Source organism: Mauremys mutica, chromosome 1 (genome assembly GCF_020497125.1).
Source record: "Mauremys mutica isolate MM-2020 ecotype Southern chromosome 1, ASM2049712v1, whole genome shotgun sequence".
Classification (NCBI taxonomy): Eukaryota; Metazoa; Chordata; order Testudines; family Geoemydidae; genus Mauremys; species Mauremys mutica.
The window spans coordinates 6,753,659-6,891,160 of NC_059072.1; the positions used below are offsets into that span (position 1 = coordinate 6,753,659).

The following is a 137,502-nucleotide window of genomic DNA, read 5'->3' on the forward strand; positions in this document are numbered from 1 at the left end:
TGCTGTGAGTGCAGGGAATGGGACTAGGTGGCCTTTTGAGGTCCCTTCCAGTCTTATGATATTGATGGTGTCACTGAAGCATATGCTTTAGTAGCCAATGCAGGTATCTTGTTTCCTGAGTCTCATCAACATTAAACTAGCTCACCCTAGTTTTCTATGCATGTGCTGGTGCATTAGTGCACAAGCCTTGCCAGCACTTCTGCACATGCACTTCCTCTGTGTGTGTAGCCTGTGCTGGGCCACTGCCCCAGGGGAGCTCCAACGTGGAATGAAATTGCTGCAAGTCCAGTTCCATTCATGTAGGGAGCCCTCCAGGGCCTTTCCCCCAATACTGCTGCCCATGCTGCAGTGCCTGTTCTCACCACTAGTGATCACCTGTCAAGCAGAATCCATGCAAGCCTGACTGGTGCCTTGCTTCTTTAACCCCCTGCCAGAGCAGCAATGGCGGACACCCTTTACGTAAGCTATGGGTCTGTATCACTGCAGGAGCAGGGAATTTGCTTTATTACAACCTCCAGCACTAAGTTTGTTTGCACTAGGAAACTGCTGGCTCTAGGAGCTATTAATGCCACTGAACTATCCCCTAGCTCCCTCGCTAGGGTCTTTAGCAAAAGCCCTTGGCCCATGAAGGAAGGAGACCTTGGGATGGAGATGTGGTTTCATGGCAGATGCTTTTTCTCTGAGAGAACAGAAGGCTTTGGAAGAGTGAAGGCAAATCCTCTGTTGGTTTGTGGGTGGGAGATAAGGTGACCAGACAGCATGCATGAAAAATCAGGGGTGGGGGTAATAGGAGCCAATATAAGAAAAAGCTCCAAATATCAGGACTGTCCCTATAAAATCAGGACATTTGGTCAACCTAGTGGGAGATATTTGCCCCTAGCGTTACCTTGCTCATTCACAGTCAAGCCAGACATTCCCTGCACTTGCTTCTCCCCCCGGCCTCAGGAACTGAAAGCAGTTACTGTCCCTCCTGTGCTCAATGCTACCACCCATGGAGGCAGCAGCCTGGGGGGAGTAGGGGAGGGAAGAGAGCTGGAGGCACAAGCCTCCTGTAGCAATTAGATCACTTCTTATAGAACATCAACATCTCCACCTTACTGTCAACCCCCCATCCCTGTCTTGTGGCTGATCCAGAGGAAGCGAGCCTGCTCCTGTTACCATTGCTATTAGTGCAAGGGTTAGTAAGGGTGGGTTGTGCAGGTCAAGCCCTGATGCTCTGGGGGGAGGGGGAGGGTCAATCTGATTTTTTCAGATACTCCAGGGGAACCAATTTGGGAAAATAAATCCTTTTAAGGAGCAATTTGGGAGAAGGAAGCTTTGGGTGCCTGTGCTTAGCTCAGTCCCCAGGCACTGATGGTTCTGGGCTGGCACCTGCTGCACAGGGGTAGTGTTTTCTCCTCATTCAGTGAGCAGGCCCAGGACTTATTTACCACCCTCTCTAGATACTGCACTAATTTCCTTCCCCGTTGCTACAGCACTGACCCCACTGTCACTGCTCCCCACATGATCTTCACCTTAGCCCAGGGAGGTGGTATTAGCCACAAGGTAAAGCTAGCGAACAGACAGACCCATGAAGGCCAACATTGTCGAGGGTCCATTAACTGCAGGCACCCTCCAGCGACACCAAGAGCCTGACTTTAGCACAGTATGGCCAAAGCCCAGCTTCATTTGCTCTGTGAGTGCTCAGAAAGTTTAGCCCCAGCTGCTCCGGTTCAGGTTCAGTGTCTAGCATTCTGCCCCAGCCTTCCTCTAGAGGTAGGGAGAAAAGCTCCCTCCCCCAGCTCGTTAGGCACAGTGGAAGTCAGGGTGCCTGATTTGAAGCAACACGGGCTTGAGGTTGTGGCACGCACTGTTTTGAAATACAAGGGAGCAACTTGTGGCAAGCACGCCCTTAAAACCGAAGAAAAGCTTTTGGTGTCTTAAGAGCTACAGCAGCCGCTGGCTTATTTACACCCCAGCACACAGATTTAATGCTAAATGCAAGACAGCTCTGCCCAAGCATTGCTGCTGCAGCTGGGGCACAGGCTGTAACCACCTTGTTAGAGCAGGGAGGGAAGATTTGAAAAATGGCTTCTCACCGAGCAGCAGATTGGCCAATTGGCTCCAGCAACAAAGTTTAACTAGGACTCACATGACAGAAGCATCTGTTCTAGCCCATTCTCCCTTCTGGTCTGTACTAAGAGAGGCAGAAGATAGGGCCTCTGTCCCTCTATTAGGAGTCTGAGTGATGGAGGGATATTGACTCCAAGGAAGGGGTCTCTTACCAGTTTGCTTCTGCAACCTCACATAGGTCATGCTACATGGAGAAACTGAACATCAGGCCTAAGAACCTGTATTGGCCCTGAGTAGGGTAGTGGCGTGAAGAACCCACATAGGTCAGTCAGCTACAATCTCCCACAGCCCTGCATGTGGCTGCCTGCAGAGATCCTTGTTTGCCCCTTTAGATACAGGACCAGATCAAGTTTCTACAAAACTGCTTTAATCAGAACAGTTGAGGGGGAGTGGGGAGGAAGAGAAACAGGGTTCATTTCAAGTTACAGCAAAAAACCACCTGTGTTATTTCTACAGGCCGGAGTCAGAGGTAGCCATGTCCATGACATGCAGGTAGCAGTCTATCCTAGGAGGACAGGACACAGCTCTTTTCAAGTCAGCACCTTGGAGAGGGCAACACTTTCCCAGCAGCAGGAGAACAGTGCATCCTTCAGAGTCAAAAGCTAGTCAAAGGAGGACTCTTCTGTTCCTCAAAAGCCTTTGCCAACAACAGATCTCCCTCTAGCCACAATCCCAGACCGAGCTGCACTTTGGTACACAAGGCAGCATTCTGGCATTAAGGCGTCTTCTTGGGTTCAGAAGGAGTGACCGGACGAGCAAAACACCCCCCCCTTTTCCAGTGCTTAGCAATTCCCAATTCAATCCCATCTTTTCAAACAGCTGTTGAAGGAAAAACAAAACTCCAGCAGCAGGTTCTTTAGCTTCATGCCACAAATGGTTTTAGAGTAAAACCAGGCCAGCCGAGTCCCTGAGAAAAACACTCAACATTTCTTAACAGAAGCTGCCCTGGGTGGGGCATCTTCTCCCAAGGTGAGAACACAAGGTCCATGGAGTCAGGCCTCAGCAGCCAGCAGGGGAAGGAGCAAAGAAATACACAGCTAGGAGGATGATGTAGACCATCACCAGCACTGTACCTGGGGGAGTGAGAACCACCGTGGTTAGGAGCTAGAGGGCTGGAATCTCACTCAGCAGTGAACAAGATTTGGGAAGGTGGATTTTGCACTAGATGGAGCAGCTGCCAGTCTGGTCAGGACAGAATCTGGAAGTTCACACTGGGCCAAGTGCTCCAGGTTGTGAAACTACACTGTAATCTCAAAGTTAAGGGACCGTTTAAGCCCACATTTGAGAGCCAGATAACAGTAGGTCGTGACAAAACCTTCTTTGGAGCAGCTTCCTGCGGGGATTGAGTCATCTACCAGTTAGAAGAATCCACTTTACTCCTGGATCTACCACTCCTGGGACAACAGATTTAACTTCCAGTTACTGGGCCAGTTAATTGTGGACATCCATCACATCATGAATGATCAGATGGTCTAGAGCTTCTACTGAGGAGATTGGCACAAAGGAAAGGGCCTCTCTCGGCTCCGCTCCCAGGGTGGGATTGCAGTTAAGACATTTTAACGTTAGAGCAAATCGGATATGGAGTCAGAGACAGACACGGGACACAGTGACACCCCTTCTACACCGTCAATCCCTGTCCCTGAATGAGCCTGCTCAGGAAGCGTGGGAATGTTTGTGAGCGGCTATGGGAGGAGTTGGAGAGGATTAAAAAATTCTCAAGGGAGGAGGAGGAGGAGGAGGAGGAGGAGGAGGAGACTGGCCCATGTGGACAGTTACCTTGGAAGTAGTCGCACTTGCCATCCATGAAGATGTAGTTCATGAGAACCACGCTGAACATGCTGGAGTAGACATGGAGATCACTGAAGACAAGTATGAAACCTGTAGGCTGTGGAAAGTTAGAGAGCAGCTTTTAAACCCTGGGCATGTCAGCCATGATTATGCCCTGCAGGGACCGTCACAGTGACTTCAGAAAGCCTGTTCTGCCCATTAAGATAGTCCCAGTTCCTTACCCAGAGACTCTTGAAAGACTGTTCCACCCACTACTACACACTGTACCTGCAGCAGTGTGGATAAACAAGCTATGCACATAGTACAAAAACCCTCACAGGAAGCTTAGTATTTTAAAGGCAACGATCAGGATAAAAATGTATTAACCTGCCACATTCCCAATCCCTGCTGGACAGGGGGGACAGACAGTTTTTTGTCACTCTGGTTCACACGTATTAGCAAGAATCTCACCTGTCTCATCTGCTCCCCTTTAAAAAGCTAATGAGCATGTTAGACAGTGAGGGAGTTAATCTGACTGTGCAGTCAACCCACTGCTTGGGACACTGAGGACTAGTGACTGGCTCTCCAAAACTCAGAGATGCTGGTGGGGGGGACCCTGCCTTGCAACTGCCTACACCGTTCCTGCTCTAAAACTAGCATCGCTCAATCACACCATTTCTCCAGTACCTTTCGCCAACACTAGCACAATGTTCCTATCCAAGTGACATTCTTAGGTGTGCAGCCGTCCCGAACCCCTGCAACCAGGGGTGCTTCCTCCTGCCCCAAAGCCCCAGTGGCCACAAGCAGAGTGGAGAAAACAGCAGTAACCATGAAGTCTGGCTCCAGCTCCATTACTTACGTAGAAGATTGTGAAGAGCACCAGGATGGGTATCTGCAACATGCAGACCTGGACAGCAATACAGCTCCCAATCTCAATACTATGGAGGAGGAGCAGAGACACCATAAATTAACCTGCACTCGAGGCTTCTAAACACAGCATTAGAGTTGTACCCCTCTCCAAGAGGCAGGGGTCAGACGGCCTGCAGAGCCCCCCGGAACATGATCCAGTGCAGGCACCTTAGTCCAAGAGTGACAGCACACGGCATTTCACGGACTCTCTCTTCCAACACCAGAACAGCAAAGAGTTTTGCTGAAGTGTGATCTGAAAGTAACTTCTCGCAGAAGTGTTTAGAGCCCAGCGTGGAATAGGAGGATCCGTTTCATTATATTGCACTCTGCCTGCACGCAGTGACACCGGTCACAAGTTGGAGGGGGCCCAGCTTTCAGGAAGGGGGCAGTGCTGTGTACCCTTGAGCAGAGCGGGAGGGGCATGTTAGATTTCAATAGGAAAAGAGCATTTTGGGGGGGATCCGTTTCCAACATGGGCTGCAGGCCAGGTAAATCCTGCCCTACAGATTCTAGTACGCTCAGTGACACCTTCCCACCAAGGGACCGGTACGAGATGCAGTGCACCAAGAAACACCCCTGGGGTCTGGCACATGCCCAGCAGCACCTTTCAGACTGGTCCGTCTCAGTGCATCTCCAGTTGCTGGGAGGGAGGGAGCGGAGATACTTCACCCTGGAGTTTGTACTGGGCCGTTTTAGACATTTAAGACTCTAGGAAGACTGGACCCTCTCCGCTTTAAATAACTTGGGACAAGGAGCAGATGGCTCCTTCCCCTAGATACCATCCTTAGAAGCCAAGACTATTACAGTGAGCAGTGGAGAGCCACCGACACCTCCCCATGGAAATCCACGGCTGGCTAACACCGGAGAGTCGCTTGGTGCATCAGATGAAGTGATCCCCACGATCAAGTCCAGACAAGGGCAGCTCCTGGGTGAGCTAGAGCACTAGCCACATGTCCCAGCTGCTCAGATCATTAAAGGGAGTTTCCTGCTAGGGAACATGGTGACGAGTTCAGCATCTGTCCGTTTGCTCTACTGGAAGCCACGGGCTAGGACTAGCCTCCGGCAACTCATGCCGGCTATTGCAGAAGCCCTGCCACGTTCAGGGGACACACTCACCTCAAGCTCAGGTTGTTCTGCAGGGCAAACTGGATTCCATTGACCAGCTCCGGGAGCTCGGGCACCATAGCCAGCACGGTCACCCCAATGAAATACTGCCAAGGAGAGCAAGAGTGAGTCAGCACAGAGCTAGCGAACGCCACAGCCCCGCCAGGGCTGCTGGCTGCTCTCCGTGGAGCAGTGAGCTCCCGTTACCTGTAACTATCCCTCACCCGTCCCTTCCTACAGGGACCGATTTCACAGCCTTTCAGAACGTTAGCTCCTTGGGAGAGTCGCTATCCTAGAGCAGGTATAGAGCCAAAGCAAGAGGCCCCCCCGGGGAACACGGCACAAAGTCATGTCTCCATGGGGTTCTAGGGAGCATCCTCGCATGGCAAGTGCGCCCTTCAGAAATGCATCCAACTGGAGGGGATACTACATGAACAACGGTGACGGGTTCGAGTCGTCCCCCCCCCCAGGGGTAAGAGCACAGACTGACACCTCTAGGGGCTACTCCCCCTCCCCACCTGGCAGTGCAGGCACTCTGGTACGGAAGAGAGCGAGACATTCATGGAGGATGGGTCCATCAATGGCTACTAGCCAAGATAGTCAGGGATGCAACCCCAGGCTCTGGATGTCTAAGCCAGTGGTTCTCAACCTTTCCAGACTACTGTTGCTCCACCACCCATGGCGGAAGCCAGAGCCCCATCACCCGCGGCTGAAGCATGTAACTGAGCATTGCGGGGCCCTCTGTGGCGAGGCCCCAGGCAACTGCCCTTCTTGCCACCCCCTAAGGCTGGCCCGGCAGTAGCGACCCCCCTAAATCTGTCCCTTGACTTGCCTGGGGGTTGCAACCCCCAGGTTGAGAAACACTGATCTAGAGGAATTGCTGTACCCCCGGAAGACCTCTGCGTACCCCCAGAATAATAGAAGATCAGGGTTGGACGGGACCTCAGGAGGTATCTAGTCCAACCCCCTGCTCAAAGCAGGACCAACCCCAATTAAATCCCAGCCAGGGCTTTGTCAAGCTGGGCCTTAAAAACCTCTAAGGATGGAGATTCCACCACCTCCCTAGGTAACCCATTCCAGTGCTTCACCACCCTAGAATATCAGGGTTGGAAGGGACCTCAGGAGGTATCTAGTAGTACCCCTGGTTGTGAGCCATTGTCCTAAGCCTCTGACTGCCAGAAGCTGGGAGTAGACACCAGGAGATGGATCACTTGACGATTCCCTGTTCTGTTCATTCCCTCTGGGGCACCTGGCATCGGCCACTGTCAGAACACAGGATACGGGGCGAGGTGGACCATAGGTCTGACCCAGTCTGGCTGTTCTTATGACGAACTAGCCTTCCTAGTCTGACAGCATTCGGTGCCCTAGCCCCATTCAAACCCAGTCACGTGACTGAACTGTGTCAACTCTCCTGTGACTGAGCCAGAGGCTTCCCCTTCAGAAGTTCAGGTGTCAGCAACCCAGGATCACCTGCCAGGGAAGGGGCCAATGCAGGTGAGTGGAGACTGAACCTCATGGGGGCCTCGTGAAAGGGAGCTTGAAAACCACCACAGTCCAGCTCTCTGCACAGAGAGAACGTGTTGGTTAAGGCCTGTATTAGGCCAGGCTCTTCCTGCTAGTCACTAAGCAGCCCCAAATCCAAACCTACCATGGCGACACAGTTACATAGTGCATTGGCTGGACATCTGGCAAGTTCTTAAACTGGGGCCATCGGGCTGGATCCCAAAGTAACGCCGTTCATCGGGAGATCGGCATCGGGCCCTAAAGCCTGCTCTGGGTAGGGGGCTCTGGGGTTTAGGTTTATCCCCATGTATTCCAATCCAGGCTTTACGGGGCTACTTCTCCACTCCGCTGTGGTTCCCTGCAGGGTGGCTGCAGCACCACAGGCCCGTGGACCTGGGCAGGCAGAAGGCTCCTTACCTGAGACACGGTGGAGTTAGTGAGGATGGGGCTGATGTGCTCCGTGGCTAGGTCAGCACAGGCCGACATGCACAGGGTGGAGAGCAGGAGAATGATCAGAGCCCTGCAGCGGGACCAGTGGACCACGGCGCTGTGATGGTGACCGGGCACTAAAAGCAAGGAGGCATGTGAGCAGAGAGACCCCTAGGCACAGACCTGGGCTCAGCAATAGGGACAGGCCCCATCTACCCATCCCCACTCAACTGCTGCAGCCTCTTTACACGATCAGCTGCCTCTGGGCTGGTCCCTCCAGGGAAAGGGAGACATTACTGCCCAAGCTTTGGGTGGACACAGCTTTGCTCCCCAAGGGTCTCCAGTCTGGGGGTTAAAGCCCCTGCACCCACCCACTGCGTTACTCAGGCATTTCCACAGCACTCCAGGGCCAGGTCCCACCCCCGCCTTGTGCACAGAGCCAGCAGCAAGGCTGGGAATAGAACCCAGGAGTCCTGGCTCCCAGTCCCCTGCTCTGGACAGCAGAGAGCACTGAATCCATCTTTCTGTTCTGGGCCAGAGGAAAGGTCAGCCCAGCGCTCTGGGCCGGCCGCGGTGAGGACTTACTGTGGCAGTCACTGATGTGAATGTCGTAGATGTGCGAGTGAGTCTTCAGGGTGAAGAAGAGGCCGATGATGTAGGCGGCAGGAAGCACGAGGGACACCGTGTACACCAGGGGTCTGCAAGACACCAGAGCTGCAGGGAGCTGGAAGGAGAACCCCCTACTTCCCCCCGTCCCAGCAGCTCCTGGGAATTCACCTCTGGCCCTTCCCCAAGGAGGGCAGGAGGGAGGGGTTTGCTGCCTTTGGCCAGGCTGGTTTTGGTCACTCTACGATGACTGGGGGCGGGGGTCACAGACTCATAGAATCTCAGGGTTGGGAGGGACCTCAGGAGGTATCTAGTCCAACCCCCTGCTCAAAGCAGGACCCATCCCCAACTAAGATGGGTGTTACTGTCTGTGCGCCCCCTGCCAGGCTCAAGGTGCTCAATCCTCAGGGCTCTGGCAGCCCCCAAAGCCAGCTGCCTGCTAGAGGGTTTTTCCCACCTGATGTCAGCCAGAGCCCTCCCCCATCAGCCCACTTCTCTCCACTAACCCTGTGTGTGCCTGGCCTTGCTTTTGCAGCCACCCGAGGGGATGCAGCGGGGGAGGGGAGGGAGTACCTCATCTCACACAAGGGCCTCCCCAAGGGGGCTAAACCCACCCTCCCTAGCCAGGAGCCCTGCACTCTGAAGCAACTTGCTGGAGAAACCCAGGGTCAGAGTGGCAAGCGCTTTACACAGAGGAGCTGGCAGAGCAAGCAGCGGCCAACAGCTGAGCTCGGCCGTGGGGAGGGAGACCTAGGAAGGATTAAACCTTCCTCTCCCACCACACATGGGAAAGCGGATTTGAGTGCCCTGTAAAGAGCCGCACCTCCCGATGGGAACCGGAGACTTGGCCATTACATTAACATCTCTATGCTGCTCTAGCATCAATGGAGCTGCAGAGATAATCGGGCCGTGTCGTGTCCATGGCTGATGGGACTTAGGGCCGGGGGTTCAGCTAAGAGAGCAGCACGTGTTCCCAGACAGTGGAGACAGTCATCCCAACCCACCTCCCAGGAGACAGGTATTAAGCCCATTTTACAGGTGATGAGACTGAGACCGCACAGCTAAGCCAGTGGCAGAGCCCAGATCAGCCCCTGCTGCTGTAGGGGAAGCTGGCTTGGCCCTTCAGGCAAGGCACCGAGAGAAGCATGAAAGCAATGCAGCTTGGAAGGTGCTTGGGCATCCCATTAGGGATCATAGCTCCCATGTGCTTCTTTAGTGGGGCCAGGGCTGATCCACTATGTCCAAGCAACAGGACAGACGGTGAGGCACTTACTGGACGTGTTTGTAGTACAGGGTGCCATTGTTCTCCATCTGAAAAACAAGAACCACAGGACGGTTTGGTTGGTTCCAGTGACGCATTGATCTAGTCTCACGTGCTCACTGTAGGACAGTTTATGAATGGTGAGATGATACACTGAAGCCATAATCTCCACTCACCCCGTCTCCCTCCCCACAGATGCTAGGGAACAGCAGTTCGTTTGTCAGACTGGAGCAGAGCCCCATGCAGTGACCAGGAGAAATGAAGGTTACTTACCTGTAACTGGTTTCAGAGTAGCAGCCGTGTTAGTCTGTATCCACAAAAAGAACAGGGGTACTTGTGGCACCTTAGAGACTAACACGGTTATTGGGGCACAAGCTTTCGTGGGCTACAGCCCACTTTGTCAGATGCATAGAATGGAACATATGGTAAGAAACACACACACACGGTGGAAGTTGCCCTACCAATTCTAAGAGGCTAATTAAGATGAGCTATTATCTGCAGGAGAAAAAGAAAACTTTTGTAGTGATAATCAAGATGGCCCATTCCAGATAGTTGACAAGAAGGGGGGGAGGGATAGCTCAGTGGTTTGACCATTGGCCTGCTAAACCCAGGGTTGTGAGTTCAATCCTTGAGGGGGTCATTTGGGGAGCAGTCGCTGCTGAGGCAATCTGCATTTGTTCTCCCCAGCCAGATATAGGGCTACAGGACAAATGTTGAGGTAGAAACACCTCTGTGCACAAGGGGGTGGAATGAGCACCCCCTGCTTGCTGAGATGTTGCATTGGCAGGGTAATGCTCATTACTGCCCGCACAGCCTTCCCTTGCGGATGAAGAACACTCCAAGCCAGATGAACTGCTCTTCGTTCCAGTACGCTGATGTGCAATGTTCTTTCAAGACAACCAGGACCCCCGCAAGTTCTTTAGTGACTCAAGTGCCCCACCCCTGACCATTGATGCAGCTGGAGTCAACGTCTGGGATGGACCCATAGAACTGAACCGCACACCCTTGAGCAGGCTTGTCCTGGCTGGCCACCAGTCTAGCAAGACCACGACATTCCGAGACATGGTGATCAACTGAAGACTGTTCCGACTTGAACTGTAGGCCTGGGACATCCAGTGCTGAATAGCTCTCATTCTCAGACAGTCAAATGAGTCCTGTAGGTAGTGCCTGCCATAAACTCCCATGAGACCCAGGAAGAACTTTATCAAAGATTCAAAGTTGCCCTACACAGAGGGTAGACATTTCTCAGAATGAGAATCTGTCCTCAGAAAAGCTCTCCCTTCGGAGTCCAGTATGGCACCTGTAAAAGAAATCCTGTGTGTGTAAGACAGAGGAAAGTCTTTGGGAGGTTGAGGAAAAAGTCTAAAAGGAAAAAAAACAAATGCAGACCACTTGCGGTGATTATGTGGCTCAATGGGCCCTCATGCACAGCAGCCATCAGTAGCCAACTCTCCAGGTAAAGGTAAACAAAAAAACCCACCTTAATTCCTCAGATGTGCTACCACCACAGACAGGCATTTTGCCAATACCCTGGGTGCTGCAGAAAGGCCAGATGAGAGCACCCTGTACTGGAAATGGTGCCTGGCCATCACAAATGGAACACACTTCCAATGGTTTTGTCAAATGATATATGAGAGAGAGAGAGACCTATCATAGAACTGGAAGGGACCCTGAAGGGTCATCAAGTCCAGCCCCCTGCCTTCACTAGCAGGACCAAGTACTGTTTTTTGCCCCAGATCCCTAAATGGCCCCCTCAAGGACTGAACTCACAACCCTGGGTTTAGCAGGCCAATGCTCAAACCACTGAGCTATCCCTCCCCATGATTGGAAATATGCATCATAGAGTCACAAGCCAATCCTGGACCAACAGTGAAGGGATTATGGAGGCCAGAGTCAGCATACGGAACCAAAAGCTTCCCGATGCTCTTAAAATTGGGAAATCGGCCAAAATCTCCAGTATCGTCTTTTGCACCAGAAAGATAACCTGGAGTAAAAACCTTGAGCCCTCTCTAGTAAGCGTGAGCCTTCTTGACAGCTCCCACCAGAAGCAACTTCTCCACACCTGCGAGAAGGATTGCCTTGTGAAAGGGGCTGCTGGAGAGGGATGGGTAGGGGGAGTTGGGAGGAGGCAGTCTTCCCAGTTGTATGGCATTGCCCTTTTCCATGATCGCCAAGACCTGTTGCTTCCATGTGTTGATGGAGTGGGCCAGCCTGCCTCCAAAGGAAAGGGTAAAAGAGGGCTGGTTGGTTGGTTCTCGACTCTCAAAGATCTCACCAAAACACAGGGCGGGCCTGTCTGGGATGAGGGCGCAGGTGGTTTAGATTTGGAACCTTGTTTGAAAGGCCTCTTTCCATAATGGCTCTGGGAGGCTGCACATTGTTGACGTGTGACTGGATGACTGACGGTTGGGCTAATGCTGCCTCCGGTATCGGCAAGAAGACTGGAGGGCCTCCTTTGAGTAGATGGCATCAACCCCAAAGATCGAGCTGTTGATCTCGTCTCCTTTAGTTTTTCCAACGGTCTTTTCACTGAAAAGACCCTCCATTCCAGAAGGAAGCTCTCCCAGCTGACTTCGAGCATCCATGGCTAGGAGGGGAGGATCAAAGCCACGCATGCTCCTGATGGTCACAGCTGACGCCAGTGCTCTGACATCAGAGTCCAAAGCATTGAAGGAAGCCCCGAGGGAGTGTCTAGCTACATTCTGACCCTCCAATAAGATGGCAGGACACAGCCAGTAGATGCCATCAGGCAAGGCCTGGAGAAAAGCAACACTCCACCCCACCCCCATAGATGGAACTGGTAATGGGCCAGGACTGTCAGATAATTTGCCACCCTAACACAGATGAGAAGAACACCTTTCTCCCCCTTCCTCCACTGTAGCTGGCAGCAGCCACCACCAATGAATTCAGCACAGAAGCAGGTATGGAAGTAAGATTCCCTTCAGAAGGAATCGGGTATAGTTCATTTGCTTTCTTAGAGATGGGCTGTCAGTGGGCCATGCAGAGGTGGCCGGCCCTCCTAACTCATCCAGGATGGGCAGCAATATCTTACACTTGGCAGTGGCACGGAGGATGTAAGATACTGAGAAGTCTCTTCCTCCAGTACTGCAGGGAGATTCGAGTGGACACCCTCGGATGCTCTAAGTCACAGAAATGCATAGCATCCCCAGAAGGCGAAAAGGCAGATGCCACCCCCACATCGGTCAAGTGATAGGACCCGATCGTGAGGCTGTGACCTAAAAGCTCCTGTACAAAGAGCAGCTCTCTCTCTTCATCCCCCTCAGACTCAGAGTCCCAGGTCTCACTGTAGTGTCAATGGAACTGGGGGAGCAGGATCTGAGGGTCCCTGGGCTTTCAGATTCTTTGCAGATGAAGTGTCCCCTCTCCATCCACGTGGAGGATAAAATTGGAGTGGACCAGGGGTGGTCCCCCACTAAGGCCCCAGGACTGCCAAGTCTCCCCTACTATTGGGTGTCAGGAACATGCCAATAGGGGGTGGACAGAACCTCGCTGCAGGTCAGTTCTTCCCTATTCTCCTCCTGGAGAGGGTCCAGGTCGGGACCCGAGAAAGTGAACCGGGGATAGTAACCGATGCAGAGGGAGGAATGAGGATCCTGCTCTTTGCTGAGGCCCTGTAGGAAGCCTGAGAGGAGGGATAAGAAAGGTCCAGGGAAGAGCCAGCAGGATCTGGTCTCCTCTTCCTAGGAAGCGATGAAAAGGACAATCTTGGAACCAAGGATACATGCCTGCTTTTAGGAGCCACGCGCCTTGCACCAGGATCCAAGGCATGCACCGGAGCGGATAGAGAGAGAGAACTGTGTGGAACCGACAGACTGGATCAGGAAGCGACCGCAGATCCAAAGGTTTGGCCACCATCAGATCTGATGGCCCATGTGAGCTCCTCCCTTCAGTTACTGAAGCTGAAGGTGGAACAAGTCTCTGCTTCGGAACTGTTGTGGCCCAATCAAAAATCAGATGGAATCTGCTAGCAGTTCTGGTTCCCACCTATCAGAGCTCATGTGGCTTTTTCCTCCGTCTCAGATGCTGCTGCACCGAAGGCGCTGATGGCCCTAATTCAAAGGCACTGCTTACATCCATCTTCCAAGCAACTGGGACAGACCCCGGTCCTGCAGCCGCAATGTCAGGGTCGGATTGCTGCGAGGCATGAGGTACAGCACTGTCCTCAACCTTTCTTCCAGAACCGGAACCGTGGGATCTGACCACCCAGCCCTCAGTTCAGCCACACAATGCCTTAAGGCTTGACTGTCCGGCCCAGACAGGGGCTGTGGCTTCCTGGAACTCTTCCGTCAGCTGGAAGTGGGAGGGGGGCCACTGGGACAAACGCTGAACATTTAGACCTTGGAGCTGAAGTCTGAACGGATGCAGAGGTGCTAATGTCAAGGACTTCCTGAAGCAGAAGGAGTTGCAGATGAATCTGAGGAACTATTGAGGTCCTCAGAACCCTTTTGTGGAGATTGGGCAAGAGATGGCAATAGCATGGGATCAGAGATTCAAGCTGGGTTGAGTTTGCAGTTATCAAAAGGATTATTCTCCCCGAAGTTAGCTGGGCAGGCTGGAGATACTGATCTGGAACCTCAGAGCCTTACAGAACACTTGGCTCCCCAAGAGGAAGCAAGGAGTCTGGGTGCGTGCAGTGGAGAGAAAAGTGATCAGATTAATAAGAGACCTCCCCATTCCATGTGATCTCAGTATATTCTTTCCTCAGCAGCCTCACCCCAGGCCAGGTGCAGGATGCAAGCGAGGAATTGGGAACGCCAACTACCAGAAGCTAAGAACTGGACCAACCTGCTCTAACTCTGGCTGGCACACCAGAGCGTTTGAGTCCTGAAGGCGCACACAGAAAACCCTCCACTTGCAGCTCAGTCCTCAGTGGTCAGTTACCACCAAGCACAGGAAAGTCTGTCAGGAGTGACCACCAATGCATCACAAGGAGTTGGCCTGTAAAGATGCAGACCTCCGAGATGCCTCCACCCTAGAGGTGGCTGCATTTCAGCATATAGGACCAGTAGTTTTGTACAGCATTTGTGCTGTCCAGAAAAGCAAGGCCCTCCTCCTCCTCTTGAGCAGCTGCCTGCTGATCAGGGGTGCAAGTTTTGCTAGTTACTTGAATTCAGAACATACTGTACACCGGGCGTCACAGAATGTCATGGTCTAGCAGGGGACACCCCACCCCCAACTGGGTCCTTCCTGTTCCCAACCCAGAAGCCCCTGTAATGCATGAAGAACACCCATGTTGCAGCAGCCACCAATCTCACTTGGAGGAGTCACTGATTCGCAGAGAAGTCTGGCCCTTGTCGGCTACACCCTGCCCCCAGCAAGGAGACAGGCACTGCTAAGCAGTCATGGGCACTGCAAGGGACCAGGCGCTAGATCCCCTGTATGGCTGGGTAGTGGTATCCGCAGGTCACCAGGCCCATGAGATGTGACCTGTACAAGAGCAAATACATTTAGGTGAGCAGGGTTCCACCTACCAGGTCGAAATGGCAGTTCTGGCAGAGGTAGTGTCCTGCTGGAGTCTGAGTAATGTTCTGGCATTCGCCGCAGACCAGCCTCCCATAGACTTTGGAGAACAGAGTTGGAGCAAACACGCCTGTCAGGGGAGAGAAAGGGGGGTTGGAATGGACACCACACCGTCGGCTGACACAGATGACAAGACCCAGGGCAAGAGGAAAAGGGTGCAAGAGACACCACACTTCCACTGGGAAGCGGATCAAGACTTTGGCCACACCCGGCTGCAGAGACTGAATGAGCTGCAGAGCACAGAGTCCCACTTTGCTGTGGGTTCTCCTCTCCAGCAGCTGGCTAAGATGAATTCCCACCTATCCCCCCCCCTCCATCTGGCCACCATGCCTGGAGACGGGCCATTAGGGAATAACCAAGTCCCTTTAATAGGTTGTTCCCAACCCACCAGGGAGCCCAAGAACACACGTCCTCTGTCCAAGGAATAGGACATGCTTCCCTGCCAGTGTGCGCTGCCTGATCCCCGAGGGCCCTACACAGAAAGAGTTTGTGTCCATTCAATCCCTGGCTTTTTGATAAAAAGCAACACACCCTGACTGCATGGCCACTCTGACGTGGATACCTGCCTGCTCCCAGGTGTCCAGTACCCAGGGGAAGTAAGAGGGGTGAGACATCCTGCTCAGGGCACCCCACCTCTAGCTCGGGGAGCTGCATCATGCACGGAAGGGTGTCCCACCCAGCTCCCTGGAACTGTGGGAACCTCCCTGCAATGATGGGCCGCAGCATTCTGTGAGCAGTGCGTGACTCCAGACGCTGTCCCATGTTTGCAATAGGCGCTGCCACTCGAAGGGACGGAGCAGAGCTGGAACTCCACAAAACTAGCCTGAAACGAGGTCATAACCCCCAGGGGATGTGCACCGGGTACATTTCTCCCTCAAGGCTGGAGCCCTGCAGCAGAGCCAGGCTTCGCTGGAGAGGCCTCGAGAGCGGAAGATGGGGCCAGCCTGTAACAGACAGGCCCCGCACGACAGCATGGTCAGGGGGCGGCCCGTACGTTCGGGTTAGGAGACCGTGCATTTGGCTCATTCCTGTACTCACGGCTTCAGCGCTGGGCCAGTTTCTCGCTTACCTCCCACGGAGAGGAAGAGCAGGGCAGAGCTGACGCCTGCCGATCGGCTGTTAAACCTCTGCTCCTGGTGGCGGATGCCTCCAATCACCATGCACAAGCCCTTGAAAGGAGCAGGGGACACTCAGTTATCAGCCCTGAGCCTTGGGCCACCTCAGCTGATGTGCATTTCAAACGGCGGCACGGCTAGCAAGGTAACACTGCCCCCCACCCAGGGGTTTGCAGGCCACTCAGCTGTGTGGCCCACCATCACGAGAGGCAGCTTCTAAGACAGAGGTGGGCAAACTACTGCCCGCAAACCACATCCAGCCCGTGGGACCATCCTGCCCGGCCCTTGAGCTCCCAGCCAAGGAGGCTTGCCCCGGCCCCTCCCCTGCTGCCCCCTGACCCCCGCAGCCATGCCGCCGCGTAGGCCGCACTCTGGGCAGTGTGTCTAACTCCAGCCGGTGCGGCAGCCAGACATGCTGCTCTGAGCGGCATGGTAAGCGGGCTGGGGTTTGATAAGGGGCGGAGGGTCCCAGGGGGGCAGTCAGAGGACAGGGAGTGGTTGGATAGGGCGGAGGTTCGGGGTGGTGGTCCGGGGACAGGGAAGTGGGATAAGTGTGGGAGTCCTGGAGGCTGGTCAGGGCAGTCGGGACTGGGAGCAGGGAGGTTGGCTGGGGGTGGGGTCCAGAGGAGCAGGAGGTCCCAGGAGGGGGCAGTTAGCGGACAAGGAGAGGGGTGGGGGTTCTGAGGTGGGTAATCAGAGGGCAGGAAGTGGGAGGGGGCGGGGGCCAGGCTGTTTGGGGAGCCTTCCCTACCTGGCCCTTCATACAGTTTTGCAACCCCACTGTGGCCCTCAGGCCAAAAAGTTTGCCCATCCCTGTTTGAAGAGGGAAAAGGTTGGCCGGGGCGAGTCTGAATGAAGCACTTCAGAACCCAGAGGCAGAACTACCAGAAGCTGCCCGCTCCGACAGCCGAGCCTGGAGCACAGCCCCTGGCCACGAGCCTCCAGCCAGACTCACCGGCACGAGGAGGACGCAGCCCAGCAGGGTCCCCGTCAAGGCCGACTTCACAATCTCCTCGTAACACTTGTTCCCTTCCCGGGAGCCCTTGATCAGCGCCGTGATGTAGAAGGTCAGCTCTATGATGGAGCCAAAGGAGGCATTCACCACAGCCCCCACCGCAAAGTTACTCTGAGCTGAAATACTAAGGCACACGAAGGCAGAGGGTTAGTTAGCAGAGGCAGGCTCGAGACAGACCCTGGGTGGAGACAGCCTGATGGATCATTCCACATGAACAGGAGAATTCTGGCTACTGGTGCAACCTTCTATATTGGAGCCACCTGGCTCCCAGCCCTCAGAAAGGGACTTTAGGGCACGTTTGATTTTTTTAGGGCGGGTGCCGCCGTCCTCCTCTACAGATCTGTCCACCAGCAGGGCTGCAGCGACGCCCCTTTGTGCTGCGCCCTCAAACGGAAACCTGAGGATCAGCCAAGAGCTGCTGGAAGCAGGGTCACTTCTGTAGCCGGCGCTTGGAGGCGGTGCCTCTGCCCGGTGCCGCCTCACACACGGCTGGACAGCTTGGCAAGCTTTCCTGTCGCGGATACTGCCTGCGGCCTCCCTTTCTAGAGCAGCCTGCAGGGTTAGTATAGGAGCCGGGGCAGATTAGGGTGTTATGGGGCCCTGGGCCAGAGCAAGTGGGGGCCCCTCCCCACCCATTCTGCCTGCAGTCCCCCCCCACTCTGCCTGGCGCTCCAGCTGGGGCTCACCCCACTCCACCTGGAGTGCTGGGCATGGGGGTGGTGTGTGACAAGCCCCTGCACCCCAACTGGAGCAGGCCTGGGCCCATTTTTCCAGGGCCCCCAGGCATGGGCCTTGCTGGCCCAGTGGCTAATCCACCACTGCACAGGAGGGCTGCATATTCCACCCCAGAGACAACAGAGGTGGTGCCCAGATACAGCGCGATGAGCCAGCTACGCATACTGACACTCCACCGGCAGTCCAAGAATCCCACAGGGAGCTCATGCCTTCAGCTGGATTTCACAGCCTGCTTTGCCAACAAGAAGCCGACGGCCTGTCGCAGGAATGATCCGCCCAAGCAGCAGCCAGGACTCTTCCCAGCAAGGAGGTGTGAGATTGGGGGTGGCGGAACAAGAGTCGTGTTGTGTCGTTATGCCGTTCGCCGGCGAGACGGCACGAAGCAGCTTCGGAATTGGGGCGGGGGGGGAAGGGATTACACAAGGGATTGTTTTGAACCCCAGCCCCATGCCGGATGTGGGAGAAGGCGCGTCCTCACCTGGCGATGGCCATGCCGATGTAGTAGGAGAGGGGCATGATGGAGAGCAGCGAGAGGGTGAACTTCACAAGAGAGCTGGTGAAACGGTTGTGGCTGTCCACGTAGCCCAGAACCAGAGTCACAATCACGAGTGGCAGCAGGTCTGCGGTGCGGCCGGTCAAGGGGCACTTCCTGGCAATGTTGGGGCACCCGTCATGAGGGCCAGAGCGCCTCGCCCGGGGATGTGCTTAGCCTCCACATGCCAGGAGGGAGCTTAAATAACCTGAGCAGGAGAGTCCATGTAGATGGACTGAACCCAGATCTCCCAACTCCCAGGCTTGGTCCTCAGCCACAAAGCCACCACTCACGTTTTTCCTACTACCCGGCCATGCCTCATTGCCCAAGAGCGCAGGCATCTGCTGAGCACATGGCACGCCGCTCGCACCTCTGCCAGCCTCCATCCGAGGCAGGGTCCTTCCCCACTAACCCCGTACTAGCCAGGCCAGCTGCTCAGAGCCTGCTGAAGGATTGCCTTGCGCTCATCAGGGAGGTGTGGAGAACACCAGAGAGGCTGCATGCACACCTCCGCAGGAGGTTCCTGTACGTTCTCAGGGCCTCCATATCCCTTCTCCGCCCCAGGGGAGCCCTGGGCTGCCCAACACGCGTTACCCAGCAACACCGGATGCTGGCACTGGAGCCAGGCGGCCGTCTGAAGGATACTGACAGCGAAGACGTTGATCCCATCCACGGCGTATTTGTAGTAATAGGCATTAACGGCCCGGTAGCAGCACAGAACCACTTCGGCCTCCAGCGGCACTTCTGTCTGCGGGGTCAGAAAGCCCAGGCATTAGGGTGGTTTCTAATCCGCAGCTAACCTCACTATTCTCGGCAGTGCTGGGAGAGACGTCCCATTTCATGGCGCCCCCCAAGGAGGGGAGGATTGTTCGGACAAGGGGAAATGCCAAGGGATCCGCTGGGCTCAGAGGCTCCCCTCTGCCCTCCTTTGCAGGATGGAGGCATCTTTAGCGAAGGTCTTATCGGAGCCACTCTACTGGGCCAGCCAGAGCTCCAGCGCAGGTTGGTCTGGACTAGCCCATGCTAGTCACGTTGACCGGCTCAGCCCTGCGCTCACCTGCACCGGAGTCAGGAAGGTGGACACTGCAGGTGGCTTGAAGCCAACCATCCTCTAGATCGCCCTGCTGGCTGCTTCCCCACCAGGCCAGCCTAGCTCTGATTGAGAGGCAGCCAACCCCCGCCCAGCCCTTCCGCAGCTGCTCTGCCCACTCCTACGTCCAGGAGGTTGGGAAGCGGGGCACTGAGCTAAGATGAACCCTCCTCCCATGCAGATGGTGCTGTGGAAGGACTGCTCTCCTCACCCAAGTCTTCCCCATCCACCCCTCCCCACCCCGGTACAGGGATGGGAAGTGTTAACAAGTAGCAGGCTACTCTCTCTAGACGCCAGGCACCCCCCTCCCCTGGGGCGGGCTGGAAACCCGTGACAGTCGCGGCGGAACCAACCTTCCTCATCCGCTGGACGTGCACGTGCTCTGGGGCCAGGAGCAGGACTTTGGTGACGGTCCGAGCGTTCATCTTGGCAACGGGGATGATGAACACGAGGAGCCAGGCGATGAAGCAGACCAGGCCGTGGGCCAGAGCGAGGACCGGGTAGCCCAGCAGAAGCCAGATGTAAGTGCTGACACGCCGCTGGTGGGAAGAGCGAAGCAAGGGCTGCGTGAGCGGCCACGGGCAGTGCCAAGCTAAGGGAAGATGCTTCCAATCAGGAGCCATCGGGGCTCCCTGGCTGCTACTCAGATCTGCTGGGGCACCAGCGCAGACCATTACGCCCATGCTTCCGTTACAGGGACCGTACAACTGGAGGAGACCTACTGGCATCCTGTTCCTCCATCTCCTGGCCCGGGGAGTATCGGGGCCAGGGATTCAGAAGCCAGAGACCTTTCCCTGCTGGTTCCTTCCCATTCCGAGAGGGTATCAGAGTGCCGCAGGACTGCACTGATAGACCCAGCAGGGTGAGCCAAGCCACAGCTGATCCAGAGTAGGAAGGGCCATGCCTAACTCCCATCCGGTTGTGGGGGCCTTCAGAAGAGGAAGGGGACCCCAGCTCCTTCTGAGGGAGTCAGTGCAGGCACCTACTGGGCTGATAGGTGGGGAGAGGCCTTACAACTTTAAGTCACAGCTGAGCTGGTCTGTGCCAGGCTGCCCACGCCAACAGCACAGGGCGCAGTTAGGGATGGAGCATCTCTGACTCCTCCCCCTGCCCCGTGCGACACAGGCGCTGGGTACACGGGGAAGGGGCCTTACCCAGTGTGTGGCGTCCGCGTGGCTGCCGGGCTCCGGCTGAGTGCCGGGCGCCCCCTCATGGCGGCTGAGCAGAGGGGTGCTCTCCTTCGCCTCGTTCACCTCCGAGATGACTTCACATTTGTTGAACTTGATGCTGCGCTTTCGAGAGTACGTCCTGGTCTAGGGGACAGGAGAGCAGGTCTTCAGAGAGGGGCAGAGATTTGGGGCTTGGGGGAGGGGACACCGAAGGAACCTCCCCCGAGAGGCTGAGAGGACTCAGCCATGAGCAGAGCAGCTTTCACTTCTGCAGAGGCCAGTACTGGAGGCTGAGGCTCAGGGCCTGCCCCAGCTCCCTTTGCCATTGTCCATTCGTTCTCTGCAGGTCACTGGATTGCTGCTCCACACGGGGTCAGGGCCCCTGCGTTAGAGGCAGAGAACAGCCCCGTCTGCCATGGAGCACCCGGTCGCTGCTCTCATGTGAGCAGATGCCCCGAGCTGGATTAGGTTTCTACGCAGGGAATCATGCCCAACATTGGCTCCTTTTCTGGCCAGGATGTACCAGGCAAGGAAGCCAGCTCCCCCCCTGGAAAGAGTCTCTGCTCCTGCAGTTTTGTCAGCCAGCTGGCTGGGGATCCCCAGTTCAGAACCGGGCAGCGACAGCAGCGATGAAGCAGGTCGCTCATTGTCCACCCCGCCGCTCCCCTCTACCTTCTGAATCACTTTTCCAAATGGCCAGAGGAAATACCCAGCGAGGTCCCAGCACAGCTTCCCTGTGGGGAGAAAGGAGACGGCCGTCACCCCCGGAGCTGGGGCAAGGCTCCCTGGGAGGGCTCCCTTTGGCCGGCCAGGCGCTCCCTCCGAGCCAGAGGAGGTTTACTGAGGGTGTCCTGGGGGATGGGACTTGCCCAGGTGGAAGGGAAGGTGACCCACCCAGCACTCGTCATGGTGACGGAGGGCAGAAGGAAACTCACGGCTAGCTATGAAGCTAGCCTGCTCCAGGGGGCGGGGCGGAGCAGCCCGGCCCCACCACAGCCTGCCAGCCCCGGAGCTGCAGCTGCTTCGGAGGCTGGGGGGAGAGCAGAGTGGCCAGAAGCGGAGAGACTCTGGCCCCACCTCTTCCCTTCTGGCTCTGCTGGCTGGGCTGCCTCTCCTCGCTCCCTCTGTTGGGGGGAGGGGCTGTGTCCCACCGCTCCCTCTCTGTACCCGTTCATAAGCCGACCCCCTTCTCTGGTGCTTCCCTTTTTTACTAAAAAAAATTCAGCTTATGAACGAGTAGATATGGTACTAAAGGCCGCAAGTTCTCAGTCACCTGGAATCTAAGTTATTGGATGTCTTAAGTTGCCTCCCTATACCTGGTGTTGTTCCCGTTTTCCTCCCACAGGTGTGATCTGATGCTCTAAGGGGTGGGAAGAATTCCAGTTCTGTTGTGTTTCTACAGCAGCTGGCACGACAGGGCCCATGACAAGGGCTCCTAAGCACTACGGCAATACGTTATTAACGTAACACGCGGTTTATTGCACCCAGTATTCCAGGAGAACCGAGCTGGGTCTAAAATAAAACGGCTAGCACAGATCACTGGCAGGGATTGCACTGTGTGTGTCCGGTGCACAATGGGCCCTGGCTCCCAGGCCTATGAGAATACACGTCGCTGTTCAAGAGCCTCTGCAGAACGCACCGTATGGCGCTCCCAGTACTGTGAGGAACATCAGGGCAGAGACCAGGAGATAGAGGAGAGACAGCCACCAACCAAACAGCAGCAGGTAGAGGATGTTCCCACATGTGACTGTGGAACCTGGCAAAGAGAAGATACAAGGATTGAGGGAGTGACCTGTGGAGAAACTAAGAGGTAAGTTCGGAGGAGCCCATCTGAGGGCTGGCCCAGTTGCTTTTGGAGTCATCAAGTCTAATACCCAGGATTTTGTCCAGGTGAAAGGAGCTGGATTAGTAGCCCTAGAGACTGAAGTCCTGCTTAGCCGCTAAATGTGTACAGCTGGGCTTGGGAATCCCATCACTCACTCCCCCCAGGCAAGTGAGGGACGCTGCCTGGCGGATAAGGTGGCTAAGCCCCCACTCTGCAGAATTTAAGCACTCCCTTTTGGATGTTTCAGCCCTTATATCTACCAAGCTAAAAGCTTGCCACTGTGATGTGATGCAGTGATGTTTTCCCTGCTGCTGGTTGTGCGGGCAGTCCTGGCGTAGGTTACATTATGAATGCCAACATGATGGCCACCATTGCCTTCTGCTGAGGGCAATCATGGGCTCCCCTTTGGCGGGAGGTGATCTTAAGGAGGCCATGCACAGAGGCCTGGATTTGGAAGCAGCGGCCCCCACTCAGTGGGACTTTAAACATGAGGGCTGGGTCAGTCTATAGGAGTTTGCTACCATCACCTACCAGATGTGCTGACAAGTTAGAGTGCTGATGGATTCCAGATGCCCCCCGCTGGCCTTGCAGATACATAAGATCAAAACAGAGCTCTCAGAACTGCTAGCTGCCAGGGAGGCAGGGATTTCGAGAGGCCCTTACCAGAAGTTCAGGCAGGGCATCATTTCCTACCTCTGGGGCTTTTCACGACATTCAGATCGGAGTAGAGCTCTTTCACGATTTCCGACCGGTCTTCCCAAGGCCTGGCTGTCACGTGGCTCTTCCATTTCTTAAAGCCAAACTGTGAAGCAGAGACAGACAAGTCAGTCAGACCCCAGGCGACTGCACCTGCCTGGTGCTGCCGTTCCAGAGAGCACGTTCCACTCCTTCCAGCTAGTCAGAGGTGCTGCAGGTTGTTTCACAAGGAAGCTACCAATAGGGATTTTTAGAAGATGCTCTTCGGTTGGTAGGAGGTTATGGTCTCTGGTGGCGGCGGGGAATGTTATTGTGTCTGATCAGCCCCCACCCAAGCTCAGTACAGTCACATGACTGTGAAACGTGCTATTACACTGCAGCCATAACAAACATGCTATGGGCAGATATACTGAGGGGGAAGGAGGGCAAGAGGCAGTGGCTGCCCCACATTAGGATTGCGGTTGCTAATCCACAGGAGGTTTGGAGAGACCGGAGACAGTAGTTCAGCTCCTCTGCTCCCCAGGAGGCGCTCATACAGGAGCATGCAGTGGGGGAGAAGGCAGAGCTGGCGCTACCTGGACTGACCAGGGAGCCAGAATGCCAGGCTGGCTCCAGAGATCAGGATACAGAGCTGGTGAGGGATTTCTGACTGGGGTCTCATTTCCGTGAGGGCAACCAAACATCAAGATATAGTTGTCCAGGACTAGCAGACTGAGACCAGCCACCAACATAGTCGGGACAACTCTCCTCTGCCCACACACGGGACAGCACCCCAGAAACCTCAGGCAACTGCTTTACTGCCCAGCCTGGATGAGAAAGGCAGTGAAAGATCCTGTGTGTGGTCAACACACAACATCAACAGCGAATAACAGAGCCAGTTAATCCTCGCTAACGAGGACAGACAGGGTATGTCTACGCTGCAAAGGAACTGGCATCGCCGTGTCTCAAGAGCGTGGGTCCACTGACTCAGACTTGTGGGGCTCGGGCGGTGGGATTACAAACAGTGCAGATGTTCCAGGCGAAGGGAAGAGGGTCTGAGCCCAGGTCAATTGAGGTGGGCTCAGACTTGGCGCCGGGGTTTTTTCTTTGCAGTGTAGATGTACCGAAACGCATTCAGCCTTCCTGTAACATGAGGGAGGGGTGGTAAAAATCCAGACTCCAGAATTCCCTGGAGAAGGGCTTGGTGGGTAGGGGTTAGGGTGGGGGGGATTTTCCCCTACAGATCATTTGTTCAGTTCCAATTTGGACTCCGTGGCCCGAGTTACCTGTACTGTGTTTTGGTAAGTGGAGGCAGTGAGAGGTTTTAGAATTGGAGGGAACTTCAAAGTTCCCCACAGCACAGCGGAAGGATGGCCTAGTGGCTAGAGCACAAGCCTAGGACTTGAGACCCGGGTTTAATTCTCTGCTTCGCCACAGACTCCCTGCGTGACCTTGGGCATGACCTTTACTCTGTACCTCAGTTCTCATCTGAGAGATGGGGCCACAAGAGCCCTGCCCTACCTCATGGGGCATTGCGAGGATAAGCTACGAAGTGAGGTGCTCAGGCACGAAGGTAACGGGGTCAGAAAACCTCATGCAGGGAACACTGGTGCTCTCTCCCAGCTGCAGGTATTAGACACAGGTTATATGCATTTCCCATTCCTAAACTCCATGCACCCCCCAAACCACCCCCCTTCCAGCTGTAGTTACTGCCACACCTACAGCCAGCAGGACACAAGACCTTGACCCCGCAGCTAAAAGGGGGATGAAGGCGAGTGAGAAGACCCAGCTCGTCAGTCATTTTTGCTGCCCAGTAACCAACTGACTATGAGCAACATTCAGTTGCCTACAAGTCCTCAGCTTTGGGTCAGACGTTATAAACCCAATGGAAACTGAACAGGATGTGGCTTGCAGCCATCTCATAATGTGCTTGTGGCCAACATATGCTGGTGGGGGAGTAATGGATGGTGTAAGGCCGGGCCTACGTTACCAACCCACGTAAGTATAACTCCATCATTCAGGGGTGACACAAATCCACACCCTGGAGCGACGCAGTTGTACCGGCCTAACACTGGCTGTAGGCAGCATTGTGGCAAGGGGAGAGCGTTTCCCGTTGACACAGCTACCAGCACTCGGGGGCAGGAGGGAAAGGGGGTGGAGGACCTACGTCAGAGGTGGGCGAACTACGGCCTGCGGGACCCTCCTGCCCAGCCCCTGAGCTCCTGGCCTGGAGGCTTGCCACCCCCCCTCCCGACCCTTCCCCTGCTGTCCCCCCTCCCCCGCAGCCTCAGCTCACTCGGCCACTGGCACAATGCTCTGGGCGGCCAGGCAGTGCAGCTGGAGCCTGACCTGGTGCTCTGGGCAGCACGGCTGTAGCACCGCCAGCCACCGGTGCAGTAAGGGGGTAGGGAGCAGGGGGGATCAATAGAGCACAGGGGAGTTCTAGAGGGTGGCTGGATGGGGCAGGGGTCAGTCAGGGGCAGAGGTTTGGGGGCGGTGAGGGAACAGGGAGAAAGGGTGGTTGGATGGGGCAGAGGTCCCAGGGGGGCAGTCAGGAAGGAGGGGCAGGTTGGATGGGGCAGCAGGGGTCAGTCAGGGGACAGGGAGAAGGGGGTGGTGGATGGGGCAGGAGTCTCGAGGGGGCCGTCAGGGGGCAAGAAGCGGGGGGGTCGTATAAGGGTCGGGGGCCGGGCCACGCCTGGCTGTTTGGGGAGGCACAGCCTTCCCTAACCAGCCCTCCACACAATTTTGGAAACTCGATGGGGCCCTCAGGCCAAAAAGTTTCCCCGCTCCTGAGCTATGTCAACGGGAGAGGTTCTCCAGTTGGTGTAGTAGCGTCTTCACCATTTAAAATGCTGCACTGTAGCAACTGCAGACCTGCCTTAAGCACGCCCCATTTATTCAGGCGTATTATTTTATAAACAAAGCATGCCCCATGTATTGTTTTATAAACACCACTTCTGTACAAAGCGAGACAGAACTGTGCGAGGTGACGGTGTCTCAGAAGCCAGCTCGTTTCTGTAACACTTTGGCACCACCAGCGCTGTAAGACTGAGGCCAGAGCATTGTCACCTATCTGAAGTACAGACTGCCCAGACCAAGCCTTCGGAGCGCCCGCCCTTGTGTTGATTTGTTCTCATCCAGTCTGGAGCTGGTGACTGGTTGCTATGGAGCATGCAGCATATTCTTCACTCACGGCTTTTTGATGAAACACCTATTAGTCATTCCCAGCTAGCTACCCTCCCAGATGAACTTTATCCATTCAGTGCAGAGGCAGCGTCAGCAACTCCAGACCCACGCATGGATCAGCGGTCAGGGTTACTTTGCTGAGGTCCTCCAGATTATGTTCAACTGAAATTAATCCAGATAACGAGCAAAAGGGGGTGAGAAAATTACGATTTTACAGAACAAACAATGGTTGGTTTTCAGGTGCATGACTCGCCCATTCTGCAATTTAACGCAAGTCAGAAGGTTTTATCAGGAGATCGCTGCTTCCTCAATGGAAGGGCAAATTGACCAAAGTTAAGGCTCTGATCGGAGCTACGTCATTCATCAAGATGTGGGGGATGGGAGGGGACAGAAGGATGTGGAGGGGACAGGAGGGGTTTTGTTTGTTTATACCAATCTCCTTTCAAGGTCTCTTCTAGTTCTAGGTCATGAAGTCCAGCCCCCTGCCTTCACTAGCAGGACCAATTTTTGCCCCAGATTCCTAAGTGGCCCCCTCAAGGGCTGAACTCACAACCCTGGGTTTAGCAGGCCAATGCTCAAACCACTGAGCTATCCCTCCCCCCTTTGCCCGGATGGTCCTCACCTTTGCCACACCGAGGGCATCTACCCTTCTGTTCTAGTCTACGTAGGTTCACACACCCCCACGCCCCACCACAGCATCCAAGCAGCTACCAGCAGGGCATTGAACAGGACAAGTGTGTCCCGTGTGGTTCGTTCTCTCTCCCAGCGGGAGAATTGTGTGATCAGTGCAGGGTTGGGAGGAGTGGAGCCATTCCCAGATTCAGATACAGGATGTTTTTGTATTTTACTGGCCAATGGGGTGGGCTTTTCTCTGCACCCAGGAAGAGAAAGCACCATTGCTGCTGAGCCTGGGAAGGAAGAGGGTGGCCCCCATACCCACCACTGTGAGGGAGATTGCCTTTGCACGCATCCCAAGCCCCCGAAGTTCCTCCCAGAGTCTGCACTCTCCAGGGTGCTCAGACAGAGAGGTGACTGGTCATACGAGTCCCTGCCCAGAAGGTCCTTGATTGTTGCTCACCAAGTGACCTGCTTTGCTCTAGTCTATAAGCAAAGATGCAGATGGGGTGGAGGTCAGAACAGAAACTTTTCCTTTGGCCGGTTGGCCTCTGCCTCACCCCTTTAGCTTCCTATGGGGTGTGAGGGTTTCCCCTTCACTGCCAGGCACCAACGTGGTTAGATGAGTGCGCTCCCTCGGAAGCAAGTGCCTAACTCCACAAAGGGAGTCTTTGCTCCGCCTAGGTCTTCTCTCAGTTAGCACGGTCCTAATGTCCATTAGCCTGGGGCAGCTAAACCCTTGATTTAGACAAGTGAATTTAGTTACTGACTATCTGGAGAAGCTACTGTCCTGCACAGCTCCTGGGTTGACCGACTCGTCCAACCCATGGCTGAAGAGGAGGACAGGCCTCCAACTTCAGTTTCCACATACAAGGTGACCCGTGCCGCACGTTGCTTTTGAGAGGCCCCCATATAGGAATATAGTCCCATGTTAGATGTGGGTAAACTACAGTTTTAAATTGAGGTGGGATATTGGCATAAGCAAAAGGCCCAAAGCATATAATCAAAATGAACGAGGTCATGAAAAAGAAGGTGTGTTACACTTGTAGTGACCCTTAGAAAAACCAGTTCTCTTCTTTAAGGTTCAGGCTAAGGTAACAGAACTAAAACCTGGTTCATTGGGTACCTGGTTCAGTAAACTGGCCAAATAAGAAATGCCTTCATCTTGCTTTAGCTAAGGCCCAATAATTGGCAATGACATCACTTGTTTGTTAACAGATACAGAAAAGTGAACTCTTAAAAGGTTCAATCGCTAAATACCCACCTGACCACGTGGTAGCCAAATGTTTCTAAGCCCCCCTGGGTTTAGCCCATTTGTAAGTATCTTGATCAAATGCTTCTGTTGCTGTTTGCATGTAGGGAACTGCTCATTAGTTAGGCACGTTTAGAGCAACTGTATAAACACCTTTTGGCCTTTGGATTTAACAAAAAAATATGGTTAAATCAGTGTTGCAGTGATACCCTGCATAAATAGTAATAATTGCAACACGTGATCTATGGGGGAGAGGCAGGTGATGCGAGTCAGAAAAGGTATTTAGCAAAGCCGCAGGCCCAACATGCAGGTCCTGGCCACTAACAGTAGAAGAAACATTTAGAAGAGAGACTTAGGCAGGAGGCCAGTTTTCAGCCTCAGATCAGCCAGACAGGGCCCCTGGGGGTTACGGTCAGATCAGCAGCATGGGCGTAAGGGGAGCAGAGGTTTAGAACCATCAGATCACCCTGACGAGCCAGTGCTGTTAACCCCATTTCACAGATGGGGAATGAGACGTTTAAAATAAACTAACTTTAATTCTTTAGAGTTTGGTAAGGAAACGTGTGTGTTGTAAAGAAAGGCGCTGACTAGCAAGTAGCAGGAAGCTCTTTGGTAATAGTTATGAAGCCAGAAGGAATGAAGTAGGGTGGATGTCTGGCTCAAAGAATAACTAATAAGATAAGGGGCGGTTTCTAAAAAGGCCTCCGACTGACAGGGTTAACTGCAAATGATTTTAAATCAAACCAAAGAGAATCGGTCTTAAAATGAGCCAACGTGGCCCTCCCCCAACCCACACACCCAGTGTTAAAGCCCGTGTGACACCAGGTGCGGTGGGAAAACTCGTGGACAGCAAGGAGGGGAAGAAAGACCTTGGGAGGAAAGGAGGTTGTAAATCTTATCTGGATTAAGACTGGAAATCAGGGTGAACGGTCTCAGATGGGTCTTTAGCTGGAGTCAGTCATTGGCAGTGACATCACTTGTTTGTTAAAGGATATACAAGAAGTAAACTCAAAGGGTTCATTGCTAATACCTGCCTGACCACACTGGAGCCAACCAATATAGGTCGGAACAACCCTGGGTTTAGCCCATTTGTAAATATCTTGATCAAGTGCATATAAAACAGGTTCTGTTACTGTCTGGATGTCGTAAGTTGCTTAATAATTAGGCTTTTTAGAGCACCTGCAGAACATACATTTGGCCTTTGGATTTAATAAAGGAATTTATGGTTACAGCGTGTTTGGTGATTTCCCGTATTAATTTCAATTATTAATAATTCCAGCAGACGGGGAACTAAAGCACAAAGGTTAAGTGACTTGCCCAATGTCACAAGAAGTCAGTAGCAGAGCAGGGAATTGATACCAGATCTCAAGGCCTAGTGCTCTAACCAATGAGCCACCCTTCCTCTCAGACACCAGAGTAAGAGAACTGACCCCAGTGCCAGATCCTAGTTGCAGGGGTGGGTTTTTACAGACTAGGCTCCTCACAGAAGCAGCTGACACAGGGGCCACACTTCTGTAGGGAATCCAAACAGCTGCACTGAGTGAAGGAAAGAGCCCAGTAGCCACAGCTGAGAAGAGAGGCACTTTCTGAAGCACCCTAGCTTGAGAGCATATGTGCCAGCAGAGAGGTTGCAGCACTCAGATTCTGCTTTCAGTCACCGACGCATGACCCCAAGGGGGGAGGGGGAGGGGGAAAAAGAGAAAAAACAACACAGAACAAACCTTGTAGTTGTTGGAGAGTTTGTTGGCTTCTACCTCGTTTTCTGCTGTGATGGTGGTTTTCACCAGGCAGCCGTCACAAATTTGCGCCTCGTCAGACAGGTGCTGGCAGCAGGCCGGCGTGGAGATCACTGTGCAAGAGATCAGTGAGGAGAAGCTCAAGATCTGCCCTGTAAGGATCCTGCAGAGATCAGGCATGTCCGTCCTGTAGGGAGCTCAGAGCTGGTACAATATTATTTATTTGTATTACCATAGTACCTTTGGAGCCATGGCCAGGACCCCATTCTATCACATGCTGTACAGACACAAAACCCGGAGACTAAATACATTTGCAAGTCTCAGCAGGAAGAATGTGCCAGCAATTCTTGCTGCTATTTGAAGGGTCAAATTATTAGTTATTCACCCCGGGCAGACGGCTGATGGGTATTTGGGTGGGTGATTCTAACGCACACGTCTCAGCACAACATCATGATAGTCTAAAAAGGCATCCTACCAAATACAGTGTATTCTATCCACCTGTTTAAGAAGTTCACCACCCAATCAGGGAGTAGAAGCAGCACCATGTGTGGTGGACACTCAAGCCACCCAACACTGTTCTTCCAAACCAGTGGTTCCCCACGCTGTGGCCTGCTGTACATCACACAATCCACAGTGCTTGCTGGGGATGCGTGGAGAGCTGGCTCCCGCAGCTAAACTGAATAAGAGATGCTGAAAGATCCATTCCTCATAGACTTTAAGGCCGGAAAGGAGCATCATAATCATCTAGTCTCACCTGCTCAGTACAGGCCACAGATACTCACCCATCCTCTCCTGTGGTAGGCCCCTAACCCTGCAATTTCATGTGCCTGTTCCTTTAATATTCCTGGATGTAGATTTTCCAGGCCCCCCAATTTGATCCCATAAAACACTTTCCTGTGAATTGCTAGAGCTGTCACTGGAACTAGCAGGAGAGGGGGTCCCTGAGCCCTCTCTCTTGGACAGGCAGTTCCTTGCTATGGTGACGTTTGAGGACCCCCATGGCAAACAGTTCAACACAGCCACGTTCCCAACAGTCACAAGTGCTTTGGAAGACATGCAACAGAAACGATTCATAACCAGTCCTTCCAGCCAGCATCACGAGCGCACGAGAAGAGACAGCCCAGCCCAGTCCCCCTCTGGGGACTTTGTGGGATGTTGCTGTGACCAGAGAGAAGGAAAAAGGACTAAACCAAGCAGACAAGAGACCTAAAGAGCTGTCAAATTCAATATGCCCCACAGGGGAAGTTACCAAGAGAGAACTGCGGGGGGTTGTACCCAAGGTGTAGTATTATTAGCTAATTGCATACCCTAAACACCCCCCGAATGAGGTCAGCATTCCCACGGAACGGGCACAGGAATAGCGGAAGAGAGGTCAAGCAGCCATAGCTGAGCGTTCTTGGCACAGACTGTGCCTCTAATAGCGGCTTTTGACGTACAACTGTTTAACCCTTTCGTTGCTGCTCCCCGTCGTTCACTGAAGTCAAGGGAATGCCACCATGTTCCACCTACAGCATTTGCAATCAGTCCCCTGGCGAGAGCGTTATTCCTCCTATCTAGCTAGATGCAGGTCATGAGAGCACTCCTTGTCTGAAGTCTGCTCTGGCCCAGCCTCACACTCTTCACAATCACTATTTAAGCCCTGGGGGTTTTTGCAACCAGAGACCAATCTCCTCCCCACAGTAGGTGCTAGGTTAACCTGCCAGTAGAGGAATACGTGACAAGAAGTTTTATTTCAAGATCTTTGATGTTAGAAAACCTGAAGTTCTTGCTATTACAAATAAGCTATACTCAGCATCACCATGCGAATATAACCCATCTACCACAGTAGGATTTCAGGGGATCCACCCATATAATGAGCATTTATTAGTTAGAGCACAGGACTCCTGGGTTCTGTGCCCAGCTCTCCCATCCACTCGGAAGTCACTCTATGCCCCAGGTCTGCTGCTCTAAGAGAGGGCAGACTGCCTCTCCTCATGCCCCGAGAGGCAAGCACCACTTGTATCTGCCAGACACTTAGATCCTTCAACCAAAGGTGCGATCTGAGTGCCACAAGGTTGTGGTGTGTGACCCCAGAGCTGGAGAAGATGGTCACCGACGGACCCCTTTGCACTTGGGAATCTCCCTTACATTCCCTGGGCTATCTGCACAGTTTCGGTTGGAGTGCATTTCTCAGCTACAGCGCATCAGTCACCTCATCCTCTCCTCGCAAAAAGGACTGAAGGAGAAAGGCGCCATCTTTCCCATTGCCCCAGAGGCCAACTCTGTGCAGTAACCCCAGCACCACTCCGGACGACACTTTCAGCTCCGCTCACCTGGCAGTATCCTGGGGGTCATAATGCCGTGCTGATGGGATCCCGAATGCATGTCCCCAAGGTCTCCATGGGTGTTGTTAATGGCAGCACAGTGCCGGTCACACAGCGACCCTCGCCGATGAGGGTCGACCCGGTGCTCAAATTCCTTGGGGAAATCTGAAACAGATACAGTAAAGGTAGAGTGAGCGAAGGAGCCAGTCGCCATCGGGGCGCAGTGCTTGTAGGAGGGAGCAGCAGTCATGGATGCCAGAATGGCAGAGGGTATTTATTAGGAACAGGCAGGGTGGGGAGAGAAATGCTGAAGGTGAGAAATCATGGACGGAGTGGGAAGAAAGGGAAAATCAGAAGAGACGATGGAGAAACTCCTCCATGACAGCAAACACCTGAGGACTTTTTCCAGTGCTGCATCCTGTCTGACTCATCTTGCTTAGGGCATCCTGGGGGAAGGCACCCCATTTTTACAGCTCTGTGGACTTACAGTGGCCAATAGATGCAGCGAGGAGGAAAACTCAAGCGGGAGGCAGGCTTTGTGTTGCATGGAATGTTTGCTTCCTGCTGGGTTAGAGGCAATGGTGGATTGGCTGTCTCTAGACAAGGGTAATCAGGTTACCTTTGGGCAAGGAAAGGGCCCCCCCCGCCCGACTTTCCACCCCTCCCCACAGAGGTTATAACCCCCACCCCCTTGGCTTCCTTCAGACGTTGGCAGGTTTGGCCTAGATAAATCTGTTCTAGGGCGGGCCAGGAAAATTCAACTCTTGCTGCCACCAGAGCGAGGACAGATCAAGCAACACAAAATTTCCAGCAAAGTTACACTCTCCCCCAACAAACAGTCCCAGTGTGAGTCAGATGACAGCCAGGATAACAAAACACAACTCACAGGGCTGGTTGGGAAGTGGCTTCACATGATCTTCACCAACCTAATCAATTATACCATCAAGGTTACACCAGTTAGAGGGATAAGGTCCTGGGGCTTCAGAGACAGAGCCTGGAGCTGGTTTAACCCATTGGTCACCTCCAACAGCGTATTGCTTTCAAATCGTTTCAGTTTCCCCTTTATGTTCAGGGGATCAATCCTCCTCCCCGTCCCCCACCCCGTTTGGTGGTGAAAAGTGCTAGGTAAAAGCAGTTTCCAGGGGCGTCAATGGGCAGATCAGGCTTGTTTCCAGCACGCATCCCACCTTTAGGTATCAGAAAAGGGGACCTCAAAGCTTGCATTGTCTAAACCTGCCCTGGGTCCCCAGAATATCTCTACACACAGAAATATTGCGCGACCGGCCTTCGCAGCGCCTAGCACTAGATTGTGCCACGCTGACCCGTCCCCCTAAACCATACTGGCGCCTCTGTCTTCAGCCTAATAAAATCTGACTATCCATCTGGTCTTCTGAGTCAGAGCTATTCATGCTTTATAACCGATTCTTTCAGGCACTAATACAATAGCGCAGCTTAGCCAGACAAAGAAGGGGCACTTTCAAGATAAAGCCATACATTTAAAGCTTACTTGTGAATGGGTTAGATAATGGAACTGAAAGAATTTTAGGAGTCTAAGCTTATTTTTCTACCAGCGTTGCCAACTCCCACCATGTTATTGACAGTCTCACCATTTTTAGATTTTTTTTCTTTAAAGACCCAGCTGCTGGAATCATGCTATTGCATGAAAATATCAGCTTGCATTTAGGTTTCTAGTCCTTACCGTTGCAGAGAAAACCTTGCAAACGTGGAGCTTGTGCACCCTAGAGACTGGGGGGTGAGAGAACCAGAAGGTAATTGAATCACTACAAAATATTTTTAAAATCTCAGGATTCTTAAGCCAATGCCATGACTGTTGGCTGTTTTAGGTTGGCAATACTTCTGCACTCATCCTCAAGTCTAGCTGGAGGACACTGAAGTTTCTCTCACAGACACCGTTCTGCTTAGACTAGATTCACAGCAAGCAGCACACCCAAGCTGTTTGTTGTTCCCCAACCGGGGCGGACAGGCCACAGACTGAGCTTCCCAGGACGAGGCCCAGCCCTTGCACCTAGCACCGGCGGGGGAAACGCTACCAGAAGCAAACGTGTTTCACTCAAAACACACAGCAAGAGACTTGGGCTAACACTAGCGAGAGTTTTCTATTCCAGGAAGGCGTCTGCACCCCCTGCACAAACAGCCTCCGCTCATGGGTCTCCTACACTAACAGAAGCAGCAAAGAATCCTGTGGCACCTTATAGACTAACAGACGTTTTGCAGCATGAGCTTTCGTGGGTGAATACCCACTTCTTCAGATGCAAGTCTTGCTGTTAGTCTATAAGGTGCCACAGGACTCTTTGCTGCTTCTACAGAACCAGACTAACACGGCTACCCCTCTGATACTCTAACAGGACGCCACATCCAGTCGCTGCAGGGAATTGGCACATCACAGAACTTCTCACTGGATTTCAGAGGTTGCTATTCAGGGTCCGGGTCTGTAAAGCCCCAGACGCTCAGTAGATTGGGGGGGGACCTGAGTGAACCCAGCATCAGTAACTTGTCTATGGCGCAGTGACTTATTGATACATTACAGAGGCTGGCCAGGAAACAGAAACAAGCCAGAGAATTGGGGGGAGGGGGAAGCCAGAGCAGCTGCTTCCCCCCTTGCTCTGCCCAGGAGGGGTTCTGGGCGGCATCGCTGGAGCCGAGCTCCAGGCCGGCTTGGCCTCAGAGCCCCGCGGCACCCCTGTTTTCGCGCACCGGGGGGGTGGTGGTGTCGGGAACAGGGGGCGGCTCCCCTGCCTTCCGCACGGGGCAGAGCCCAAGGCAGCAGGTGCGGCCAGCTCGGGCCGGACTCCCCCCGTCCGGGGCAGCCTCCCTCGCTGCACCTGAGCGCGGCTGCGAGCCCGGGGCTCGCTCCGCCGGGCCCGCCCCAGCGCGGGCTGCAGCCAGGGGCCCGGCGGGGAGCCCCCCGCGGCTGGCACCCGGGCACCCGCCCCCGGCGCATCCCCGCCCGGCCGCTCACCGAAGGTGTCGTGGGTGTAGCGCCGGCGGCGGCCGGGCTCCGACTCGCCGGACATGGCAGCAGCGCGGGCGGCGGCAGCTGCAGCGGCTCCCCCGGGGCTCGGCACGTGCGGCAGCCGGGCCCGCAGCTGGGGATTTAAAGCCCAGCGCGGAGCATGCGCCTGGCACCGCCCCCCCCCACCTTCTCCATCCCCGGGATGAGCCGGGGGCGGGAATGTCTGCGCCCAGCTCGGCCCGCCGGGGTGCGGAGTCCTAGGGGTGCATGGACCCTGCGGGTGCACGGTGCTGCAGGGGGTGTATTTACTCCCCTCCCGCTGGGCGCACGGTGCTGCAAGGGGTGTATTTACCCTGCCCCCCCCCCCCCGCTGGGTGCACGGACCCTGCACCCCCCCCCCCGTCGGGTGCACGGTGCTGCAAGGGGTGTATTTACCCTCCCCTCCCGCCGGGTGCACGGTGCTGCAAGGGGTGTATTTACCCTCCCCCCCCGTCGGGTGCACGGTGCTGCAAGGGGTGTATTTACCCTCCCCCCCCGCCGGGCGCACGGTGCTGCAAGGGGTGTATTTACCCTCCCCCCCCGCCGGGTGCACGGTGCTGCAGGGGATGTATTTACCCTGCACCCCCCCCCCGCCGGGTGCACGGTGCTGCAGGGGGTGTATTTACTCTGCACTCCCCCGCCCCCGCCGGGCGCATGGAGCTGCAACTCCCTCGCCTTAGGAGTCTTTTAAAATTTTTTTTAACTCACCCAGCGGCGGGGTGGCAGGGGCTGCTCCGGGTCTTTGGCGGCATTTCGGTGGCAGGGGGTCCTTTGGTGCTGCGGAGCGGACCCCCCCCCGCCACCGAAGTGCCATGGAAGCCCTGGGCCGCCGCTGGGTATTAAAATCGGGCCCCACCCTTCATAAAGCCGGCCCTGCTCATGATCATGACTCAGGCTTAATATTGTTTAGAAATGGAGTGACACCTTTTCCAAAAGCAAAGCGGGACCCATGAAGGAGCCCCATGCATGGGCCGCACGTATGGTAGGCTGGGGAATGCTGTGCCTCCCCAAACAGCCCCACACGGCCCCGTCCCCGAGGTCCCCTCCTGCTTGCCACTTCCCCCTGGGCCCCAGCCCGGGCAGGCGGCCACTCTTCTGGGACGCAGGCTAGGTTGGCCGGCCTGCGGCCGGGACTTGGGCTGGCTGCGGCTGCCTGCCCTTTGCTTGGGGGGTTGGGACTGGGTCTGTGGCGCTCTGGGGCAGGGGGCCGCACTGCCTGCCTGGCGCTCTGGGGCTGGAGGTGCTCAGGCAGCCCGGCGGGGGTGGGAAGGGCAGGGCCTTGGGCAGAAGGGGCAGGCTGGAGTGGGGGCTAGCCTCCCCGAGCCCATGGTTTGCCCATAGGCCCCACCCCTCTCTGTGGCCATGTCCCCTGCTCCTCCTTTACTGCCTGACACCCACCCCCACCCCCCGGCTAGGCCAGGAAGCCAGAGCCACCCAGGATGCTGTGGGGAGCCCTGGACCCTCCACCTGCCCTGGGCGGAGACCAGGCTGCCCAAGAACAGCCGCCGGCCCGTGTCTCTGCCCCACAGGACATGCCACCCGGGGCAGGTGGAGGGTCACTGGGGCAGCCTGGGCTTCCTGGGCGGCTCTTCCTCCTGGCCAGCTCCAGTTTCTGGCCTGGCAGGAAGAGAAGGAGCAGGGGCTAACACCCCACCACACCACCACTGGGAAGCATCTATTTGGGTAAAATCTGAAATACTCATTCCTTTGGTGGGTAATGTGTCCAATCCTTTGGGATTGGTAGAACTTTTTATATGATGAAGAAGATTTTCAGTAATCCTTATATTTGACTTGGCTGTCTGGGTGGGTGGGAGCCCGAGGCTGGGTTGCTTGAAGGGGACTGTGTTTTGGCATCTGGGTAAGCACCAAGGTGTTGTAGAAGCTGTTTTGTTGCTGGTTTGGCAAATCTAAGTAGCAGAATAACCACCAGTTTTGGGGATTGTCTGCCCCATTCTTTGCAGTTTACCCTCATTGAGCAATTTCAAAGTGCCCACCCCCCAGGACCCCAGTCAGAGAGTCACAGACTTTAAGGTCAGAAGGGACCATTATGATAATCTAATCCAGGGGTCAGCAACCTTTCAGAAGTGCTGTGCCGAGACTTCATTTATTCACTCTAATTTAAGGTTTTGCGTGCCGGTCATACATTTTAACATTTTTAGAAGTTCTCATTTCTATAAGTCTATAATATATAACTAAACTATTGATGTATGAAAAGTAAATAAGGTTTTTAAAATGTTTAAGAAGCCTCATTGAAAATTAAGTTAAAATGCAGAGCCCCCTGGACTCTTGGCCAGGACCTGGGCAGTGTGAGTGCCACTGAAAATCAGCTCGTGTGCCGCCTTCGGCACACGTGCCATAGGTTGTCTACCCCGATCAAGTCTGACCTGCAGAAAGCAGGCCACAAAATCTCACCCACCCACTCCTGTAATAAACCCCTAACCTATGTCTGAGCTATTGAAGTCCTCAAATCATGGTGTAAAGACTTCAGGGTGCAGAGAATCCTCCAGCAAGTGACCTGTGTCCATGTTGCAGAGGAAGGCGAAAAACCCCCAGGGCCCCTGCCGATCTGCCCTGGAGGAAAATTCCTTCCCGACCCCAAATATGGTGATCAGCTAAACCCTGAGCATGTGGGTAAGACTCACCAGCCAGCACCCAGGGAAGAATTATCTGTAGTAACTCAGATCCCACCCTATCTAGTGTCCCATCACAGGCCATTGCGCATATATATTGCTAATAGTCAAAGATCAATTAATTCCCCAAATTAGGCTATCCCATCATAGCATCCCCTCCATAAACTTATCAAGCGTAGTCTTGAAGCCAGATATGTCTTTTGTCCCCACTGCTCCCCTTGGAAGGCTGTTCCAGAACTTCACTCCTCTGATGGTTAGAAATCTTCATCTAATTTCATGTCTAAACTTCCTGGTGGCCAGTTTATATCCATTTGTTCTTATGTCCACATTGGTACTGAGCTTAAATAATTCCTCTCCCTCCCTGGTATTTATCCCTCTGATATATTTACAGACAGCAATCATATCTCCCTTCAGCCTTCTTCTGGTTAGGCTAAACAAGCCAAGCTCTTTGAATCTCTTTTCATAAGACAGGTTTTCCATTCCTCGGATCATCCTAGTAGCCCTTCTCTGTACGAGTTCCAGTTTGAATTCATCCTTCCAGTCACAATGAGACAGTCAGAAGAGTTTACAATCTGAACAGACAAGAGAAAGGATAACAGAAAGGGGAAGAACATGACAGCAGAGCAATCAATGTGATGGAGGCAAAGTTGTCTTGTCTATTTAGTGGAAGTTCTTATCTCAATTGGTTTTAGCGAGGGGCATCAGGACTCTAATGAACATATGGCCATCAAGGACATGATCGGTTCTTTATTTTGCACACTAGGCCACCTGGAATGTCGCAGTGACTGCAAGGAGAGGACTCAGATGCTCCTGTTCCAAACACACAGGTGCCTATCACTTGAGCTAAAGAGCGACTCCATTAGTTGTTAGCAGTAGCGGGCCTAAGACAGTGCACGATTATTTTTTGGCTCTCTGCAACACCAGTTGGGAGCTCACCTACACTGCTAGGAAGTCCTCTGCATTGAAGGATCCTTTCTGCCGGCAGCCCTCTCTGTGATCAGAGTTCTGATCAAACTGATGGGGTCAAATTCGCTGGTAATAATGCCCCTAAAGTCAATGGATAAATTCGGCCTGTGGACTCTCTGAGAGCCACAGGCGGGTCTGCAGCCCCAGCTGAATCTCTCTGAGCTAGTAAGACTTTAGAGCAGCCGGTAACCTGCCAAATTCACAAGCTTCTTTCTTAAGAAAGCAGAACTGGTTCCAAAAGGTGACTCATGCAATCAACTAAGAGGCTGGCTCCTAATGGCAGGCACTTTTGGTGACCATGTTACACGTGTCACTAACAACGCTCTAAGAAGCCTAGAATAATACATACCCTTGGCCAACAAAAATGGCTGTCTATGCAAACTGCATTTTAAATAGTGCCTACCGTGTTTTTATTCTTAAACAGGACAAGATGGAGCACGGAATCAGATGTTAAGAGAGGGAAGATGAGGGTAGCTATTCCATCCCATTGGCAACGTTCAGATCACTGCTAAGGCAGCCATCAAATGATGTATGCTACTATTGCCCACAGCTAGTTCATGTGAGTTCATTCAAATTAGATTATAGGTGCTCCCTGTAGCTTCTGCTGCCTCCACTGTAGGCGACATTCCGCGCATTTTGTTGATGAGACAGTTCCAGGTGTACCCAGGAAATACACATGGATGCAGCAAATTATTCAAGATCGTCGCACATCAAGTCAATAAATGAAAAGTCAGTCCTGCAAACCCCCTACACTTCCACTTGCTTGGGAGGAACAAGTTATTAGTTTTTCCAGCATGATAATTAGGGAAGTTGATAGACATGGCCTAAAACTCCAGATCTACACTACCACTTATATCAGCAAAACTTAGTTGCTCAGAGGTGTGAAAAAAAGCCACTGTGCGGACTACCACCAAAATAGCTTCTCCCGCCAACATAGCTACCGCCGCTCATTGAGACAGGTTGATCTGGTTTTATGATGTCAGTGAGAGAGCTCCCCGCAGTCAGCATGGAGTGGCTACACGAGCGATCTTACAGTGGTTTGCTAGTGTAGACATGGCCTAAACGTTCATGAGACTAGTGCAAGACTCAGGTAAGGAAATCAGTTACTTCACCTGGGGGAAAATGACTAATCCTCAGCATAGGACATTAAAGAAGGAAGAGTCAAGTCCCATAAAGACCGCTCTCCAGTTGTAATCCTAAAATGAGACTATGTGTGAAAATCACTGCTAAAGAGATGAAGTGGCAGGTTAGCAGTAGAAAGCTATTTGAAAAAAGTTAGTGGTTGAAATGCACTATGAACACAGGTGTTTGTGTACTCTCAAGCTGTTCTAATTGTAGTACAAGAAACTGGCTGGTGAAAAACACAGCCAGCCCTGCATCCTTAAAAGGAAGCCTATGTTTGGAGTAAAAACAGATGGATTCTTAGCAGCCACCCAACTCTCTTCTTGCAAAGGACTGAGTCACACCTGTGTACAAAACACTGGGCATTTGTGTATGAAGGACTCGTTTGCAACTGCATGTGACAGAGCTCTGCTCGGACCCACACCTGTTACAGTTTAAAAACACTGTAATAGATGCTCAAATTAAATGTATACCCCAAATAAAAAAAAATAGGAGGACCAAAAAATGGCATCATGGCTAAACAGAGTAAAAGAGGCGGTTAGAGGCAAAAAGGCATCCTTTAAAAACTGGAAGTCAAATCCTGCTGAGGAAAATAGAAAGGAGCATAAACTCTGGCTAGTCCAGTGTAAAAGTATAATTAGGCAGGCAGAAAAGAATTTGAAAAAGCAATTAGGGCCTTGTCTACACTACCGAGTTTTGTCAACGCGAGCTACGCTGATCAAAGAGCATCACTTGTGCATGTTCGCACAACTTTCCTTCTATCAGCGGAGCATGTCCACAGTTGGTGCTCTAGCACTGACAGTGAGAGCAGTGCACTGTGGGTAGCTATCCCATTGTGCAACTCGCCACCTACTGCAGCTAGGTGTGAGAAGGTGACGTGTATTGCAATGCATCATGGGTGCGGGCTCAGTGTCCCATGATGCCATTTTTTCTGTCCCTTCGTTCCATAGGTTTCTGACTGTTTGGTGGCATTTTTCAACGGTCCATTCACTGTGTGTCTGCCCTCTTTGTCTGAAAGGATGGGCTCCTGCATTGCTCTCTACTGTTGTGTCACTGTTATAAACACATTGCAGCTGGTCATGCAGCATATCATGAGCACCCAATATGAACAGGAATCAGAGTTGCCTGACCTGCTGCATGCCACGGAAAGAAACACCACCAGATTACTTTTGGCATTCATGGAGCAGTTGCACACAGTGAACTGTCGCTTTGGGGCTTGGGAAACAAGCACCGAGTGGTTGGATTGCATTGTTATGCAGTCCTGGGATGACGATCAGTGGCTGCAGAATTTTCAGATGCGGAAAGCCACCTTCCTGGGACTGTGTGCGGAGCTCACCACATCACTGTGGCAGAAGGACACCAAAATGAGAGCTGCCCTCTCAGTGGAGAAGCACGTGGTGATTGCCGGGTGGAAGCTGGCAACTCCCGACTGCTATTGATCAGTCACAAATCAGTTTGCAGTCGTGAAAGTCCACTACTGGGGCTGCGTTAATGCAAGGGTGCAGGGCCATTAATCACATCCTGCCACGAAGGACTGTGACTCTTGGAAATGTCCATGAAACAGTGGATGGTTTTGCGGCAATGGGATTCCCTAACTGCAGTGGGGCACAAATGGCATGCATATCCCTGTTTTGGCCCTGGACCGTGTTGCAACCGCGTACCTAAAAAGAAAGGGGTACTTCTCTATGGTATTGCAGGCACTTGTTGATCACCATGAGCATTTCACTGACATCAACGTGAGGTGGTCAGGGAAGGTGCACGACACATGCATCTTCAGGAACACCGGCCTGTACAGAAAGTTGCAAGTAGGGACTTTCTTTCCAGACCAGAAAATGCCAATGGGAGATGTTGAAATCCACATAGCGATCCTGGGAGACCCAGCCTACCCCTTACTCCCATGGCTCCTGAAATCTTATCCGGGAAACCTAGACAGCAGCAAGTAACGCTTCAACAATAGGCTGAGCAGGTGCAAAATGACCATAGAACGTGTATTTGGCAGATTAAAAGCGTGCTGGTGGCTGCCTTTATGGCAGGTTAGACCAAAACATGCGCTCTGCAATATTTGTGAGGCTAAGGGTGAAAAGCCTGAAACACAGAGGCAGATTGCCTGGCAGCTGATTTTGAGAAGCCAGTTACCAGGGCTCTTAGAAGGGCAAAAGGGGATGGGACTAGTTGAATCAGGGAGGCCTTGTGGCTCCATTTTGACAATGAACACCAGTCATACAGCTCTCTGCCATGCTTTGTTAACTTGCTGCCTTGCACGACAATTTTAATTATTCCTGACAGTGATCTGTAGTCTGCAAATGATCCAGTTGCCACTATGTATTAATTTAAGCAGCAACCACCAGGTGTAGGAGACAAAGATTCTTTCAGAGAGTATGTTTTTCTTAAATACAAAACAACACCACACACTAAATGCTTGGGGGGAAGGGAGATAATAGTGAAGGGCAGGGAAGGCTCTCATAGCTTTGTGTAAGTCCAGCTATCATTTTGGAAACTGTCCAAAGGGATGGAGTGAATGAAGTAACAAGACAGGCCGGGAGGCTGGAAGGAATGTGTGGGAGGAGTTTGGGGAGAGCATGGCAAGCAGTTCGGTATTGGCTGCGAGGGGGGAGAAGGTAACCACACATGAATTCAGCCTCCATTGTAATCAGGGACTTCAACATCTCCATTTGGTCTTCCATTACTTTTATCATCCGCTCCTGGCCCATTAAAATGGACTCCTAGCTCTCCTTTCTGTCCTATTTTATATTTGTCTTTTTAAAGTCTCTCTCCCTACCCTGAGTTCTTGTTCATTGTCCTCCAAGGATTGGAGCACCTGTCAAAACATGTCCTCTTTGCTCCTCCTCAGTCGCTTCCTTATCTGGTGGAGGTGCTTCAACAATGTGTAAGGGGTTCCCCTGAAGGCCACCTCTCCAGTAGCACAAGAAAGAATAAACAAACATGATTGTTAGTGCACTCACAGCATAGTAAGAAACACCTCTTTTTATGAATCAGTTTCTCAATGGCACGTGGCAAGCACAGAGCTCGGCCAACGCCCTAAACATGGTGAGCTCAGCCTAGGGATGCCTCAAGATGGGTCAAGGTGTTTTTTTAAAGGGGATTGCTACAGGCAGCTAGGGACAAAATTGTAAATTCTGCCACCATTTTCAACAGGCGGGGGTCATTATAGCTGATATCTCACTCCTGAGGGTAGATAAGGATGAAAGAGTGCATCTCCTAGATGGGTGCGGCTTCAGACCGGGTCCCTACGCTGATCATCTGTGTGCCACTTTAGTCCCTGCACATGTGATTGCCAATTGACTTGGGAAAGTTTCCTACACTAGGGGAAGGAACAAAGCAGCTCTGCATCCAGGAACCTTTCCTCCGCTGTTTTGATGACGAAACTCTGTAGCGTAGACATGGTATGTAAATTATTGCTTAAATCAGCATCTGTATCACATGATTGGAGGCTAGCTAATGTAACACCGATTTTTTTAAAAAGGCTCCAGAGGCAAGCCTGGCAAGCATAATTTCAGTACTAGGCAAACTGGTTGACATTATAGTCAAGAACAGAATTATCAGACACGAAGATGAACACAATATGTTGGAAGAGTCAACACTGTTTTTGTAAAGGGAAATCATACTTCACCAATCCATTAGAATTCTTTGAGGGGGTCAACAAATATGTGGACAAGGCTGATCCAGTGGATATAGTGTACTTGGATTTTCAGAAAGCCTTTGACAGGACATAAGAATGGCTGTACTGGGTCAGACCAAACATCCATCCAGCCCAGTATCTTGTCTGCCGACAGTGGCCAATGCCAGGTGCCCCAGAGGGAGTGAACCTAACAGGCAATGATCAAGTGATCTCTCGCCTGCCATCCATCACCACCCTCTGACAAACAGAGGCTAGGGACACCATTCCTTATTCATTCTGGCTAATAGCCATTAATGGACTTAACCACCATGAATTTATCCAATTCTCTTTTAAACCCTGTTATAGTCCTAGCCTTCACAACCTCCTCAGGCAAGGAGTTCCACAAATTGACTGTGCACTGTGTGAATAAGACCTTCCTTTTATTTGTTTTAAACCTGCTGCCTATTAATTTCATTTGGTGACCCCTAGTTCTTATATTATGGCAACAAGTAAATAACTTTTCCTTATTCACTTTCTCCACACCACTCAATTTTATATACCTCTATCATATCTCCCCTTAGTCTCCTCTTTTCCAAGCTGAAAAGTCCTAGTGTCTTTAATCTCTCCTCATATGGGACCCGTTCCAAACCCCTAATCATGTTAGTTGCCCTTCTCTGAACCTTTTCTAGTGCCAGTATATCTTTTTTGAGATGAGACCACATCCATACACAGTATTCCAGATGTGGGTGTACCATTGATTTATATAAGGGCAATATAAATATAAAGGGCAATATATCTTATTCTCTATCCCCTTTTTAATGATTCCTAACATCCTGTTTGCTTTTTGGACAGCCACTGCACACTGCATGGACGTCTTCAGTAAACTATCCCCGATGACGCCAAGATCTTTTTCCTGATTAGTTGTAGCTAAATTAGCCCTCATCATATTGTATGTATAGTTGGTTATTTTTCCCAATGTGCATTACTTTAAATGTATCCACATTAAATTTCATTTGCCATTTTGTTGCCCAATCACTTAGTTTTGTGAGATCTTTTTGAAGTTCTTCACAGTCTGCTTTGGTCTTAATTATCTTGAGCAGTTTAGTATCATCTGCAAACTTTGCCACCTCACTGTTTACCCCTTTCTTCAGATCATTTATTAACAAGTTGAAAAGGATTAGTCCTAGGACTGACCCTTGGGGAACACCACTAGTTACCCCCCTCTCCATTCTGAAAATTTACCATTTATTCCTACCCTTTGTTCCCTGTCTTTTAACCAGTTCTCAATCCATGAAAGGATCTTTCCTCTTATCCCATGACAACTTAATTTACATAAGAGCCTTTGGTGAGGGACCTTGTCAAAGGCTTTCTAGAAAGCTAAGTACACTATGTCCACTGGATCCCCCTTGTCCGTTTGTTGACCCCTTCAAAGAACTCTAATAGATTAGTGAGACATGATTTCCCTTTACAGAAACCATGTTGACTTTTGCCCAACAATTTGTGTTCTTCTTTGTGTCTGAATTTTATTCTTTATGATTGTTTCAACTAATTTGCCCGGTACCGACGTTAGACTTACCGGTCTGTAATTGCTGGGATCACCTCTAGAGCCCTTTTTAAATACTGGTGTTACATTAGCTATCTTCCAGTCATAGAGTATGGAAGCTGATTTAAAGGACAGGTTACAAACCATAGTTAGTAGTTCCGCAATTTCACATCTGAGTTCTTTCAGTGGTCCTGGTGACTTGTAACTGTTAAGTTTATCAATTAATTCCAAATCCTCCTCTAATGATACCTCAATCTGTGACAATTCCTCAGATTTGTCACCTACAAAAGCTGGCTCAGGTTTGGGAATCTCCCTAACATCCTCAGCTGTGAAGACTGAAGCAAAGAATTCATTTAGTTTCTCCGCAGTGACTATCGTCTTTAAATGCTCCTTTTGTAGCTCGATCGTCCAGGGGCCCCACTGGTTGTTTAGCAGGCTTCCTGCTTCTGATGTACTTAAACATTTTATTACCTTTTGAGTTTTTGGATAGCTGTTCTTCAAACTCCTTTTTGGCTTTTCTTATTACATTTTGCACTTAATTTGGCAGTGTTTATGCTCCTTTCTATTTACCTCACTAGGATTTGACTTCCACTTTTAAAAAGATGCCTTTTTATCGCCCACTGTTTCTTTTACATGGTGGTTAAGCCACAGTGGCAGGGTCCTCACCAAAGGCTCTTAAGCAAAGTAAGCAATCATGGGAAAGGTCCTCTTCACGGAACAGTAACTGGTTTAAAAACAGGAAACAAAGGGTAGGAATAAATGGTCAGTTTTCACAATAGAGAGAGGTAAATAGCAGAGTCTTCCAAAGATCTGTACTAGGATCAGTGCTGTTCAACATATTCATAAATGATCTGGAAAAAGAGGTAAACAGGTGGCAAAGTTTGCAGATGATACAAAATTACTCAAGATAGTTAAGTCTAAAGCTGATTGCAAAGAGTTACGAATGGATCTCACAAAAACTGGGTGACTGGGCAACAAAATGGCAGATGAAATTCAATATTGATAAATACAGAGTAATACACATTGGAAAACATAATCCCAACTATAAATACAAAATGATGGGGTCTAATTTAGCTGTTATCACTCAAGAAAAATATTGGAGTCACTGTGGATAGTTCTTTGAAAACATCTGCTCAACATGCAGCAGCAGTCAAGAAAGCAAACAATATTGGGAACCGTTAGGTAAGGGATAGATACAGTAAATATAATGCCATTATATAAATCCATAGTACGCCCACACTTTGAATACCACGTGCAGTTCCGGTCACCCAATCTCAAAAAAGATGTGTTAGAATTGGAAAAGATACAGAGAAGGGAAATAAAAATAAGGGTACGGAACAGATTCCATACGAGGAGAAATAAAACAACCTGGAAATGTTCAGCTTGGGAAAAGAGACAACCGAGGGAGAACATGACAGCGGTCTATGAAATCATGAGTGGTGTGGAGAAAAAGTGTTATTTACCCATTCACGTAACACAAGAACCAGGGGTCACCCAATGAAATTAATAGGGAGCAGGTTTAAAACAAACATAACAAAAGTTTTTCATATAACACATACTCACAACCTTTGGAATTCATTGCCGGGGATGTTGCAAAGGCCAAAAGTATAACTGGGTTCAAAAAAGGATAAGAAGTTCATGGGGGATAGGTCCATCAATGGGTATTAGCCAACATGGTCAGAGGTACAACCCCATATTCTGGGTGTTCCTAAGCCTGACTGCCAGATATTGGAACTGGACGACAGGGGATGAATCACTCGATAATTGGCCTGTCCTGGTCCCTCTGAAGCATCTGGCATTGACCCGTCAGAAGACGGGATGCTGGGACAGATGGACCATTAGTCTGACCCATTATGACCATTCTTATGTTCTTAAGTCAGTAACAAAGGCTATGGAGAGGTTTAGGAAGAAGTGAACAAAATGCTTTTTAAATGTAAAACAATCATTGACAGACTATTATGACACAAAGTAAATACATTTTGAAATACGGTAGTTGAAACTCAGTACCTTTGGAGAATTTGAGTATCTCCTCCAAGAGTAGAAGGCATTACTAACATTTAATGCAAAACCCTGCACCATTGCAGGCAATAGAGATGTCTTATTTGATGTACAGGAGATCCCAAAGGGTCGGTGGATTTTCAAGCATCCAAGAAACCGTGTCTGTTCTCCAAAGAGCTCACACTCTAGGAAGGCACTTGAAACATGTATTAACCATCTTGTGTCTCAAGCCAGCCATTATTAGCAGTTGGTTGTTGGCATCACAGTTGTGGGTCTTGAGAAGTGACTTTAAGTAAGAGACCTGGTAATGGTCTTGCGGAGCCCCACCTACATAGGACAGTGGGAAGAATGCACAAAGGACAGCTGTAGAAGCAAGCAAAATGGGTAGTTGACATTGGAATCATCCATGTAGCAAGAGAAATGCTCTTCAGCCTATGTTCCAGTTAGATTTTGTAAAGGTGAGCTTTCTTTTAATTATAAATATTATTTAAAAGCAATAATGGAAAGTTAGTGCTGCTGAAAGGTGTTGGCTTGAGATCCTGGGGTCTGAGCCCTCCCTTTAGCCACACAGGAGACAAAATAAGCAGAGTGAGCTTCCCTCATACTGCCCCACCGGCATGCGTGAATCCTGCTTTAGAGGGACCTCATTTAGGGGTAAGAGGAATTCACTCTCCATAGCAATTCATTTGTTGGTCTCTCTTCTGAGGTTGCCAACAAGTGGTCAATTAGCATTTACTTTTTTGTGACATGAACACTCATTCTCTAAGAACTAGACTGAGGTCATGTTTGTAATTAAGGCTATCAGAATTTTATTAGAAATCTCAGCTTTTTACTATCATACTTCACCTTTTAATTGGAACCTCCATTGGCTAGATCAGTGGTTCTCAACCAGGGGAACGCATACTCCTGGGGGTACACAGAGGACTCCCGGGGGTACATCAACTCATCTAGCTATTTGCCTAGTTTTATAACAAGCTACATAAAAAGCACCAGCGAAGTCAATACAAACTAAAATTTCATACAATGACTTGTTTACACTGCTCTATATACTATACACTGAGTACAATATTTATATTCCAATTGATTTATTTTATAATTATATGGTAAAAATGAGAAAGTCAGCAATTTTTCAGTAAGTGCGCTGTGACACTTCTATATTTTTACATATGCTTTTGTAAGCAACTAGTTTTTAAGTGAAGTGAAACTTGGGGTACACAAGACAAATGAGACTCCTGAAAGGAGCACAGTCGTCTGGAAAGGTTGAGAGCCACTGGGCTGGAGGACTAGGCTACACTGCCTGCATAATATTTGCACTCAGGACAGTAGGCACTTTCAATGGAACACTGGCAGGCTCCAAACAGTTCAACAAAATTTGGTTGAGCTTTCTTGTATAGTCTGATCACTAATATTGAGTTTGCATATATATATATATATATATATATATATATATATATATATATATATATATATATATATATAGACACACACACACTAGATATTATGTTGGTTTCAAGGAAAGAGTAGCCCTTGGATAAGATATTACTCCTGAAGAACTTATTAGCTAACTTTGTTCAGATTTCAGACCAAAAACCAAAGTAAAATTGAACTCTGCAGCTTTTTTCTTTTCTTTTTTTTTTTAAAGAAGCTTCAACAACTATGTCTTATTTCTCTCTTCCATTCCCAAACAATCTGAAAGTTCAGAAAGGAAGAAGCATGTGATATATTTTAGTACTAGAGGTGTTAGAACTGTAATGGTTGAATTTCCTGCTGCTGGGCTGTCTCACCCATGAGATATGTGCAGTCTTCAAGATGGAAGACAGATCTACTGTCTGCCTTCAGATACCCTTGAGCTTCGATGAGAATTGCAAGCACCAACATGAGAAGGATTGTTACCCGACTAAACCAATTTCCTTCCCACCTTAAATAAATGTCACTCAAACAGTAATTTTATCAGTTCTTTGCCACCTATCCTAAGCAAAACATGCCACATTACTGTTACTCATTGCTACAGATGAACTATCATGCAAACCTGATAATGAATTGTATAATGCGGAAATAAGTCTCAAACTAGATGATATGGGGTGTGTAAACAGATATTTGGGCAACAAAATATGCCATTTGTTACTGCACAAAACCACACACAAATGTTTAACCAAATGAACCCATTTAATACAGGCACCAAATTAACCATTGTTAACAGTCTGATCTCCAGGAAAAATTCATACCTCCCCTTGGGGAAGTTGTATCTTGAATAAGATGCAGTTCTGACAGACAATGGTAGTAAGTTCAGCTCATTCATTAAAAAAACCAGTCTAACTGAGATAATGAATGGTAATTGTGCTGAGCATAGTAAAAAGGACACATTTCCAAACCCCTCCCCACCTGCTCTTGTCTAGGTAGGCAATCCACAGTTCAGTAAAAAAATTGAAAACAGTACAAAAGAAAGAGTGTAGTCATTGTAAAACTAATACAAATCTTGCGTATTCTTCACAAGTCTAACCAGCCAGCTCTTTTTTTGAATCCTGGAAGAATACTTTTAGCAGGATTCCACAGAGTATCATCGTTAGCAGTTTAACACAGTGACATTAAGGTCTCAATTTTCTAGTCATTGTGGGTTGAAAGGGTAAAATTAAGTAGGCCACTTGGCCTTAACCTCATGCCTTATGACAGGAGACAGAGAAACAGGAGGACTCTTAACATTACCCTTCTGAAATTGTCCCCACAATATATATATATTTTTTTAAAAAGAACCTAAAAACACACATTTTTAAAATTCCCTGGTTACCACGATTTGCAATGGATCCTTCATCCCTATAGGAAAAAACCTTGGCATACATGTAGGAATCCATTTTGTTTAAAACACGTGTAACTCATTTTTTTCCAAGGAGCAACTAGTCTACATTGCAGAGCAATTGCTTATATAACTGTAAAAAAAAAAAAACCCAACAAAACATGTTGGGTTATCCAGGGACACCCCATCATTATATATACTTGTAGTAAAGAGCAGAACAGGTCTCTTCTCAAAATAAGGTGTTGACTGGTCTGAGGATCTAAAGTGACGTGCCTCCCATAGAGGACAGGAGTTCAAGTCATAAATTTGATTCTTGCTTCTGGGTCATTGCTATCTGCCCCAGGCAGGAAAAAACAGCAGAGCCTCAACTCCCTCCAATGACTAACGCTGGTCAAGTTGCATCTGTTTGTCCTTGGTTATAAAGAAATTCACAGCAAAATGGGGCTATATGGGGGTGGAGGAGAGGATGTCCCTTTGGACTCCTAAGACATCCTGATTTAAGTGTAAAAAATGTGTTCTTATGCAGAGACACTGAAGCTATGTTCCATTTTAGAGTAAATTTTTTACAGCTCAAACACCTCTAAAATAGGGGATTAATACCAGAAATACTAATGTGAGAACTTTAAAAAATAAATGATGGTAGGGCAAGACTTCACTTGCTGTTAAGACATCAGCAACGTTCTGCTGCCCCAAACACACTCAAGTTTAAAAGATATTGGGTTATTTTGTTTAAAAAAAAAAGGTCCATAAGAATATAGTCTAAATGGTGTGTAGGGTCTGAAGTTTTCTTTCACTTACACCTTCAGTGCAGTCACTTTAAAAGTGTGGTGGTGCCACAAACTCCCACTACTCTGGTACTCCAATGATGGTTAGCCACAAGCCTTTCTGCATAAGCCAAAGAGAATCCTGGTTATGCAGCATTTCCTAGTGCATGTGGATCTTGTACTTGGCCACACTTGCAGTGACTGATTTTTCAAGTGGCAGCACTTAAGTAATAAGTACCAAGCAGCAGTGTACAACCTTAGTAGGGCAGTCCAAGTTTCACTGTAGTATTCTACCCTGCCATGTAGATAAGATGGGCTCACAATTCATTCCCCAAGCTGGTGGGGGTACCGTTGAGTTGCTTCTAATTCAAGTATCAGCAGTGATGGCCTCTGGAAGGCAACTCAGCCAGAAGACTGGTGAAGGCTTTTAAAGTAGGGCTTGTGAAGGTGGGAAGCTGTAAAGAGACGTCTTTGCGCAATAAAAGCTGGTAGGAGTATTTCAATGCTGGAAGCATGTTCTCATGCGAACAGTGTATTGAATGTAAACGTATCCTATGTTCACAAGGATATCACACTAGTACATTGTTGTAGGTTTATGTTCAAGGCACAAGTGTAATAAGCTACTCAGTTATCACAGAGATGCACAACTGTTTCTCACTATGTGAAGGCGGAGGCCACCCACAGTGAACCATGATGTACTAGTCTCCCAAGATCCACAGAACATTCACTCCTGATAAGCCAAGATTTACTCGCCTGCAAAGACAAAGTCATAACAATAAAACAACAATAAGCACAAACCTACATTTAAAGCAAAGTTTTGTTATAAAAGAAAGTTGCCAGGACAGGTTGCAAGCTCCTGACTCCAGCAGTTCTTTCAATCCCTGCCAAAGGTTCCTTCTATTTAGGAGTTGTGCTTCACTATGAACAGAGTTCAACCCCACAGGAATTAAACGGGAAAGTCTGGACTTCACTTTTATGCCAAAGTAGGCACAGTTGCCCAATACGCATATTCAAAGTTTCTTATACTGCTCCAAAAGCAAAGATTAGTGGCTAATGATGGCATCTACTTATACCTATATTTCTCGATGGCAGTGGATTTCAGGCCAGGATCTAGCCAGGCAGTGACTAAAGAGGCCAATATTGCCAGGGGCGGCTCTACGAATTCCGCTGCCCCAAGCAGGGCGGCGCGCTGCGCCGCTCGCGCTGCCGGGCGCCGGTCCCGCGCCTTCGCGGGACCTCCCGCAGACGTGCCGCTGGTCCCGCGCCTACGGTGGAGCTTCTGCAGTCATGCCTGCAGGAGGTCCACACGAGCCGCGGGACCAGCGCACCCGCCGCAGTCATGCCTGCGGGAGGTCCGGTCGTCCCGCGGCTCCGTTGGACCTCCCGCAGGCATGACTGCGGAAGGTCCGCCAGACCCGCCTGCCGCCCTCCAGTTAAAATGCCGCCCCACGCGCGCGCTTGGCGCGCTGGGGTCTGGAGCCTGGAGCCGGCCCTGAATATTGCACAGTTTGTGCTCCAAAAGATTGTCAGCCTGCAAAAAAATTCAACTTTTTATGCACCTAGAGGCTTATATAAGTACAAGAAGCTTTTAAAAACAAATTTGCATTTCATTTAGTGTTCTAATTTTCCTTGCTTAATCAATTTGATACTCCTTAGAACTCCCATAATTTAAGTGCTCCTATCCCAGATTTCTGTAGGACATAAGGGTGCATGATTCCCCATAGTACTTTTTTTTAAGTGCATTTAATTGTCAGTCCTCATTTGCTGCCCTGAATTAGTCTTTTTAGGAACTGAGGAGCTTGATTTTCCCCGTGGAAGTTCAGAATAAAGCTCTTGTGTTTGAAGAGCCCATCCTGAAATGCAAACTTTTAGCTGTTACTGAAAAGTGAAAGTAGAATTCGTTTAAGGCAGATTTATATCCTAGTTCATAAGGAGAAAAGGGCCCTCACCTCCCTGTCTCATGCTTGAGGAGAAAGAATAACATTCTGTATTTCTGTTAGAAATGCAAATGGCAAGTTTTAAGTTATTTAACATAAGAGTGTAGGAGGCAGCCAAAAGAGAGCATTCGGGGGGAGTGAAAGAAATAGGATGTTCGCAGACCAGCAAGAAATTGCCATACAGTGAAGAATACAGACTGTTCCTACAGGAACTTGAGATCAGTCTACATGCAGCTAAACTGCTTATTTACAACAGGGAATGTTACCGTTCTCAGCCTGTATTAAACGCAGGGATTCATGGCACTCTATACCTACCCGAGCATCCCAGATTCTTTTGTCTTTATGATGCACAGGAACATAAGCAAGGTATGGAACATGTTATTTCTGCCCTGAACGCACGGGAAGAGAAGAGGGTGACGATTAAGTAATACATAAAATATTCAGTCTCAAAGTTCTGCATAATTTCTTATTTAAAAGAAAACCCTTCACTTTCTGTCCTAAGTTTTTGTGTAATGTTGCTTTGCACTGTTAAACAGCTTGTCATACTCCACACCAGAAGTGGCTGCACTTCACTGGCAAGATGTCATTATGGAGTTTCTATGCTGACCTGCAAACTGCTATTGAAGGGAAACCATTACCAAAGGAATAATATTATGGTCTTCTTCACCATAATGAACCTCCAGGACTTAAGTTAGTTTTGGGACACTGCTTACATCCTTGCTGGGCAAATGCAAAAAAAGAGAAAATTTGTTAGGCTGGATTATGACCTTCCACTCTTTTAAGGATTAGAGGAATTGACGATCATTTCTGAAACTAGGGCTCAAGTTTTGACCAGGGATCCAACAGCATCAATTTAACCTTTTGATTCTGAGAATGGTAATTTTTCCAACACAGACTTTTGCTGGTAAGAGACACAAGATCTGTCGCACTGAAGAATTAACACAGACCTCTGGTGTCTTTATTTATTTTAAACACTAGTAACTTACCAAAAGAACATGCAACAAGGGGAAGATACTGCCTTTGTACTCTACTGAGGCTCTTTATGGTAATGGTGTTATTCAGTAGCAACTTACATGCCAAGGGCTATGACTAGATCAAGGTAACATGTTGCCTTGTACATTGCACTGACCTTTGCTATATTCAAAGACTATTTCCCTGTCAATAAACCTGACCACTCAAAAAAGCTAACCAATCAATATCAGTTAGAGTTTTCAGAATGTATGTAGCTTTCTTGAGGTATCAGAAGAAAAGCACCATGTTCATACCTTGGGTAGATTGTAGACTTGGCACTGGTAGATAAGCTCATAGTGGGGAGGGTTGATGGTGCTCTGGTGAATGCAGATTACATTCTCATTTGAAACATCTATGAATAGAAATTTAAGAGGTAATATGGACATAAAGGCCATGATCCAAGCAGTCCATCCCAGCAAACAAAGGGACTAAGGATGCCAATACCTGGTTTATCTGGTGTTTGAATGAAGTGTTGCGAGGTAAATGTTTTGCCATCAGGATATTTTGGATGAGGAGGCAGCCTGGAGTCAAGGTAAGTGCAGAACACATGCATAATGATCTGAAGAAAAAAATAAATCAGAATTTAGTGCCCATCTTTAATCTTTAACAGTCTCAGATACTCCTTACAGAATCCAAGGGACAGTGAACCTATTGCAGCTTTGACTGACCTCCAGTAAATTTAAAAAGGGACAAAGCAGTGGAGTGCTTTAACCACTTTCCTTGGTGGCCCACGCTTGAAATTGGCCAGAATATTTATGTAAGATGTTGACAAGTCAAGGTTCATCTGTCAGCTGAACAACAAGACGTCAGCCACAATGCGGCATATCCATTCCCTTCCAGAGATGGCTCTATGTCATCGGCTAAACCGAGGCTCAGACATGCAGTGTTTTTATCTCTGCACCTCAAAGCAAAGTTGCAGAATTTAGTAGCGAACATGAGCCCCAAACCAGAATATTTATTTTAATTCCTTCTCTCCTCCCGCATTAACTTGAAAGGTTTGATTGAGATTGACAGATTCAAACCAACCATGGTTTGGCAAACAGTATACTCACACATTGATGTTTTTGTAAAACTTAAGCCCACCTCTCTCAGTCTGAACAAGCACGCCCTATATACGGGGAAGTGCGCTAGAACCAGTACAGTGGCAAGCAGATAAAATGAAACTCTACCCACTGTATATTAGTGTTAAATGTATACTCAATATTAAGGTTCTTACAGTAACATTCATATGGCATAAACTGCAATTTTGCATTTGTTGACTTTTGTCTTGAAGTTTTCAATTTTAACATTTTCTCAATGTACATTGAATATATTTTAAACTAGTAACTCATTCATCCTAAGCTTCTGTTAACCTTGATTTGTGAGAAGTTGTCTTGTCTTATTAGTATTTAGATATTCAATATAGTCTCCAATGGCATCTCATCTGGCTGTTTGTGGGAGGGGGAAAAAAGGCTCAATTACAGGATGTGATGTTCTACCCCATGACTGAGTGCTTTCCCTTAAGAACTGGTAAGTTACCACTTGACTCAAGGCAGGACTTCAGCTATCTTTTCTTGCAGAGACAGCAAGAAAAATAAATCCTCAGAATTGTGACACTCGGCTATGTGTCCTTATTCTTTGTATCTATGTCGTGTCAGTTTTCTGACAACAGAAGTAATATTTTAATTCACTATTTTCAAGTACGTGTTACTGTTTCTGGTGAGAAACACTTATCCTCTGCTCTTTCAGGTTGCTCAGCTGAGCAACACTGAAAGTCTCTCTCTAACTAGATTATTTACTCCTCGGTGTTAGTCATTTAGGATTTCACAGCAAACAAATATTCAATTAAATGGGCACAAGGCCACTCAATCCATGTTTATTATTCTTTCATGTCTGTTCACTTTGCAATCTGCTTTGGAGAACTGAAATTAGACATTTAATCAACGTGAAGTCATTTAATAATTTGTTCCGTATTAGGAATTATTTTATAGAAGATTCATTTGAATGCAGATGATTACTTAATTGTGTCCGAATGTAGAAAAACAACTGCAGTAGAGAGGTCAGAGCAAGTCAGGCCACACCCACTACAGCTATTAAACAGGCATTTCAATTGTGTCTAAATAAGAGTGACATAAGATTAAGATACACAACAACATTATTTTTGTGATCTATATGGGGCTAGATCTGGTTTGCATAATTCTACCAAGTAATCTCATTGAGTGCAATGGGATTACTTGGGTAAATGAAGTATGCAGGATTTGGATCATGTTCCTCAAGAGTTTCACAAGCTGTATCTCTGCTTCGTATTCCTACTACTAGCACTGAAAAATAATGCATTTTAAGTCTCATCAAACACAACTATGCAAACTTACAGCAGAATCAGTGGGCAAATCAGTATCCCATTTACGGCCCTTGAAGTCCCCTCCTCTGTTCCATCGGAATGAGCTCATGCATCCTCCCTGAGAAAGTTCTAAAGGCAACAGAGTTTATATGAAGTTATTTTGGGGCAAGGTTGGAGACGAGTGGAAGAAGGAAATCTATTATGTCTGTTTCAGACATCACGCATATTTATAGTGCTGTATACATGAGAAATGCATGCAAGAAACACTTGCAAAGCAAATTTTAAAAATCACCATCAGGATTTAAAAAAAAGATTTAAATCCTAAAACTCATTTTTATTTGGAATTAAATCAGGGAGTGATAAAGTAGTAAGAGAAGAGATTGATTAAATCCAACAATAAGCTTCCAGAACACATTCAAAAGGTGACAAAGCTTTTGTTTTAAGAGTATTGTAAATTATATTAAGATCCCACATCATTAAGTCACTTTAAACAAGAGTAGAAAATTACAAATACCTGGGTCTCCACAGGTATGAAGGAGGAGCTGCTTTTCAAGTAGTGGAAATACACAAGTTCAAAGGTCTTGTTGACAGTGTTCAACATCACTAACACTTGACACATGAGAACTGTAATGAAGCACATTTCAAGTGTGCATGATGACCATTTACCTTTGATCCTTTCAACCAAATATTCCTGGTTTGGTGTAAGGTCCAGGTACTGAACTATAGTGTTCAGTGTGGGGATAAGTGGAGCTTTAACAAGAGCGGCTTGTTTCAGACTGCTAATACTGGCTTCTGCAATACAAAAGAGCACCAGCACATATGATCTATGGTCATAGCAGAACACTCAGAAGCTCATTAACAGACTATTACGAAGAAGTGACACATTCTGTTCAGCTTGCTTGCCTGTTGCACTCTGAGAAGCTGGGTCCTAGGAATAGTTGGCACACTACATCACTACTGATGTTGCCAAATACCAAATTCTGATCCTAGAGAAGTTTACTCCAATGTTTACTTCACTGGGAGAAAGATTGAGCCTGTATTATTTACATCATCATAACATACAAAACATGCTAGGCACCACACATACAGGAAGACAGTCCCTGTCCTGAAAACCTTGCATCCTATGAGACAAAAGACACTTATACTGGTGGAAAAAGGGGATACGACAAACTTTCTAGTGTTCCATTTGACTAAGTATATAGCAGATTCCTAACTGCCTCTCCATCTAGCCATTATTAGTTGGTTAATTTCTCATACGTGTCACAGCAGAAGTGGGTTTTAAGGGGAGATTAAAGCTTAAGCAACCTACAAAATAGAAGGCCAAATTCTGCTCTCAGTTTGATGTAACAATGCAAATAAGTGGAATTACTTCAGATTAAACAGCAGTTTAACTGAAGATAGAATCCAGGCTAGCAGCTATAAGAGCGTCTAACAGTTAGAGATCAAATACCAGGTTATTGTCTTAAGAGATTTGCCTCAGGAGGCTCAATTGGAATGAACATAGTCCTCTCACTGATGCAGCTGTAACAAGGTTCCTGTGTTTTCTGCAATTCTGCACCTGTGGAAGTTGCTGTATAATCCAAGCTCTCTCTCATTAAAAAAAACTGTTTCTAGTTCTTAAAGTTGCAAAGAACACCCTTTTCTGTCTGGAAGTTTTCGTCCTGAGCACAGGTACTAATGAGAACTGAACCAAATCTATTACAGTATCTCCATACAGTACCTCCAATCTGCAACTCTGGACACCCCATTCTTCTCAGCTGAGTGCTCACAGAATCAATCTCTTGCACAAGTGGCACTAAAATAGTCTCGTTAATCCACTAGAAGAGGAGAGAGAAAGGCAGACAATTAAAAAGATAAGAAGCAACAGGAAGTCTATGTGAAGTGTTACTATACCCTAATCACTGTTATGACTGCTAAGTAAAAAAGGTGAACAACAAACATTTAAGGAAGCAGAAGAGATATACAAAGTTATTAAGTAAATAGACTATCAGGTTATGGTAGCATTTGAATGACAATTTAAAAAGTTCAATGAGTGAGTTCTAGACAACGTTTCTAGACCATGATACAGACTTTTTGGATGGTGAGGGGAGTAATGGTATGAAGAGCAGTAAGTCATCCACAAACAGTTAATTTATGTTTGCATGTGTCCATAATTCCCACAGTCTGTTTTAAGGAAGAAGGATGCCGATAGAAATATATTATTTGTGAACACTTGAGCTTTTCATGGATATTATTGGCTTAAACAAACAAACATGCCTGGGGAGTGCCATGAACTCCAACAAGCTGTGTGTTGGAGTAGTTTGTTATTTGATTACCTAATACTTTTACCTTGAAGCGTAGTCAGGTCTGCATTAGCAATAGCAGAAACAACAAACAGTTCTTACGTCAGGATTTTCATTCTAACTTTTCAGCTGTTCAGACCTTTTGGAAAATTTTAACCTTGGGGATGGGATTTTCCATGCTTCAGTTCAGCCCAGGTGAGTTATTTTGAAATGTTTGAGGAAAACAGAGTCAGCAGGTTGAGTTGTGGAAAAGGGAAAAACAAGTCTACCCATTTTCATTGGTATGAACTTTACAATTTGAAGTTTGCAGGATGTCATAGCACAAAAGTCAGCAAGTGCACGAGTTAAGGTTGAACGTGTAAACTTAATATGGCCCTTTGTGAGCGTGCTTTGTGTTAGTTGCTAGTTACACAGCCATATGCTAATCCTCAAATACACTCTGTAGTTTTCTACAACCTTAGGTACACATGTGGCAACTCGATTTCTCCCCTCTCCCACCATTCTAATATAATACAATTAGATAAAAAAGCAAGAGTTCTGTTACAAATCAAAGATCATTAAGGAAATATTACACACTACCAAGTTTATACCATAACTCAGTTCCATTAAGGCTGAGACAAATGATGATGTACTCATGTATTTTCTAGTTCTGAGTTCTGCAGAAATAAGGACAGGATACTAAAATATTAGACTCTAAAGAACAATGGTAGGACTTACATTTCTGAACTTAGCTGTCCATGAGTCCACATGATTGAGCAGTTGTCGATTCGTTATCACCCTCAACCAAACCTAGGTAAAAAGTTAAGTAGTTTAAGAGACTTATTGCAAAGATATAGGAACCCAGCTGAACACAATGTGGCTTTTAGAAGCCAAGCCATTTTACTAATACTAATTATAGCGTGCCCATCATAAGGCCCAGCTAGGTTTTAGAATGTTCGTATCTCACAGGGCATTTCATGAGGACTAGTTAGTTTAACACACCAAGCCCAGATGCACTATTTTGGTACCCATAGCTATTTGTATTCGGATAAAACTGGTCTAAGCTAGTAGGATTTCTAGAAAAGGTTTAAGTTAATGGAAAGTTACACTAAATCAATGTGCAGGGTAGAGAAAAGGGGTAACATTTAATTAAAAGACAGGCAAGTTAAGAGCTACTCCTATCGGCCACACTAAAGTCAGATGTGCGGTACTCTTCTCCACGTGTCTCACAAAATCCACTGAGCATGTACAAGTGCAAGGGAGGATTTTCAATATACGTTCAGCTGCTTGAAATCCACTAGATGCAGTTAATTGTTAGTTACAAACACTTTTATCCATAGTACAAAATGGCAGAAAAGAGGATTTTTCAACATCACTAAGTCCAAGAACGCAGTTAAACTACTTGTTTTTGAACTCCAGACTGAACTACTCTATCTAGAATTGTTATATATTACTACTACATAATTAAGGTGTTGGTGAGAAATTGGTTAAGACAGGAAAAGGTTAAATCTGTGTTTACTGTTTCCCACCACTGCTCACAAAATGAATACTAAAACTATAAAAGTCTATACAGCAGATATATCCAGAAGTGTTTGGTCAGAAGTCACTTTTTTAACCCCAAACAAATCTATAATTGCCCTCTACTGGTGAAGGTAATGTACAACGAACTAGTTCAGATTGAAGTTTGGAATATAAATTTGTAGTAAGAAAATATTTTTCTAAATTATATGAAGGCAATTCAATGCTATGGGATTTATCCCCTCTCTTTCCAGTAATGTGAATGGGGGAGACATCCAAATCCTTGCAGAAGATTGCAAAATTCACAACTGTATCTTTTCCCCTCCTGATTCCTTGAGTTTTCTATTTACCTCTTCCGCAGCCTGCTTAGAGCTCAGATCAGCTTCATCTTTGTGTGCTGATGGGGCTTGGGACCTGCAGGCCAGCTGGTACTGGAACTTCCTCAGCATCTGTGCGTAGTCTCCCATGGAACGGCTGTAGTTCCAAAGAGTCGGACTGCTGGAAGGAGAGCTGGAATCTGAACTCCCTGAAATTATCCATTCAGTAAACAAATAATTACTCCATGTTGCTTGCCAAACAATTTTTAAGCAGTGTGAGGTTCCTGTACAGATGACAAATCAGAGCCTTTACGCTTTGACTGGAGGGATGCCATCCACAAGTTGCTATGAACCCAAATACCAAACTCAGTCTATGTAAAATATTATTAGTCACTATCATCTCAATAATAAAAAGTGTCTTTTCAGGACGCAGGTCATCTGCAGATTACTTGGCATCTTGATCGGAGATGCCTTCTCCACAGGTCACACCTCTTGTCAAGATGAAGGCCCTGGCTCTTTACTGTAGGCCAGGCCTGCACAACTCATAAAGCAGCAAGGGCCACATTCCTCCAAAGAAAACAGCTGAGGGCCGAAACCCCCCGGCCCCGTGGAAACACCCCGCCCCAGGGCCGCCCAGCCCTGTGGAAACAAACCCTCCTTCCCCACTGCCGCTCCACCAAAAAAGCTGTGTGCCAAAAAGGAAGGTTGGGGGTGGGGAGGTAATACTTGATTTTAAATCAACCAGGGGCTCCCAGCTGAAGAGGTGGCTGGGAGGCCTCAGGGGCAAATTAAAGGGCCCAGGGCTCCGGCGGCTGGGGGAACCCGGCAGGGCCGGCTCTAGGTTTTTTGCTGCCCCAAGCAAAAAAAAATTTGGCTGCCCCCTGTATCCCCCTGCTGCCCCAGTCCTGGGCTCTCCCCCCACCCACACCCCCTGCCACACCAGCGCTGGGCTTCCCCCTTTCCTCCCCACCAGTGCCCTCACCCCACCCCACTGCTGCCCCAGCCCTGGGCTCCCCCTCACCAGTGCCTCCCCTCCCCCACCTCCTGCCGCCCCAGCCCTGCATCACTGGTAACTCGCTCCCAGGGTGGGTCATTCAGCAGGAATTTTGGATGTGCACAAAACAGACAGGATTGGTTCCCATATGGTTACAGAGCTGCAGTAAAGTGGAACAATTTTCAGCTTGTGTGATTGGAGAATATCTGGATGCATATTATAAGACTGTCCTCCATAAATGAGGAAAAATTGAGGTGCCTTTACTATTCTTTTGTTCCACTCTCTTTCTATGGGGAATTTGCCAATGCAATATCACTGTCTTCCTTTTAAACAAACAAAAAGGCAATGGCTGTTGAAAATAGCAATTCCAGTGCTAATAAGCATTTCTTGCTCAATTTTATCCTACTTTTTCTACAGCAAGTTACAGTGGATCAGTATATTTGATTTGGGAGAAATGAAGTAACAGCTGCCCAAACTGAGCTTGAGCACTCCTGAATTTTGAGGTGTTCAAATCTGGAAGGCAGGTGCTGAGGGTGGGGTGGGGTGGGGGCTGTGGGCTCTGCCGGGGAGCATGGCAGCAACGTGTCTGGAGCTGCTGGAGCCAGACACGCTGGTCTGAGTGGCACGGTAAGGGGGCTAGGGGTTGGAGAAGGGGTAGGAGGTTCCGGGGGGAAGTCAAGGGACAGGGAGCAGGGGAGGTTGGATGGGGCAGAGGTTCGGGGGGGCAGTCAGGGGACAGGCAGCAGTTGGATAGGCATGGGAGTCTCAGGGGTTCATCAGGGGACAGGTGGGGGGTGAGGTCCTGAGGGGCAGTTGGGGGGATCTCAGGAGGGGGCAGTTGGGGACAAGGAGAAGGGAGGCTTAGATAGGGGCTGGGGTCCCAAGGGGCAGTTAGGAGCAGGGGCGTCTCCAGGCCCCAGAACGCCAACTTCGAGCTTGGGGCGGCATGCCGCGGGGGGGCGCTCTGCCGGTCGCCGGGAGGGCAGCAGGCGGCTCCGGTGGACCTCCCGCAGGCGTGCCTGCAGAGGGTCCGCTGGCCCACCGGAGCCGCGGGACCAGCGGACACTCCGCAGGCACGTCTGCAGGAGGTCCACCGGAGCCGCGGGACCAGTGACCGGTAGAGCGCCCCCCGTGGCGTGCCGCCCTGCTTGGGGTGGCAAAATTGCTAGAGCCCTGGTTAAGAGCAGGGGTCTCGGGAGGGGGCAATCGAGGGACAAGGAGCAGCGGCATTTAGATAGGGGGTGGGGTCCTGGGAGAGGGGTGTCAGGGGACAAGGACCAGCGTGTTAGATGGGGGTGGGAGTCCTGGGGGGCAGTTAGGACAGGGGTCCGTGGAGGGGGCAATCAGCGGCCGCGGGCAGGGAATCAAAGGGCTCTGGGTTGCCTGCAGCCGCGGGGAGCCCAGAGCCCTTTAAATCTCAGCCGCGGCCTGGAGTCAGAGAGCTCTGGGAGAGAGCCCCACACTGCGCGCAGCCCAGAGCTCTCTGACTCCCGGCGGCGGCTGGGATTTAAAGGGCTCTGCGCTCTCCACGGCAACCCAGAGCCCTTTGATTCCCAGCTGCGCCTGAGATTTAAAGGGCTCTGGGCTCCCCACGGCTGCGGGCAGCCCAGAGCCCTTTGATTGCCCGCCGCTGCTGCAGGCAGCCCAGAGCCCTTTGATTGCCTGCCGCGGCTGGGATTCAAAGGGCTCTGGGCTCCCCGCAGAGCGCAGTGTGCAGGGGGGATTCAGAATCCCCCCGCGGGCCGCACAGTGAGGCTCTGTGGGCCGCATGTTGTGCAGGCCTGCTGTAGGCCAATAAGTCCTATACAGATATAGTTTGTTATTTATAGACATCCATTAGTTGTCTCCAGAGTGTCAACAGTGACACATTTCTATCTATACCACAAGGCTTTGTTCTCTGGAAAGCTTCCCTAAGGCTTCTGTGTTGCAAAGGGCTGTAGAAGTCATGGAGCTCTGCTTCACATCTCACTTAGACTATTCAGTAAAAGATTTAACTTGTTCTGCATCAGCCTTCAGATTGTGCCTTCTACAGGGATTTGTTAAGAGGTGGATACTGTGCAAATGACTTAGGTCCATTTCATTAAGATTGGCACATCTGTGTCTACTTATAGGAGAAGAACTGGAATACCATCCCACAAATGCACTTAAAAAACAACAACAACTTTTAGACCAAACAGAGCTACTTACTTACCCAGCTGAACTCGATGTTGCTTCTCTTCTTCACTTTGAAGGAAGCTGTCCAGGGACTTTAGGTCTGTCATATAGTCTTCTTTGCCAATAGGGGAGTTATACACAGTTGGCGAAGAACGGTACCGAGACCTCAGCCCGCTGCTTTCCACTGGTCCAATGCTGGTGGGGTACGGTGAGCCCCCAGGAGAGGGACTGAAGCTGGATACCTGTGGGAAACAGAGTGAGTGATTGTGCTATTTTGTAAAGCTGGAATTCTACTTATTAGTTTCAATTTGTAAACAAAATTAACGTATTTATCCAACTTGTTACTGCATTGCTAGTTACTGTTAAACTAGACACCACTTTGGCTTTAGTATGTTTCAGTTGCTGGCTGGTTTATTTAAATTCTTACTGCATCACCTGCCAGGTGGTGCAAAGTGAATAAAATCCCATCACCAGTGGGAGATTGGAGAATTCCTGTTGGGTAAAATTTTACACCTGCTGTGCAAAAAGTGTAAATAAATACACAAGGTGCAAACTACTGGAGAATCAGGTTCTGCAGTGTAGGGCACAATACAAGCAATCTAATAAGCAAATTCCAACTTGTTACACTGGGTTATCAAGGCTATTACCTTACTGTAGTTGCTGTTTGGTGAGTAGGTCACAGCAGTGCTATAAGAACCGCTGCTGCCTGACAAAGCCTGTAGCTGGGGGCTGTACCCAGTCATGCAACCAGTGGCAAACTTTGGGCTGGTATTAGGTGAGCGAGATGGGCTGTAACTCAGCACGCTCTGACCCAGGATTGGAGGAGAAGGTGTTGAAGAAGGGACTTTCTTTGTCACTAGCTCACGGGGTGGAGTTGTTTGTACTGCTGTAATAATAAAAAAAAAGCAGAATTAGGGCTGAAGGAGCAGCAGTCTGGATCATTTTTCTTAACTGTTATTTTATTTCTTTACTATCTTAAGAAAATCCTACACTGAGACCAGAAAAGGAGATTTGAAAGAAATCTCAGAGCCATAAAATTCAGCAGCCAAGTCACAAGCACAGAAATTAGAGCCGTGACAAAGTAAAAGAATGGTCTCGTGGTTCAGGAACTGCACTGCCACTCAGAAGTGGGTTAAATTCTGCCACAGACACAGTGTGTGACCTTGGGTGAGTCACTACACCTCTGTGCCTCAGTTCTCCATCTGCAAAGTGGGAATAAGAATACTCTCTTCCACCCTTTATCCTACCTATTTGGACTGAAACCACTTCAGGGCAGGGATTATCTTACTATGTGTTTATATACAGTCTAGCTCAACAAGGTCCTGATTTCAGCTGGGACCTCTAGGCATTTTACTATTACAAACATAGCAGTATACACAAATAATAGTAACACACATAATGAGAGACTTATTAAGTCACATCCAGTCCTTCCCTATGGTCAATGCAGGAACATTTCCTACTCTTTATGAGGTTGTTCCTTATGGATGGACCCTGCTGTTTTAAAACCCTTGTACTGTGCCTAGATACAACAGCAAGAGAGTGCTTTGCACAGAGCACTATTATAGGCATATCTAATATAAAATGTCTCTAGTAAGGAGCTTCAGTCAGGTTCTTTGGGCAAGTTTCCCTTTTTAACTTCATTTTATTAACCCTGCCTATACACATCATCTCCAAAGAGTTTCAATACTCATGGACTGATATATGTTCCCTTCATAGTTTAGTCAAGTTACACATACTTGTTTTAATCTTTGCACATAAATCAATCACACTACGCCACAATCGTTACTGATGTTTTTCTATGCTCCTGATCTTTATTGATGCTTTCCTATGAAGTCCCTCCACCCTGATGGCATTTTTCTGCAATCAGAGGTCAGACTGGTTAAGTGTGATATAGTGTACTGACATCCCACATTTGGTACAAAGATGGAAGACACATTATGAACCGTTTAGTTATATGCATTCATTTTCAGATGTTGGAAGCAGTGATACAAATCCATAGATTAAGGACAGAAGGGTACATGCGATCATCTAGTTTGACCTCCTAACACTGGCCGTTATCATTTAACCCAATTATCCCCATGCCAGTGGTTCTCAAACTTTTGTACTTGTGACCCCTTTCATACAGCAAACCTCTGAGTGCGACCCCCCCTTACAAATTAACACTTACAAAATATATATATATTTAACACTATTATAAATGCTGGAGATGAAACAGGGTTTGGGGGTGGAGGCTGGCAGCTCGTGACCCTCCATGTAATAACCTTGCGACACCCGGAGGGGTCACAACCCCCAGTTTGAGAACCCCTACTTGTGTTTGACTGAAGAATATCTTCCACAAAGGCATTCTGTCTTGATTTAAAGACATCAAGAGAGGGAGAATCCACCACTTCCTAGCTGGTTCCAAAGTCAGTCACCCTCACTGTTAAAAATGTGTTCCCTATTTCTAAGTTAACTCTGTCTGGCTTCAGCTTCCAGCCATAGGTTCTTGTTATGCCTTTCTCCGCTGAGGTAAAGGGCCCTTTATCACTCAATACTTTCTTTCATGAAGTTACTGGTACACAGTAATCAAGTAACTTCTTGATCTTCTGAATTTTCATTCCACCTCACCTAGTTACCCCATCTGCAGGGAGCAGTAAGGTGAAGTCAATCAAAATGCTCTCTGAATCAACACTCCTACCCTTCAGAAGTTATTGACTGCATCTCTTTTCTTTTTCTAGACATTTGTGTTTGTTTGGAGGCCCATGCCAGGTTGAGACCTATGACAGTCTGTTCAGAAGGTTAAATATTTACAAACTCATTTGTAGACACCATTTTAAAGAGTGCTGCCAGAGATAATTGTCAGACTTACATGCATTCTGAAGCCCAAGAAGGGTCTGCTGTCCAGGACTCATAACTAAGCTAGTTGGTGCAACTGTGTATTTGAAATACCTCCAGAAGTCAAATAAGGCATTCAGACTGAACAAAGATGCAAGTGCAAGTTCTAGAACATAAAAAAAACCCACACATGATTTTAACAAGTTAGTTCTTTATATTTTAGAGTGTTCTTAAATTGCTCACCATTTACAAAAATCAATAACTGTTAACATCTTATGCTGTATGCAGTGTTGTTGTAGTCCTGTTGGTCACAGGATATTAAAGAGACAAGGTGAGTGAGGTAATATCTTTTATTGGACCAACTTCTGTCCAATCAAAGCTTTTGAGCTTACAGAGGTCCAGATATTACCTCTCTACCTTGTCTCTGACTCTCATGCTGTTTTCCCACTCTGCTGATATGAACAATACCATGGTAAAAGTTACTGTATATTCTTTGTACCATTTTGGAAAGATGAATTATTCACCAAAACTAAATTAAAAAAAAAGTTTACTAAAGTACAAGCAGGAAGCCTGCCAAACGGTGAGTGGGGCTTCTGGACAATCAAGGTGCTAAAGGAGTACTCACGGAAGACAAGGCCGTTGCTGAGAAGCTAAATTAATTCTTTGCATCAGTCCTAACTGCAGAGGATATGGGGGAGATCCTCACATTCAAGTCATTCTAGCTAAGTGACGAGACTGAAGAACTGTCCCAGACTGAGATGTCAGTAAAGGAGGTTTGGAAGAAATTGATAAATTAAACAGTAGTAAGTCACCAGGACCCAATGGTAATCACCCAAGAGTTCTGAAGGAATTCAAATATGAAACTGCGGAACTACTACTGTGGTATGTAACCTATCACTCATATCAGCCTCGGTACCAGATAATTGGAGGATAGCTCATGTAACGCTGATTTTTAAAAAAGGATCCAGAGGCAATCCTGGCAATTACAGGCCAGTAAGCCTAACTTCTATGCCAGGCAAACTGGTTGAAATTACAGCAAAGAACAAAATGATCTGACACAGAGATGAACACTATATGCTAGGGAAGAGTCAACAGGGCTTTTATACCGGGAAATCATACCTCACCAATCTATTTAGAATTCTTTCAGGAGGTCAACAAGCATGTGGACAAGGGTGATCTAGTGGATATAGTGTCCTTAGACTTTCATAAAGCCTGACAAGGTCCCTCACCAAAAGCTCTTAAACAAAATAAGCAATCATGGGATAAGGGAGGTCCTCTCATAGATCAGTAACTGGTTAAAAGATGGAAACAAATGGTAGGAATAAATAATCAGTTTTCACAATGAAGAGAAGTAAATAGCAGGGTCCCCCAAGGATCCTGTGCAGTTCAACATATTTGTAAATGATCTGGAAAAATGGGTGACTTGTGAGGTGGCAAAATTTTCAGACAATACAAAACTAGTCAAGATAGTTAAGTCCAAAGTAGGGATGTAAAACGTAGATTGTGAACTTAATGATTAAAACGGTTAACCAAAATAATTTTAATAGTTTAAATGAGTACTTTTTCAAATGATATTTACATCCCTAGTCCAAAGCTAACTGCAAAGAGTTACAAAGGGATCTCACTAAACTGGGTGACTAGGTGACAAAATGGCGGATGAAATTAACTGTCAATAAGTTCAAAGTAATGCACACTGGAAAACATAACCTCAAGTGATGAGGTCTAAATAAACTGTTACCGCTCAAGAAAGATCTTGGAGTCATCACAGATAGTTCTCTGAAAATATCCACTCAATGTGCAACGGCACCCAAAAAGACTAACAATGTTAGAAACCATTAGCAAAGGGACAGATAAAACAGAAAACATCATAATGCCACTATATTAATCCATAGTACACCCACTCCTTAAATGCTACTTGCAGTTCTGGTTGTCTGATCTCAAAAACGGTATATTAGAATTGGAAAAGGTACAGAGAAAGGCAACAAAAATGAGTAGGGGGTATGGAACAGCTTCCATATGAGGACAGAGTAAGAAGACTGGGACTGTTCAGTTTAGAAAAGAGACGACTATGGGAAGGGGATACGATAGAGATCTGTAAAATCATGAACGGTATGGAGAAGGTGAACAGGGAAGTGTTATTTACCCATTCACATAATGCAAGGATAAAGGGTCACCCAGTTAAATTAATAAGCAGCAAGTTTAAAACAAACAGAAGGAAGTACTTCTTCACACAATGCACAGTCAACCTGTGTAACTCATTTCTATAGGATGTTGTGAAGACCAAAAGTGTAACAGGATTAAAAAAAATTAGACAAGTTCATGGAGGATCAACAGCTATTAGCAAAGATGGTCAGGGACATATTTTATGCAATAACTCTGGAGACAGGTTTTATATATTTGAGACTAATATTTTAATCATACAAGTGAATTAAAAAAAAATCACATAAACAAATGGCTGCTTTATAAGCTTCACATTCTTTAGAGGGTAAATTTTGGAATCTAGACCAGCTGACATCTCTAAAGGTTACAAGTGTAACTCCACCATTTGAAAAAACAAGTTATGCCTAAAGGGCTGGAAGTCAATACCCAAGTTAGCTTAGTTTATATTTAGTTTAAATAGTGTTATATTTACATATCAACATGCATGACATGATAACACATCACTGAGTTTAACGAATGTGAAGCAATTTCTCCTAAAGCTGCGACATGCTTTCATTTTCATATCATCCCCAGGTTCAGAACAACCTACAACTCCCTCTCCTCAAACCCAGCCTTTTCGAAGGTTTGCTATCACTGATCTCTTACGTGTCTATTCCCACCCTTCATTTTCATCCTTTGTTAGTTTCATATCTCTCATTTAGATTGTGTCTTGAAAAAGAGAGCTTTGTCTAACTACTACATGAAATGTAAAGCACACCTATAGCACCACGTAAAGCCTCAACACACATGCAACTTGATCTAAGATAACAGATAAGCCTTTTTTGCTGCAAGTTTGTCACAGGAGATAATCCCAGACAGATCCAAACTGGACATGGAAAGTCAAGTCCGATTTCTGTATGATCAAAAAGCAGGTTAAAAATTTTCAAATACCGACATAAAGAAAACAAAAGGATTGAATTTAGATGCGCTTTCCTCACATAAGTAAACCATCACCAAGTACAATCACTTACCAATATACCACAGTGGCCAGTATGTAATGTTATAATATGAACTTATCAGTTTTCCAGTCCTGGAAGAGAAAAAAAATTGAGTTGGCATCTCTCTGACCCAGGGGACATGGAAATATCTAGGAACATAATGACATCCTTTTATTGATTAAGTTTTAAAACTGTTAGGGAACTTACATTTCAGTATAAATCATGCCTGCAACTGACACATTAAGGAGTCCCCAAGCCAAAACCACTTTCCTGGCTTCAGTCTCTTTCCTCATCTTGATGGTTCTGTCAATGAGGGAAGTAGCTGGACTTTGTTCCCCCTGCATCATCTGTAAAGAGAGAAGCATAGGGAAAGACAAGAATGGAGATATTTATATAGTGTCGCTCTCCTTCAGCACCAGACTAAAGAAATGTTAAACAGTCCCTAGGAAATTGCATTTAGGGAGTTAATTTCTAATTACAGATTAATATTTAATAGTAAATAGCATTCAGTCCTTTTTTGGGGGGGGAGGAGGGGAATTTTTTTTAAACACAGCTCCTTCTGTGAGCATTCTCTACTCATTAGGACCATAACTAACACTGAACTACTTTTACCATTTGGACATGGGGAAGGAAAATCTACCCTCACAGGATGGAGGGCCAGATTCTCATCTCACTCCAGTTTTATAATAGAGTTAGTCCCAATATGTACTGGGTAACAAAGCAGAATCAAGTTCAGACTATCAAATTCCTGGAAGTTCATATTTTTCACATTACAGACATGCTTAAAAAAACATCTTTACCCCTAGCTTTTATGGATAAAACATGGGGGGTGGGAGGAAGTCACATGGATTAACTAACCATTCAGTACATTTTTGATAGCTACTGTCCTTTAGTAAGTGATAGGAAAGATTTTTTTTCTCTTCTAGTCTGTGTGGAGTCATAGGGATGAGAGACTTTGTAAGATCCTGCAGTCCTTTTGCACAGACGCTTCCTTTTCACTTTAATAAGCACTACTGCACATACACTGCTGGACTAAGAACTGGCTAGTGCACTAAAATACCACCTCCAAGGTGGATAAAAATCAATGATTTTTTTTATTTAAAATTGGATTTTTTTTTATAAAATACTTTTTGAGGAAAAAACCTATCTAGATACATTATAGCTCAAAGATACCTCATCATGGAATAGGGATTATAAATTCTAATTCTATAGTATGAGACAATATATTCATGTCATGTTTAAGAAAAGTTTTGTAAATGAGTTCCAGTAGTTCACAGATTAGGGACCCAATTTTATGGGGTTCCATAGGCTTCTGTATAGATTATTTAGGTTAATCTTTCTATCTACCCAATGGGATTCGGTGCTATGATACCATCAGAGATGCTTAGTTTTGCAGTTCTCAAACTCTGGATTTGTGTCTCCAGAGGCAACATGCTTGTTAACAGCAAAAATGTTTTAAAATAAATAAATAATATATAGAGGTGAGAAATAACAGACCTCAACTCTGTTGTTCCTCTACAAATTTGTGTACACAGAGTCAATCCCTTACCGCTCTCTAAAAGTGCAAAGTTTCAAAAAGTTCAATGAATAGAAGATTGTTGGGGGTGGAATAGATCTGGACAAGGAGAAAAGGGCTGGAAATAAATGTGAGAAGCGAGGGACATATGCTTGTTTTGTTAAAATATTATATGTTTGCTGTTGAAGAAAAAATATCCAGAATACTTAACATTGTTGTTTTAGTTAAATAAAACAATTTAAATGTCTGTCTGGTGATGTTCTCCTCCTAATACAGCATGGCAAGAAAATCCTCCAAATGTTAATGATTAATCTGTTGAACTGGAGATAGTTCACCTCCCAATGACTTCATAAATATCTGCTTCAATTATCTTTGGTAAATGAAATAACCAAACAATCATTCATTTTCTGATATAGCTTTAAAACTAATCTTAAGTTTTCAAAATAAATCACTGTTTAAAAATGTATAGTGTGTACCTTCTAAAAAGGAAGCCTACATCTATCTCTGAGTTGTGAAGAATATGTATTAAGGTTATAACAACCAACAAGAACGCACTTTTATGTAGAAAACCATGATTATATTGAGTCTTCCATGATTTAAATCAAATCCACCCTGACAGTCTCCATAGCTCACTATGTTTGCGCATGATATTATTGCTATACTTTGAAAATCTGACTAAATATAATTAACACCCGTAACCCTCCACTAAAGTTAACCTTCCCTCCTACAACTGCCTGCTTAAATATTTGTTATGCTCCCATTCAAAGATGGAGTATATAACATGTAGAAACTGGGAAAAATGTGTTCACTGAACTGTTATTACATACCAAGGAATCAGTTGCAGCTTAATGGTAAAATACGTGAACATTTCAGACAAGAAGCTTCACACTTTCTCCCATGCTGCCCCTAATGCTTGGGAGGTACTCTGCATAAACATCCTCAAAGCTATTTCATTGTTCTCCTTCAAACCCTCCTTTGCCATGATGCCTACCAAATGCTTGACAAGTTAAGCTGCTGGCATGCTGAGGCCACTGTACATCACACTGACCAATTTTGTCTCAAGGTTGGTCTACACTGAAACACTACAGCAGCACAACTACAAGCTTCAGTGTAGCCACTCAGTAGAGTGATGGGAGAGGTTTTCCCATGACCATAGTTAATCCCCTTCCTGAAAGGCAGTAGCTAGGTTAACCACCACACCAGTGGTTAGGTCTGCTTACCTACATTGCTCAGGGGTGTGGATTTTTCACCTCTGAGCGATGCTGCTCAGTTGACTTAACTTTTAAGTGTTCCCCTAGCTCGCTGGTTCCTCATACTCCCTGGTCTGTCTGTAGCTATGTATTATCTCTTGTCTCAGACACTTGCTACAGCCACATAAGGGCTTTTTCCATCACTGTAGTAAACCCACCTCTCTGAGAGGCAGTAACTAGGTTGACAGAATAAATCTTCTGTCAACCTAGCAGCATCTACAATGGGACTTTGGTCAGTTTACCTACATCTCCTAGGGGAGTTTTTCACACCTTTGAGCAATATTGCTAGGTCGACTTAAGTTTTAGATGCAGACCAGGCCTTAGACTGTAAATTCTTTGGGGCAGAGACTATCTTTTTGTTCGGTTTATACAGCACCTGACATAATGGGGCCTTGGTGCATGACTGGGACTCCTGAGCGCTATCTACAGTAATACACATAACTGTAAGACAGTGCTTCCCATTTCCCAGAGTTGGCCAATCTGCAGGACACCCTTGGAATGTGCAGATCAGTTGGGCCTGCACAGCTGTATCTACACTAGGGACATTAACCACTGCTGCCAGGGGGCAATGGATCAGGCCCACTTTTCTGAGCGGGAGGGTAGGCCAGAAGCTACATCTACAGCAGAGACATTAATCCCCACTATGAAGGAGTGCCAGCGACAGATCAGCCGCACTTTTCTGAGGGGTGCCCAGCATAGAGGCTGTGTCTACAACATGGACATTAACTACTGCTGCCAAGGGGTGCTAGCAACAGATCAGCCTAGGGTGACCACATGTCCCGATTTTATAAGGACAATCCCAATTTTTGGAGCTTTTTCTTACATACACACCTATTACCCCCACTCCCGTCCCAATTTTTCACACTTGTTGCCTGGTCACCCTAGATCAGCCCCACTTTACTGCGGGTGCGCAGCACAGAGGATGTGTCTACACTAGGGACGCTAACGGCTGCTGCCCAGGGGCACCGGATCAGCCCCACTTTACTAGTGGTGCCCAGCACAGAGGATGCGTCTACACTAGGGACGTTAACGGCTGCTGCCCAGGGGCACCGGACCAGCCCCACTTTACTGGTGGTGCCCAGCACAGAGGCTGCGTCTACACTAGGGACGCTAACGGCTGCTGCCCAGGGGCACCGGATCAGCCCCACTTTACTGGGGGTGCGCAGCACAGAGGCTGTGTCTACACTAGGGACGCTAACGGCTGCTGCCCAGGGGCACCGGACCAGCCCCACTTTACTGGGGGTGCCCAGCACAGAGGCTGTGTCTACACTAGGGACGCTAACGGCTGCTGCCCAGGGGCACCGGACCAGCCCCACTTTACTGGGGGTGCCCAGCACAGAGGCTGTGTCTACACTAGGGACGTTAACAGCTGCTGCCCAGGGGCACCGGACCAGCCCCACTTTACTGGGGGTGTCCAGCACAGAGGCTGTGTCTACACTAGGGACGCTAACGGCTGCTGCCCAGGGGCGCCAGCGCCAGGCACGGACCCTCACGAGGGGCCGGGGCCCAGCCCCTCTGGCGGGGCCGCACTCGCTGGAGGGGGCGTGGCCGGTGCCTCCCCCTATCGCCGCGCACGGGACGGGGCGCACGCGGGGCCCACCCAGCGCTCCCCGTGGGGGAGGGGCACGGAACCGACCCAGCCCCGGGGGCAATGGGGGGTGCAGAGCCCCTCCCCCTCCCGTGAGCAGCCGGCTCGTGCTCCCCAGCGGAGGAGGCGGGAGGGGCTCGCACGCCGCCGCCCCAGCGCGTGAAGGGGGCCGGGAGCCCCCGTCTTCCAACACTCACCCCGCCCGCGTGAGGAGTCGGCGGCATCAGGCTCGCACTGGGCTTGCGCCGACCACGCGCAGCCGCCGGCCGGAAGCGAAGCCTTCCCAAAGGAGAGGCAGGGAGGGCGGGGCCTGTTGCCATGGGGACGGGGAGCCGGCGCGCTCGCGCCGTAAGCCGTTGCTCCTCCCCTCCCCCCAGCGTCTCCGCTGTGCCGTTTTGGCGGGAGCGTCTGTGAGGCGCGATGGAGGCGGCCGAGGAGCCAGCGCGAGCCGAGGCCAGCGTACTTCCGGCCAGCAGTGCCCCCATCCGCTAGCGCCTCCGCCACCTCCCATCCCCGCTCCTGTGGCAGGAGGAGGCGCGAGCGCGTGGCCATAACGGCTGGGTGCCGCACGGTAGGGTTGCCAACCCTCCAGGATTGGCCTGGAGTGAGTCTCCCGGAATCGGCATCCGTTTCCCGGTGATTATTAAAAGCGGGCCAGGAGATTTTAATGGGATATTTAAAAAAATGACATTCTGGCACGTTGGGGAAAAAAAATCTCCCAGAATAGCTTCAGTCAGCGTTGGCAACCCTAATGGTGACACGTCAGCATGACAGTGGTGCATTGGCGCCTGGCTGTGATGTTAAAGTGTGACGGTGGTGCCTGGCCGTAACAGTACGGCGCCACACAGTGACACGTCAGCCAGGCATTGGCGCCTGGCTGTAACTGAACTGTGCCACACGGTGACACGTCAGTGTGACTGACGCATTGGCACCTGGCTGTAACTGTACTACAGTGCCACACGGTGACCCGTCAGTGTGACTGACGCATTGGCGCCTGGCTGTAACTGTACTACAGCGCCACACGGTGACCCGTCAGCGTGACTGACGCATTGGCGCCTGGCTGTAACTGTACTACAGCGCCACACGGTGACCCGTCAGCGTGACTGACGCATTGGCGCCTGGCTGTAACTGTACTACAGCGCCACACGGTGACCCGTCAGCGTGACAGAGGCGCATTGGCACCTGGCCATAATGGTACAGCGCCACACGGTGACACATCAGCGTCACTGAAGCATTGGCGCCTGGCTGTAACTGTACTACAGTGCCACAAGGTGACATATCAGCGTGACAGAGGCGCATTGGCACCTGGCCATAATGGTACAGCGCCATACGGTGACCCATCAGCATAACAGTGGCGCATTGGCGCCTGGCTGTAACGGTTCAGTGCCACGTAGTGACATGTCAGCATGATGTTAGTGATACGTTGGCACCTGGCCGTAATGTTCCGGCACCACATGGTGACACATCCACATGACATTAGTGAAGCACTGGCATAAGAACACAACATAGGAACATAAGAATGGCCATGCTGGGTCTTTAGCAATGGTCTTTCTAGCCCAGCATCCTGTCCAGGGCCGGCTCCAGACCCCAGCGCGCCAAGCGGCAGATGGCTCCGGTGGACCTCCCGCAGGCGTGCCTGCGGAGGGTCTGTTGGTCCCGCGGCTTCAGTGAAGCATCCGCAGGCGTGCCTGTGGGAGGTCCACCGGAGCCGCGGGACCAGCGGACCCTCCGCAGGCACGTCTGCAGGAGGTCCACTGGAGCCGTGGGACTGGCGACCGCCAGAGCGCCCCCCGCGGCGTGCCACCCTGCTTGGGGCGGCGCAATTCCTAGAGCTGCCCCTGATCCTGTCTTCCATCAGTGGCCAATGCCAGATGCTTCAGAGGGAATAAAGAGAATAGGGCAGTTATTGAGTAATCTGTCCAGTCCCAGCTTCTGGCAGTCAGAGGTTTAGGGACATCCAGAGCATGGGGTTGCATCCCTCATAACCTTGGGTTACAGCTATTGATGGACCTATCCTCCATGAACTTCTCATTCTTTTTTGAATCCAGTTATACTTTTGGCCTTCACAACATCCTGGGGCAAGAAGTTTCACAGGTTGACTGCACTGTATGAAGAAGTACTTCCTTATGTTTGTTTTAAACCTGCTGCCTATTAATTTCCTTGAGTGAGCCCCTCGTTCTTGTGTTATGTGAAGTGGTAAATAACACTTCCCTATTCACGTTCTCCACAATGTTTATGGTTTTATAGACCTCTATCACAGCCCCTCCCCCAGTTATCTCTTTTCTAAGTTAAACAGTCCCAGTCCTTTTAATGTTTCCTTGTATGTAAGCTATTCCATGTCTTTAATCATTTTTGTTGCCCTTCTTTGTAGTTTTCTCAGTTCTGTTCTCATATATCTTTTTTGAGATGAGGTGACCAGATCTGCACACTCAAGGTATGTGTGTACCATGTATTTATATGGTGGCATTATATTTTTTGTTTTATTATCTATCCCTTTCCTAATGGTTCCTAACATTCTATTCACTTTTTTGACTGCTGCTGCACATGGAGTGGATATTTTTCCGAGAACTATCCATGAAGACTCCAAGATCTCTTTCTTGAGTAGTAACAGCTAATTTAGACCCCATCATTTAATATGTATAATTGGGATTATGTTTTCCAACGTGCATTATTTTGCATTTATCAACATTGAATTTCATCTGCCATTTTGTCACCGAGTCACCCAGTTTTGTGAGATCTCTTTGTAACCCTTTGCAATTAGCTTTGGATTTAATGATCTTGAGTAGTTTTGTATTGTCTTTAAATTTTGACACCTCACAATGTTACCAGAAAATTTGGATCTAATTATATTAAGCCAGTGATGTTACCTAAAAATAAAGCTTTTGATTTTAAACCTTAATTTATAATTTATCCAACCTGGTAATCAAGATTGAGGTCCTCCCTAAAGGAACTTCCAGGATATTACCAGGGTGCTTCTCTCTGATATACAGAGGGCTCCCCAAAGTAAGCTAGTCTTGCTGACCCTTGAAAGGACAAGGATACAGCCCTCTGATCAAGAATAGGCACACAAACAGTAATTTCTTCGAAAACAAAAAGTAATATTTATTTAGAAAAATAATTACAGTGTTAGATAAATCAGGAAAGCATAGAAATAAGTATAATAAAGTTACAATTAAAAGAATGAAGTGGCACGGCAACAAAGACAGACTTTATAATATATGACAATATAACCATTCACTTAATATAACCTGTAACATTTCATCAATTCAACATATTATACTTAACTATTTATACTAACATACAATAAGTGCTGATCTAGGGAGGGGACGATCTCATACAGACAACACATAACCAGTTTTATTTACAGGCGGAACTCATACATTCTTGGATTGTAAATAAGATTAGACTTACACAACACCACAGTTCCCTCTGGATCATCTCAAGGTCCTTCTGCTCTGTCAGAGAGTGATGACTACTGGTGGCTTCTCTAGTTTCTAGGCTCAGATACCTCTCTAGTTGCTGCAGTGACTCAACTGCTGTGAAGATATCTGCTGAGGAAGAGCTAATTCCCGAGACGACCAGCAGGAGGTGCTGTTCCGGTGAGTCGTCACCCGCTACAGATAGTCATTAAATATGCTGTGAGTTGCAGAATTGCCCAGATATTAGCTCCCCAGAGACAACAACAAGGGAGGTAACCCACACCTGGACAGGTGTCGAACCAGCATCAACAGCCGTTGTCCAGCAAGGGAGCTACAATTCAATGACTCACTTGTGCAAGACCACAACAGGGGAATTGCCCAACCTTGCCTGGTGGCTCAGCAATGCCCAGATATGCTTGGACTAATGTTCTCCAAGCTCATGGAATGAGGATATAAAATGGGGGAGAGGCTGCATAGTTTATCCTTTCTCCTCTCCCACCTACACTGAAGGCAATGGGAGAATACTCGAGCTGAGGAGACTGGTTCCCAGGCTAACAGGGAGAGCCTGCATATGAAAGACTAACCAACCTGCAGTATCCAGCAGGGTGAGAAAAACTGCTTAGTTCAGATATTGCCAAGTTTAATAAGGTTGAGAATTTAGACTGTGTGCTTATCTTTTATTTTCCTTTGATAATTACTCTGACTTTTGCCTATAATTTATAATCACTTAAAATCCATCTTCTGTAATCAATAAACTTATTCTAGTGTTTATCCTTATCAGTGGGTTTGACTGAAGTGCTTGGTAAATCTGCTCAGGTTACAAAGGCTGGTGCATGTCCACTTTCCATTGATGAAATGATGAATCAATTAATAAACTTGAATTGCTCAAGAAAGGGTCTTGAGGAGTTGCAAGATAGTATATTCTGGTGGTACAAAGCTGGGAGCTGGGGAGATTTGGCCAGTGCCTTTCTCTGCGTGATTTGGGAGCATTCATACAATCTGGCTGCGTATGCGGCTGCATATGTGGTTGTACTGAGTGGTAACAGCATCTGGAGGGGTTTGCTGCTTGTCACCAGTAAGTTATTGACAGAGACAACCCAGATTAGTGAGTTAAGGGGGCACAGTCCCAGGTTGCACCCTGGCGATCCTGTCACAACAACATTTTGAGGTGAGAAGTCTGGGTGGAAGCGGAAGACTGGGACAACAAGGGGAGCAGCAACAGAGAGAGGAACAGTATGGGGGGACCCAGAACTGCAGCTGGCCATCAAACACATATTTAGCAGTAGCAGCTGTGCCAGCCACCCAAAGACAGGAACAGCGGGTGCCCACAACAGGCACATAGTAAGAAGAGACTGTTGCCCTGGGGAAGGGAGGAAAGAGAAGAAGGGGGTAAAGGATGGAGCTATAGAGCCAGCCCATCGGGCTAGTGTGTGATCAAAGGGTTTCAGTTGTTTTGGAAGCCCTTCAATCTTTGATCCGTTTCCCAAACATCAGAACAAAAGCAACAGAAACATAAAAATGGAAACAGAATTTTTGTGCGACATTAGGGGCCCAATCCTAGGAGGCACTGATTTTCCTGAGCTCCCATGAACTTCAAATGGAGTTGAAGGCACCCAGCACCTCACAGGAACAGGTCTAAAAACTTAAACACATAAAGTTTGGAGCAAGTGCAACTTCACAACATAATACAATAGGTCTTCTTTGTGCTTAGATTACACATCCATGTTACTATGGTTCCAAGAATGATGTCATCAACATGTTCTGACCACTTCTTGTGATAGCTCTTGAGACAAATAAATGTCAACAATAGGTTACCAAGGTACCACATGGTCCATTAGAATCCACCCTGACCTCTTTCATCCCATTTCCTAATACAGAAATGACGTTGTGCTGTGTCTTAATCAACTAAACTCAATGGGATTCCCTTTTCTCTATTTTTGGTGGCTTTATTTACATACTGGCCCTGAAGAGGCTATCGCCAGGCAAGAACCAGATTGCAGGGAGTGTGATGGGGACGATGAAGACTTTTGTGGGGTTGTGGGGCAAATCCTGCTTTCATACTGTATTGGCATTTTGGCTATAACTCTCATCAACCGCGCTTATATTTGGGTAAGAGTATTGTTTTTTAAATTGATTTTACCGTGGCAGTGCTTTGAAGCCCCAGTCATTATTATTATGCTAGACCCTGTATGCATAAATAACAAAAAAAACCAACCTATCCCTGTCCACAGAGCTTACAATGTAAAAGGATATTTTATTATTATTAATTACTATGCTCCATCAGTGCGCTTGGCATCTCCAATGCAAAGAGAAAACATGATCTTTGCTCCAAGGAGCTTATAATCTATTATAAACAGACAGCACATTTCAGACACACAATAAACCGGGGAACCACTAGGAAGTTGAAGATCCTGATTCTAATTTTGCGTACCCCTCTGTAAAAATCAAAAGTACCTCCTTGGAAGTCAGTGTTGTTACAATGGTGTAAAACGGGCACCCAGCAAATGGTGCCAATGAGATCAGAATGAGGATTCTCCCAGTGGTGCCTGTGACTCTTTACATACAATGGACCAAATCCTGAAGTTCCTACTCATTTCTTACTCAGGACTTTTCAAAGAGGCTGTGCAAAGAAGAGGCATGTGAATGAAAGCTGCATTGGGGACAGTAGAATGTCCCTATCTTTTTTAAAACCAGTGTGTTATTTGTCATAATTATTTGTTAATCATCAGTTACTAATAGTAAATTGTGCTATGAGGGGCTGAACTGAATGGCTCAGAGGAGTGGTAATGGACAGAGTCCTTTACCTCCACATCAGTGGTACAAGTAAAACTCAAGTTTGTATTGAAAGATGTTACCACCCAAAGACTATCTGGTGGCCCATGAGAAATAAATGTGGGGTCTCAGTCCAGTTTCCAGTAGACAAATGTTCTCACCACAAAGTTCATTATCACTTATTGGCAGTCTCAGCACAAAGACCAAAGACACTGAACACTCCTCCCATCACTGGAAGGTTTCTTCCAGGTAAGTATTGAGGCTCAGCAGCAGTGCAAGCTTCTCCACATTGCCTTGCTGCTGCCATTGCTATATGTGTTCTATAGGAATAGTAAACTTTATTCTCCAGGACAGTCAGGATGACATCTTTCAATAGCCCACTTAAGAAACAGTGTTGTCCATTGTTGCAGTATCCACTGAGTAGAAATTATTAAAAATCCTTCTAAATAGCAAACTCAATACAATATATATTTATGTTTTCCTGAAATGCAGATTCTCCAGAAATGCCGAGATGAAGGACTACCTTCTGGCAAAGGGACTAGCAAATCAGAAGGTAAATTTGAGTTCTGTTAGGCTATCGAAAGGGTTTTAAAAAGAGAGACAGTGGACTGAGGATTAAAAAGTAAATGTGATCTCTAAAGAGAAGCGTTTTTAGTTGTAAGGGGGTAATAATTCTTCTGTATGAAGCATCAGTGAGACCCCACATAGAATAATGGGGAAAATTCTCTCATTTATATATGTGTAAATCCAGAATAACTCCACTGAACAGTATGAACTTCACATGAACTCCAGCATGAACAGAGCTGAATTTGATCCAGTGTGTACAGATTTGGGTATCTCACCATTAAAAAGATAGTGATAAAATAGAAAGAATATAAATAAATGCAAAAATTATGATCAACAGATTGGAAGGTCTGAGGTAAAAGGAATCATGGTTAAAGGACTTAAGTAATTGTAACTCAGGGATAGCGGGAATGTGGCAGTTTAACTCCTGGGGAAAACGGAGGCAGAAACTGCTTGTGCAGGATTCATTGTTTTATTACAGATAGGCTGTTTTTCAGTTTATATGATACACCGCCCTCCATGCTAAACAATGCTTCCCTAATGCAGGAATTGCCAAGTTTACATGTAGCCAGCTACCATAGACTGCACCACCTGAGTACACACAGTCAGGCTGCCTGCAAGTAAGAAATGAGGAATGAGACAAATCTAATCAAATTTGGTATACAAGATGCATCTAAGCCTTTACTTTTACCTATCCATGATCCTCTTCAAGATCCACCCCAAATCTCTGCTTTGCCACTGCCAGTGTTATGCAATCATTAGGTATCCTGCCTTCTCCTCAGTTCATGCACAGCATCTTCACTACTACAAAATGAGAGTGGTTGCTGGCCTGCCAACCATGTGAGACTGGTTAATGTCTGGCAGCACAGATTAGCAGGCTCTGAATCCATATGGTATATAACATGGGCCATGAAGGGAGCTATAATATTGCTCTAAGGAGCCACAGGTTCTCTTGCCCGGTTTTTAAAGGAATAAAGTGAGAAGAGAAGGTAGGATCATTCTATTAATTCTGTACAAATACTTAAAGGATATGACCTAAGGGTCAAATTACCCCCTACCCAGGTTATTCTCCTTTTGGAAACAGGAAATTCACTAGTGGTGAGTTCCAGGCTCTAGTGGAAGAGCGTGCTGCTTACCTATCCTTTGGAGAGAGAGAAGGAGGATTTGCTCCTCCTGGAACAGACTGGATTCAGCCCCCAAAACCCATGATCCATTGGAGGCCAAGGCTGTCCATGTTTTGGCCATGTATTTGCACAGTGCTTCCTTGCCATGCTGCTATGTGTCCTTGACTGCTGCTGTCCTACAAGCTTCTGTTTGGGTGTGTGGAGGTGATGGTATAGCATAGTGGGACAGCTAGTGTACATGAATACAGACAGGATCTCTGCCTTAGGCTCCCCTTTGTCTGAGAAAGTGAAGGCGAACCTCATAAAGGGGAGACCTATTTTCTAAGTTGACTAAGGACATATTACAAGAAGCAGTGGCCTTAAACTAAAGCAGGTCAGGTTAGCATTAGACATAAGGGAGGTTCCTCAAGGGAGGCATGGCCTACTGTGTTTGGGTTTTTTTTAGCTATATGGATGTGGTCTGTATTCACTAATGTAAGCTTTGCCCACTGCTGCCTGTGAGGATATATTTTTATATCAGGTTTGCCTACTCTCTGTCAGCCTTCCTAGCCCTTCAAAAGTAGGAGAACCTGAAGGCACTACCACCATGGAGTAAGGGTCACTATGGATTACAGTGCTGCTAAGCTATTTTTCTTCTGTTAGTTCCCAGGGACTCTGTCTGCATGCGTCACAGCAGCTTCAACGTCTGGGATTTCCTCAACAAGTTCTTCAATGGGCAAAACAAAAAGCACACCTGCCAGTCCGCTGATCCTGCCTTATATTCAGAGGTGGCCGCAGCCTGGGCCTACTTAGAAAGCAAGCAAGCAAGGTTCGTCTCAAAGCTCAGCCAGCAGACTGTCTGTGATGGTGACTCCTCAGACATAAATACCGAGAACTTGGATTCAGGGGCATCCTCGGGGAAGGAAAGTGAAACAGAATATATCCCCACCACAGCTAGCCTTAGGCAGAGAAAGACAGAACTACTAAAGCAAAGGAATACAGGGAGCCACTGGATCAGGGAACAACCCTGCCTTCACTGCAAAGCCAAGAGGACGAGAAAATGGCTGTCCCAGCATTTCTTTAATCCCATGCCACCTCCTCATGGGAAGAGCAGTTCATTAGGAAATAATTCCTCCAGGGGTACCACCACGTGACTTGCCTTCATTTGAGCTATATGTGGGTTTTCGTTTGCTTGAAGCCACTGCACTAGGTAGACAGAACCTGTGTGAAAACACAGCATGGGAGGGTTCAAGGAAATGACTCATTTCAATAAAACTTGGCTACAGACAATAAATGTACCCAGCACAATGTGCTGGCTAATGTATGTATAAGCGTGTGTTTATTTAAAAATATAAATATCATTGCCTTGGCATGGCCTAGTGAAGACATCTCTTTCCACAGCAGGTGTAACAGAGGAGTTCCTCCATCTTAAGTATAGTGGGACAAATTCATTGAGGAACTAAGCTGAACTTCTGCTGAGTACCAGGGTGCGACAGGGCAAAATGGCAACAACCGTAGTTACAGGAACAGAGCCACTGCAATACAGAAGTGAGCCATACTTGTGAAAGGGGGTAGGGCCAGGCTGGGCAGAGCATATGGCAGTGGAGCTCCTGTGCTTTCCAACAGGCGTTAAGGCTGCCTCCAGCACCACTGGGGGAAACACCATCTCCTTCTTGAGGGCTGAATCTCCTCTCTAGGGCACATAGACCGTTGCCAGCAAAGCTTTGAACTTGACACCTTCCTGTGCCAGCTTTGCTGAATTTGGCTCAGCCAGGTCCCAATTATCACAACATCAGAGTGCAAAGTACCCTTAGAGGAGAAATTACATCCTTATTTGCCCAACTACCTTGAGAGTTTTGACATATGTGGGAATTCAATCATATGGGATTCAGATACCACTTTAGTTGAAGAGGGGGGCCATGTCAGGCCCCATATATAAATATGGCCTTGTTTGCTAGATCATCGGTCTTCTGTTTCTGGCTAACCCTTCAAACATGAGGCTGATTTTGTTCTTCAGCGCCCTTGCTGGGGCTTCCTGGTGCCTAGAAACATTTGTTGGGTGAGTTACATTTTAATAGAAGATCTCTCATTCAAAGGCTATGTTATTCTAAAACCTTTTTATCTTTGAGTAAAATAGTCTGAGTTTAACCCCAATCCTGGGCAAGGGTTGTTCCTTCCAATCCCAAAGTTTTGCACAGCTCAGCTTCAACTGTGTTCCTCATGCATGAAGATTGATAGCCTCTGTTAATTTTTATGCTAGGTAGTGTCCCTGCAGATTCTTCTCTCTCTCTCTCTCTCTCTCTTTTTGGTATAAATGTCTAATCTCTTTCAAAACCTTACTAGAGCAATTTGTATTATAATATCTTACAGCATAAGGTTACAACAGGTTTATTCACACACTGCATTAAAATATGTGCTTTAAACTTATTGCCTTTTAATCTCATTAACCCTAAAATACAATACAAAATCTGATGGATGTCTGCTAGAATGTGGGAAATAGACACCAGATCCCAGTGAACAAACATCCATACATCACAAAAGCCGGTTTAATTAACACATAATTTGCAACTTCCTTGACAGTCTAAGTAGAGTGGCCAAGGATTGCTGGATACTTCTCTCTCATCAGGGGTGGCTCTAGCTTTTTCGCCACCCTAAGCACGGCAATCAGGCCGCCTTTGGCGGCTTGCCTGCGGGAGGTCTGCCGGTCCCACAGCTTTGGCATACCCGCTGCCGAATTGCCACCAAATCCGCGGGACAGGCGGACCTCCCGCAGGCAAGCCGCCGAAGACTGCCTGACTGCCGCCCTTGCAGGGACCGGCAGGGCGCCCCCCGCGGCTTGCTGCCCCAGGCACGCACTTGGAGTGCTGGTGCCTGTAGCTGCCACTGTCTCTCACATTAAGGGTGGTCCCACCAGATTTAAAATGAGGTATATTAGCAAGGGAAACTTGCTCCACCGCTGTTTTCCTTGCTCTATCTGTTCTGCATAAGCTTCTACTGTATGACTGGAAGCCAATGGACAATAGAAAAAAAGAATTACTAGCTAAGATAAGAGCACAACTCAGCTGGCAGGTTTGCACTATCAGAGATGCAGACCTCCCAGCTGTAACAGCAGAGCTACACGGGAACATGTACTGGGCTCTATAGTTATTATTATGATTTAATATTTATATTACAGTAGCTTCTAGTGGCTCCAGTCAGAGCCCCATTGTTCTGGGTGTTATAAGACACATTCAAAGATACAGTCCCTGACCCAGAAAAGCTTACAATCTAAGAAGACAGATTACATACAAAGAGGAGAAGGGGGAGAAAGAAAGATAAAATAAAATAAATGCAAAATGACTCTCTTTTGGTCCATCCTGGAACCTTGTCAGCACTGAGTTTTCATGAGATTATTGGCCTTTGGGACGCCTGTCTTTTGACGCTGGAGACAAGAATGGAGAACTCCATTATATATAACATCAAACTGCAGAGCTGATTTAATAGATTCATAGATTCCAAGGCCAGAAGGGACCATTGTGATCATCTAGTCTCTCCTCCTGCATAACACAGGCCAATTAATTCAAGCTTCAAGTCCCATAGCTGTGATTGAAGTACAGCATATATTTTAGAAAAAGGTCCAGTCTTGATTTAAAAATGTCCATTGATGAAGAATCTACCACAACCCTTAGTAAGTTGCTCCAATGGTTAATTACTCTCACTGTTAAACAATTACACATTGTTTCTAGTCTGAATTTGTCTAGCTTCAATTTCCATTCATCCAATATTGTTATTCCTTTGTATACTAGACTGACGAGCTCTCTGTTATCATAGGTCTCTTCTCCACGTCAGTACTTATAAACTGTGATCAATTCACCCCTTAATCTTTTATTTGCTATGCTAAATATATTGAGCTCCTTGAGTCTCTCACTATAAGGTATGTTTTCCAACTCCTTAATCATTCTCATGACTCATCTCTGAAGCCTCTCCAATTTTTCAAACTCCTTGAATTGTGAATACCAGAATTAGACATGGTATCCAGTAGCGGTCGCTCCAGTGCCAAATAATACAAAGGTAATATAACCTCCCTATTCCCACTCAATAGTTCCCTGTTTATATAGTCAAGAATCACAGCCCTTTTAGCATCATGCCGGGAGCTCATGTTTAGCTGATCATGGCCCCCAAATCTGTTATAAAGTCACTGCTTCCCAGGATAGAATCCCACATCCTGTAAGTATGGGCTGCATTCTTTGTTCCTAGTCATTTGACCTACAACTGGCTGTAATACAAATATATTGTTTGATTGTCCTCAGCTCACCAGGCATTCCAGATTGCTTTGTTTCAGTGGCCTGTCCTCTTCAGACCTTACCACTACCCACATCTTTGTGTCATCTGCAAACTTTATCGATAATGAATATTTTCTGACAGGTCATTGATAAAACTATTCAATACCATAGGGCCAAGAACTGATCCGTGCTGGACTCCACGAAAACATCAGCGTTGATTTCCTGTTTACAGTTAAAATTTGAAACCTATTAGCTGGCCAGTTTTTAATCCATTTAATATGTGCCATGGTGATTTTGTATCATGCTCGTTTTTTAATCAAAATATCATGCAGCGCCAAGTCAAATGCCTTGCAGAAATCTAAGTATATAACCTCAACACAATATTACCATGATCAGTCACATTTGTGATCTCATCAAAAAATGACAGCAAATTAATATGAGAAAATCTATTTTCCATAAACCCATTTGATAAGATTTATTTCATTTTTTGTAGCGACCAGGTTCTTCGGGTGAAGGCAAACAGTGAAGAAGAGATTAACAAACTACAGCTGTTAGAAACACTGGAGCATCTTCAGGTGTGTCATTACACTTCCTACAGGCATTTGTTAATCTTTCAGATTGTGAGTTCTTCAGGGCAGCGATTGTGCCTCCCTTTCTTTGTTTGGAAATTGCTTATCACAATGTGGGAACTGCCATAAATAAATAATAATAATAATAATAGGATAGAATAATAAAAATGTAGGGCTGGAGGGGACCTTGGGAGGTGTAGTCCAGCCCTCTGCACTGAGGCAGGACCAACTTCCCTGACAAGTGTTTGTCTAACTTATTCTTTAAAAGTTCCAATGATCGGGATTCCACAACTGTCCTTGGTCCAGTGTTAACTACTCGTATAGTTAGAAAGTTTTTCCTAATATCTAACCTAAATCTCCCTTCCTGCAGATTAATCTGATTACTTCCCGTCCTACCTTCAGTGGACATGGAGAACAATTAATAACCGTCCACTTTGCAACAGGTCTTCACATATTTAAAGACTGTAATCAGGTCCCCCCCCCACTCAGTCTTCTTTTCTCAAGACTAAATAAAAGCCCAGGTTTTTTTTTACCTTTCCTCATAGGTGAGGTTTTATCTTTTTTTGTCACTGCCCGCTGGACTCTCTCCAATTTGTCCACATCTTTCTTAAAGCGTGGGGCCCAAAACTGAACACAGCACTCTAGCTGAGACCTCACCGTGCCGAGCAGAGTGGAACAATTACCTCCCATTGTTACATATGATACTTCTGTTAATTTACCTCAGCATGATATTTAGTCTTTTTCACAACGGTGTCACATTGTTAGTTCATGCTCAATATAAGAGGCATGATCTAGTAGTCTTAGCCCCATCCTGGAAACAGGAACTCCTGAGTTCTAATCCTGTGTCTGGTTGCACCTGACCTAAAGCATGTCACTTTAAACCTCTGTGTTTCAGTTTCCTCCTTTTAAAATAGGGATGATAATATTTATTACTGGTCTTCTACTGGCATTATGATAATTAATGTATGTATTGTGTTATGAGGAAGATAAGCATGATGTAAAACGCTAGGCATTATAGATTTTATCAACATTGATGAGAACTTCTCTTAAAATTAATCTATTTTATTTATTTGTATTATATACATGCAAGATAAAATATGCAACACTATAAAAGAAGCAAAAGCAATGTGCATAGTATCATATAATCATCTATATATGGAGCATTTCTTGGAATTATAGCTGGTAAATGGAAAATATAAGACAGTCATAATAGATACGGTACTAAATCTCCTGTCACTTATGCTGCTGAAGTGCTGTTGCAGTCAATGAAAATGCCAGCTTTTGTCTTTCCACGGGCCTCTGTTACCGTATTTGTGAAGTGAGGACAGTAATACTTGTATGTTGCAAGGGTGTTGTGAAGCCCGGTGATGATTGTTTATATAGTGATTTGAGAGTCTCAGATAATAGAATATGCTAAAGTGTGAAGTGGTGCAAAACCAAAGGCGTTATCCCAATTTGGGGGAGTTAGAGATTTTCAGGGCTTCTTGAGAGATGTTCCCCAAAGTCCATTTTTCTGAAATGATTCCCTAATCTGTATTGTTTATCTTCTCTTCAGCTTGATTTCTGGCTACACCCCTCAAATCCAGCACTTCCTGTGGATATTCGAGTCCCCTTTCCCAGTCTCCAATCAGTCAAAGTCTTCCTGGAGTCCCACCACATCGAGTACTCTATCCTGCTTGAAGACCTGCAGGTAGACAAAAGTACTTCACTGATGCGTGATTTACTTCCCTAATCCCTGCATTTATGCTCCTTGATGTTATTTATGGTAGAAGTAGTACACAGCACTAAAGATTCCTACCTCTCATAAGCCTACCTGTACCAATGCAGGTTTCCCTAAATCTTGTGAAAGCCAACTACAGATCTCACAACAGGTACCAGATCAGTGATGCAGGGTCTGTTTTAAGTTCTTCCTTCCACATGGATAGGCTTCCTTTTACTATTCTTTGTAGACCCTGTATTTAGCTATTAAAAGTCTGACTACATTTTCCAAGAATGGCGTTGGCTCCCCTCAAGTTACTAGAACCCTACATCACAGTGTGAGAAAAACATATCTCTTGGGCGTTGAACTGTGGGAGTCTTGACAAGCAGTATTTCCAACAGACCAGCTAAATCACTGTTAACTCTTTGCAGTAGCAACCTTGTTCCTTTTTCAGGAATTCTGACACTATCCCCATTCAGCTTAATGAAACTTAATGTTGACCATTTAAATGCCAACAGTGTTACCTATTTCACTGCCGATAAGTTTAGTGGAAACATCCAGCTGTTCTGCAGTTGTGTCTGGAGTCTGACACCGGGGGCAGAGCTTGTATGGGGTGCTGCCACTTCATTTCCCAATTCTGACACTTGACTAAAATCCTACCAAAGAAGTTGGCCTTCCTCACAGATTTGAATTGCTTGGTTTAGGTCATAGTAGAGGAAGAAAAGCAAGAGATGGTCAACAATCAACGAAGGGAACGTGGCACCAGTAATTTCAACTATGGAGCTTACCACCCCTTAGAATCTGTAAGTATTTCAAATTCAGCTCTTTGGGAGAGAGATTATTTAATTCTGTCCTGCTTTTGCATGTTACCTCCACTCAAACATTCTTTATAAGTACCGTATGTTGAATTCCTTCTTGGCTTCCTTTCTGCATTCTCCACAGTGGTTTTAATATCTCATACCATTACAAGTAGGTCAGTTGTATTTTATAATGAGTTTATTTAGGACTCATCACACTGAGGGATTACTCTCAGTTGCTAAAAGGTAGGAATATTACAAGCGGGTGCTCAACAAACCTCTCCACACAGCTGTGCCAATACTTCTCATTTTGTTACCCCTGTTATTCCAGTCTGGGGCCCACACATAGCTCAGTCAATGTACTTTAATCCAGGCCTGCAGCATCTCCATTTCAGCGCTGGGCTCCCACATTATTAGGCTAGGTCTGGTTGTATGCGTGGTCTGTTTTGCTGCTACAGGAACCCGGGTACCAGACTAGATGGAGCAATGTCTTGCAGGTCCTATTTTGCTGCATGATGTGGCCTCCTGTGTCTTGATGTACAGCTATTGAATGTCACACTTATATTTTATAATAAAAATGCTAAGTGTATACGGTCTCATCAAGTTAAAATATGTCTGATTTGGATCTCACGCTGTTTGGGTTTTTTTACCAGTGTAACTCTATTGACTTCTGTGGAGTAACTGCAGATTTAGCTTGGGATGAATGAGAACAGAGATAGGCCCACTAAGTGCACCAGAAAAGTGATTTTATACAACTTTCTTCCATGTGACATTGGTTGTGACCAACAGTGTGTGAGTTCAGTGTCAGAGATGACAGACCATCTTCCATGTTGCTCTAATGATCAGTCTGGAGATAGTGTTATCCCAATACCAAGGAGTGAGGACTCAGGTCCCTGCTTTGGGAGAATGGCATCAAATAATACCCTACGGGGAACCCCCTTTTCTGACCTACACACAGAGCAACGTTGGGGGGATTTAGAGGAAACCAATTCTAGCCTTTCTCAGCTAAGAAAGGTCTGCCATGATGCAGAGCTTTTGAGGGCAAATATTGGGAAGTAAAGAGGTGAAGAATGAGGGGATCCTCTTCTCAGAAATATGTGGTCCAAATTGTTTTTGTGTAGGGTCTTTTTTATAAACTGCACCCCAAAATGCTTTGCAGAATTAGATAATTCCACATCAGAGATAGATAATACTGAAGGAGAGAAAAATGAAGCTGTACAGGCAAGAGAGAAGAGAGGTGTTTTGTGACGGTGGAAAGTAAATGGAAAGTAAAGTGGAGAAATACAGGCAGGCTGCAGGCAGCGAGTGCTACAGAGGAGAAATCTCTCGCATCAACACAAGGATTAGCATAAAAATATTTGATAGCATATAAACTCTGTCATTATTTTAAATTTTAGATTTATGCAGCATTGGATGATCTTGCAGCTGAGTACCCCAGCCTTGTGAGCAAACAGGAGATTGGAGAGTCTTATGAAAAGCGGCCCATGTACATTCTCAAGGTATTGTTCCTGTGCATATAACAACAACTTTACATTTCTCTAGCACCTGTCTGTCCAAAACATCCCAGAGCATCTAAAGAGAGAAATCACTCCACCCACCACTAAGCTGCCGCCACTGTCGGTCGTTAATGGGACAGCTGTTCAGCAGAACCGAGCAACCCCTTTTAAAAATAAATTTGCCGAGGTGATACTGCAGAAAGCAGCTTTATGGAATTATCCACATTTGAATTTGGCCAGGACCCTGGGCCAACACCCTGACTCTTGCAAAAAAGTACTATGGGATCTTTAATCACTGCAAATCATCAGAACCTTGTGTTTATGCCTCAGGGACTTCAGTACCTTTGAAAAACTGGAGCCTTGGTTTGCAAAAATAGAAAAAAATCCTGACTCATTCCAAATATTGGCTTTGTTCAATTTATGTTGGTCCAAATGGGAAAGCCACCGTCATGGGTGAGACTGAGTCGCTTACTTAGCTCTTAGGTGGCACCGTGCCAAAGATGCTCATTTAGAATAATGATACGTACCCTTAATTTTTGGAGGCTCCTGGCTGACTTAACAACAGATATGAATAATGGTGAAGATATGATGTGTGTACACAGCAGCTTCCTCATCAGAAACAGAGGAGGACAAGGAGCAGATGCTGTAGCAAAAACTACAAATGACAATGTTAGGTCAATGAACTAGTAAATCTGGCAAGATTACTAGCAGCATTAAGGCAAATATCCCATCACGGTGTCTGATTCTCCACTCCATTACACCAGTTTTATGTCATTCAGACCCATTGCTTTTCCATTATTTCCGATATTTCAGATGGAAAAAAGAGTGGGATTGGAAGTGAGAGGACTCGCGCTAGTGAGTGTTTTTAAAGTTTCTGTTTCATTTTGCAGTTCAGCACTGGAGGAACCAACCGTCCTGCCATTTGGCTCGATGCCGGTATCCACTCCCGAGAATGGATCACCCAGGCAACTGCACTGTGGACAGCTAAAAAGGTTAGTGGATTGACTTTCTTTTCTCCTGGGATGGCTCCTGACTATTATTGATTGATAAAACATTTAAAAGAATACATTGCCTATATACAGCACCTTTCATGAAAAGATACCAGAATGGTCTACTGTATATACTTTGCCAACCAAGGTTTATAGGGATTGCTTCACCCATCCATGAAATACACCCACTTCTGAGGTGGAACGTGGCAACTGTTTAACACTGCACCGAAATTTAAAACAGGTAGTGAAAAATGCTATAAACAAACTGCAAGGGGAATTTTAGGTCAGAAAAATATAATTTGGTCAGGACACCAAATTTAATAGTCCTACTCTTGTGAAAAGTCACATGGGATCTTTAACAGCAAATGTCAGTAATTCAGTTTTATGTCTCATCTGCACTTCCAGCAACACACTGACTCCTATCACTACATTGAGACATTAATTCATTATTGCCTCTGAGAGAAAAAACAACATCTACTGTGAGAGAACAGCTTATTCATAAATCTGCAGTATATTTTACACAGATCAAGGGCTTGATTCTCCATTCTGACTTCTCAGTGTGTTACAGCGATTTTGCACTCATTTTGCGCAGGAATAAATGATTACATGGCATGCAAGGCAGGAGAGAATCAGGCCCTAGATGTTCTTTTGTAGATACATTTTTATTTCCTTTCTACTTTGAGCATGTACTGTAACCCAGCCAGAATTAGGTACAGTATTAGCATGGCAAGTATTGTAAAATGATCTAACATAACCCAGAATCAATTATATTGATTTTTATGCAGTTAATAATGCTTTACTTGTCTGTAGCACTTTTTATCTAAAGATCTCAGATGGCTTTACAGCAATTTATTTCAGTCTGATACCTCCTCTTTGTGGTAGGTCAGTCTTACTAGCCTCATAACTAATGGGAAACTGAGGCACAGAGAGGTTAAATGACTTGCCCGAGGTCTCACAGTGAATCACTGACAGAACTGAGAATAGTATCCAGGAGTCATGACTCCCAATGCTGTGCTGTCACCACTACCCTACATCTGTACAAATACATATTTTTTAGAGACAGTCACACCAATACAATAGAAGACGTACCAAAAAGACAGGACCTTTTAAAGTGTCTCTTATTTGTCATCAAGTTTCAGGGCTCACATTCCACTGAAATGAATAAGGGTGGGTCACACCCCTCAGAGCTATTGTTTCAGTCTATGGTCTCGGAAAGAAAGAGTCGCACTGGGAAGGTTATATTTGCCAACAAAAGGGCCAAAAAATTAAATTATTTTCAAATGAGAGCGTACATTTTGCGGAAAATGACTAAGTCACCAGAGAAATGCAGCTGTATTGTACACCCCAACCCTGCTTAACCCAACCCCAGTACATAACTATTACAGTATGAGCATTTGGGGAAGAAGCGACTCTGATAAGCATGTTGGAATGTATTTTATCTCTGCTTAGATTGCATCTGAGTATGGGAACAATCCATCCGTCACCTCCCTGTTAAACAGAATGGACATTTTCCTGCTGGTTGTCACAAACCCTGATGGATATGCATTCACTCATACCAATGTGAGTAACCACAGTGTGATTACATTTCCAAACAGAATCAGGCACTTCTGGAAGCTGGGCAGTGATCTGCCAGTCCATCAAAGAATGGAAAGTTTTGTTTTAGAAAAACACGTTCAGCCGATACGTATTTAGCCTTGTAAAGGTAAATCACAATAGGGTAGGGTCACCACAAAGACCTGCTGAGCCATCTAATCCATCACTGTTCCCTCCTGGATATTCACCAGTGCTTCCCTTGGTCCATCCCCCTTGCTAGTCTAGCAGAAGTCACATTAGGCTTCTCTCTTGCACGTAGATTCATAGATTCCAAGGTCAGAAGGGCCAATTGTGATAATCTAGTCTGAGCTTCACTTATAGATGAATGGTAACGATTTCTGACTGGAAGCTTTAATGAAATCACCAAGCTTTGCTCCTTTTGAACCCATTATGTTTCTCTATTTCAGAATCGTATGTGGCGGAAGACACGTTCTAAGAATTCAGGGAGCCTGTGCATTGGAGTTGATCCAAATAGGAACTGGGATGCAGGCTTTGGAGGTAAAAGAAGAGTTTTCATCTACAGTTGTCACTACCGAAGCTGTTTCCCTTCCATGTACCCAGGGCCAGCGTGACCCATTAGGCAACGTAGGCAGTCGCCTAGGGCACTAACCTTTGGGGGGTGGCGACCGTGGCGGCTGGATCTTCGGCTGCCCCCAGCGACGGTGGTATTTCGAGGGCGGGACCTTCCGCTGCCTCTGCCGCAGGCGCCATTTCGGGGGCGGGACCTTCCGCCGCCTAGGGCGCCAAAAAAGCTGACGGCGCTCCTGCATGTACCTAGTCATAAGAGAACAATCTAGGACTTTTTAAAAGTGACATGCAAAATATAGGCATCTGTACCATTATCGGGCTGAATGCCCAGAGTATGTCAGGCTAAACAGGGCATCTAACACATTTACTAGTTCAAAGGATTTTTTGCTTAGGTTTCAATATGGTCTAGCTCTGCTTGGATCAATGTCTCCTTCATCAATGTGACATCCCTCCCAGCATGCACTCTGCTGAGGATGTCACATCAATCACTGACTTCCTCTACTATTGGCCTCTAGACAGTCAGGTAAATGCATTATTTACTTGGAGGCCTGGAAGGATTCTATTTGGTTTTTTTTTTTTAAATAAAATAAGATGGATAAGATCAACTATTTTCAATTTCCCACGTTATTATTGACTTACATTTCTGCATCAGCTTGGAAGAAAAAAGTCTATCAGCTCACATGTTATATACTCAAAAGTTAATGGATCAGATTCTGATCTCTGTTATACAAGTGTAAATCCAGGGTAACTCTACTGAAGCCAGTGGAAGTACTTCAGGTTTACAATGGGGTTACTGAGATCCAGAATCTGGCCCAATGGATGTAGAAGCCAACATCATAAGAGATTCAGAAATAAAATAGTAAAAGCTGATAGTAATCATATTTCATAAGAGTAATTTCTTGATTGATTGTCAGGGAGCAAAAGAAGGCATGAGTTATCTATCAATCTGTCTTTTTCTAATTTTCACTCTCTCGAAATACTTTTCTATCATCTATCAGTACGTTAGACCTTGTCCCTGAGAAAAGATCTGTTGCTAGAGTTTTCACTGTACAGTATTAGGCATCTTCATCTTTGAGTCAATCTGCATTGAATTCCCTTGAGTTATAGTTTTACAGATTTACCTTTGATCCTCATTTGCACCAACAGGCCCTGGAGCCAGTACCAACCCTTGCTCTGAGTCTTACCATGGACCCAGCGCCAACTCGGAAGTGGAAGTAAAAAATGTCGTAAACTTTATCAAGAGCCATGGGAAGATCAAGGCCTTCCTCACCCTTCACAGCTACTCTCAGCTTCTGTTGTTCCCCTTTGGGTATAAGTGCACCAACCCTGCTGACTACAATGAGCTGGTGAGATACGGCAGCTTCTTGACCCTAAGCCTTTCTCTGTCCTGACTGAGTTGCATAGGGTGACCAGAGAGCAAATGTGAAAAATCGGGACGGGGGTGGGGAGTAACAGAAGCCTATATAAGAAAAAGACCCAAAAATCAGAACTGTCCCTATAAAATCGGGACATCTGGTCACCCTAGAGTTGCCTTTCATATTTTGAGTGTTAGCCAAATATTAAAATGACATTTTTAAGACAATAATCATGGGCTAAATTCTCCCCTCACATGGATCAGAGCAACTCCATTACATTCAATGTGGCTCCTCAAGTGTGATTGAAATGAGACTCTGACCCCATACACTATCTTTAAAATCTGAACCTTCCCTCCTTCATTGTTTCGCTTATGGCTGTGACTTTGAACATGTCTCTAACATACACATTCTTCAGGTGGTCTTTCTTGCTTACTCCACTCATCCATCTCAACATTCGTATTACAGTGGAACCGATCATTTGCTCATGTTTCTTCTCGGTTGCCCAACACTTAGTGCCATAAGTTAAAACTGGACGGACCACTGTTTTATAGACTTTGCCTCTTAATCTTACTGGTATCTTCCTGTCACGTACTACACCACTTATCTCTCTCCATTTGATTCTAGCTCTAATTTCATCCTCCATTTCCCCATTTTCCTGGATTCTGGAACCCAGATACCTGAAACTTTGTATTTTTGGTATTGTCTGACCATCTAGTTTCAAGGATAATTCTTCACTGTTCACCTGATTGAAATTACATGCCATATACTCTGGTTTTCCTCTGCTTGTTTTGAGCCCATGTCTTGCTGTGAGGGAGCGCAGGCTCAGATGGTTTGGTCCTGACAGCAATCTGGGTAGGAGAGTCCCAACAGATCAAGACTGAAGGAAAAAGACAGAGAGGCCGACCCAAAAAGTGATGGGATGTTATAAAGGAAGATTTGTTAGCAGGTGGTGTGACAAAGGATAGGACATTGAACAGTATCAGAGGGGTATCCGTGTTAGTCTGGATCTGTAAAAGCAGCAAAGAGTCCTGTGGCACCTTATAAACTAACAGACGTATTGGAGCATGAGCTTTTCGTCAGACATTGAACAGATCATTTTGGAGGGAGAGGACTCATAGAGTGGACTCTATTTGATGGGATTAATGCAAGGAAGAAGAAGACAATATCTTTAAAATAGAAATCCCTACTTGTGTGAACAGGTGGCGTCTCACCACCCTGTTCCCAACACAGGACACTCACACACATTGGGTCTAGTCCCAACTTTCTGGTTCTCTTTAAGTACGAGAACATCCACAGTTACATTAGATAGGATAAAATAATAACAATATAAATATTTTTAAGAACTACACACCATGTATGCGTCAAACCATACGCCAACCACTAACTCATGGGAATTTGGAAGAAACTTTCCCAATGGGGAGATAATACTATAATTATCCACAGGGCTTTCTTGCACTTTCCTCTAAAGCACATAGTACGGGCTACTGCCAGCCAGGATACCTCCCAAAATATTGTTAACATGGTGGATGCTGCAGCTAGTGTCCAGCTATATAGCAATTCAGACATTAATAGATTCAGTACAACTAATTTTTGGTGGGTGAGGGTCGGCTCTAAACCAATTTGGATATTTTCTTAAATGAGGCTTTCGGTAGAAACTCTCCCCTGTTTTAGTTTGAACGTTTAATCTTCCTAATCTGACTTCTTCCTGACTCTTCCGTGATCCCTCTAGAACACCGTGGGGAAAGCAGCTGCCAGTGCTCTGGCTTCATTGTATGGGACAACATATAAAGTTGGAACCATTTGCTCAACTATCTGTAAGTATTGAGCAGTTCTGCGTTTGATGGGCTATAGTGGGGGAAGGGTCCACTCCTCCCTCCTCAAGGTGGGGACTTCATCCCTGATGGGTCAATGGGATCCCTCACTAATTGCCAACTGATCCCCCACAGGCTGAGCTAATGTCTGACCCACACCAATGTTAACTTTCTAGGGCCCATTCCCAGAAATTCAGTGCAGTCTGAGGAGTGCACACCCAGCCCTAGTAAACCCCTTTACTTCCTCATATAGGACCCAATCCTGAAAGGTGCCAAGCATGCTCATATCCAGTGGACTCCATCTACTAGCCAGCACTGGTGCATCTGGACACAAGCCAGCTCACCCAGTGTGGTTTCTCTCTCTTTTTCAGACCAAGCCAGTGGAGGCAGCATTGACTGGTCCTATGATTATGGCATCAAATACTCCTTCGCCTTTGAGTTGCGAGACACAGGTCGCTATGGCTTCCTTCTGCCAGCCAGTCAAATCATCTCTACTGCAGAAGAGACCTGGCTAGGTCTGCTGAAGATCATGGAGCATGTACGAGACAATCAGTAATAGAAGTGGGGAGGCAAATCAACAGTATAAAAAGGATGAAGCCAACAGTCATTTAGAAAACAAACCCCAAATCTGATTCCTTTGTACTAATGTAGTAGTATATTCAGCTGATGAAAAGCCCTGTGTACGTTCCAACTACTGTGAGATGCATCTGTCTGTAAAGATTCCTTGCTGCACATCTCTTGTCCCCGCCTTTGTTTTTCCATCTATGGAATTCTTATACAGTGTCAAAATGTTAGGACCAGGCCAATATTCTGTAACAGACCCTTTTGTGGTTCTTCAGAAAGAAACACAGGTAGCAGCCTGTGATTAAAGCAAGAGTAGACTTGTAGACTTCAAAGTCAGAAGGGACCATCAGGATCATCTCGTCTGACCTCCTGCACATCGCAGAACCTCGCCCACCCACTCCTGTAACAGACCCCTCACCTCTGGCTGAGTTACTGACATCCTCAAATCATGGTTTAAAGGCTTTCAAGTTACAGAGAATCCACCGTTTACACTAGTTTAACTCTGCAAGTGACCCAGGCCCCATGCTGCAGAGGAAGGCGATACCTCCCCCAGGGTTCCATTGGAAGAGGGTGAAAAATTTGACTGCCATAATTATTGGGAATTGTGCCCAGTCAGGCAAAAATACAGGCTGTTTACCAGCTAGGTGAAGAGGCCAGTGCGGGGACCTGCACTGGGGTGGAGACAGGAGTGTGGTGGGACAGTTACAGTGTGGCAGGATGAGGCTGCTTGTGGGTTCAGAGAAGATGGGAATTATTTGCCTTGGAGAGGAGGAAACATACGTCCAATGGGCTGTGCGTGTGGCACAGCATCCTGGTCTGGGTTCCAGCAAATCTGTCTCTGTGTGAAACAACTTCAATCCAAGCCTCTATCAGTTACTCCCAGTATCTGAATTTTTAGCTCATGTCTCCCAATTGCTAAATCCCCGGTACCAGTATTAAACGGCTTTCCTATCCATGTTGACAATCCGGTTTGTACTTTTCACCTGACCTTTCTTAGGTTTCCTCAAAGTTTCTTCTTTTGCAATGAAAATAAAACCAACGTCCTTCACCTGTGTTCAGAACTGCGATTCTGCAGACCTGGCACCATCTCTCCTGCTGGTGTCCCGTCTATGGGATAGCAACGAGCACTGTGGCTAGTATCCCAGACAGATCTAAGAAGGGCCTTATATTTGAACTGAATGACAGCAGGGATTAGCACTTATTCTTTGCAACCAGCTAATCAATCCTCACAACACCCTTGTTACACTTGGGAAACTGAGGCTCGGAAAGGTTAAGGGCCACATTTTCAAAAGTATCTTCTCCCTTTGGGGTCCCTGATTTTCAGTGCTGCTGTTCACTTACAATTGACGTCAGCTTATTCAGGGGCCTACGTTTACATTTGAGGGCCTAACTTTAGGCACCCAGGTTTGAAGATGTGGTCTGGGTAATATCACTTATCCATCACTGAAATGCAGCTGCATCTGAGGTGGAGCGTGACGGACATTCTTACAGTCTGGCAGTGTATAGGGGCCATTCAAAGGCACAAGGGTCTGGGGAAGAATTCCCTGGGCACAGTGTACGGCTGACCTGTGCTGCCCAATGCTATTCCCCCTCATAAGCCCCAGGGCGGGGGCAGGTTAGGGGCACAAGGGGATGGTGTCAGGGATGAGAGGGGGAGTAGCCGTATCACTGAGTGCTACTGGGGATTCGGGTTGCTGAGCAGACCATAGACAGCCCTGGGGAAGCTGCTGTAAGTCAGAGAAGCAGAGACATTTGCTTTCACTTACAACTTAGTCTCATCAGCGGCTCAGAATGCGGAGGGCTCAAAGGTGGTATATTTACACTCTCTGCATGAGCAACACCTTTCCAGAAACACAGCCTAGAATCTAGCCCTTCACATCTATAATCATGACAGGAATCTGGAGCTAGCTCTCCCAGCCTTCTGAGATAATAATGAAGCAAAGAAAAGAAAAATCCCCAAATCTCTACAGAAGTTGAAAAGAGCCAGAATGCAGGATGCAGCCCAGATCTGTGCAGAGATACCACCATACTCACTACTGAAAAAATAAACACTTATACAAGCTTCCAGACGTGCGGGTCCCTCCATGTGATTACAGGTATTTTGAGTTAAACCAAACCTTTTTGCACAACCATCTCTTATATTTCTATAACACCTTACCTAGAAGAAATGGGCCCCCTCAGAGACTTTACAGAATGCATATAAAGAAGAAATACAGCTGTTTTGGGTTTGAAGGAATGCACACATTTATCGGCTCCAATGACACTGCACAAGAGCTTAGGTGGGAAAACAAACTCTTCTCCAACCAAAATTGCAAGAGGCCAGAATGTAAATATCCTCTGTAGGGATGTGACAAGACAATGCTGCTAACATTTGTTCTCTTATGGAACACAACAATGGCCCTTTAACTATTCCATGTGGTTGCAGGGTGGATTTATGTCCTATCAGAAAGACAAATGAGAAATCTTCTGTTTATGGTCTTATGCCCTAATTTATCCTCTCTGGTGAGAAATGAGTATAAAATGCCACATTCCCCAAATGCGATTTAGCATTTAGATGATATTAAATCAAGCTTTTACAAAACCTAAGGCCAATAGTGACATTTCAATGAAATTTAAAATAAAATCCAGTGGAAATAGTTTTCTTTTAAAATACTCCTATGCAATACACTGGACTGGTGTGTGTGTGTATGTGTGTGCGACCCTCTAGCGGCTAACACACATCAAGAATAAGAGCTTCCTACTTCACCACCAGTGGAATTACTCCTTCAACTCAAGTGTCAGGGGGGCTCGTGCATTTTGTGTTGAAGCTCCAGTGTCTTCCCCTTGCTGATTGCCTTAGTGTCACTGTAAGTGTCTGTCTACACTGGAGCATTGTGCTAGTGCACGAGAGTCTGAGAATGAACCATAGCCATCGGCTTTTGAGTGAAATGTAACAATAAACAAAGAGCAGAAATGATAAAAAGTAAATTAGCTCTTAAAAATTTGTTCCGTGTTATTGTTCTCCAGTGTTGTTAGTAGTGCAGGGAAGAAAATCTGTTTATTAAATAAATGGAGACATCCTATCTCCTAGAACTGGGAGGGACCTTGAAAGGTCATTAAGTCCAGCCTGCTGCCTTCACTAGCAGGACCAAGTACTGATTTTGCCCCAGATCCTTAAGTGGCCCCCTCAAGGATTGAACTCACAACCCTGGGTTTAGCAGGCCAATGCTCAAACCACTGAGCTATCCCTCCCCACTGACAGTGTCCCTTCGACCAGAATGGGAGTACTAAAAATGGAGGGACAGATCTTGGTTCATGCAACCACATTGACATCAGTGGAGTTGCAACCCCTTTCACCAGAGCTGAATTTGTCCTGGACACCAGTAATATAACTAAGCCATATGACTGGCACACTGCATGCTCTGCTCCCACCTCAGACTCATTTGGAGCAGCTGCTTGGTGGGGGCCCTGTTTAATTCAAGCTGATTTCTCCTGGCTTGAGAACAATCTGAGGGCAGCTCATGGTCATGGATCCAAGCCACATTAAGGACCAGAGATTAGTGTTTTCTTCCTCTGGTGTAACGATTTGTCAGTCAACATGTAGCAGGCTTATCTGCATGTCCTCCAGCGTTCCCAGCAGCTGGTGGGTTACTCACTCCCTTCCCACATTGGCCGGGAAGACAAATTCATGTTTTGTGGAAGAATGTAATATTTATTCAGATTTAAGGGACATAAGACCAGTGCCTGGAAATTACTCAGGTGGCACATTAAATAGACAGATAAAGGGATTCACTACTGGATTGGTAAAGGATTTTTTGCCCATCAAGATGTGGCTAAATTAGGCTCATCTCTCTGCTTGGCTAGTAGTGCAATCTCCAAGCCTGGTCGTGTTCTTAAGGTGTTGTGACGGGCTGGGTCACAGAGACCCCCTTGGGACTGCCGCCTGATGTGCTGAGACTACCTCTGAGCCTGTTTTCTCTGCCAGTTTGGGCCTCCAGAACCCTGACTGCTTGAGCCAGACATGCCAGTCTGCTCCAACACAGACCCAGGGTCTGAACCACGCACCCCAAAGCTGCACACTTAATTGAAAACAGCTTAAGAAGCTCCTATCTCCAGCACCCTAATACCCAGTTCCCAATGGGTTCCAAACCCCAAATAAATCTGTTTTACTCTGTATAAAGCTTATACAGGGTAAACTTATAAATTGTCCACCCTCTGTAACACTGATAGAGAGAAATGCACAGCTGTTTGCTCCCCCAGTATTAATTACTTACTTTGGGTTAATTAATAAGCAACATTGATTTTATTAAATATAAAAAGTAGGATTTAAGTGGTTCCAAGTAATAACAGACAGAACAAAGTAAGTTACTAAGCAAAATAAAACAAAAACATGCAAGCTGAAGGCTACTACAGTAGGAAACTGAATGCAGGTAAATCTCACCCTCAGAGATGTTCCAATAAGCTTCTTTCACAGACTAGACTCCTTCCTAGTCTGGGTCCAGCAATCACTCAGACCCCTGTAGTTACTGTCCTTTGTTCCAGTTTCTTTCAGGCATCTCTTTAGGGTGGAGAGGCCATCTCTTGAGCCAGCAGAAGTCGAAATGGAGAGGCTTCCAGGGCCTCTTATATTCTCTTTCTTGTGGGCAGAAACCCCTTTGTTCTTCTGTGCAAAGTCACAGCAACAAGATGGAGTTTGTAGGCACCTGGGCAAGTCACATGTCTATGACTGATTCAGCTTTTTGCAGGCCGACGCCATTGTTTACATGTTAGTTTGAATGTTCCCAGGAAAGCTCAGATGTGGATTGGCGTCTCCCAAAGTCCATTGTCAATTAAGTGTTTCCTGATTGGGCACTTACTGAGAATAGTCCTTTCTCAAGAAGCTGACCAAATGCTTCACTGAGGCTACTTAGAATCCAACACATTGAGATACCAGTACCTAGCCAATATTCATAACTTCAAATACAAAAATGATACACACATACAGACAGAATAATCATAACCAGCAAATTACAACCTTTCCATAGACACCCCATTTGACCTCCTGTGTACAAGGCCTGGTGCAACTATAGGACCCTGGTTGTAACAATGATCTATATGGTCACAGTTCATGTCAATAACGTCACAGGTGTATCTGTCCCTCTCCCACTTGTGTATTCTGTGCTTGTACAGCGCCTAGCACAGTGAGGTCCTTGTCCATGTTTGGGATCCTAGTGTGGCAGTAATACAAGTGATAAGAAGGTACCATTTTTACACTGCACTTTTCACAACAGAATTTCACTTTTAAACTTTCTAAGTAACTCCTGTAAACAAGTATTGTAAAGGACTGGTGAGTGTGTGTGTGTGTGTGTGTGCGCGCCACCACCCTCTTGTGAAGTGTTTCTCATCCTTTTTTATACGAGGGACAGTGCTTCATTTGTGCCAGGGCTTGCCAGGGTGGAGTGCTGGCACCTCTAGGCTTGGCAGTTCATAGCCCCGGCACTTCTGGGCCTGCTGCATCATTTCTGAATGTAAAAAAATTGCTTGAGCCCCAGCACCTCTTTCCTTACAAATTAAACACTGACCAAGGTCCGTCTTGCTGCCTTCCTAAACCGTGTCAGGGAGATCTCAGGGACCGGCGCCGGTCCACAGACCGGCCATTGAGAAACTCTGCTCTGGGAATGTAATCTGAACTGTTCAGCTGTGTGTCACAAACCTTCTACTGTTAACAGAGATCCTTCTGTAGCTTGAGTAGCAGCAACCTGAGCCTTTTTTTTGGAGCAGGATACTCTTGACGTGAGTTTTATCCCTGCCCTGGCCGTGAAGGTCCAAGTGGCCACAGTGACAATGATGAACTTCTAGGTGGGTGTGATGTTGTTACAGTGTGTGCGCAGCACAGTGACACCCGTGAAGTCTTAGGTGGCGAGGGATTTGTTATTGCATCAATTTCAAGTCACCAGACTTCTGTTCTTGAGCATGAAGAACTGTCTGGGCACTCAGCCTGCAGTCCTGCCCCTACTGATGGGAGTTAGAGGAAATAGCACCTCAGGAAATGGGCTGACCTTGCACTATCTCAAAAATATCATTGCAAATACCCAGGGTGATGACTGGTTAGAGAACATGCAACAGGTACATCATGCAAAGCTCGTTTGAGGAGAGCTTGTCACAAAGTCCAAGGAAGGTGTTTGTTGGCTCAGGTGTGCAAGTCGCATGATTTATTTTCCTCTCCAAACAAACAAACAAACAAACACATTCATCCCTGGGAAATGGTTTTGATTAATTTGTTTGCAGCATTATCTCTGTCTCTGTGCTCAGAATGGACACGAATAACAGCCTCTGAAAGGAAGGGTCCTTGAGAAAGTATAGTTGGAAAACCACAATATATAGGAAGTGGGGCTGAGCGACAATCTTTCATTGCTGATCATGAGGGGGCTTCTGGTTTTTGGTGTTCTTTTCACTGCTGCCTTCAGCCAAAAGCTCTTTGTGGGGTGAGTACAGAGGGACTCAGGGGACTGGATGGTTCAGAGGATTGATTATGAGCTTGGAAGCATTTACCCATATGTCCGAACCAGCCTGTGTAGGAAGTGTTTATTTCCTGATGACTACTTGGTGGTCTTTGTGGTCTCACTCCATTTCCTAGTGGGCAGGTGTCCACACTGCCCTGTCGATCTCATCAAAAAAGCCAAGAACCGAAGGCACCGTGGAGAACCCACTATCCTTTCCCCGTAGAAATGGAGCCTCCAGGTCCCGTCTGAAGCACACTGACAGAACGATGTATGGATGTCTGCACTCCCCTGGCCTGTGCTGTATTTTCCCTGGAGGTAAACAGACAATCGAAATCTCCAGGGATATCTATTGGTCAGCTTTCCCCAGCACTAAAAAAGGACAATGACATGAGCTTCCCCCACACCTCCCTCTGATAGTTATGAGCTGGAAAAAGGCTTTGGGTGGAGGATTATCAGACAATGTTTCTGACTCTGAATGTAGGGAACAATTTTGTACGTGCTACAGATGGAATAGGCAATAGATTAGCTGACCCATTAGATCTTTTCCACCTCTAATTTTTCCTGGCCAAATATGGCAGACCTACATCAGGTCTTCAGTGGGAGCATTGTCTGAGTAAGGACTGAATACAGACTTCTGGGAAACTGAAGAAGCAAAGATCTGTCCAAATGGCCTCTGAAGCCTGAAGGACCCTTCTAATGGTTCTTCTGATGGCAATACCTAGGTTTGCTTTTTCAGGTAAAGAAAAGTTTATATACTCAAAGGCTCTTCTTATGTGTTTTGCACACACAATGCTGGGTGGACGAGGTGTTTTCTAAAATACTTTTCTCCTGGCCATGTCATTCAGATTTAATTTGGAACTGAGATCCTCTAAGAACAGTTTGGAACTAATATCTTCTTTTAGGATAATAGAATTAGAAATGAAAAAGACCCATGAAAACAACCTTAGATAAACTAGTCCATCTCCTGGTGGAGGCACAATTATTTCCTTCAGTGTAATCTCCAGTATTTCACAAAGTCCAGTTTTAAATATCTGGAACAATGAGGTTTCCACCACTTTCCCATGGGAGATTATTAGGAAGACATGGTTTAATAAATTTATCATGACATCTATGCGTCATGAGATCTCATTGGCTGTTTTGAATCAGCCTGTTTTTTTCTACACGCCCTTTAAAGATAATCTGAAATAACTCCCAAAATATTCCAGGCAAGCAAAGTTACGATGGCTGATTTGTGATTAACCCTGTTGTCCCTGAGTCCTAATAGATGTCAGCCACCTGATAGATACTTTCTAGCTTTCTGGGAAGGTCTCATGACAAAAGCAAAGATTTCAATGCCCATTCGAACTGTATCATCCCTGGGCCATGTGGGTATGTTGTGATCACTTTTCTTAGAAATTTACCCAAATTGTGAGTTCGACTATAAAAACTGAATGTAAGTTCATAAGATGTCACAATAACTGGTAACAAAGAAAGTTGATGGGAAAAGGTATGGAAGGGAGACAGACTGAATTAGTCCAAACAAACAGGCCTCCCGATATAACTCAAGGACTGTGCGAAGATCTTGCTTGGTTAACAAGAAAAGTGTAGAACCAGATACCAGCGAACCAAAATAGTTGTGTTGGAAACTAGACCTAATTGATGGACACAATGAGGGCGATGGGCTATTCTGCCCACCATGCCCTTTGTGGGGCCTTAAAGAAAGACTTAGAGAGAAAAATTGGCTACTGGAGCAAGCTTCACTGTCATGGCTGCCACCTCTGGGACCCTGGGCCTTCATCATCCTAATCCTGAGGGATGTCCTGACCAGCTGGGGCCAGAGAGAGGACTCAGATGACATCGCCACCTCTACTGGTTGAATCCCAAACACCAACTGAGATGAAATGGGCTTTAACAAGAGCAACAATATCTCAACCACAGCCCATCTCAACTAACTTCTCCTTTCCTCAAAAGGACAGTTATCACCATCTTTGATACCATCTACGAGACTGTCAAACAAGGGGGATTTTCTTTCTATAAACTCTCTCCGGCTAAATGGGAAGGGAACAAGGGGTGTTGTTAAAATGAAAGCCTTACTTAATACTTTACGTTTCCAAGGCTTTAACGGTTTTCCCTTATTTTCTGTGTCTTTATTACAAGGTGAAAAGGATTTTTAATTATGTGTTTGCCCACTGAGTAACAGGCCCACTGCCCATGGGCCCAGGCTATTTAAAAGGGCCCGGGTGGGCCACAGGGCTCCTCGGCACATGCGACCGCTCTGGGCCCCACGCTTTGAGGGGCCTCACGGGCCAGTGTGATTGGACAGCACGATCGCTCCCGAAAGTGATGGATTCGTCACTTCCGCCCCAGGCCACCCCTAAGGATGGCCTGGAATTGCTGTTGGCGGGCCTGCCCGGTAATAAGCAGACGAAAGTCTCTGTATACCAAACTCCAAACTTTGTTTAACACTGTTAACATTGGACAGTGATGAGGTTATTTTAATACCTTTGGCCTATTTATTCCATCTAAATTAATACAACAGGTATCCCCAGCAACTGTTCTCTCTCCCATCACAGCCCTCTTGGTCTCATGCCAGACCCCTAATCTGCTTGTAACATTTTAAAACTTCTGTACATGCCTTAACTCCTAAGCCTCCAGACCTCTTCACATCAAATTCCACAGTAAACTTCAGCACACCACTCTGATATCTTTGCTGTTAGCCCACCTGATCTGTTGCTGGCTCGTTGTCATCATTCTCAAATACCTTCTGTCTGTTCTTGTTGCTTTGTCTTCGCCAGAGATCAGGTTCTCCGCATCAGGGCCAGCAATGAAGAGCAGATTGCATTACTCAGGGAACTGGGGGAGCTGGAAGACCTTCAGGTAAGAACTTATAAGAAGCACAAGGGATCTTTTTCAGGGGAAAAGGCGATACGCCGCCTTTATTGAAGATACAACAATTAGCATATTCATTCAAGCACACAACACACACACACACACACACTGTCCCGCCAGCCGATGTTATAGTTACCAGTCCAGAGTCCGGATCAACCTAGTGGCCAGCTAGGTTGATCACGGGTAGGGAGGAGCTGGGTTCTGACGGTCGTGACACGATGCTCTGAGGAAGTCTTGGCGAGACGAACCCAAAGTTTCATGGCAAGGCACCCTGTTTATATAGTGATTTTCCTTCACTGAGACCAATGAAGTTTTGCACCGTCATGCTGTAATCAATTGTTGTTTGACGAGTCCTTGTTTTCTTAATTTGTCCTTCTCATCCTTTTATCAAGTTCCTCAGGGAGTTACCCCATGCTGATTTTGTTCACAGCTATCTTGTCCCCATTGATAGGTGCCTGTCTCACCTTTAGAGTCGTCAATCTGCCCTCCTCTGACATTTCAATAGGCGTGCGAGTGTTGCAACCTCCTGGCCTCTGTCTCTGGTTCCTCCCTCTACATCTGATTCAGCAATGGCCTTCACACTTACCTCTTTACACACACATTCCTCATTCACACACAAAACAAAATTAATGTACACAGAACATTTTGAACAGGAACATCAAATTGCAATGCAAAAGTAAAACAATCATGGCATTCTTTTACTGATTTTAGAATGCTGAACTTGCAACCAATTGGTGACCCTCAAAGTCTGTCACTGCACAGACACAGATTCTGGCTGATGTATCTCTGCGAATGGTCCATTAGGCCACTCCTTTCTGCTATTCAAAAAGGGTGGCTGGCAGGATATAATCAAATCATACATCAATATATTTAATACATGTTACATTATTATTCTTTATCCTTCATTCTAAATTATATAAAATACAAACATAAAATCTTACTTCTACATACTGTCAGGTGGTAGGAGGGTCAGAACTTGCTCATACGTGAATAAGAGTGGTGTCCCTAGCCTCTGTTCATCAGAGGATGGAGATGGATGGCAGGAGAGAGATCACTTAAGAGGCATCCCTAGAAAAGCCGGAGCATTGCTGGAAGTTGGTGATTCTGTAGACAGCAGCCTTACCCTCTCTATCAATGTCCCGATCCAATGCCTGAGCATGCAATTAAGGACAACATGATGTAGCAAGTGCCGTTTTACAGAGTTAAAGTGGAGATCCTGGCCACTTGTCATTACTAAAGCCCCGTTGTCACTTTTCTCAAGAGCTGGGGAACTAATACCAGTGTTTTATCAGGTAATTCAATTCTGCAATCTCGAATTCCCCCTCTTAAATGAGATGTTATTTATTCTTCGTCGGATGCATGTAGTCCACTACATGCATCCTACGAAGTGGGTATTCACCCACGAAAGCTCATGCTCCAATACGTCTGTTAGTCTATAAGGTGCCACAGGACTCTTTGCTGCTTTTACAGATCCAGACTAACACGGCTGCCCCTCTGATACTATTTATTCTTCTGCACTTTAAAACCCCAATTGTTGTGCAGTGTTTACAGCTGGACTAATGCTGCCCAAATTATTTTGAATTTTAGAATCTATTTGCTTCTTCTGTGTTGACCCTTTATCATGTTGGTTTTCTGAGACTATTCTAGTGGACAAGTTTACTGGCTGGAGCAGCAATCTGTGAGCAAATATTGCAGAATATTCGTACAAAGCAGATTTTAAATTTGGAACTATGAGCATTTGCACTGGAAACCTGATCTGAAGAGTTAAATAAATCCAATCAGGGAACAGAAACAACGCCGAGTGGCTTGTATGTCCATTCAAAACAATTCAGGTCACAAATAGTGACTATTCAAAGCAACCTTCACAGCAAATGATTCAGAAGTGACTCATAGGCTGAGATATGTTTATATAAAACATCCATCGAATAATAGTGAATAAGGAATAAATTTGTAAAAATCTTGATCTGTTCATGAGCAATTTGCAATTAGAAAAAAAGGGCTAAAGTAAATGAATATATGATTTGCAATCAATAATTCACCTAGCTCTAATAGTGTTGCTGTGTTCTGTTAAACAGCTGCCATGTTCCACCTTAGAGGTGGCTGCATTTCAGTGGCAGCTGAAGTCAGTTGGGGGAGGGATAGCTCAGTGGTTTGAGCATTGGCCTGCTAAACCCAGAGTTGTGAGTTCAATCCTTGAGGGGGCCACTTAAGGATCTGGGGCAAAAATTGGTCCTGCTGGTGAAGGCAGGGGCTGGACTCAATGACCTTTCAAGGTCCCTTCCAGTTCTAGGAGATTGGTATATCTCCAATTATTACCTTATTACCATTTGTTCTAGGAGATTGGTATATCTCCAATTATTACCTTATTACCATTTGTGTGTGTGTGTGTACACACACACCACTTTGGCATCCTTAAGGATAAAAGGCCCTATATAAATACAAGGTATCATTAACTAACATGACTGGCTGTGTTAACTAAATTCACTTGTATCATTCAGCAGTGTCTGGAGAGCTCTAGGTAGAGCAATGCAGAGCCTTGGATGAAGCTAACCTTGCTTTTCTTTTCTAAATCAGATTGACTATTGGCTTAGCCCTGCCCAGCCTGGTCTCCCAGTGGATGCGAGAGTCCCCTTCCATAGCCTCCAAGCAGTCAAAGTCTTTCTGGAGTCTAACACCATTCCGTATACGATCATGGTAGATGATGTGCAGGTAAGGACTCCTGCAGCATATATGCCATGTGCAAGAAAGTAACATCACCACCCTGGGTGTGGTCTGAACTCGGTGTGAGTTAGGTGAGAAAAGACAGACAGAATAAGAAAAATGATGAGTTGGAAAAACAGAATCTTGTCACTAGACAGGTGTCCACATCACAAAAAAACTTTGCTGCTACTGGAATGAAGTGTCCCCTTTGGGGGTGGAGGGTGTTCAGCAGAGAGGACAAGGAGTGAATGAGAAGGAACTACCATCTCAACCCTGAAACTAGCCCCTCCAGTTCCAGAGGCTGGAGTGCATCCCCAGGATATTGGGAGGGAAGCTGCTGCCCCTGCTGTTTTTGCTCTGTTGATATGTGAAGATCTTCATTCTCCAGCACTTTTCACGAGCATTACATTCACTAACACTTTTTTGTAGAGCGGAGATTTGATCTGAAGGGCAATTGAACACTGAGTTTTAAACGGAATGTTTAAAGCTGTTCTTTGTATATACATGTACTAGTTTAGTGCCTGTAATAGCACCCACTAGTGGTTGACCTCACTGACTATAACAGCTTACTAGACAAACTTCAAGGCGGTGATCTGTGAGCTTAACTGCTAGAGGCTTGTGCCTCTAATGCTGCAGGGCTCAGGTTCAGTTCCCTCTGTGTCTGTATATATGTGGCCATAATATGTTCCATGGCAAAGCATACAAATGCTTCCCCTCTTCTCTGTATGAGGTTGTGTTTTCCTTAAAAGGAATTACTGGATGAGGAAAAAGAGGCCATGATGGTGTCCAGGAAGTTTGAGAGAAGCAGCAACAGTTTCAGCTTCTCCTCCTACCACACCATTGAAGAGGTACTTTCCTTTGCAGCGTGTTCTCTTCATTCCTTCAGGGAATCTGCTCGGATGGTCAGGCCATATTGTGGTTGGTTCTGTGGCTATAAATACGGCATCCTGCTGTAGGCGTTTAGTGGAGAATTTTGTTGGGAGATCCTCTCAGGGAGGGTTACCCTGAAGAGATCCTCTTCTTCTAGGTCCCTTCTCCCCAGACTGGAAGCAAAACTTCCGGCCAGGAGACCCAACCATCATTCCTTTCTGCCGTTGTATCTAGCTACTTATTCTCTCAGAAGTTACCTTCTCTGCTGGGAGACCCATTTCGCCTCATCTGTGGATCCAAAGTTCAGGTGTAATCAGAGCACCGGCTTCATGGTGGCTGATGGAACCTTGTGTGATATAAGGTGTTCTCAACAATTGCCAAACAGTGGTCCTCAGAGGCCTCCCGGAATCCTTCAAATGGGCTCCCATGTTGCTGTGTGGGGGGGCCCAGGGGAATTAACACAGTGGTGTAGGGGGGCTTCTGGCATCCAGGTACAAGAGGCAAGGCAAATCCAGTCTAGTGGAAGACCCTTGATGTGTAAAAGACCAGGGTCTCAACGGTTGTAGCCACCTGCTGCTCACCACACAAAGGCTGAGAACCCCTGTGTTACCTGAGAAAGAATGAAAATTGTGACATACCGGGGTAAAGTTCAACCCAGTGGGGGGCTGTGTCACCCCTGCCCTGCAGCCTTACATGCCTTACAATGCCTTGCTGAAATAGCTCTCACCTGGGCTGCTCACAAACAGCCTTCCAACATGGAAGTCACACCCTGAGTGTCTATGTGTATCTGCAGCCTGCCAGCCACACTTTAGCCCTCACCAGCCTGGGTTATACTGCAGGATGACCCCAACACATCCCCAGACCCAGATTATTGCCCATAAATGTATGTCCTGTATTGCCCAGCCCTCTCCTGCACAGTAGAAATATTTTAAGCCCATTATTCCATTAAGGGCACAGTATACCAGCATATTGTCAAACATAGTCTTACTTAGATAGCTCAGTGGTTTGAGCAATAGCTTACTAACCCTAGGGCTGTGAGTTCCATCCTTAAAGGGGCCACTTTAGGAACTGAGGTAAAAATCTGTCTGGGGACAGGTCCTGCTTTGAGTAGGGGGTTGGACTAGATGACCTCCTGAGGTCCTTCCTAACCATAATATTTTATGATTGTACTTCATCTTAAACACCTTGGATTAGGTAAAACAGGTTTATTAACTACAAAGAGAGAGATTTTAAACAAGTACAAGTAATGAGGCATAACAGTCAGAAATGGTGACAAGAAAAATAAAGATAAAACGCTAGCTAGTGCCTAACTTAACAAACTATGTTAGATTCAAGCAACAATTCTTACCACATGTTTCCAGCAAGGTTACTGCCAAACTCTTCAGGTCAGGGCCCCCAGTCCAAAGGTTGTTTCCTTTTGCCTTCTCAAGGGCAGAGAATGCAATGGGCAGGGAGGGGGGTGTCTTAGGGTGTTTGTCCCTCCTTTTATAGTTTCAGTCCCACACCTGAAAAACATTTTCAGCTGGGAACTAGGAGACAATGAGTCCTTGTGGAAGGATGTTCCCTGCTGTTTTTTCCCACTTGTTTGAGCTTCCTTTGTTTTTCCTTCCTACTTGATGATTCTGTTTACTGTTTAAATGCAAATTAAGGCAAACATACACTCCTTTGGTCAAGACAGGCCTGTTTGACCAGTTTGATGCTCTGTGAGTTTTGAACATCATATAGGGAAATCTTATAACTTCACATACAATATTGCCATGCATATTTTATCAGGACAATACTGGCCAGCAAATTATGAGTTTTCCAATTATACCTTACAAGGCATACCTTAGACAAAGAAAATTGCAATGGTGTATAAGGTGTGAATGCAGGGGTGTATTCTGTCATAGAAACCCACAAGGCCAGTTTAACATGCATGCACTGACAACTCTTCCTTTTAGATCTACAGCTGGATGGACAACCTTGTGGCTGAAAATCCAGACCTGGTTAGCAAAATTCAGATTGGGCAGAGCTATGAAGAGCGACCTCTTTATGTGCTAAAGGTAGGTAGTGCACGTAATGTTAATCATTCAATATGACAACAAAGCGCCTCAGAATGAGTCAACAGAGCTTACACACTTGCTTAAAGTTAAGCATGCACTTCAGTGCTTTGCTGAATTGGGACCAATAGCTGCAGGAAAATGTATTCAGACCACACAGTGGATGGTACCTCCATCCTTCCCCTCACACAAATATCCCACTAGCACAGTTTAAGAATTTCTAGCAAAGGCAGAGAGTTAACTTTACGTGGATTCTGGAGCAGTCTGTCCACAGGGTAAATCTTTAATAGGGTAAGGGGGCGCAGCAATGGATGGTATATAATGAGGAGCAATGGAGAGACATAACAGGCTGCTGAAGCACTTTTTCTTAAAACCAAAGTGATCAATGTCCGATATGATTTAAGACCCTGAATCAATAAAAGAATCTCTGGGTTTAATAATCATCAGGAGACTAGGGAAAGGTTACTAAAATTACAGCTGACTTTTACTGAGAGATTAATCCAGTCGAGCTCAGAAGAAATTGCACCAGCAATCCAGAGAGGGAGGGGTTCTCTGATACCTGGTTCTATAAAATCTCACCAGCCAGATATAAAATTATAGTCATATACACTATCAGAGCAAACACCTGACTCTGTAAGTAACACATATGCATAAGTGTACGTACTAGCCGATGCCTAGACTACGGTTAATATAGGCATGTTCTGTTTGCTGACTTCTCCTGCAGTTCAGCACAGGAGGCGTTAACCGTCCTGCAATCTGGATTGATACTGGCATTCACTCTCGAGAGTGGATCACCCAGGCGACCGGAGTGTGGACTGCCAACAAGGTAATCATAGAACCATAGACCTGTAGGGCTGGAAGGGACCTCAAGAGGTCATCTAGAACAGCCCCCTGGCACTGCGGCAGGATTATTTATACCCGGTGGGATTATGGATACTAGTAATACTGAATATATCTAATGCCCAATGAGCTGAGAGATGGCAGAGTCAGTCTGAGGACCAGTGAGAGCAAAGCAGATTCATAAACTCTTCACATTGACAAAGCTGTATGGGACCAATCTCTAGGGGTGGGAGGACATAACTGAACTGCCATCTCGTTCACTGTCCATATCCCACTTGATCTCTTTGCTGAGATGGCAGACAAATGGGTCAATTAGCACCTGCTGGTGATTTGGCAGTGGGGACCTTTGTCCACTAGAAAGTGGATTGAAACCCACCAGCTAATTCATAGATTAATAGAGAATAATGCCAGAAGAGACCATTAGATCATCTTATCTGGCTTCCTGTATATCACAGGCTGTTATATTGCCCCTGTATTGAGTCCAAAAGCTTGTGCTGGACTAAAGCATAACTTGTGTTTAGATAAATCATCTCTTCCACAAAGGCAACCAGTTCTGACCTGAAGATATCAAGAGATGGAGAATCCACCACTTCCCTTGGTAGCTTGTCCCAGTGGTTAGTCCCCGTTACTGTTAAAAATGTGTGACTAATTTCTGATGTGAATTTGTCTGAAGCTGGGAATGAGTGACAGGGGTGGATCACTTGATAATTACCTGTTCTGTTCATTCCTTCTGGGGCGCCTGGCACTGGCCACTGTCAGTAGACAGGATACTGGGCTAGATGGACCTTTGGTCTGACCCAGTATGGCCGTTCTTATGTTCTTATGTCAGCTTCCAGACAATGGTTCCAGACAATGGTTCTGCCATTTGTGAGGGTTGGCTCACAGAACTCCCCTTGGGAGCTGCCAACTGATGTGCCAAGACTACTTCTGCCCCTGCTTTTCCTGCCCTGCCAGCTTGGGACTTCAGTGCCCTGCCTGGTTTGAGCCAGACTCACTAGCCTGCTGCAAACCCAGACCCAGGTCTGAACCACGTCCCCTAACAGCTGTAGGCTTGACTGAAAGCAGCTTACAGAAGTGTTCTTGTCTTTAACACTCAGATGTCCAACTCCCAGTGGGGTCCAAACCCCAAATAACTCCATTTTGCCCTGTATAAAGCTTATACAGGGTAAGCTCATAAATTGTTCGCTCTCTATAACACTGATCGAGAGATATGCACAGCTGTTCCCCCCCCCAGGTATTAATACATACTCTGAGTTAATTAATAAGTAAAAAAGTGATTTTATTAAATACAGGAAGTAGGATTTAAGTAGTTCCAAGTAGTAACAAACAGAACAAAGTAAATTACCAAATAAAATAAAATAAAACACACAAATCTAAGCCTAATACAGTAATCCGACTGAATACAGATAAGATCTCACCCTCAGAGATGTTTCAATACGTTTCTTTCACAGACTGGGCCCAATCCTTTCCCCTGGTACAGTCCTTGTTCCAGCTCAGGTGGTAGCTAGGGGATTTCTCATGATGGCTGTCTCTTTTCTCTGTTCCACTCACTTATATATCTTTTGCATAAGGTGGGAATCCTTTGTCCCTCTCTTGGTCCCGTCCCCACCCTTCTCGATGGAAAAGCACTAGGTTAAAGATGGATTCCAGTTCAGGTGACATGATCCCATGACTTACAGGTAAAACAGAGCCATCTGCAGGCAATTGTTCTGGTTAATGGGAGTCATCAAGAATCCAAACCACCATTAATGGCCCACGCTTTGCATAATTACAACAGGCCCTCAGAGTTATATTTCATATTTCTAGTTTCAGATACAAGCGTGGTACACTTATACAAATAGGATGATCACACTCAGTAGATTATAAGCTTTGTAATGATACCTTACAAGAGACCTTTTACATGAAGCATATTCCAACTACATTAGCATATTTTCATAAAATCATATAGAGTGCAACGTCACACCATTCTCCTAATGTTATGCCTACTCTCATATAATCACTCTGTTTTGTACTGTTACCCTTAATAGATCAACCCCAGTTAGTTGTTAGGACCTCACCCTGTGAGAAATGGGAATTCAGGGTAATTCAGCCCTTCTCTCCATGCAGATAGCCACTGAATATGGCAAGGATGCCTCGCTGACTGCCATCCTGGACACCGTAGACATCTTCTTCGAGATCGTCACCAATCCCGACGGGTTTGCTTATACACAGAGCACAGTGAGTGCCTCTGGGGGAAGGAGTGGAGGGAAGAGGCGCGCTCCCTCCTTGTCTGCATGATGAGTACAGGCAGGGCTGCTTTCAGGCACCAGCCATCTCACACCCTGTTTGGGGCATCGTGTTTTTTTTCGGCAGGGTGGACATGTCTGTGGTACTGCGCTGAGTCAACGACCCATCTGCAGGCCCTGTGTGTCTCCTTCCCACCCCATCAAGCCCTCTCCGTGGTTTCTGCATGTTGAGATGAAGTCTGAGCATGGGCTGTGCAGGAGAGCAACTGAGCCAAATTAGGCCTGTGGGCTATGCTTTGCCCAGCCCTGCTTTAAACAAGGGCTGATCCCAGTTTATTTGGGATGTCAGGTCAAAAATATTTGGGGCTGCTCCAGAAAGAGCTCTGGCTGCGGCCTCTCTGAGGCTAGTGCCCCGCAGTGAGGCAGCTAATTTACAGTCCAAACCGCATCCCATCGGTTTAACTGGCAAACTTTGTACCCTTCTGCCTCTGTTGGGTAATAACTGAGCTAAGATGAAAATGACTTGAGACTAGAGTGACCAGATGTCCTGATTTTATAGGGACAGTCCCGATTTTGGGGTCTTTTTCTTACATAGGTTCCTATTACCCCCCACCCTCATCCTGATTTTTCACCCTACTTGAGACCCAACTGGTCACTCTCCTTGAGACCCAACTGTTAGCATCTTTCCATTAATCAAACCACACGATCCCCCTTTGCTTTTAGAACCGCATGTGGCGGAAGACCAGGTCCATCAATGCTGGATCTTCCTGCCGTGGCGTGGACCCCAACAGGAACTGGGATGCAGGCTTCGGAGGTACAGAATGGCCATGAGCACGTCAGATCGTTGTTCATTCCTAACGTCTGTCTTTTTACTGTGAGCACATAGAGTCATAGAACCATAGGATGGGAAGGGACCTTGAGAGGTCCTGTAGTCAGGGCCGGCCCCAGACCTCAGCGCGCCAAGCGCGCACTTGGGGCAGCATTTTGCCGGCAGGGCGGCAGGCGGGGCCGGCGGACCTTCCGCAGTCATGCCTGTGGGAGATCCACCGGAGCCGCGGGACCAGCGAACCTCCCGTAGGCATGACTGCGGAGGGTGCGCTGGTCCTGCCTGCAGATGCTCCACTGGAGCCGCGGGACCAGCGAACCCTCCGCAGCTGCGGGAGATCCACTGGAGCCGCGGAACCAGGGAACCATGCACAGTCATGCCTGAGGGAGGTCCGCTGGTCCCGCGGCTCCGGTGCACCTCCCGCAGGCATGACTGCTTGGGGCGGCCAAATTCCTAGAGCCGCCCCTGCCTGTAGTCCAGTCCCCTGCACTCAATGCAGGCCATGCTTTGGGATTATCATTAGAGCTCACAAGACTCCTTATATTAAAGACATGAAATAGGTGTTTATTATTCTTTGTTTCAGTGGAGTAGTCAGTTCTGCTCTGTTCAGGAAATGGAATCATCTGCTCAGCTTTCTGTCTGACAGGAAGTCATTATTAGCACAGGCGCCGACTCTGTGGGTGCTGCGGGGCTGGAGCACCCATGGAAAAAAAATAGTGGGAGCTCAGCTCCCACCGGCAGCCTCCCCGATCAGCTCCTCTCTCTCCCCTTCCAGCACCTCCCACCCGCCGCGGATCACCAGCAGCGTGCAGGAGGCACTGGAGGAGAAGTGAGGGTGGGGCATACTCCGGGGGGGGGAATAGGGCGGGGACAGGCGGGGCGGGGGTAGGGGGTTGGGGAAAGGGATGGAGTAGGGGTGGGGCCTGTGCTGGAGCAGGGGTCGAGCACCCCCCAGCAACTCAGAAAGATGGCGCCTCTGATTGCCAACTTTCCAATTTTTCAAAACTGGTCACTGCAGGTCCCTCCGGTCACTCTCTGCCTCCCTTCCCCGTCACTCCCTTGCTTCCCACTTCCCCGGGACTCACCTGCCACCTGCAGACCCGGCTGGGAGGAGCTGACAAGGAGCCTGCCCAATTGGGGTTCAGAGGAATGTGTGGGGGGGTCAATCCCCAGAGCGAGGGGCCGGAAAGAGCGGTGGCCCTGGGAGGCTGAGAAGCCCCACCGGGCCATCACGGGCACCGAGCCCGGCTGCCAGCCCCGCTCCTCAAACACTGTCAGGATGCCTCCCCCTGGCAGCACCACTATCTATCTCTCCGCTGGAGCAGGGAGCCAGTTCCTCAGACTAAGCTTCTCTCCATCAGCTGAGCTCCTCCAGCAGCAGGTTCTCTTCCTGCCCTCCCGGCGGCGGAGGCAGGTTACTGCGGTAACCGAATTTTTGGTGTCCAGTCAGCAGTACTGACCGGACACTGCACAGGTCCCCTTTTGACCGAACTTTCTGGTAGAAAACCGGACACCTGGCAACCCTAGAATATGGATTCTCTAATCAATTTGTTCTTAAAGCCACGTACTAGTATATGCTACATATGACTTGCCCAGATCACTACCTTAGTACCCCAATTCTACCACTGCTGGTGACTAATGCAATATTGCTTCATTTTGCAGGACTCAGATAATCTTATTAATTCCCGTTTTCTGAAGGGAGTTTAGTGACGTTACGTTAGAGGGGAATCATCACTGCACAGTCTCTTTAAAACGCTGGAACATTGGCTAATGAAGTGAAACAGATTCCGGATTGTTTGCAAATATCGATTAGAAACCTGGGATTTGTCCCATTTAGTACTGAGGAAATAATCTTCAATTCTGTTGGTGTTTTTTTCCCCTTAGAAAAACGAATGTTTTACTCACTCATGCAAATGCCCATTTTTCACAAATCTGCTGCCTTTTCATTTGCCACCACGTGTATTTCATCCCAGGACCTGGCTCCAGTAGCAATCCCTGTGCAGAAACGTACCACGGACCCTACCCTCACTCTGAGAGCGAAGTGAAATCCATTGTGGACTTCGTCCTGAGCCACGGCAACGTGAAAGCCTTGCTCTCCATCCACAGCTATTCCCAGATGCTGTTGTTCCCCTATGGCTACAAGGCAGAGCCTGCCCCTGACCACCAGGAACTGGTGAGAACAGCTCTCATGAGCAAGTAGTGAGAGGGCTAAAACAGCTGTGTGCTAGGGCCTGGTGGCTCCGGGGATTGGATAGATACAAGGTGCAGCTACACTGCAGTTGGGAGGTGTAATTCCCAGCTTGGGGCGATAGGTACGTGTGAACTTTGATTGAGCGAGCATGGTAAAATAGCAGTGTGGCCACGGTGGTCCTCTCCGAGATCCCAGGTATCTACTCAGGGGCTGGCCTATGCTGCCACTGCCACACTGCTATTTTTAGGGTGCTAGGCCCCAGCAGAGCTAGCACTCGTACGGCTACCCAAGCTGGGAGTTGCACCTCCAGGCTGCAGTGCAGACGTACCCATCGAGCCTAGCTTCAAAGCTGGACCCTGGGGGTGAGTGAAACTCGCGGCCGTCTGGAAGCTGATTCTGAAACGGGTTGGCGCGTTCAGCCTCTTCCTAATGGACAGGAATCCCTGTCATCAAAAGCACCAGCCTGGTTGCACTCTCATCAGCCTGGCAACAGAACAAACAGGCCTGGAGGCTGAGCTTACCTCTCTGCCAGAGGGGTGGCCCACCCCACCCCCTTCCAGCTCGGCACTCAGGCCCAGATCCACAAAGGTTTTTAGGCTCCTAATTTAATGGAAATTAGGTGCCTAAATACTTTTGTGGAGCTGGATCTGAGCCACTTGGACAGGGCAGGGTGGGAGAAGCTGTCCGTGATGCACCTCTTCTAAGGACAGATGGAGGACTTTGGTCTTCAGGGCTAGATTTCCTCTGGGTGCCATTCACTGACTCCTTGGACTCCTTCTGGGAGCAGTGGGCATTGTCTGGGGTTCTCTGCTCGGTGTCCCTCATTTTGACTCTGGGGCCTGCACCCCCATCCCTGTTTGTTCATTTTTTGTCCCCATATTCAGTTCAATTCTGGGTTCTGTGGCCCCTCTCTCATCTGGGGGGCGAGGCCTTTCATTGCTTTGATGAGCTCCGCCCCCGCGTCCCAGGATTTAAATAGACTATTCCCATTCACTAAATGTGTTTGACTGCTGCTATTCCGTGAAGGGAGGGAAGTATTCAAGAACCTCCCAGCCTTTCACCTCTTACTCTCTTGTTTGCAGAATGAGCTAGCCGGAGAGGCAGTGGCTGCCTTAGCTGCATTACATGGGACTAAATACACCTATGGGAGCACGATCAACACCATCTGTAAGTGGTTTGTCATGCAGGCAGGGCTGGGCAGAAGAAGACCCATGTTCTTCTTCACTTTCCGTCACCAAATAACTAATGATGCATGGTTCCCAGCAACATTATCTCAGACGGAACTATTGTGAACTGCCTGCCCATGGCACATGCCTTAACTGCGGTTGTACCTGTGAATTCTGGGACTACTGAACCACCAGAAATCAGAATTAGTGCTGGGACCATGTGCACATGGGTGACTTCCAATTGCAAATCACTGCATTGAGGGGGGGAATGAACCAGAGCAGTTCCAAGGCATGTGGCTTTCTGTTCACACTGGGACTGAATGTTTGTAGATTGCACATATTCAGGGGGACCTGAGACCAAGACTTGCAACCCGCAAGTACCGTGGATACTTGTGCCAGGCCAGGTCTGTTGTGAGCAGATGAAGGCAAAGCATTGCACACACCACTGCAGGCTCAGAGCAATCATTTCTTGCAAACCCTTTATACCTTGTGTAAGCAGAGCCTGAATTTTCCCGCTTTGTTCACATGTCAGTCTTGGTTGCAACGCTATGTCCTGGGTTCTGTTTCTTCCAGACCGCGCTGATGGCACCACTATCGACTGGAGCTACGACAACGGGATCAAGTACTCCTATACCTTCGAGCTGCGAGACACCGGCCGCTACGGCTTCCTCCTGCCAGCCAGCCAGATCATCCCAACAGCTGAAGAAACATGGCTGGCTCTACTGAAGATCATGGAGCACATCCGGGACAATCCCTATTAATCTAACACATCATGACCAACAGCGGCAGAGGGCAGGTGGTTAAGCCAATGCATGGGGGTCAGCATCACATTAAATAAAGGATTCAGCCTTGCACTAGATATTTACACACTTTTTTTCAAAGGAAGCTCTTATTACTGATGAAGAATATCCCTTGCCCAGGTCTCTTTGTGAGTCACCATCCAGGGGCGACCGGCAGAGCGTCCCCAGTGGCTTGCCGCCCCAAGCACGCGCTTGGCGTGCTGGTGCCTGGATCCGCCTCTGCACCATCCCAGAGTGTGTTATAGGGTTGCCAACCCTCCCGGTTTCACTGGAAGTCTCCCAGAATCAGGCTCTATCTCCCAGAGGCTACTGAAGCCAAACTGGGAGATTTTAGGCGCTAAATTCCAGATGCATCAAGGGAAAGTGCAAAAAACCCCTGTGTTATGACTGCAGCACCCACAGAGAAAGTTAGAAACAAAACATATGCACTTTTCCCAAAAGGTCGCGACGTGACACAGTTTCTAAGAAGCTAGCACTCTAACACACAACCCCCAAATGCAGAGAGAGACAAAGCAGGCTGCTTCCCAAGGCTGAGAGGCACAACTCAACCCACTTTGCTCCTGTCTGGCTCTTCTGCAGGCTGACTGAAGAGCCAGACCCAGACCACACACTTCCCTACAGGGCCCCCGCTAGCCTGCAAGCAGGACCAGGAAACCCCTTAGCGCGTAAAGTGATAGCGTGTAATTTTAACAGTTTTTAATACACCACACCTGCACTCAGAGGGCCTAATTTCAATAGCGACTGGTTTAAACCCAGAAACAGGAGGTTTTATATCCCTTCATAAACTCTTCCTTTTAGTATGAACTATTCTAACTGCATATTCGTAGACGGCGTGTGACTGATGCATTTGGGGAGGCCTCCTCCCCCGAGGCCCCACCCAAGCTCCACCCCCATCCTGCCCCCTGCCCTGAGGCCCCTCCCGCCTGCTGCTTGCGCCTCTTTGCCCCCTCCCCTGAGGGCCTCCTCCACCCGCCCGCTGGGGGCGGAGAGGTGTGGGCAGTGGGGGCCTCGGCAGAAGGGGCGGAGCGGGGACAGCAAGAGCCAGAGTGAGGGCGGAGTCTCAGGGGAAAGAGGCGGAGCGGGGGCGGGAAGAGGAGCAGCAGGGGCGGGGCCATGGGGGAAGACGATGAGCAGGAGCGGGGCCTCAGGGCAGGGCGCAGCCAGGGCCACGGCCCAGGCACCCTTTCAGCGGCATCACTCCAAAGGTGGCAGGCCGGCGCGCCTCCAAAGGGCGGTGCACCGCATCCTGGTTGGGGAGGCTTAGCTTCCCCCGGCCTCATCTACCCGCCGCCCATGTGCATGTTCTTGCTAGTCGTATAAATGCCCAGTCCCTCTTTCATGCTTGCTAAGTTCTCAGTCTCGGTGACATCCTAAATCACGACATCAGTTTTTCCTTCCCTACGATTAGGCTGACATATAAGGCAGGCTTCTGCAGCCCATCCCTGCCCCTATAAAGCAGACGACGCCAAAGCCCTCCAAACTGAAAAACACAATGGTGGTGCCCAAGCTTCTCGATTCTGCTTATTGTTTCCCTTTCATGAGGGGCTTAAATGAGACCCTTGCGGAGCCTTTCTATTGGTTCGGGCTGCCTGGGGGAGGGATAGCCTGGAGCTGCGCCAGGGTTTCTGGCGCCCTAGGCAGAATTCGGGGGGCGGCATTTTGTGCGCTCCCCACGGGGCGCGCGGGAGCTTCCGGTTCCACTCCCATCGCGCCGCCGAAGAAGGACCCTCCGCCGAAATGCCTCAGGCGACAGCGGCAGTCATTGAGCTGCTCAATCGCCTGCCGCTGTTTTCCGCGGCATGTCGGCAGAAGGTCCTTCTTCAGCGGCGCAACAGGAGTGGAACTGGAAGCTCCCGTGCGCACCGTGGGGAGCGCACAAAATGCCACCCCACCGAATCCTGGCACCCTAGGTGACCATCTAGGTGTGCCAAACAGAAGCCCCAGCCCTGGGGATAGCTCAGCGGTTTGAGCATTAACCTACTAAACCCAAAGTTGTGAGTTCAATCCTTGAGGGGCTGTTTAGGAATCTGGGGCAAAAATCTGTTTGGGGATTGGCCCTGCTTTGAGCAGGGGGTTAGACTGGATGACCTCCTGAGGTCCCTTCCAACCCTGATATTCTATGATTCCAGAAGGTGACCCTGCATTGCTCACATATGGGTCATGGCAGGGAGGTTTCCTTTGCAGCCAGGAGATTTTTTTCCCCAGTGGAAGTTTGTGTTCTGGACAGTAATTCTGTGGCAAATTGCAGAATACAAGGGACCTGCACATTGGTTAGTGAATTAGGGGCACCACACATCTGTCCCTGACCTTAATGCCAGGGCACCCTGGGGGAGGGAAATGGGGGACCAAAAGGGACAGGTTCCCCTGGGCCCCCCATTTCAGAGGGATCCCCTCCCAAATGACGGAGGCGTGACCAGGCCAAATCTGAGCAAGAGTTATTGCGAGCGGGCACACGGGGTTGCAGTGCCGTTCAGGTCTGGTGCCCTCCATGGATAGTGCGAGGAGAGACTTGCCCACCCCAGAGCCCCCAGTCACTGCCACTGGTATCATCACACCAGGCCCAGAGCCCAGAGGTTTGAGCAGGTTCAGAAATACGCCTCCACCCGCTGTAAGGCTCAGGAACAGGTGGGACCGAGAGTGCCCTGGGCAGAGCCGCCCCATCCCTGCAGGGAAGCCAGCGACCCCACAGTCTTGGGCTGTCTCAGCCCCTCCCAGCCCCTCTGCTCTTCTTAAACACTTTCATCTCCATGGTATTTGGGGGGGGGCTCAGTTTCAGATTTTTCCCTGGGTCCCCCAAAAACCTCTGTGCAGCCTGATGAACACCCCCATTGGACTAGCACTGCCCCATTAGGGTCCCTCCGTAATGAGTAGTACTGATCATTTTTTACTCCAGCAGCACCAGCCTCCTCCACTCAGTGAGCTAAAAAAGCCAGAGAATAAATTGAACCTCTGGAGAGAATGGGCATACAAATTGCAATGTTCTCTGTGTGTGTGTGTGTACATGCAAATTGCAATGTTCTCTGTGTGTGTGTGTGTACATGCAAATTGCAATGTTGTGTTTGTGTGTGTGTACATTCAAATTGCAATGGGCTGTGTGTGTGTGCGTGCGTGTGGACATGCAGATTGCAATGGGCTGCGTGTGTGTGTGTGTGTGTGTTTGTGTGAACATGCAAGTTGCAATGGGCTGGGTGTGTACTGGGTGTGGGTGTGTGTGTCAGTGAGCTGCTGCCCTCTACTGGGAGAAACACAATATCAGAGCTGACCAAGGCTTTTCAATGAGCTGGCAGGGCTACGCCGGGGTTTGAAGCGGAAGGTTGCGATTTCTGTTGCTGAATGCCACGCAGAGGCAATTAGCTGCTGCCCGTAGGGCCTGTCTGTATATGGCCATAGATTGATAGAGTCAGGGCCGGCCTCAGGGGAGGGCAGTTGCGCCGAGTGTCAATTTCTGGGCGTGCCAGATCACTTTCCGGTGGGGTGGGGGTGGGGGTGGGTTTTAGAGTCAGGGTTGGGGGGATGGGAAGCACCAAATTGGGGTGGGGTGGGGGGGTTCCTCAGCTGTTCGAGTGATGCCAAAAATGTTTTCCGCATTGGGGGACAAAACACCTGGGGTGACAGTGGCTGGATCCCATATGAAGCTGCACTTGCACGATCACGACACAGGCCGCAAATAAAATGCAGCTTCAGCACCCTAGATCCAAGCTAAGCAGGGCCAGGCCTGGCCCATACATGTGCGACAGATCTCTGGCCACCCAGGACTTCACACTCATCACTGTACAGCGAAGAGCGAAAAGCGGATCTCCTATAACCCTAGCAGTATGGGGCCCACGACACACAGCTGGGCTTTGCTGAGTCCCTAGTAAGGCAGCTACTGGAACTAATGGAGCACTCCCTTAGCTGGTAGCAATAGTAAGTCTCTGAGTCGCTCTGTGAAGCCAGCAAGTAGAGAGTAAAACAACACGAGATACACAAAGCCAGAACATTACACGGTAAGATCCTGCCTCTTCCCCAGGGGGATCGTGTTGACTCCCCCTTTACGGTCGGGGCAGATCACAGGTTCTTCCCCTCCTCCAGTTTAACAGGGAACCTCCACCCGCTTCTCTGACTAACCCCTTCCACACACGGCCCCCTCCACCTGCCCTCCTCCACCCACCAACTGTCTGAATGCCCTTTGCCTCCAAGCTGGCATGGTGCAGGAACGGGGGGCAGCCCTGCTTCCTCCTGTCTGCATGCTGCAAGCAAGTGGTGGGATTGCAAAGCGAGGGGCACAGGGTGTGTGTGTGGGGGCGGGGTGGATCTGTCTTTCCATCCTATCGCGCTGAGGCCCACCACCGCGATGACAAATATTGCCACTTTTCCAGGTGGCACGTTCCCTGGGCATCAATCAGGCGGGAACAGAAGGTGTCAGCGCTTTCCTGACAGGGCAGGGCGCTGAGCCATGGGAAAGAGGCCGGCTGGGGAGGCAGGGCTCTGTTGACACATCCTGAGAGCCGAGCTGTGGCACAAGGTTACAGCTGGAGCCAGCCCGGGGCAGGAGCAGTATTTAAAATGCCCCCATCTCCCAGTGTGCTTCCTGCTCATCTGAAAATGAAGGGGCTGTTGGTGTTTGCTGCTCTCCTGGCTGCTGCCTTCAGCAGAGAATCCTTTGTCGGGTAGGTAGATGGAAGTTTAACCTGCAGGGATCTTCCTCCTTGGAAGGGTTTGAAGTTAAGGTGTGGCCTTGCAAGTGACAGAGAAGTTAGTTAAAGGGGTAGTGTCAGGTCGTGGGGGTTTCAAACCCCACCCCGGCCGCAGGGTGAGCTGCAGCTGGAAGGAGATTTGCTTCTTTTAGCAGAGAATGTGCTGCTTGTAATCCAAGCTGCGGAAAGTGAAAGATGGATCAGATGCTAATAGAACAGAGCAGGGGTGAGTATCTGCAATCTGCATGTGAGCTCCCTAGAGGGAGCTCAGGAGGCAGCTGGACAAGACGGGATGGTAGGTGAGGAGCTTGAAGAGGGAATCCAGTTTAATCTTGTCAGTAGCTGTTATGAAGAAGCAACCCACAGCGTTCCAGCCACTGCGGGATGGTCTAGGAGTACCTGGTCCTGCCTCAGCACAGGGGGCTGGCCTAGAGGTCCTCACGAGGGCCCTTCCTGCCCCACTTTGCTGTAATTCTGTGAACTGCAGCTGTACTGAGTAGTGCTGCGGGGGGATATTGGAGGAGGGTGTCTGCTAGCTTCAGTCCAAGCACCACTGTGTGCCCACATATTGGGGTGACGGGTGTCTTGTAAATGCCTGGGGCAGACGCTTTAATATAGATACTAATGAATGAACTAGATTATACCGAGAGCAGCTAGAACTTTCAGCAAAAAGAACAGGAGCCCTTGTGGCACCTTAGAGACTAAGCATAAGCTTTCGTGGGCTCCAGCCCACTTCATCGGATGCATAGACTGGAACATACAGCAGGAAGATATTTATACATATAGAGAACATGAAAAGGCGGAAGTAGCCAAACCAACTGTAAGAGGCCAATCAATTGAGATGAGCTATCATCAGCAGGAGAAAAAAAACTTTTGAAGTGATAAATCGAGATGACCTGTAGAAGGCATGAGGATACTTAACATGGGGAAATAGATTCAATTAGTGTAATGGCCCAACCATTCCCAGTCTCTGTTCAAACCTAAGTTAATTGTATCTAATTTGCATATTCATTCAAGTTCAGCAGTCTCTCTTTGGAGTCTGTTTTTGAAGTTTTTTTTGTTGTAAAATTGCCACCTTCAAGTCTGTCACTGAGTGGTTAGAGAGGTCGAAGTGTTCTCCCACTGGTTTTTTAATGTTATGATTCCTGATGTCAGATTTGTGTCCGTTTATTCTTTTGCGTAGAGACTGTCCGGTTTGGCCAATGTATATGGCAGAGGGGCATTGCTGGCACGTGATGGCATATATCACGTTGGTAGATGTGCAGGTGAACGAGCCCCTGATGGCTGATGTGATTAGGTCCTATGATGGTGTCACTTGAATAGATATGAGGACAGAGTTGGCATCGGGCTTTGTTGCAAGGATTGGTTCCTGGGTTAGTGTTTATGTTGTATGGTGTGCAGTTGCTGGTGAGTATTTGCTTCAGGTTGGGGGGCTGTCTGTAAGTGAGGACTGGTCTGTCTCCCAAGATCTGTGAGAGTGAGAGATCATCTTTCAGGATAGGTTGTAGATCTTTGATGATGCGCTGGAGAGGTTTTAGTTGGGGGCTGAAGGTGACGGCTAGTGGCGTTCTGTTACTTTCTTTGTTGGGCCTGTTCTGTAGTAGGTGATTTCTGGGTACCCTTCTGGCTCTGTCCATCTGTTTCTTCACTTCAGCAGGTGGGTATTGTAGTTGTAAGAATGCTTGATAGAGATCCTGTAGGTGTTTGTCTCTGTCTGAGGGATCAGAGCAAATGCTGTTGTATCTTAGAGCTTGGCTGTAGACAATGGATCGCAGGGCCGCCCAGAGGATTCCGGGGGCCCGGGGTCTTCGGCGGCGGGGGGCCCTTCCGTTCCAGGACCCGCCACCGAAGTGTCCCGAAGACCCGCGGCGGGGGCCCCCCCGCCGCCGAATTACCGCCAAAGCGGGACCTGCTGCCGAAGTTCAGCCCGGTCTGCGCTTCGGCGGCGGGTCCCGCTCCGTCTTCGGCGGTAATTCGCCAGCGGGGGGTCCTTCCACCCCGGAGCGGAAGGACCCCCCGCTGGCAAAGACCGGGAGCGAACAAGCTCCGGGGACCCGGGCCCCGCAAGAGTTTTCTGGGCCCCCCGGAGCGAGTGAGGGACCCCGCTCCAGGGGCCCTGAAAAACTCTCGTGGGGGCCCCTGTGGGGCTTGGGGCCTGGGGCAAATTGCCCCTCTTGCCCCCCCCTCTGGGCGGCCCTGATGGATCGTGTGGTGTGTCCGGGATGGAAGCTGGAGGCATGTAGGTAAGTTTAGCGGTCAGTAGGTTTCCGATATAGGGTGGTGTTTATGTGACCATCGCTTATTAGCTCAGTAGTGCGGATACAGACTAACACGGCTGCTACTCTGAAACCTAGAACTTTCAGTAGACCCTCATCTCAGGGAATGGCTGGCGACATAAGAATGAAATGAGACGAGCATTCTGGCCCGGGAAACGTTTTGAATGGAAGAAATTACAAGTATAGAAGCATAAAATAATGGCCACAAGCTCTTATGCAGCACCTGTCCTCGTCACAGGGCTTGGCAAAGGAAGTCAGCAGCATTATCCCCATGTTACTCATTGGGAGCAGTTGCCCCAGGTTAAACAGCAGCCCAGAGCCAGGACTAGAATACAAGTCTCCTGAGTCTCAGTTCACCACTTTATGCACTAGACGACATGTCACTAGGATAAGTGCCCATACTCACCGAGTCACTCCGCACTCCCGGCCAATGGGAAGGGGGGGGGGGTGTTTGCCTGTGGGTGAGAGTTGCACGGAGCCGCTTGCACGCCTCGCACTCTGCCTAGGAGCCAGACCTGCTGCTGGCCTCTTCCAGGGCGCAGTGCGGTCTGTGGTGCACCCCGGCGGTGCCGCTGACCGGAAGCCCCTGGAAGTAAGTCCGTGACCATGCCCCAATCCCCTGCCCCAGTCCTGAGCCCCCCCAAACCTGGAGCCCCTCCTGCACCCCAAACCCTTCATCCTCTGCCTAGAGCCCTGACCCCCTCCTGTACCCCAAGCCCCTGCCCGAGCCCTGAGCCCCTGCCAGCCCAGACCCCAAACCCCTCATCCACAGCCCCAGCTCAGAGCCCTGCCCCCTCCCACACCCCAACCGCCTGCACCAACCCTGAGCCCCCCCAAACCTGGAACCCCTTCCTGCACCCCAAACGCCTCATCCCTGGCCCCACCCCAGAGCCTGCACCCCCAGCCCAGAGCCCTGACCCTCCTCCCACACCCCATCCCCCTGCCCCAGCCCAGAACCCCCTCCACACCCTGAACCCCTCATTCCCAGCCCCACCCAGCAGCCCTCACCCCCACACCCCAACCCCCTCCCCCAGCCCTGAGCCCCTCCCACACCCCAAACCCCTCATCCCCAGCTCCACTGGGTCACGGACAGCGACAATTTTCTTCAACTGGGTCCCCAGAAAATTTTTTTGAAAACCACTGACTTAAGGGACAATGGTTAGGTTTAAAAATTGAATGTATCTTCTTACTTTGCTGCTAACTCTTGAATACAACAATTGTAGAAAAGTCTAGATGACTTTCTATCACTTTTTCGCAGTTCACCAAACTTGGAATAGCTCATTTAACTGTTGGAAACATCCCACTAGGGCAAGGCCCCAGGAGTTTATGCTGCACCTGCCTGGAGCTCTAGGGTTGTTACCTCACTACAAATAAGAGATGAGAAACTGACTTTAAACAGGAGTGAAAGTGACATTTTCAAGTCACTTTCACAGTATTGCCATCCCCAAATGTTCACAAATCATGAATCAGGCTCACCAAAAATCATGAGAATGGCTTTACAAATCATGAGATTTTGTAAAAATAATAGATTTTTATTTGACTTCTGGGGGAGGGTGTCACATTTGGTGGTGCTTTCTCCACAGCTACAAGGGATAGAAACTTCATTTTTCTTTAAGCATGAAGACTGAAATCAGCACATATCCACTAGACTCCAGGAGCTGGGGCTTTAAGGAAGACAATAATTATCATGAGACTCCCGACAAAAATCATGAGAATTGGCAGCGCTACTTTCACTTCTGTTTAAAGGCTAATTACTTTCCTGAAGAGCCTTAAACACAACACGGCAGCGATTGGATTGCAGTTCTCGCAGGAGACTATTTAAAACCAAACACCAAGAACATTCCACTTTTTAAAGTTGAGAAAAAAATGGAGACTTCTGAGGTATCTCAGGCCCACTGCAGGCAAGAAAGGAAAATAAACAGGCACAGGAGCTCTGGGCAGCTCTTCCTCTTGAAAAAAAGTTGGCGGGTCAAATCTTTTAGTCCTTAATTAAGTAAATTGCCATCTGTGCTTCCACTCATAGACATTAACATGTTCTCGATAACTATACACGTCATACTTAGATATCTGAGCCACCTTACCCAAGGCTACACATCTTATACGCTTTGGCTCAGGGATGACGTTTTCGGGTATGTGCTGGACAGTGCTGAGCGCACAGTTGGTGCCCAGTGAATAATACAAATCATGACGATAATCGTCGACTTTATGGACTCTGGGGAGGCAATTTCTGCTCTTTGCTCTGGAATGGGCCTGGATACAGCTGAAACCCTAAGAATTTGAGACATAAACACAGCTGATGTGTGTTCCATTCTCTGCATCCGAAGAAGTGGGCTGCAGCCCACGAAAGCTCATGCTGAAATAAATGTGTCAGTCTCTAAGGTGCCACAAGTACTCCTGGTCTTTTTGCTCATCCAACACTTTCTCATTCCTTCCTTTTCTTGAACTCGGAACAAAAAATGACAAAACAAGATGGTTTGCAGTTAAAATTGCTTTATGACCCGGCCTGGGGCAAAACCTGCCACCCCTTGGGGGTTAAGTGATCTCCTTTCAGCTGACTCTCATTCTCTTTCTTTGTCCTTCCTGACCCCTGTGCTGTTTTTCATGCTCTCAACCACGACATCCTTCCCAGTCACCTAGGGCTGATTGCTGGAGTCTTAGAGCACTGGCCAGCTTGGTGTTGATCCCATCTAGCCGAATCCTCTTTGTTTACAGCATGTAGCAAAGAGCTAGGCTGGTCCAGTGGCTAGGGAGCCAGCCCCCTGCCCAGACATGGGTTCTATTCCTGCCATGGACTTCCTGCATGATCTTGGGCCAGTGCAGGGCTAACCTTAGGGATGAGCAGGCTGGGTGACTGCCCAGGACACTGTTCTAAGGGGGTACCTCCTGATTAGGGGGTGCCCCACTCCTGCACCTGGCTAAGCTGTTTCTAGGAGCCTGTCTGCTGACATACATGATTGTGATCGGTAAACATAAATGCCAAAATAATTAGAAAAATAAATTCCCATTCTTAATAAAAGAGAGGGGGAAAACCCCCACCTTAATCACATATGTTAAAATTAAGTCAATACATTTTTATTGACTACAATATTGTAGCTAATGGCAGTAACGCAGAGTGTGTCTGTTAGAGAAAGGAAGCAGATTTCATTTATTTGGATTTCTCTCTCCTAAAGAGAGAGTGTACGAAGTATCAAACGTGTGTCTCTGAGATCCGTGTTAAAGCTCCAGAACTGATACCTCAAGGTTTGGGATTGGGAATATTTTGCTGTATTATCTCCTGATGCTTCTAAATTTACATATACACTTAAAATATGGCTGTAATTGGTGTTTGTGTATATTTTTTCTTTCTTTTTATGGGAATTAGATACTGTGCTCATGTCAGCTAATTCCTAAATTATCTGCAAAAAAACAACAACATCCCAATCCCCCCGCCCCCAGCCCTCGAGTTTTCAGGTGCCTAAGTAGCCCCTGGAATCACAGTTAAAGTTGCCCCACGCTCCCAGAATCTGAAATGGCGCCCCTGGTGAGCCGGGAATGGCCAGAGGGAGGGCCGTGGGCTCTGGCAAGACACAGCCCCCGTGGAGCCATGTGCTGAGCACCAGGCACCATGAGCCACACCAGCAGCGCAGAAGCAAGGTTGGAAATACACCATGTTCCATTACTTCCGCGCTGCTGCTGGCGGTGGCGATGCCATCAGAGCTGGGTGCCCAGCCCGCAGCCCCCGCTATCAGATCACCCGGGGCTGAGCTCTGGCACCTCTTTCAATACAAATTAAGCACTGGAGGGAGGCAGCGGGGTCCAGAGGTGATGGGGGGTGGGGAGCCCGAGGGGGCCAGGGGTGATGGGATGGCACCAAAATACAAGTTTGCCCAGGGTGCCATTTTCTCTAAGGCTGGCCCTGGTCCAGTGCCTTAGGGACAGAATTTCTAAGATTTGTAGGCACCCAAAGGGGCATCTAGGCAGCTAGTGGGGTTTACAAAACACTTCACCGTCTAGGTGCCTTTGAAAATCCCACTAGGTGTCTAAATACCTTTGAAAATCTGACTGTTCGTCTCTCTGTGCCTCAGTGCCCCATCTGTACAATGGGGATAACAGCACTGCTCGACCGCAGAGGGGCTGCGAGGACATTGTGAGGCACTCAAGCATTATGGCGATGGGGCCACATTAGTACCACAGGTAGAGTGGGAACGTCTCTGTACCGCTGCTCGCCCTTTCCTGGGTTTTTGGTCCCCTTCTTTTCACAGGTGCCCCGCAAAACTCCCTCTTTTCTGAATGCAAACTTGGCTCAGAGGGCTTGGCTGTATTTCTTCTCGGTCCCGGTCCCGTCAACACCTCCTCACCCCCTGAAGAGGGATTCTTGTTTTACAGGCTCATCTAACAACTTCCAGATCCTTAATTTAATCACCAGCCCTTCCTTATCTTAATCACCCTGCCTCTGTTTGGAAGGAAAATACTTCCACCCCGCCTGCCCCAGGGGCACAAACGGGGAGCAGCACCTCTCTTCTGGGAACTCACCCTCCACAGTCACGCTGGGCTGTAGTTAAGAGCGCTGCCTGGGAACACAATGTCTGTATGAGACTTGCCCCTCCAAATGGTGGCCTTGCTGAAGGGACCATCTGCAGCAGAGGCAACATGCTCTGCACTAGGACATCAGTGGGCTGCCTCCTGCTGCCCTTACTCACACTAACGTCTGTGCTATTAGTCACCAGCCCACTCCTGCGCCCCTTACTCAGGCAAAGCTCCCATAAGGGCTGGAAGTATCAGGAGGCGGCCATGTTAGTCTGTGTCCACAAAAGCAACGAGGAGTCTGGTGGGACCTTAAACACTAACAGATTTATTTGGGCATCAGCTTTCGTGGGTGGAAAACCCACTTCGTCAGATGCGTGGAGTGAAAATTATAGATACGGGCATAAATATACTGACACGTGAAGAGAAGGGAGTTACCTCACAAGTGGAGAACCAGTGACAGGGCCAATTCGATCAGGGTGGATGTGGTCCACTCCCAATAATTGATGAGGAGGTGTCCACATCCACCCTGACTAAATTGGCCTTCAACATGTAAGGTAACTCCCTTCTCTTCATGTGCCAATATATCAGAGGTGCTCAAACTGGGGATTGGGACCCCCTCAGGGAGTCATGAGGTTATTACATGGGGGGTCGCGAGCTGTCAGCCTCCACCCCAAACCCCGCTTTGCCTCCAGCATTTAGAATGGTGTTAAATATATTGAAAAGTGTTTTTAATTTGTAAGCGGGGGTTGCGCTCAGAGGCTTGCTGTGTGAAAGGGGTCACCAGTACAAAAGTTTGAGAACCACTGCAATATATATTTATGCCCGTATCTGTAATTTTCACTCCATGCCTCTGACGAAGTGGGTTTTTTGCCCACAAAAGCTTATGCCCAAATAAATCTGTTAGTCTTTAAGGTGCCACCAGACACCTCGTTGTTATCCTAAAGGCTGCGTAAACACTGCATCCGGCCCTCAGGGTTCGGCCCAGCTGCTGGGCTGAATTCCCTCTAAGCTGTGTGGCCATGCAGCGGCCTATCATGCACCTCGCAGGCACCTAGGCTGCAGCCGGGAGAGATGCCTCTCCCCGCCGTCCCCAGCCCAGCCACGGCCCAGCTGCAGATAGGGGACAGGCGACTATCCCACAGCCCCAACCCCAGAGATGCTGTGGCCAGGGGAGAGGTGCCCCTCCCCCACCGTCCAGGTGCTGCTGCGGGGAGAGAGAGCTGGGGGGGAGTCCTCTCTTCCCGCCGTAGACCCGGAGCAACCTCCTGCACCCTAAACCCCTCATCCCCAGCCCCACCCCAGAGCCTGCACAAATCACACATCACCTCCATAGCGGGGCACATAACAAAAATCATTCCGCACGCGTGTGGGGGAAAATTAGAGGGCACGCTGCTGCTGGGTCAGGCCCCTCTAACGTTCAGAAGGGATCTCTGGACTCCCCACTGGGACGCGGGCCCCATTCACTGGGTTTCACACAGCTGGCTGAATGTCCCGTTGTCACGCGTGCGTTCCAACCCTGGGATGTGAGCGATAGCTACAGGAACAGAGGAAGGGCCAGTCCGGATGTGACCCAAGGTCCATCCAATCCAGAATCCCATCCCTGACAGTGGCAGATGCCTCAGAGGAAGGTCGCAGATGTGGGTTAATCTGCCCCTTGCCCCCCCTGGTTTCATCCTGGTCTCTAAAGCTGTGTCTACATAGCCCGTGGCAGCTGAGGCGACAGACTTGTGGGGCTTGCACTTCTGCTCTACAAAAAGCTGTGGAGATGTGCCGCTTGGGCTGGAGCCTGGGCTCTGACGCCTACGACGCAGGAGAGCTTCCAAGCCCGAGCTCCAACCAGAGTCGTAACTAAAAAGCGTTGTTCGCACGGCTGTTTTTAGCGTGATCGTGCGAGCCCTAGTTTGGTGACCCAGGCCGGGAAGCTTGCTGCTGAGGGCTGTGTAGACATACCTTAATAATTAAGGGTTGGCTTAAGCCATGAAGCCTCAGGTGTCCCAACCTTTCATAACGTGTGTTGCCATTAATTATAACTCTGGGTGTTCTTGGTATCCGTAGGAATGTGGGTTTGTTACAGAAGTGTGTAACTCTTGCTGTTGTGGTCAAGGGGAGACTATCCCTTTGCAGCCCAACCAGACATCAATGGGTTTGCCTGTGAGACTACTCCCGTGCCACTGTAGTTTAGGTTGCTGGTGCTGAGTGGTGGGGGTGTATTAAGAGCCCAAACTAGATGATCTGGTCCCGCCCCGCCTTTAACTCTATGACTCTATTGCCTGTGGAGTTACGAGCAGTAGGGTCTTACTGCTAGAGCTTGTTCCTGCTTGGGGCACGACTCTGTTTCTTTCTCTAGCTTGGCCAATACCAAGCACACCCATGGCACTCAGTGAATGACGAATGCTACTGCATGGTCCATATGAGAAGGCATAGGGCTGAGAATCAAGATACCTGGGTGCTAGTCCTGGCTTGGACACTGAAGTCCTGTCTGACCTGGGCAAGCCCTCTCCTATCCAGCGTCCCCATCTGTAAAATGGGAGTAATGGCACTTACCTGCCTTGGTAAAGTGCTTTGTGATCTGAGGACAGGAGCCACACACAAGAGCTGAATAGTACGATGCCTGATGATGTCCATCACATACACCACATTCTAACATCCCAACCGAATGGGTGTGTGACCCCATCGGCGTTCCATTGCTTGGTCCGGTCTCACTTCCTTCAAACTCTCCTCCACGATCCCCAGTAACTCCTCTCTGTCTGCACAGGAACCAGGTGCTCCGTATCTTCGCTGCCGATGAAGCCAGTGTGGAGAAGGTGAAGGAGCTGGAGGAGCTGCAGGAGCTGCAGGTAAAGGGAAAGCGCAGATCAGCCGTGTCTGAGGCCTCTGTTGATAAGAGCACCAGATTAACAGCCCTGGGGCCAGGAGCAGGGCCGGCTCCAAGGGTTTTGCCGCTCGAATTGCTTTGAATTTCTGGGTGAACCTCAGGTTGTGCAACCCCCACAGGGATTTAATCTAGAGATGGGATCAGCTCCAGAAAAATGTCTCATGTGCACCCCTAGTGGGGAGGTTTTTTGGAACCGAGGCTCAGGTGTTGCCCATTATAAAGGGAGGCGCATGTTAGAAATTGGAATCCATCACTAGGTTCAGATTTCAAACACGCCCCCCCAAAAGGGTTTGAGGTCTGTGATGGGACCCCCTGGGGTACAACTTGGAACTGGGGTACTGTTCTGCCCCCTTAACTTTCCAGCCTGGGTTCTCTCTCAAGATGCTTTGCTAGTGCCAAGCAGCAAACCCCTCCAGGTGCTGTTATCACTCAGCACAACCGCATGCGGAGCCCCACACCCAGCTAGATTGCGGGAATGCTCCCAGAGCCACTCAGGAAACTTCCCTGCGTCACAGCGATCTTCCTGGTGTGGGCTTGTGCAACTGAGTCGTACAGTCGAGCAGGCCCCATTGTGTGGTGCTTGTGCAACAGTCATTGCATTGTAAATCCCTTGATTACAACTCCCCTGCTGATTAATGGTCACTGAATGCCCTCCTGGGAGTGGTTTGCCTCCTTTGTATGTCAGTAGCCAACTGACAACATATTTCAGTAGCAACCATACAGCAAAATCTCATAACTTGATACACACTCATGCTAGACATATACAGAACAGTGGGTTTCAGCAGATCATGAGCTTGCATACGATCTCTTCCATGACATGCTTTGTATAAAATATGTCACAATTATACAGAAGGGGTGGAGCTGGGGGTTGCAGGGTGCTGCTTTGAGGTAAAGAGTGCCACACGATCCCAACCCTAATCAAAACTGAGACAAAAGTTTGCTACTGAAATGGCTGAATTTTACTAATGCACATGCAGTAGAGAGTCCTGTGGCACCTTATAGACTAACAGATGTATTAGAGCATGAGCTTTCATGGGTGAATACCCACTTCGTTGGATGACATGCAGCCGATGAAGTGGGTTTTTGCCCACAAAAGCTCATGCTCCAATATGTCTGTTAGTTTATAAAGTGACACAGGACTCTGCTGCTTTTACAGATCCAGACTAACATGGCTACTCTCTGATACTTGACACTAATGCATATGTCCCTCACTTAGGAATTATATTTGCCATTCACCTCTTAATACCTCTCTTCATCTCTGGAGGCACCTATTAAGCTTGCTTAGCGCTTATGATAGCTCCATCTCACCTCAGGAGTGAACTGATGCCTTCGCCTGCCTTTCCAGAGCTAAAACCCTTACACAACTATTAGGTCCTTCACTATGTAGGTACTTGTCCATAGAATATCTGGGTTGGAAGAGACCTCAGGAGATCATCTAGTCCACCCTGCTGCTCAAAACAAGACCAATTGCCAGACAGATTTTTGCCCCAGATCTCTAAGTGGCCCCCTCAAGGAGTGAACTCATAACTTTGGGTTTAGCAGGCCAATGCACAAACCACAGAGCTATCCCTCCCCCCTCAGCTAGTTTCCCCTTCATTGAATTACACTAGGGAAACATCTCCTGATTTCATGCAGCTAAGTACCCCTGCAGTGCACTGAAAAGCACCCCTGGCTGGCTGACAGGTCCAAATAGTTCTAAGACTGCTGATGGTTATTTGTTTTGTTTTTGTTCAAAAAAGAACTAGATAAGTTCATGGAGGATAGGTCCATTGATGGCTATTAGCCAGGATGGGCAGGGATGGTGTTCCTGGCCTCTGCTTGCCAGAAGCTGGGAATGGGTGACAGGGGATGGATCACTTGATCATTGCCTGTTCTGTTCATTCCCTCTGGGGCACCTGGCATTGGCACTGTCACAAGACAGGATACTGGGCTAGATGGCCCTTTGGTCTGACCTAGTATGGCCGTTCTTATGTTCTTATGCTCTTTGCCAGCTGGATTTCTGGCGGGGACCTGGAGGCCAAGGCGTTCCTATAGATGTACGAGTTCCCTTCGCCAGCCTTCAAGCCGTCAAAATCTTCCTAGAGTCCAATGGCATTCGCTATTCCATCCTGATAGATGACCTACAGGTGAGTGCTGGATGTGTGGCTTGCCTCCTTTGTATGTCACTAGCCAACTGACAACATATTTTGGTAGCAACGCTGCAGACTGGGATGGGTCAGGAGACCAGAGATATTGCATGAAACTCACTGTGACCCTGTGAGTTCTCTCCACGGCCAAAGTCTCCTCCTAAGTTAAACCAGCTGGACCCCTTTGTGTTTGAGGATACAAAGCCAAGTTCTGCCGTCTGTTGGATCCCTGCTTTCAATTCCACAGACGGCAATAGCGTTGCACGGGCGTGGAACTGAGAGTAGGTTTTGGCCTGTCGTTTTTAAGGGCCTGGTGGTGAATCAGGAAAATAACAAGTGAGTTTGGTCAAGAGCTAAATTCAACTGAGCCTAATTGAAATTCCCCAGGCAAACCTGAGAGCTCGTTCCGGCGAAACTCTGCTCGTAGGACAGACGCTCCTTGGGTGATCAGATCCTGAGAGCAAAGCATCAGACTGCACAGAAACCGAGACAGGGTTTGGCCCAATAATTGTAACTCGTTGTCAAAGCTCAGCCATCGACAGGGGGAAGCAGGTGCACAGAAATGAAAGGCACCTTCTTCTCCCCAGGGCCGGCTCTAGGTTTTGTGCTGCCCCAAACAAAAAAAATTTGGCTGCCTCCCCCCCTACCCCGAGCCCTGGGCTCTCCCCCCCCCCACCAGTGCCCTCCCCCACCCGCACCCCCTGCTGCCCCAGCCCTGGTCTCTCTTTCCCCACCCCCAAGCCCTGCCGCCCCAGCCCTGGGCTCTCTCTTCCCCCCCCACCCGCACCCC

General features: G+C 47.9%; 4 protein-coding genes across 12 annotated transcripts; 2 read left to right on the forward strand and 2 right to left on the reverse strand.

Moving 5' to 3' along the window:
• Positions 1-2,029: 2,029 nt before the first annotated feature.
• Positions 2,030-35,574, reverse strand: LOC123363735 (putative cation exchanger C521.04c). The gene is made up of 20 exons (XM_045005048.1): positions 35,464-35,574; positions 32,493-32,648; positions 30,166-30,293; positions 23,407-23,515; positions 22,528-22,644; positions 21,561-21,622; positions 20,874-21,032; positions 20,073-20,258; positions 19,275-19,377; positions 18,576-18,717; positions 17,303-17,486; positions 16,302-16,401; positions 15,184-15,302; positions 9,704-9,741; positions 8,410-8,522; positions 7,813-7,961; positions 5,905-5,999; positions 4,739-4,817; positions 3,889-3,997; positions 2,030-3,185 (listed from the first exon to the last, which is right to left on the reverse strand). Exons 1-20 carry the CDS (start codon positions 35,516-35,518, stop codon positions 3,112-3,114), a joined length of 2,277 nt encoding a protein of 758 aa, XP_044860983.1. The 5' UTR covers positions 35,519-35,574; the 3' UTR covers positions 2,030-3,111.
• Positions 35,575-47,624: 12,050 nt separating this feature from the next.
• TMEM209 (transmembrane protein 209) lies at positions 47,625-74,081 on the reverse strand. 2 transcript variants are annotated; one of them, XM_045028724.1, is made up of 15 exons: positions 73,944-74,081; positions 69,600-69,739; positions 69,426-69,484; positions 66,290-66,421; positions 64,089-64,327; positions 63,479-63,683; positions 60,327-60,502; positions 59,197-59,268; positions 57,918-58,014; positions 56,864-56,989; positions 56,229-56,326; positions 54,322-54,436; positions 54,132-54,229; positions 53,182-53,255; positions 47,625-47,701 (listed from the first exon to the last, which is right to left on the reverse strand). In XM_045028724.1, exons 1-15 carry the CDS (start codon positions 74,064-74,066, stop codon positions 47,635-47,637), a joined length of 1,821 nt encoding a protein of 606 aa, XP_044884659.1. In that variant the 5' UTR covers positions 74,067-74,081; the 3' UTR covers positions 47,625-47,634. The 2 variants fall into 2 exon arrangements, with proteins under 2 accessions (XP_044884659.1, XP_044884666.1); XM_045028731.1 differs by lacking the exon at positions 47,625-47,701 and adding an exon at positions 49,522-51,682.
• LOC123376603 (carboxypeptidase A2-like) lies at positions 74,053-98,202 on the forward strand. Of its 8 annotated transcripts, none has more exons than XM_045028769.1 (16): positions 74,053-74,382; positions 76,118-76,180; positions 77,238-77,345; positions 79,135-79,274; positions 80,430-80,490; positions 82,268-82,433; positions 86,360-86,441; positions 87,991-88,125; positions 88,839-88,937; positions 90,329-90,430; positions 91,318-91,419; positions 92,866-92,976; positions 93,417-93,507; positions 94,684-94,883; positions 96,622-96,706; positions 97,075-98,202. In XM_045028769.1, exons 6-16 carry the CDS (start codon positions 82,288-82,290, stop codon positions 97,257-97,259), a joined length of 1,338 nt encoding a protein of 445 aa, XP_044884704.1. In that variant the 5' UTR covers positions 74,053-74,382; positions 76,118-76,180; positions 77,238-77,345; positions 79,135-79,274; positions 80,430-80,490; positions 82,268-82,287; the 3' UTR covers positions 97,260-98,202. The 8 variants fall into 8 exon arrangements, with proteins under 8 accessions (XP_044884704.1, XP_044884712.1, XP_044884696.1 ...); XM_045028777.1 differs by having other exon boundaries at positions 74,053-74,317; positions 77,114-77,345; XM_045028752.1 differs by having other exon boundaries at positions 74,054-74,382; positions 77,114-77,345.
• Positions 98,203-103,645: 5,443 nt separating this feature from the next.
• LOC123376635 (carboxypeptidase A1-like) lies at positions 103,646-120,214 on the forward strand. The gene is made up of 11 exons (XM_045028811.1): positions 103,646-103,710; positions 106,503-106,584; positions 109,171-109,305; positions 110,046-110,144; positions 112,107-112,208; positions 112,930-113,031; positions 115,152-115,262; positions 115,994-116,084; positions 118,070-118,269; positions 119,370-119,454; positions 120,027-120,214. The coding sequence occupies exons 1-11, from the start codon at positions 103,646-103,648 to the stop codon at positions 120,212-120,214; spliced, it is 1,260 nt and encodes a 419-aa protein (XP_044884746.1).
• Positions 120,215-137,502: the final 17,288 nt, after the last annotated feature.

Excerpts from the sequence above, each read along its gene's own strand:
- LOC123363735 (XM_045005048.1), bottom strand. The coding sequence starts at position 35,518 with ATGTCCGGCGAGTCGGAGCCCGGCCGCCGCCGGCGCTACACCCACGAC. Across the intron at positions 3,998-4,738 it reads TGCTCTTCACAATCTTCTAC|CCTACAGGTTTCATACTTGT; the intron begins GTAAGTAATGGA and ends AACTTTCCACAG. Across the intron at positions 3,186-3,888 it reads CAAGTGCGACTACTTCCAAG|GTACAGTGCTGGTGATGGTC; the intron begins GTAACTGTCCAC and ends TCACTCCCCCAG.
- TMEM209 (XM_045028724.1), bottom strand. The coding sequence starts at position 74,066 with ATGGCAACAGGCCCCGCCCTCCCTGCCTCTCCTTTGGGAAGGCTTCGC. Across the intron at positions 64,328-66,289 it reads TCTTGGGCTTCAGAATGCAT|CAGTACAAACAACTCCACCC; the intron begins GTAAGTCTGACA and ends TTATTATTACAG. Across the intron at positions 60,503-63,478 it reads GCAACATCGAGTTCAGCTGG|GGAGTTCAGATTCCAGCTCT; the intron begins GTAAGTAAGTAG and ends GGATAATTTCAG.
- LOC123376603 (XM_045028744.1), top strand. The coding sequence starts at position 79,080 with ATGGGATTCCCTTTTCTCTATTTTTGGTGGCTTTATTTACATACTGGC. Across the intron at positions 79,275-80,429 it reads TCAACCGCGCTTATATTTGG|ATTCTCCAGAAATGCCGAGA; the intron begins GTAAGAGTATTG and ends CCTGAAATGCAG. Across the intron at positions 86,442-87,990 it reads AAACACTGGAGCATCTTCAG|CTTGATTTCTGGCTACACCC; the intron begins GTGTGTCATTAC and ends TCTTCTCTTCAG.
- LOC123376635 (XM_045028811.1), top strand. The coding sequence starts at position 103,646 with ATGAGGGGGCTTCTGGTTTTTGGTGTTCTTTTCACTGCTGCCTTCAGC. Across the intron at positions 109,306-110,045 it reads TCATGGTAGATGATGTGCAG|GAATTACTGGATGAGGAAAA; the intron begins GTAAGGACTCCT and ends TTTCCTTAAAAG. Across the intron at positions 110,145-112,106 it reads CCTACCACACCATTGAAGAG|ATCTACAGCTGGATGGACAA; the intron begins GTACTTTCCTTT and ends TCTTCCTTTTAG.